This window comes from Bemisia tabaci, chromosome 9, assembly GCF_918797505.1.
Source record: "Bemisia tabaci chromosome 9, PGI_BMITA_v3".
Classification (NCBI taxonomy): domain Eukaryota; kingdom Metazoa; phylum Arthropoda; class Insecta; order Hemiptera; family Aleyrodidae; genus Bemisia; species Bemisia tabaci.
Window position 1 is genome coordinate 35,455,116 of NC_092801.1, and position 128,974 is coordinate 35,584,089.

The following is a 128,974-nucleotide window of genomic DNA, read 5'->3' on the forward strand; positions in this document are numbered from 1 at the left end:
TATGTCCAATTTTGAGCGTTTGGTTGCGCGTACACCACGCTGCAGCACAGTAAAAGCACGTGCTATGGAAGTCATTTAATTTGACACGGAACCAACTTAATAGTTATAAAGTACACATTATATTTTCCTATAATACACATTTCCATTGATTTAAATGAGAATAATCCAGGCAGAGTGTGCAAAAATTTCAAAATCATGAGTTGAAAAACGCTGACCCCGCGAGTTCAAATATTAGAGCCTAACACAGCGGAACGGCCGGCGCGGCGTACCGTCATGCCAGCGCGGAACGCGCACTGGCGCCTACAAACCTAAGTGGATACTTGACGCATTGCGCAATGCTTGAAGTATCCACTTAGGTTTGTAGGCGCTGGCCGGCTTCCCGCCGCGCCGGCGCGGCGCTTCAAGCAACTTTTTCATGACAGAGGTGTTTCACAATATCATACGAAATTGAAAGCGCTCCGACATATTAAGAATCATAGGCATCTTTTAAGAGTACGGAGCTTTCCTCGCAAAATAAATCAAGATATCACGGCAAAAAAAGATACTAAGTCCAAAAACTCACAAGGTCCAAGCATCCGTATTTCACGACGTTTAGCATAATTTTGGAATTGCATTAGAGAAAAAGGTGACTCGATTTAGAAAGAAACATTTTTGATTATGCTGTCAAAAAGATTTTATTTTGAATCAAGAGTAAAGACGTCGAATGAAAGCGGGTTTCTGCTTGATGCTTGCTTTAAATCATAACACATACCTATCGACAGTGAAAGTGCAAAAATGCGTATCTTGGTTCGCGGCGACGCAAACTTCTTGTCATACTTTACTTTCTACACGGAAAACTACTGAACATCATTCTTTGAAAATTTCAGTGATTGTTCTTCTTTTGATAAAGAATATTTTTGAAAACTTCAAGACACAATGTTTGTTTGGTATCCTTAAAAAAAAAAAAAAATATTACCGGAGATTTCAGAACACCGCAACCGCATTTTTGCAGTTTCATCGTTGACATACCCGCATTATACAGACCCAAAGAAATTTCTAACGCGGTGGAATGGCGGGAAAGTTATTATGATAATGATGTACGACGGCAGTCAAATCGCTACCTCCTCTCATCTTCCACTCGTGTTTTTTTTTTTTTTTTTAAGCGTGCCAGTAGGGCTCGCTTTTTTTTTTTTTTTTTTTTTTTTTTAATGAAACGTATTTACATGTAAAATTCATGCTTGTTAACTACAGATAACATGATTAAGATTCGATTCTTTGACTTTGAGGATATAGCTTCGATTTCCTATTTTTTTCCGTAAAATCCTCTGCTCGTTTCTGATTGGTGCCGGATGACATCATTCGGTTCGGTGCCTTGAACTGCGTATTTCTCGGTATTTTAGTTACTTATTCGCGTCCTTAATTCGCGTATTATGTTTTACTTGTCTTCGATTTGCCTTCGGAAATATGTTTTCGCAAGTCAAAATTCGTTCATGGTCTAGTGACCCATCGGAAAATCTCCCAAAAACTGGCAACGCTGGATTGGGTGAGATGGAGGTGAAATGGGACCCCGGCACCGGGAAGAGGAAATAAGCTTCAACTTGGAGCTAGGGCTTAGCACGAAGTTTGTTGTTAGCATCGTTGTCGAATTGTGCGATTTCCGCAACGGAAACACCTGTCAAATTCTTTATTTACGTTGTCCCCTTGACCGTCAGAGGTACACACTATTAACGACCGAGGCACCCCTTGAAAGTAATAACTTACTTTCTTTGTCTTCATTATCCTCTCCAGGCCCGTCAAGAGGGCGCATTTACGTTTGGGATCAACCGTATAGGGGCGCCAAAATTTTTCATGTTTCTTTTCCTTATCTTATATTTTAGATGATTTTTTCTGTTGTCGCATTCGAATTAGCGAAGTAATTTTGTCTCTCATTCACTATACCCAAGTAGCATTGTCATCTACTTTGTAGGTGGCGCTCATCAAGAAAATGTCTACTTTCTAGATAGAACAATTTTCTTGAAAGAAAGTAGGTATAAAGTAGATCTAGAAAATAGACACAAGAAAATAGAAAGAAAATACATTTTTTCCTTGCATTTTCTTAAGAGAAAACATTAAGAAATTGGCTAGAAAATAGAAAATAATTCTACTTTCAATGAATTTTCTATCTTTTTTCCAAATGGGAAGTGACAGAAAGTAAACCTATGAAATAGATTTATTTTCTTTGGTCAGACTTTTGACTCGCAATGTTTTTTCTTTCTATTTTCTGGATAGCTCTCATTTTCTTTGTTTTTTCTAGAAATTGTCTTAATATTTTTTTCCTAGAAAAAAATTCTATTTTGCTACTTGGGAGTTGTAGATGCTGAGGAAAAAATGTCATTTGTCCCACTTTTGCAGTTAGGAACTACAATTTCTAGCCCATCCATAAAAACACTGATGTGCATGGAAAAACTGATGGTATATACGTCGTCTTTAAACTGAGCCATGTATTGATGTTCCAAATTGCAAAATGCAATCCATTTAAACATGCAAAATACACCAAACTTCTCCCGAAAACCTATTGCTTTTTCAGAACAGTCACGTGTATCTCTTTTAAAGGAACTCAATTTTTCAATTGAAAACCACGATCTCGGCTCCAGTTTAGGAAAAACGTAGGTACCACTTGTTTTCCTATGCATTTGTGGCTTTTTACAGATGAGCCAAACATTGTCGGCCCTCACCAGGGTGGCAAAATTTTACGAAAAATAAAATCTTGAAATTTCATGTGAAATATTTTATGAAATTTTCAGAAATTCATGAAAGATATTGAAAAATACCAGTCCCTTTTCATATTTCACAAAATGTAAAAATCTTGACTTTCTTCTATTTTTGTGTCTTTGAGTGCGGGTTGCATACCCTAGCCCATGGAAACTATGAAATATTTCATAGCCTCGTGAAAAGTCATGGGATATTTCACTGAAATTACCGATCTTTCATTTCTTTCTCACGTTTAATGCTTTCTGTTCCTCACTGCAAAATGTATTCCAAATGTCAAAGTACTTACGATACATTTAATTCCGTATACCTAAACCCCAGAGAAATTCGAAGAAACAATTGGACCGAGTTCATCAAAAAGGAGCCAATCCACATTGAGTTGAGACCGAGAAAAAGAGGTTTGAGGTTTTATTCCTGCAAAAGGCTCAATGTCGAAAATAAACTTTAACCTCTCTTTTTACAAAATTATTTATGTTTGTCGACTTCTAGTTTTTGGCAGGAGAAAACATTCTGAACTTAATTTTTTCGAAAATGTGGGTTGGTTACTTCCTGATAAACTCGGTCCAATCACCGAAAAAAAAGTTATGTTGATTTAACATCCTGGATGTAAAAAAAAGTGTGCAAGAACTTTCAAAATTCTGAATCAACCGCTATTGCAGTTACTTTAACAGTGTTGAGATGTAAAACTAACTGCTGTTGCGTGTAATTCAGCATTTTGTAAGTTCTCGCACACAATTTTTTACATCCAGAATGTTAAATCAACATCACATTTTTTCCGTTGATCGGCAAGTTGTCCAGAAAATTAATTTTCTATTAGAGATTTGGCACTATCTGAACGCTCATACGGCGTTTTGCCGGGAGATTGCTCGTGAGATCCTTAATTTTTTAATTACGCACCGCGCAGCCAACCCCTTTAACTCTTTGACCCCTAACGGGATTAAACCCCACAAAATAAGGGATCTTCATTGAAAAGGCAAACCGGTAAATAAAATATCAAGCCTTTCCACCCGAGGGCCTAAATATCCGAGGCTAGGGTTTATTTTGTCTCTTACCGAGCGTGCCGCATCCAATTAAGTCACCATCTTCGCGTATTTATTTCCTTTTTTCGTCCAAGTTTTCTACTTAGTCGCCAGTTTATGCGGCAAACTTGCGGCGAGTTCAAGGAGGAGGGGGTGTCAAGGCGTTGCCAAGTTGTCGTGCCGAACTTCCGTCAGGGAAAACGAGGTCGCGGCGTACCCATGCTTGAAGACGGAAAATGTTCATCGACGTTGCAGCGCTTCAAAGTTTCCGATTATCTTTCTTTTTTATGGAACACCGAAAAAAAAAATCTCGGTGTATTTACTAAGAAAAAGGCAAAATTACCAAGAATTCAGGGTTCTATTTGATCCCAGTTTTTCGTGGTAAAATTACCATTTATGGAATTGGTAATTTTATTGAACTTTCTCGGTAATTTTACTGGACCTGGTAAAAACGCCAATATTTTTTATCGATTGTGGTAGAATTACCGAGATAAAATGCCAAAGTTAGCGGGAATTGATTACCAATAAAAGTGGTATTCTTACCTGAAAAAAACAGTAAGAATACCGGTTTTTAGGTAAGCTTTCCAGTCTGTCTTGGTAAAATTACCAATAATTGGTAAAAAAAGTGAGATGGTAAAGGTACCAACGGACCTCGGTAAAAATGCCGAGAATTTTTTTTCAGTGAAAACTAACTAGAATATCGATGTTTTAATGGAAAATTTGCAGGTGTTCGAAATTTTGGGGTCTTTAAAATTATGCTGCTAGGAAAACTGAGTGCGAGGATATCCTTGGTTGCTAAATTGGACAATTATTGGAGAAAATATGACAAAATAACCTAATCTGCTAAAATACATGTGTTTAAATGTAAAATACCACCAGATGACGTCATAAGGCGGCACATTTTCTCACTTTTAAATCTATTTTCCCCCAATTTCCCATTTCAGAAAAAAATTATGAAAAATACCGCGAACTCAGCTCATTAAGCACTCTCAGATGAAGCATTAAAATTTTTGTGTGCAAATTTTCCGTTCTTAAATTGCAACGTTGTAATGTTTAATTTTTCAAAGGACAACTAACTGTCAGGTTCTTTTGGAATTATGTGGATCGCAATTAGCAAAAAGGTACCAGCGTAGTCACAATGTTGATAAAATTTTGCTTCTTCATAACCATCTAAAAACTATGTCAAAATAGTAATTAGTTTTTGCATCCCACCAAAAATTGTTAATTTTAAAGGGATGTAATTATGTAAAATTGTAATACTTTTTATAAACTTAGTATTCTTAAAAGAAAAAGGGGAATTGCAAGATTTTGAAGACGGTGTAATCACGCTGGTTCCTTTTTGCTAATGCGATCCATGTGACCCTTTACTTTCACGCATTCTGTTAATAATCACACAAAATTGGAAGGGAGCTTTTTAATAATTAGATTACATTTTGCAATAAGGAACCACTATTTCTGGCTCATTTTAGAAATAGCATATGTGTCATCGATTTCCCTACGAAGATACGTGCTTTTATGGAAGAGCCAGAGATAGTGGTTCCTTCGTGCAAAATGTAATCCAATCAGTCTCCCTAGCGGAAAATATGTATAAAATATAATCGGAGATTTTGAGACGTTGCAATTGAGATGCGCTTTTTTGCATCTAACCATCGATTCACTGCTCTTTTCGGCAACGCAGCTGTACTGTCGTGCTAAGGAAAAGCGTCGTATGAATATTCGTGTCGAGTTGCCGAATTTCCTCCGATAAAATGTTGATTTTTAGGTAGGAAAATTTATGAATATGTTTCCTTGAAATTTTCAGGAACTTTAAATAAAATTGCGAACACAATTATTCGAAAAAAAATGGAAGAAAAACAATCAAAAGTTCTCTCGAAAATTCGTGCTTTATTGAAAGAAATTTGGCAACGCCTGAAGGCTCATGCGGCATTCTTCCTTAGCACGGCAGTGTATGGCTGTTTCGATTTCTCGTCACAACCGTTAGTGACTCTAGAAGGCGAGCTCACGCTCAGCGAACGTGAAGATAACCGACGCGCCTTCATTTCATCGTGCACGCAACACGCACATCCATCAAACACAAATAGTTGTATCCAGGTCCCCGTGCAGGCGTCTGAGCTTCCCGTTTCGTTCTGTTGCAGAGGCTGCAGTGAACGAGTCATGTTTCTTCGACGAGCAATGCGAATCCTCGTACTTCCAAACGAAATGCCAGGACGGCAAGTGTGTTTGCCGCTTCGACATGAAACCTGTCTTCCACAAAGATGGCTCAGTAGAATGCATCGGTGAGTTCATGGCATATTTGTGTTGTTTCATCTCAAGCATTTAAAGTTACAAATGAACGGGGTTTAGCAGAAAGGATCCAAGCCACATCCTGTCAAAATGAACTGGACAATTTAATTTTTTACGAGAGTAGGTTGGTGCGGGTTCCGTTGAAAATTTTAAGGAACTAGCTTCCTACTACGCATAAAATTTACTGAAATTTGAACACAAATCCGCACAACCGCTTTCTTGTAAAAATTAAAATTGCTCAATTCAATGTGACAACAGCTAATGTGGCTTGGTTCCTTTCAGCTTAACGAGTTCTAAATGACGATTAGATTTTTATCAATTTTTTTCCAACTTTTTTTTGTGTTGAAAGGCATCAGTTTATATTTTAAGAGCTTTTTCAATTTACTCAACTTTCACCGCTCATAAATAGTACTTAAAACGTAGCCTGGAACGAACATTTTAACAGTTTATTTGAAAGTTGTATTTTTAATATTTACTAGTTTTTTCCAAGTTTTTTTAACAGTTATTGCTGCTGCCCAAGTAGCATTTCTCAATGTAAGAACCACTATGTATTTCGATTTTATCGGCGATAAAATCGCCCGGATCATCAACTTCTGAGCGATTATGCTTGATCTCATCGCGATAAAATTGCGCTTTTATCGCCCGACAATTGGATTGCATTTTGCAAAAAGGAACCACTAGCATTGCAATGTTGCTAAGATTGTGCAACTTCTTTTGTCTTGGAGGAAAAACCCGATTAATAGTTTCTATTTTACTCGCTAAAAACTGTGAATTTAAGACAAAAATTACCATCTACATTTCATAGTTTTTTACGATTTCCGCAAATTTATTGCAAAGGATGAAGTTGCACAATTTTGGCATCATTGCAATGCTAGTGGTTCCTTTTTGCAAAATGCAATCCAATTTATCGAGATATTTTCGAAATAAAAATCGCGATAAATGGCGATTTAATCTCGATTTTATCGACGAAAATTGATCGCGCTTCTATCGAACCAAAAATTGCGATGTGTAGCAATTTAATCGTCATATATCGCAATTTTTAATGCGATAATATCTCGATATATTGCCACCGATGTAATTGCGATAACCAACCGATAAAATCGCTATTTATCGCGATCACTGCTACTTGGGTGTGGAGTCTCTTTGCTCAATATGAATGGTTATTTTGCCAAAAAATATACACGGTGATAAATACTGTCACGCTAATGTTTATAATTTAAAACATGTTCACAGGAGACACCTCCAGCTCGGGCCCAACGACGTACATAGACCCAACCATGATCGGAATTTTAGTTGTCATGTTCCTCATGTTCATTATCATCTGCGTTGTTCTCCGGTTGTTCAGCAAGTAAGTGTAAGACGGTCCTGATGCTTTGAAGCGCCTTCATCTTATCGTGTAGGCAAAATCCCCAACATAGGTGAAATACGAGGGTCATCCAAAAAGTAAGATTCCCTACCTTGTATCTTCCGAACGAAAAGAGATAAATCAAATCGGTAAAAATTTACATATTAGGCATACTCTAAGCTTTAAAACAAGCTCAAGTTTTTGAAAATCGGTCGAGGGATTCGCGAGAAAACTCAATTTTACTGAGACGACCTCCTGTCGCCGCGTGCCCACCTCCGAGGGCAGGATGCGTGGAAAGTCGCTTACTTCAGACTCGGCTTATCGCCTCTATACATCAAATCAAAAAGGAATTTAAAAGATTTCATTAAGTAGGCCTTACCTTGCTTTTTGAGATAGTCTGCGCATCTTTTTTGACATTTCTGGTATCATTACAGCAGCTTTTTCATACCTTCCGCGTAGAGGGTCTCGTCTTGGCTCCAAAACCAGTCATTTCCAGCGCTCTGCACTTCCAAATCAGTTGCTTTTCGTGGTAAAATTTTTCACAAAGCCTCCATACTCTCGTAATTTAGCCTCAGGTGACTTTTGTCTATTCCTGAGATGAAAAACTCCTACTGAAGAAAGCGATTTCCAACCGATTTGGAAGTGCAGAGCGCTGTCAATGACTGATTTTGGAGCCAAGACGAGACCCTCTACGCGGAAGGCATGAAAAAGCTGCTGTAATGATACCAGAAATGTCAAAAAAGATGCGCAGACTATCTCAAAAAGCAAGGTGAGGCCTACTTAATAAAATCTTTTAAATTCCTTTTTGATTTGATGTATAGAGGCGATAAGCCGAGTCTGAAGTAAGCGACTTTCCACGCATCCTGCCCTCGGAGGTGGGCACGCGGCGACAGGAGGTCGTCTCAGTAAAATTGAGTTTTCTCGCGAATCCCTCGACCGATTTTCAAAAACTTGAGCTTGTTTTAAAGCTTAGAGTATGCCTAATATGTAAATTTTTACCGATTTGATTTATCTTTTTTCATTCGGAAGATACAAGGTAGGGAATCTTACTTTTTGGATGACCCTCGTAGTTGTATGAGGACAAGTGGACGGGGACAAATTTCTGGATATTATTTAGTGCGTTCGCTAAAAAGAAATGGATCCTGCTTTGCACAAATCTAAAAACTTCACTACATTTTGCAATTCGAAACTTATCTGATCCAGGTTTGATAGACCAAGCCTTAGACACAGACGACAAGGAAAAAATGGAGGGATCCTAATGGTGGCACCGGGTAATTGCAATGGACAGATGGTGGTAATAAATAGACAAATTAACGGCAACCCACGAGGAATCCAATAGTTAGTCCATTATTTTCCCCCCTAGTTCATAACAACCACCCGTTTCGACCAATAGGATAGAACTAGTGGATGTTGCGACACGATGGTGCTTTTGGTTCCCTATCAAAGCAGTCGCGAGGCAACTTGCACTTGACGTTGGGTTCAATTCTATGATACAAATATTTCGACTCCTGTGTGTTGCACAGTATCAAACGCTATTGAAGGCGTTTTTTACCCTCATGTCCTGCACATCATACATAACGCGACGCTAGGTGGAATTGTTATTGTTTCTACAGAACAATAAACTCCATTTTCTCACTCTCTTCTTTGTCTATAAATTTCGATAAATCAACCCGCTGTGGTCTGATTGTTGAAATTGATAGACAAAGCTATAGACAAAGAGGACATGATGAGTATGGAGCAATCTTATTAGTTGATTGAGCCGTATGAGCCTTCAGGCATTGCTAAATCTCCTTCGACAAATCATGAATTTTCAGGATTATTTGTGAATATATCTCTTCCGAATTTACAGAAGATTTTGTTAATAATTGATCTAAAAAATCTGAAAATTGCAAGGACGATAATATAATAATTTTCTCCAAAATGAACAGTTTATCTAAGGAAAGGCAACTTTCGAATGTTCATACGACGTTCTTCCTTATCACGGCAGAATACCTCTTTCGCCTTTTGTGTCTATACTGCCGTGCTAAGGGAACACGCCGTATGAACCTTTAAGCGTTGCCAAATTTCCTTTGATAGCACACAAATTTCCTGGTAAACGTGTGAGTATTTCTCTTCCAATTTTTCAGAAAATTTTATTCGCAATTTCTCCCAAAATTTCCAGAAAATATCAAGGAAAAATATATGAATATTTTACCTCAAGAATGAACATTTTATGGGAAAAAATTCGACAACTCTCGAGTGTTCATACGGTGTTCTTCCTTAGCACGGCAGCATACCTCTTTTGCCACATAGTCTACAGCTATGTCTATCAATTGTGCCTTTTTGTCTATAGTTATGTCTATCAATTTGGCCTTTCTTGTCTATAGCTATGTCTATCAATTTTGACTCTTTTGTCTATAATTGTGTCTATGAATTTCGATAAATGAACCCCGTGGTTTTACAGGGTGTCTAGTATTTTTTAATTTTGAGAAATCCTGATATTTTCCTGATTTTTCTTGATATTATATAAAAAAATTCCTGATTTTTTCATTTTGAAAATTCCTGATATTTTCCTGATTTTTCTCGTAAAAACGATATTTATTGCATAAATGCATGCGGAAACTAAAATTTCTGACAAAGTGAGAAGAATTCCTGGTAAAACGTCCGATTTTTCCGATTTTCCTGATTTTTTCCTGATCGGCCAAAATTCCTGATATTTTCCGGTTTTTCCTGATGCTAGACACCCTGTTTTAGGGGATGGAATCTAAGGGTTGTATGGGTTTCAGGGCTCGCTGGCAGGAGAACAGGACAATCTTCAACACGCCGAATCCAATCAATTTTGTCTTTTTGTCTATAGCTATATCTATCAATTTTGCCTTTTTGTCTATAGCTATGTCTATCAATTGGATTACATTTTGCAATAAGGAACCACTATCTTTGGCTCTCTCACAAAAGCACGTATCTGCCTAAAGAAACCAATAGGACGTATGTTGTTTCTCAAATGGGCCAGAAGTAGTGGTTCCTTACTGCAAAATGTAATCCAATTTTGTCTCTTTTGTCTACAACTATGTCTATGAATTTCGATAAATGAACCGGGTGGTTTTAGGGGATGGAACTTAAGGTTTTTATGGGTTTCAGGGCTCGCTGGCAGGAGAACCGGACAATCTTCAACACGCCGAACCCGCGGCTGATGAACGTCTCGCTCCTGCGCGACGCCAAGCACACGGTGGCCCCGGAAGAGCGGCGCGGGAGCCACCATAGCGTGAGCCGGCAGCACAGCGCCGCATCGCTCAGGCTCCACTCCCCCTCCAACCCGCAAGGTAGTAGCCTCCATCCTACCGTACGGGCAAAAGCACTTCACAGTTCGGCAAGTCTCCTTCATTTTATCGCGTAGGCAAAAATCACCCCTCCCGGCTCGAAACCTAGCCCCTCCGTGACGGTACACAGTGGATCGAGTCATTGGGGGAGGTCGGACAAAATGTGGAAGTTTCAAACGCTTATAACTCCGTTTAAGGTGAATCCAGGGTCCGATTAGGGATAATTTAAGATAAGAGATAGCGCCACCAGTCACCACTAAGAATTTCACTTTCCTTCAACGATTACTGAAATAATATCGTTCAAATTACAAAAAGCAGATCCACAAGGTATAGATTATTTTTTGCTTAATTTTTTGAGCCAAAAATATTGGCAATTAGAATTACAAGCGCAGAGAAAGTACGGCTGAAACTTTCAGCTCAGCCGCGGCGGCCGAGCGCGCAACCGAATCCCTCATGTTCTGTCTCTTTCTCTCCCATTGCCGCAATGGGAATTGCCTTCCGCCGTAGTTACGACTTTATTTTTGGGAATTTAGGGAAGATTTTTTTACTGAGTGTTCCTCAAGTATGTTGCTATATCCCCTGGATCCCCAATCTTGAATAAGTATTACGGTTTTTATTATTTTGGCAAATATATACGGCTATTCTGAGCAGCGCGACGTGGTGGCCAAATCGCGAAGTTCCAAGTCTGGATTCACCTTAAGGTGATTCGTCAAGCTCAAAAGAAGTGGTCGAACTGGCATGCGATATATCGCATCTTTTAGGTCAAAAATCTCGGCAGATTTTGAATTTTCAGTAAAGAAAAGGACGATAGCCCCTGCGCATGAGCCTAAAGAATCATTCTAAACCTTGAAATCGGCAAAATTCAGAGAAATGAAAGCAGGATAGTGTTTGGAAAAAAACCTCGCATTCGATTCAGCTATCGATTTCGGTATCGAATGCGATGTTTTTTTCCAAACACTACTTATCCTGTTTTTATTTCTCTGAATTTTGCCGATTTTTGGGTTTAGAATGATTCTTCAGGCTCATGCGCACGGGCTATCGTCCTTTTTTTTGCTGAAAATTCAAAATCTGCCGAGATTTTTTACCTAAAAGATGCGATATATCGCATGCCAGTTCGACCACGTCACTTGAGCTTGACGAATCACCTTAAACAAGACTTTGAAGTTCTAAAAGTAGCCCTATTGGTTTTCTCGAGAAATTATCTTCAAGAAACACCCCTCTAAGTTGAAAATGTGACGAAATAAACATCAAAATTCGCAGTTCTAGTCAAAAAGTTCATGTCCGACCCCTCTAATTGACTCGATCCACTGTGCGGTAGTCTGCTCGACCCCATCTTACCGTAGTCGTCCTGTCGTAGTTTTGTCCGTTTGCAACTTTTTAACAGAAATTTCGCCCTGCTAGCACGACTCATAAAATAGCAAACGAGAAAAAAATGGAGCACTAAACAAGATACGAATTGAAGCATTCTCATCCATGATACTTGACCAAAATTGAATCAGTGAGAACGAAAACACAGCAACTCCAACCCGCAAGGTAGGAGCCTCCATCCTCCGTACGGGCAAAAGCACTTCACAGTTCGGCAAGTCTCCTTCATTTTATCGCATAGGCAAAAATCACTCCTCCCAGCTCGAACCCTAGCCCCTCCGTGACGCTAGTCTCCTCGACCCCGTCTTACCCGTAGTTGTCTTGTCGTAGTTTTGTCCATTTGCAACTTTTTAACGGAAATTTCGCCCTGCTGGCAGGACTCATAAAATAGCGAGCGAGAAAAAAATTGACCACTAGACATTGGAAAGTTGCAAACCTTACTCTTGTAATAGTATGCATGATTGTGTAGTTGTGTAATGAAAACATATTGGAAGTCTTAAGTATAACATTTGTTTAGTGAGTTTTTATTTTCAAACATTCCTTTCGACGGGAACGGATATTGTAGGTGTATACCTATGCGACCTACTTCAACAAAACTGTGAAAGAGGTTGTTCCAAAAACGCCGATTTTGGCCCCCCCTGGATTTGGCCCAAACTTTGCTCAGATGTTGTACTAAGTGTCCCCGGTGCTTGGGCAAAATTTCAGCCCCCTCGGATAATTAGGGGGGAGGGGGCAGGGGGGCAAAGTTGCAATTTTTTTAAAACTTTAAAAATCGATATCTCGCGAACGGTTTGAGTGTAAGTGTTGCGGTTTGCGCTAAAAAACGTCAAAAAATATTCTCTACAAGAATATTAATGCTGTTTGCAAGGTTGCGTAATTTATCGCGGTCATAAATCGATTTTTTCGATTTTGAAGGTTCGACTTTTTTTCGTTTTTCGTCTCTCCTCTCTTTGGAATCGTTGGTACGTGAATAAAAACCTGTTGAGGTGATTCTCCATGAAATTCTGCATCTACCACACTTAGTTTGATCTTGGGAAAACGATTCGTTCGTGAGTTATAGCGATTTTTCTGCGCGTTATCGGTTACGCGCGGGCGGCTTATCGGCGGCGCTCCATCCCGCGCGGGCAAGGCAGAGGTTGTTTCACCCCTAGGGCCTTATATTCATGCTGTAGGCTGTAATTATCGATATTTTCTCCTCCCCCCACCCTTCCCCTGCAATAAATATTTGTTTAATACTTCGTTAGGTATACAGGGTATCCCAGACCACCCGTAACAATTCTTTTTCTCGGTTGGTTTAGGTAGTACGAAGTGGGGGGCCGCGGGATTGAATAGGGAATTGACCCCAAGGAATCCGAATTTCACGGTCCCGATGCCCCCCTAGCCATCCTCGGGGGGTAAAAGGGGGAGGCACAATGTCTCCCGACTTTGGGGATCGTGACCCCCTCTTTACCTCACAAGGGGGGCATGGGGGGTTTCGGGACCGTGAAATTCGGATTCCTTGGGGTCAATTCCCTATTCAATCCCGCGGCCCCCCACTTCGTACTACCTAAACCAACCGAGAAAAAGAATTGTTACGGGTGGTCTGGGATACCCTGTATACCTAACGAAGTATTAAACAAATATTTATTGCAGGGGAAGGGTGGGGGGAGGAGAAAATATCGATAATTACAGCCTACAGCATGAATATAAGGCCCTAGGGGTGAAACAACCTCTGCCTTGCCCGCGCGGGATGGAGCGCCGCCGATAAGCCGCCCGCGCGTAACCGATAACGCGCAGAAAAATCGCTATAACTCACGAACGAATCGTTTTCCCAAGATCAAACTAAGTGTGGTAGATGCAGAATTTCATGGAGAATCACCTCAACAGGTTTTTATTCACGTACCAACGATTCCAAAGAGAGGAGAGACGAAAAACGAAAAAAAGTCGAACCTTCAAAATCGAAAAAATCGATTTATGACCGCGATAAATTACGCAACCTTGCAAACAGCATTAATATTCTTGTAGAGAATATTTTTTGACGTTTTTTAGCGCAAACCGCAACACTTACACTCAATCCGTTCGCGAGATATCGATTTTTAAAGTTTTAAAAAAATTGCAACTCTGCCCCCCTGCCCCCTCCCCCCTAATTATCCGAGGGGGCTGAAATTTTGCCCAAGCACCGGGGACACTTAGTACAACATCTGAGCAAAGTTTGGGCCAAATCCAGGGGGGGCCAAAATCGGCGTTTTTGGAACAACCTCTTTGAGGGATTACCTTTGCAGTTTTTTTTTTTTTTTTTTTTTTTTTTTCATTTATACGTACCTGCATTTTAGTTTGATAGTATTTGTCTCAAAAGTACAAAAATCGATTAGTTCAATGTTTTTTTTTCTTTCTTTTTTCCCAATTCAAACTGCTACTTGTACCATTTTACTCAACTCTAGAATTTGATCCATATCAGAAGATTGATACCTACTAATTGATTGATCCTAGCCAAGTTTCTATTGGCCTATAGAAAAGTTTCTTTTCTACCTTATGACCCACGTAACAAAACTAAGTGTTTTTTTTTTCACCCGAGAGGGGTTGCAAATTCTGTTGAAAAATTAAGTAGATTTTCTTGCATGTCAGCTAGCAGCTAATATGAAAGAAAGGTATTGTACTTTGGAAAACAATTTTGCATCTATTATTTTGTAGAGTGGATGCTACGTGTATGTGAGAAAAAGATCTAGTGATGCAGTACAACAGTATACTACTGCTCAGATGTTTTACCTCAAACCTGCATTTAGTGCAGGGCCGGATTTAGGGGGTGACCACATGGGCCGCGGCCCATGGCGACAAATTTTGCAATTTTTTTAAATTTAGGTATAAAAAAAAAATCAGATTCAGAAAAAAAATTATAAACGAGAAAAGGCGACAAAATCTTTCATTTCCTGAGAGTATGATAATTTCTAATTTTGTCGTCTTTCGGCGATACAAGAGACAGCACCTTTAATTAGTCGAGTTAAGAGAGAAACCAAACACGCAATTTGGCCTAGAGCGGCGCGGCGCAGAGGCAGAGAGCAATAATGACGAGGACTTGAGATGGAAAGGAGAAGCCCTCGGCGCGGCGGTCGGCATCTAACACACATTACCGCCTACAAGACTGCATGAATACTTCACGCATTGCGTCACAGTGCGCAGTGCGGTCAGCAGCGGTCGGCGCGGTCGCGTGAAACGCATAGCGCCTACAAGACTGCATGAATACTTCGCGCATTGCGTGAAACACAGTGCGGTCAGCATGGCGCGACGGACGACGGAAGTTATAATTATTAAACCACATTTATGTTTGTTCTTTCATAATTGTTTCGTTCATTTCTTATAAATGGAAGGCCTTGTTCACAGATTTATGGAACTTAACTTTCGCACAAAGTTCCGTAAACTTTTGCTAATAGTGTTGACAGGGCTCCCGCAAAAAAGTGTCCAACACGAGTAAACTCGTCTTATGCACCCCTCTCCCTCAAGCACGTTCACTTGATGGTTTTTATTGATGTTTCAAAACAAATGAGAGGGAGGCGACAAAATACAGGCGGCCCATAGGCGGCGAGTAGGTAAATCCGGCCCTGATTAAGTATAAGATCTTATGCCTTGATCTCATGTAGCAGAAAATCAAGATTTGTTGTGATTAGTGGGCTGTCAAAATTAGAATGTTGCGATTTTTGTCATTGTCTCCTTTTTGGTAAGAACATCTGTTGAAAAGTGCTATTCACAGCGCTAAGAAAAAAAAAAAAAGCTAAAATTTATGTTTTAGGAAACCCTTTTAGAAAATTTTTATAAATGAAATTTGAGTAAAACTAATACAATTTCAGTATAAAAGTCTTTAAATAAACCCTAGTCACTAATCTTTTAAGCGTTTTTGACATTCTCTTCAAACGTTATAATGGTTAAGAGACAACCTACACTAGATCTGTATACAATTTTTTAACTCTTCTTTTACTATGATTTTACTTCTTTTGAATTTTATTTGAAAAATACCCCAAAAAAGGTTTTCTGAAACAAAAATTTTAATTATTCTTTCAAAAGTTGCCTTTTTAAGATGTACAAGTTCTTTAACAGTTTTTTTTTATTGGTTGTTATTACCAGGCACCCACGTAAAATACCATCCTGCTTAAAAGATCAATTTTTTACTAATAAAAAGTATCTTAGTCTAATCCTTGAGTATCTAAGAGGTTTTTCACGGCAATACATCAGTAAAAATGGCTGCTTTTGATAACTATTTCTAACTGGTTTCACAACCAATTTTTTAATATTTTTGTTTATTATGTAAGTAGCTGTTTTACTGTCATTACTTGTTATCCTCAATTTTTTCTTCCAAAAAATTTGCTACCAAGAAATATGTCCTCAGGTAAAACTACTTTGACTTTGATGATATTGTAACTAACAACAGGTTTTCTCCACAGTTGCTGGAATCGGAACCCAAAATGGGCGTAGGGAGAGCAAAGGAAGTTACGGGACAGGCCTGAAATCCCCGACATCAAATACGAAACTGGAACCTGCCACTTTAGAATCACCGCTTGCTTGATCCCTTTCGCAGCCTTACAATCACAGGTATGTCCCTACATTTGACAGCAAGCTCATCATTTGGACTCCGTTTTGCACTTAGGAACTACAATTTCTAACTCATCTATTAGAACTTTTACGTAATCAGGAAACTAATGACACATAGGTACGTGCTGTTATTTCTAAACTGAGCTAGAAGTCGTAGTTCCTAATTCCAAAATGTAGTACCTACATTTGTACGGATTCTGCAGGATTTTCGACGGTCTAGAAAACTTGTACTGTCAAGGAATTTGCGGTGACCAGGAAAAAATAGCAGAGTGCCCATACTGCCGTGCTGAGGAAAAACGTTCTCCAAGCCTTTAAACGTTGCCAAATTCCTTGAATGAAGAAAAAATTTTCAGAAAAACTTATGAATAGTTTTCTTCTACTTTTTTGGAGAATTTTATTAGCAATTCAATCTAAGTAACTTATAGAAAAATTTGAAGATTTAAGTAGGTAATACTCATAATTTTTTTGAAAAACGCCCTTTCTATCTGAGTCAATTTGGCAACGCCCGAATGTTCATAGGTGTTTCTTCCTCAGCACTGTAGTATAGGTTTGAAAAACCTGGAAATCTCATCAGGTTGGGAAATTTAGGGAAGCTCTTACGAAAAGCTGAAACTTTGCAAAATCATGATAGGTATTTGAAATCTGGAAAAAAAGAAAGGAAAGAATAAAACATCAGTGCTGTCCTCATAATAAAACTGAGACTGGGTCTAGTTCGGGATTTGATGCTCTGAATTGCACTCTGAATAGAGGAATGATTTTCTATACGGAATTGCAATCTTAGTTGATTGAATGATTAGGTAATACCTAAAAAAGAAAGCTCCATATATTTCTGTCATTTGCTGTGAAATTAATGCCAATATTGTCTCAGTTTTAGTTCTATACATGCAAATTGTTGTTGTGAAAAGTCAGAAAATTTGATCATATTGGTCAAGGAGAAGCTACTGATAAAGTCAGAGAATTTCTTCTCATCGAGTCTGTAGGCATGCAGTTTGAGCTTAAACCATCAAACTTGATTCTGTAAATAACGCAACTAACCCATTGTATTTCATACATGTACTAAGTTATTTTATATTTGATGGATTTCAGGAATGCAGCTAAGCTGGAATACTACCTATTCATCACAATTCATACTTTTTATAAACTGCAAAAAGTTGACTTGAAATTCTTCACGAAATCTTTCATTTACATTGCTTCGATTTAGAGTAGATTTTATTGCCTCTTTTTACTTCTTACCACGTTGAAACTGATCAATAAACAAGAAAAGGGACCAGCCTACCACAAATTATCATTTTTGCAGGTGCATAGTTTTGAGTTGTGTACATAATTTGGATGTTTAGAAATACTTTTGTTTTAACCGTCTTCGTACTTTGACGAGTTTGCTGTTTTTGGTGTTCCATTCTTTTACGTTTTCATATTCAGCAAAAATGTTGAAAAGTTGTACCTAATCATGTACAGATATTTGATAAGTTATCATTTGTTAATTTTTTGTCTGAGAAACGATTTTAGATGATGGTGATGAGATTTAGGCAGGACCCATGCCTACATTTTAAATATTTATCACAGGAAAAAAATTTGCATGCAGTGAATGCAAATTTCTTCCAGGGAGGTCTTATGAAACTGAAGTGCCCTTAAAATTATAAAAATCACATTACACGTAGATAAACAAGAAAGGAGCACAGAGTTATGATAGCTGGTAAATTTACTGGGAAAAATGGAAAAAATCCACGCACAAATTAAACAAGTGAGCCATAATTCCACTTCAAATTTTTCGTTTTGTTCAAGGCGAAATTTTTATTATGAGGAAACGTGTTCATATTTTTGTACTAGCTTTTCTGGTGAAATTTTTCCGCATACAGAAGAACATATCTAGTAATTTGAAGCATACTGAATAAGTTTTCTTGCAATAATTAAATGAATGCTGTAGAAAAGAGTGAAAAACCATGAGTAAGTTTTATATGTCTAACAGTACATGGCAACATTATATGTACCTACTTGCTGGATGGCATAATTTATAATTTCAGTTGAATTTTCTCTGAAAACCGTAAACAGTCATACTGATCACATATTTTGTGAAATCCTCTTGTTTTTTAGATGTCAGTGAGGATAAACTATAATTTTAAGTCCACAAAGGAATGATGCATTCTTGAGAAAAGTAAAAACTTCTCGAGTATCAGTGTAGAAGTTTAATGTAACACTCCGAGATATCTACACCAAGACTTTGTACTGAAGTTCTCCTCATAAATTTTTACTTTCATCGTTAATTTTTGCAACTCGTAAAGCATGAAAACATACGCCTAAAACTCTAATTTTATGTCCGATTATTGTACTTGCTAAAATTCATAGTCAAAACTTGATTATCCGACCTTTGATCATTTAACATCCTCGCCATTTCAACAGAATCTTCCAGAGTTAGAATTTTTTATTTTCTTTTTGCCAAATGTGAGAAAAAGTAGCATGTGTGCAACTTTCACTAAGAGATACTTAAACTGGTACACAACAAGAACAGTACGTAATCCACTAGCACTAGTGTGGATATCGTTCATACCCTTTGACGATTTTCTTCATCAAATAAAGTTGTTTTTCGCCTGGGAGTAACGTCTACAAGTCTTACTCCTAATTGGACTTCATTTTGCAATTAGGAACGAAAATTTCTGGCTCATTTGTAAAAACACTTACGTACAGAGGGAAACTAAAGATCCATAAGTTGTTTTTGAACTGAGCCAGAACTTATAGTTCCGAATTGCAAAATGTAGTCCAACTGTATGTCCTGTTAGTTGAACTGTGCTTTAGCGGCCTGTATTCCAATTTTGTTGGAGTCGAGGATTCCTCAAATCATTTTTGATTAAGGAATATATGACTGATATAGCTGGTACAGTTCCCCGCAAGATGGGATAATCAAGTTTTGAATGTATTTTGATCTTGATGAGAAAGTTGAAACTAGCTGGTTAGGCGTAAGGATCCCTTGTAAAAAAAAAAAATCAGATTTTGAAATACAGAAGCTACTGTATTTTCACGTTCTTAGTAGAAGTAGAATCTTCTCTTCTTAGAACATCGTGTAAATATTAGGGTCAACTTGTTTTGCTGTATACAAGATTGTTCTACGCTCTCCGGGAGGCAAGTGCCATTGAACACCACGCTCTTCGAAATTGAAGATAAAAAAGTTGTTATTTTTCTTTAAAGTCGTTGTCATATTACTAACTTTTTGTAAGTAACGAAGTAAAAATTAGAGTGAGCAGAAATAGTAATTGACTCCCAAAAATTTCTAAAAATAGGAAAGGACTTTTTCTTTCTGTTTCAAAATATCTATTTGACATACAGTAGATTAATAAAAACTGGTTACTGTGAAAACAGAAACTGACTTTTTAAAAACTCAAATTTCTATGGAAAAAATCAGTATGAATTGCCAAAAAAGGCTTACGCTGCCGTGCCAAAAAGAATGCTCCACGACCCTGAAATCAAGATGAGTCATCTCGGACCTGTTGCTAACAGATCAGCTTATATTATATCTGCTATTACATTCTTAGTCCCTATACAAACCTAAAACTAACTAAAATTCAATTTCATCCACTGAGATGTTTGAAAGGGTGTAATTTGATTGGTCAAAATGTGTTCGTTCCTGAGAGAATATGCTTTTCACTAGAACAGTGTTGTTTTCTGGTTATGGCAGTTTTTATGCTTGAAAAAAGTTTTTAAAAGAAAGTCACAGGAAAAACTTAAACCCTGGTAAATCAAGTATTACTTCCCGTATACTTCATTTTTCTCCTCTTGTAAACTGTCACTCTGCATGATATATTAAAGGCTAAAGTTGAAAAATGTGCATCTCAAAGTGCAAGGATGCACGTCTCTGCTCATGTTCTATTTTAATTTTAAAAAAGAAAAGTAACCAGCGGTTTCTACCAAAATATTCTGTGAATTTTCTTTATTAATTCTAAAGAAAAGAACACAAAATTGCAAGGAAACATTTTGATCGGTTTTCCTTGAAGTGCGTAAAACATTATCGGAGATTTTTATACATAGAAAATGAGATACGCATTTTTTTCATTTAGCCATTGATATTCCAAATCCTCTTTTGATGGGAACTTTGAAATTTTTTTATTCTTCTGAACACTGATTAAGTAAAATTAATTCCAAGAATTAATTCGAATTGATTTAGTTGAAACAATTTTGAGTTTTACTGCTTTCTTGGGGGAAAGAAAAATTTGGGAAATCGAAAAACTTGGGATTAAACCTACTGATAATACTAAATGCCACTAGCCTCAGGAGATCTGTCCTCTTTTTCACTTCAATATTTATCTTTCTTAAGATTATCATAGTACACTTCTTCTATTTTTTTGTCGGATGAATAAGTTTGTTTTGAATACCTGTATAACTGAGATTCTTAGAGCACTAAGTCAAAAAGTAATCGCATTATTGCCTAATTTTTGGACAGAGCGCCTACACCTAGATGATATGTAAATTTGAAACCATTTTTGGGTACACATTTATTTTTCCAAACATGTAGAAAACGATGTGTACACACAAGAGGAATTGTAAGAAAACAAATGGAGTATTGTACTCTATGACAGCCTAATCGGAAAAGTGTTCACAATTTTCCTAGGGAATTTGTTGTTTTATTGAAGGAAATATGGCAATGTCTAAAGGCACATATGGTGGTCTTCCTTCAGAAGTCAGCATTAGTATTTTATGGTGTTTATTGCTATTTTGACAGATATAAGCTGGATCAGGTATAACTACATCAGACGTTGCCTGCTTTCTTCTGATGTTTTATTTTTTATAACAGATGCCACATTAGAACTTGAAATTTTGTGAGCGTATTCTGTATGATGAAGGGAAAATTTACAGAAAATTGTGAGACGTTCTATTGTTTAATTCACTTCATAGAAAAATAAAACATCAGAGGAACTTCGGAAACATGAAAAGCAGTTACGATGATTCAGATTAAATCTGTCCATTTTCAGTCACTAGAAATTAAGCAACATTGCAACGTACATCTTGTCATTTTGCTCCAAGGAACTCTTCTTTGATATTATTGTAAAATAATTCTATCCAACATATGTTACTTTATACTTACCTCTTTTTTAATCAAATTTATCCATAGGTAACGACTAGGTATTCTATGCTTCAGTCTTCTCGTTAATTAATTACGAAAATTTCACATTTTCTAAGATTTAATTTGCACCTTCAGTGTGAGAATATCCGAGTGGCAATGCTGTGATGAAATTGCAGCAAAATCGTCAAATTCTTGGCATTTTATTGCCTTTGAATCGAGTCAGAAAATATTGGCTTCTTAGCTTTTAAATTGAATTCAATTTGAGATGAATTTTGGATTTGATTGCATTTTCTTCTTTTTCTCTCTGAAAATTTTTGGCAAAAATTACAAGGCAACAGTGATTAAATCATGATGATATCTTTCCAGTTTTCATAAAATAAAGCTCTGACGAATGGTTTTGCCGTAAGATTTGGCGATAAAATTGTAAAAGATTGCTTAGTTACTGCTGAAAAATTAAAATTTAATTAAATTTTCATACTGCTAAATTATAAATTTTTCAATAAAAAATGCTACTTGGGTCAAGGATCTGTGTAAGAGATTTGACACTTTGCTTATCCATGTAACCACGCTGAAAATAATTGATTAAAATTTAAGATAGGTTCTTTTCCTTCTTTTTGCGACTAATGATAAGCTGAAACGTTAAAAAAGAATTAGGGAAAATTTTTGAAAAATGAATTTTAATCCGGTGGAGGTGAGAGCACAAAACTAATTTTTTTGGCCAGTGGATTTAGTCTGCAGCAATACATTTTCCCACACAGGTCCTCTCTGAAATTACACTCTGATAGCAACCCACAAAACTTCAAAAATCAACATCTAACCTGAGAATCAAGTATTATAATACATGCTGAAAGAGAATACTGGATAATATTTAAGAGCTGTCATGATCAATATTAACAAGAAACCAGAACCAACCTACACTGATTGATTTCTAAACTTCAGTACATCATTTTCTTCATTTAATGTTGAAAATTCAACAAGTAAAGAAATATAACAGGAAAAAAATGCAGAATTTTTCTACTGGCCAATTTCAGAAAGAGTCTGCTGTGAAAAAAATTAAGCATTCAAGGAAATCAGATGCAAATACTCCTGACTCATTACGTTTGGCTCTCAGTCTCTCTCATCTGATTACCGTTCACAAGGAAACCCTGAACTGACCAATTATAAGCAGCGACAGATGTATCTATTTGCCATCAATGAGCCACCTGTATTTTGCCAGCCCTTTTTAATGAGGAACAGATTTACAATTTTGTTGATTGTGGCTAACGGATAGTTGTTGCTCTTTAATTTCATAGGTAATTTTTTCCTTTTTTAAAAATGATTTTTGTTCGTATTTTCATTTTTGTCAATGTATTGCTTCTGCATTAGATCTGGATTCCATCTCACAACCAACCACGATGCGTGTTCACTTTGATAGAATGTCTCTTGCTGACTCAACAGGTCTATATATTTTTCTCACTAACAATAGTTCAGAGTGCCTACATTGAGAGGGCGTTCAAGTGTAATTCTCTCTGACATTGATTGAAAAATGGACAATTTACTAGCTATTTTAAGGAATCTTTTCCAAGCAAATGTTGCGTATTCTTACTTTTTAAGTGGGTTGAAAGCAAAAAAATCTAAGACTTAAATGTAATGAAAACAATCAGGTGTAAATTAAATTTAAAATTCCTCCCTTTCTGATGAATTTTCGGCGGTCCACCAAAATCGTGTCTAAAAGTAAGGCTGAGACAAAAGAGGGTTGAACTGGGAAGATTCAACTTTGAAAGCTGTTTTGAAGAGGTAAATTCATTCCCTTTACATCCAAGCAAACGAAAACAATTTCTAAAATTTTTAATTTTTTATGGTCCTGTTTTCTATTAGTTCAACCTGCAGTTTATTGTCTCTGCTATTTCTGGCTACTCGTTTACTCTATCATCCAAGGCTACAAATATTTTGGCTCTTTTAGTTAATCCGTTCAAAAGGCGGATCCAAGCAGATGTTTGTTTTGGCCTTTGCGGACTCAAATTTTGAACAAAACGTTGTGATTGAATAGTGATTTAAGAAAAATGGCAATGAAGGCACGAAACAAAACGAAGGCAATGAAACGAGGCAGGAAAACACTTAAGAAGCAAGTTGTGACCTCAGAGGAGACTATTAACTTTGCGGGCTGAACGTCATTAAATTAGTTCCAGGAATTTCTTGATGAATTAAATGATTCCGATTTGATTAAGTTTGAACATTTTTGAGAAATTCTCTCACACGAGGGAAAAATTGTCTTTAAGGAGCCTTAATATACTTAATCATTGTTTGATTAAAATGTTTACTCTTCTTTAACTCTCACTATGACTTACTCCATATTTATCAATATATTTAACACTAATTAGAACTTTATGCACTCATGAACATATAAACTGCTTTACTGCTTTTGTTTGAATTTTAATAAATTACTAGTAAGTGAAACCTAAGTTAATGGTAAGCAAAACTTTATTAAGTAGAGACACTTATTAGAATTAGGGAGCAACTGATGATGAACATCTGTATCTAATTGAACACTTAGACGTAAGAGCTTGCAGCAATAATATTACATTAAGACACCTTTTAGAATTAGGGAGCTAAAATTTAGACTATAAGAGCTTGATAGGCAAATAAGGCAAAGGCAAATAGAAAAAAGGCAAATAGGTTTATAAGGCAATAATTATGGCTTAGCTTTTAAAAATATGCGTTTGAAATTAGGTTTAATTTTAGTTTTAATTCAATTATGCTTTTTTCAAAGAAGGCTTTTTAAAGATGTCGATATTTTACTCAACAGTCAATTCTCGAACTTAACAAATCGCTAAATTCCAGCCATGAACCTGAGTAAGTTGAGGGAAGTTTACTCAGGTCTTGCGCAAAGTTAATACATCCGATGTTGTCCATGAGAGGTTTTTTTTAGGATTGGCTTGCGTGACTGAATAAAAAAATTGGAATTGAACAGTGCTGAAGTCATGAATGAAAGTGGTCTAGAGGAGCAACCGTATGGATGGTTACAGAGAAGAAAGGTCTATTTTTTTTTTTAATCTGTTTTTGGCACTTTCAGACACCTTGGATAAACGTACATCTGGTTTCTTTTAGGGGGCAGAGGTCCAATTATACGTCTTTGGGGCTTTTTCTTGGTAATTTTTTTTAACTTCTATTGAATGATGACTGATTCATCAAAGTATTAAAAAGAGTCAATAACCGATTAAAAGGAAGAAAACAGGAAAACCATGAATCCAAACTAGACTAATGCAACAATTGACGTAATCATTTCACAACAGGCACTCCGTCACTAATTGATTTTTGCACAGAAATGAAATCTCCATGGGAGAGCGCATCGACTCTGAAAAATTTACCTAATTGGAGATAAGTCCTTTTCAAAATGACTTTTTAAAGTCTCTCATTTCAAGAAGAACCGCGGATTCATATTAGACCAATGAAGAAATTGAGGTGGTCATTTCAATAAGAATACCTCCACTTTTGGTCAAAATTGACTTTTATGGAAATAGGAAAAGGGTAAAAGGCTCCATGGGAAGGTGCATTGGGCCTGAAATTCCTAAAACATCATCAAAATTGGAGATGGGTCCCTTTTAAAAAGACTGCTTTGATTCTGATTGAGACAGTATGAACAGAACTCTGGGTTGTATTATCTTCTTGACAAGTGAGAAAGAAAAACCCAAAAATTAAATTTAAAAACCATTTTATACACAACTGTCATTAAAACATCAGTGGTTTCAAATACTATGAAATTAGTAAGATTTAAAAGTTTACCTCTTCAGAATGACAACTGTTGATGAGTGTGAAAATAAAATAGAGAATATTAGGTTTTGTCTCATTTATTACTCTGAAACCAGTTACAAATTTTTTATTGCTGGATAGAAAGATCAATTAAACAGGGTTTTTCGACCGAAAAAATAATTTTAAAACTAACTTATCAATTTCATGCATATTTTCTGGATATAATTTTTTCCGATTAGCGTGGACATATCACTCAATTAATACAATTTTACACTCCGTCTCAACGGGAAACATTCATCAGTTTGATGATTAAGAATATAAAAAACGATCAAAGAAAAAGTTTTGAAAATTGTACACAGTCAAAACTTCAAACTAAATAAACTCATAAAAAAAACAGTGCTGTCTTTTTCAGTAATGTTTGCACTATGCAATCATATAAGCACTGACCAATTGGGAAGAGCCAATAAGGATGAATCTATTATCAGACTCAAGCTGAGACGATTGGATATTATTTTGTACATATTGGACACTGGCAAAAATCAAACAAAAATTCTTTCAAAACCAAACTGTCATTTTGTAGATCGGTAGAAAATAAAAAAAATTTCACCTGATCTTCTCCTAATTTGAAAAGCCTCGTTCCGTAGGACATACATCTTGTGTACTTCTCGCTTTTGATTAAGCTGGACCGCCAATGATTCTATTTACTTCACCATAACTGTATGAAAGGAAAAAAAAATTACAAATGTTATATTTCATTGAAACTAAGTACCGATTCTATTAATGAAAATTTGATATCAATCCTCGAATAAAACAATTCAAATTACCTGTCTGTTCAATTAAACACTTATTTCAAGACATTTATTTCTCTGGAATGAGCAATTTCATGCGATGCCCGAGGTGAGAAATGTAAATAAAGTTGTAACTTTAATTTTCTCGCAGAAGTTCTAATGACTCTTCTTATTTGGACCTTGAGTATAGAATTCTTTTACTGAAAATGTTTCACCTGGAAATTTTAACGAGTTTCATTAAAAAACGTAGAATTTCTTTTTCTAACTTTGTTTCTAAAACCACAAAACTTTAAAATTCAAAAAGTGATAATTGTTCCTTTTTTCATCCATGTCAGGACCTAGATTGTTGGAAGAGAAATAAAACGGGCAATTTTATCATTTTGGTTAAGACGGCTGTACCGTACCTTGAGAAGCATTTGATAGTCAACTGACTGATTATTTCTGGTTTCTGAAACATTATTTTTCAAAGAGTCTTGAATGTTACATCATGTGTAAATGCATGAAGAATTAATTAGAATTTGATAGGGATATATATTACAATACTTCCAAAACTACATCCCAAGTGAACAGCAGAAAGCGAGAGACAACTTAATATTTGCAATAGTAGTCAAATATTTTAAAGAATCCTCAGCTCTTTCAAGAAATATTCAATTTCTCGATTTTCAGTAATTTCTTTAAAAATTCTTGAAAGCCATGTAATACTGAGGTGCATCAGGTATTAAGATACAACATTTGATCAAGGCATTCTCTAAAATAATTGCGATAGTACGTCTTAAATGAACAGCCTAAATCGAAAGACAAAACTAATTACCGCAATATTCACTTAAGACATACTTTCGGAGTTATTTCGAAGTATTTCTTGATAAAATTGTGTATTTTAGTATCTGACACGCCACAGTGTGATGCGACTTTCTGGAATTTTAAAGCAAATGTCTTAAAATGCAGAATTATCAACTGATTGATCAACTATCGAAACGCTTTTGACTGAAATGAAAAGGTGCCTGAAGGAAAATCTGGAAAATGTTGAGAATTTTCTCTCAAAGTTAGAACTCTGGTTGTTTTTTGCATGAGAATCAATTTGTCGGAGAATAAAAAAGTAAAAAGCCCAAATATATCAACTTGTCACATGCAATTCTCTCAAGTTCAGTTTTGTTAAAATGCACTATCTATTTTGAAACTTTTCTATGTTTTACAAAACTAAAAGACCTTTAAAAATTATGCAGTTTATTTTTTCTTCTCTTAAATTGTTCATGTTTCAAACTTTCTCATAAATGATTGAGATTCTCCATGCAAAACCAAGGAAACGGTCATTGAACAGATTTCACTAAGATTAGCCTAAATACATCAGATGTTGCCTTATTTTTTCTCATGTTTAATTTTTTTAAACAGAAATCTAAGCATCATTATAATGTGAAATTTTGTATAGTGTAATCTTCATGATCTTTGAAAAATTCGTAGGAAGTTTTAAAACATAATTTTTTTTAAGTTTTCTGTTGAATAAGTAAAACATGAGGGAAAATTAGGCAACATCAAACACAGTTAGGCTGATTTTGGTTAATGCTGTCCAGCTAATAGTCGAACAAACTGCTTATCACCTTGCAATAATCAGCATTAAAGTCATAAAACGACAACCAGTAACAGATTACCCATCACACAGTGATCCAAACTAGATGACTTTGATCACTGTAAGATTGACACCCCTTAAGGTCAGGCAGACCGTTCTCGATTTTTTAACAGCTCCGACTGGCTACTGGATAAGCTTTGTAATTGGTCAATTCAGGGAGGGCCGCTTGTAAAAAAAAATGTTAACTCCCAACCGAGCAGAAGGATTGACTTTCTGAGCTTTGTTCATTTTTTCAATAACGATAAACATTCTTCTGTGATTTTACTTCTTTGAATATAGTAATTTCTGACTTAAGTTGTTCTTGTACTAATTTGTACTTTCGATTTCAGCTGTAATTTATATAGAATAAACAAAACTTCAATCAAATTTGGTCTCCTTCATTCTAATGTTATATCCAATGTAGAGTCCCGACTGTCAATGCTTTGAATAACGGCAATAACAACTATTCCCGAACGAGAGTATAAGAAACCATTTACAACTTTTTTGCGATAAGAGCCAGACTTAGAAAAGTAAATGTGATGTTAAGTCAGAAAAATGGACGCTATTTTCTGTGATTTGCTAAGAATAAAACTCAATGTTTCATGCCTCAAAATTTATTGAACAAATCCAAAAAAGAAAAAAGATGAGTCACTTACACAGACCTAAATGTGGTGGTGTAAAATTCGATTGCACTCATCTGAGCACTTCCACATTTTCAATTGAAATTCATTCTGGAGTATATTATGCTTCTTTGCAGAGCTGTGTGACTAATCGATGGATTATTCTCAGTTGGATCATTGACCTCACCACTTCGACAGGGCTGGAAAAATTCATTCAAATCATCAAATACATTTTAAAAATTAACAAAGAAAAATCACTTTTGTATAAGAGATTCTGAATGGCTTCAGAGCCAAAAGGAACAAAATAAAATAAAATGCGTTTCTGTGAATTTTAGGCCATGAGGGTAGATTATTTTCCTCTTGGAGGTAAAACAAGATCTGCAATATTGAAACACTGTGCTTGAGATAGTTACATGTTTCCAGAGTTTCTGGGTGTTACCAAAAAGCAAAATAGAACATAGTTACGCTAAAAAGAACTATGTGAAAAAAAATTAAGTCAAAAGGAACCATGTGCATTAAGTTTGCTTGCAACTTAGAACATTTTAGTTTCATTCATTTTCACACAGTTTCTATTAACAAAAGTACACCTAATAAATCAACTCTCATACAAAGAGGCCGACTTATATGAGAGAATCCAACATTACCATTCCCCCCTCCCCATTTTTTTTAGAAAACAATTCTGTGGACTGAAACGAAAAATATTATTTAAAAAACAAAACATTTCTAAGAATCTGTAATTTTTTCTTTGTCGCTTAGTAAGACAAGCATACTTTTAAAGGACTTTTAAGTTATGACTTGGTGGGTACATCATAAAGGTTGAAAAGCAGGCCCCGGTTGGACTACATTTTGCAATTAGAAACAAAAATTGCTAGCTCAGTTTAGAAACAACGTATGTACCATTACTTTTTCTATGAACATAAGTGGATTTACAGATGAGCCAGAAATTGTAGTTCGATTCGGCAGCCTGCAGCATCATCAATCCTTTCGAACAAACTAAAATAATCAAGTTGAAAACTGGCGCTTGATGAAAATATACAGAGAAATTTTAGAAGTCGATCAAGAGATTGAATTTTAGATCTATCAGATTACATAGAATCAAAGGAGATTTTTCTTTGTTTTGTAAAATTATGATAATCAATTGGACTACATTTTGCAATGAGGAATTACAATTTCTGGTTCAGTTTAGAAACTATGTTTGTACCATTAGTTTATACATTACCATTAGTATGTACATAAGTACTTGAAAGCCAGTAATTGTGGTTCTTAATTGCAAACTGAAGTCCAATTATCCTTCATTTGCAAACTTATGTCGTTCTCAATATGATACAGATCCCTTAAAAAGATTTCAGTAAACACAAATTACATATATTTTTATAAAAGGGAGAAATTTCCTTAAGGTACAGACAAGAGACCCTCCACTAGTATCTTGGCCATGGTGGAAACTTTTACTTTCAGGACTTCAGCATTCTACTGCTGATTTACCTAAATGGTTGATGTTCAACAACAAGTTGGCAGTTTCGTTTTGTGAACAAGCCAAAAATGGCCGAAGTTTGGGATACTTGTTTGGATCATGACGTCACCCAAAGCTCATCATCCACCACGTGGGAGGGTCAACGGCCGAAATTAGGGTGATGACTGTTGCTCCCTTATAATTGTCCATAAGGAATTGTTGAATCCCTAAAAGTAAAAGCTTCCACCTGTCGCCGAGAGGCCAGTGGAGGGTCTCTTGTCACTGTGAAGGTAACAGAAATTTTTAGGATGGACCACATTGATTCTCCTACATAATTATTATCAAATCCAAGAACATGGAATTCAAACTTGGACTTACCTCAAATTTAGTGAAAATATATCTACTGCACTTGCGTGTGTTTGGGAAGCTTTGTAGAAGGTTGAGGATACACGGGTGAGAAAATCCGAAAAAATCTGCACCTCTTGGTAGAAGATTAACTAAATGTATTCCTAGGTTTTGTCTTAGGAGGGCCAGGAGTTTTGAATGACACTCGTCAGGTGACTGGCCAACGATTGGTATGTCTAAGTCCGTTTCTGATGATATTTCGAACCTGGAAAGAATTGATTCTATTGTTAGAAGGACTGGATATGCCATGCAAAAATTTTGCACCTTGAAAAATTACTTCAGACTAAAGAAATGAAAGCGACACAAAATGTAACATACCAATTTGGTGTGCCAAAATCATATATAAATGGTTGAAAGATATAGACAAGAAAAAAAGTATGTAACCTGACCAAAAGCTGAATTTCTTGCATGTTGAATGAGAGAAATAACTCTTAAGTATAAATGAAATATTAAAAAAATTAAGTCACGCTGAGGGTGCCAGAGTGCGGGTGTGGCAAAACGTGTCCACAATATTGATAATGTACCACTAGACAAGGTACGAAGTTGAGTATTCTGATACATGTTTCTGAACCAAAATTTAACGTAGGACACAATTTGCACAGCCAAAATTACTGAAAATGACTCCTACCCAAGATATTTAATGTTTCTTGACGCGTGAATTCAAACCTCCGGCTCATGAAAACTCAATGGTCTACGTGAGTCAGATCGTAAACTAAACGTTATTAAGGCAGTCTCTGCGATACGAAAATATGGAAATCTCAATCTTGACACTTTGGCTCAGCTGTGGCAAATTGATTACACTTTGACAAATAAAGGGTGGGAAATGAACAATGTTTGATTGAGAAGCATGCCAAAACCGTTGTAGTGCGCGATTTGACTCACGTCTAGTATAGTGTTCCTCATGACTAGGCGATTCAAATGTGCCGTGACCAATGTAAAATAAAAACGTTGATATCTTAGTTAGAAGTTAATTTCAGTAATTTTTGATGCAAAAATCGTATTTTACGTGAAATTCTGGTTAAGAAACATGTATTAGAATGCTTAAATTCGAACCTTGTCTAGTGGTCCATTTACATGCAAAAACGTACTTCATTATGTGGTTTAATACTTTCTCTAGTGCAGTCCTCCGCACTTATTTTATTGAAAGATCGGAAAAAACTTAAAAACTTTAAATCGTCAATACCTTGGAAACATTCCGCCATCAGAGACTTTACAGGTATAAGTGCAAGTCGCCTCGGAACTGAAGACGCTGGTATATTCTCGTGTTGAGACAAATCCGACTGGATAAACAGTTTCTTCTGAGTGGAATGTCGGTTTTGTGTAAATTACCTACAGATATTAAGCAGTGTTAAAAATTGAATAAATGAGCAGACATAAAACTATGTATTTGGACTAAATATTTGCTACATCACAATGGCCTTTATAGGGTTTACCACACCATTGTTTAGTATTAAATGTAAACAAAATGTATTGAGCAAATTGAAATTACAGCTTGCATAAATACGTATCAATTTGTAACCACTGATTCACTTTCAGACAAAGAGTGAATTGCCATCAATAACTCGCATTGTCCTAAAAACTGACTTGAGCAGCATTATTGTTAGCAAATGAGCTCATCCTGTAATTTTTAATTGTTGCAAATTTGAAAAATGGAGAATGCACTTGGTTACCAGGAATTTCCCTGGATTTTTTAACGATATAAAAGCAAAGATAGCTTCTGGAAATATCCTTTGCAATGCGACTGGAATCTTGACAGCTTTTTGCCTCGCCGCAATTTATGTTCAACGCAGTTGTACATTGATAACTGCTGCAAAGACCAAGGATCATGGCAGAAGTGACATGCAATTGGGATTGTTGCCTCATTGAGAGAGATATTTTTGGATCCAATCTTGAATTTCTCAGTGATAAGAGTTTAAATGAAGGCGATAAATATGAAACTAGGTATGAACTTGTTTTTGGAGGCATTGATTTATATTGTTAAAAAAAATACAGGAAAATTCTTGTTAACTAAGTACTGACTCCACTTTCCAAAAATGTAACAATAAAAATTATTGAACGAGCGCATTAATAAAATCTGATATGTTGGTTCTATGTACAAGGACACTTATGAATCGTTACTCGGTTGATATTGGTTTATCTGGTACTCAGGCCAGGTTACTAGAGTACTATTGTGACATTTTTTCATCGAGTGTTGAGAGTGTTGTTCCTTGTATTGTATTGTATTTGTGACAGGATCTGTGAAAAGGGGACTGTATCTTTTAAGAAAAAATTTTCCCTCACTCCTTGTACAAGCACAGAGGAAGAAAATCTGGATGCATTGCGCAAGTTTGACATTAAGAGCCAAGAATTTATAAGTTGCAGAAAAACGCAGTTTTCGCATTTTTGCAACAAATTTGGGAAAATCTTCCCCTGGAAGATGAGGTCCCTTTTCACAGATCCAATCATAACAGCTTAATTTAATACTTTTCATAATTTGCGCAAAACTTATTTCAGAAAAAAAAACACTGCTCCTACAGCCTTCCTAAGGAGAATTCCTTTAAACTCTAGTTTCTTCTGTTTCTTCACTGGCTCACCAGGAAAGATTAAGAAAGTTCCAACTAAAAATGACATAGAAGTGAAATAACTCATTGATAATTACCTCTCCTAAACTGTAAACAGTTAGGTTACCAAGTGCGATAGGGAATATTGGTCTTCCTGCTGAGTCAAGCGCAATTTGCTGAGGAAGTTTGCACTTTTTCACGGCCATCAACATTCGCTTAGGTTTTCCAGGACCCATCTTACCATTGTCTATAGGAAAAAACATAAGGAATTTTTATACTGGGAAAGAAAAATACAATCCCTGCAGGAGTGGAATAATTAATCTTCGTTTGGACCAAAGTTGAAAATTTTAAGACTATTTATCAATGGCAGAAGTGCGAAACCACGTATCTCCGTTTGCGACACTGTAGACTTCCCCTGTCATACTTTATTTTTTCTTCGAAGAGATAGTTATTGTAATTTCATGATGACTTCCTTGATTTTTCTTCTCTGTAAGCAGAATATCTATATTATACAGCTACAAGCAAAATCTTGGAAGCACTATTTCTGACGAACTGCCGGACCGATAAGGATGATCTTTACATGTATGTCATCTGTAGTAGATGTAGATGTGCAAAAAATTATGAAACCCCGAACTTTTAATGTTGTAGAGCTTTTAAAGCTCATATCACTTAAGTCCAATGTTAATAGCTTGAGAGATATGTCGTTTCCGCTAGAAACATTAAGGTGTGGGATTCTACCTGAGTAACTTGAATAAACAATAAAACAATGGAAAAGCTCGTGAAGGGCTCCTCATTCGAAGAGTTGAGGAACGGTGCATCGCTCAGGGTTCAAGGTTCAAAGTCCAAGGTATGAGGTTTAACTCAATTTTTCCTGCATTCTTCCGGCTTCGATTTGTGGCATTGGTCAATTTACTTGATTGCTGAATTTCTATTAATATTTACAGCAGATAAACAGCAGATACAAAGTGAGAGGGCAGGCGCTGCGTCGCGTCGGGACGGACCAAATATTATTAACTCATTAACGGTCGAAATCTGATTTTTTTTTTTTTTTTAAATTAAGTATTTAAAAATAACATAATAAATGGAAATTTCTCCAGTAAGTGGACTGTGAAATTATGTACATCCAGGTATTCCTCATCATTTACAAATCTGAGTGTTAAGTCAAAAATTTTGAAATCGATGCAACTCAAACACAAAATGGTGTATTAAAATGGAAGAACATTTTTGCCTACACATATGCGTAAAGGGCCCGCGAAGCAGGCCTGAGGGCGCGAGGCGCCCTCCCGGGGGTTGGGCCGCGTAGCGGTCAGGGGGCAGGGCCCCCTAGTTTTGTATAAATTTCAAGCTGACTTGCAAACAAGTTGACTTGTTTCTCTTTCTTGGAGCAGAAATTTTGAAACATCATAATAAATATACGCGATTTCACGCTTTGGGCATCGATATTTTGAATTTGACAGTGTAACCTGCTTTTCAAAAGCTAATCACAACCAACACCATGATAAATTAACCTGTAACCAAGACTTTAACCACCGTCGAACACAGGGTGCTCTTTTTTTCCCAGGTAGCACTGACTGTTGATTTTGGACTTTAAAAAACGTATGAAAATTGTTTAAAGGTACAAGTTAGGAAACTTTTTTTCTTCTTTTTCAAGTATAATTTACATTAAAGGAGAAAGTTGAGAAAAATAATTGGTAGCAAAGTTTTATTAAACTTTTGAAATCACTCATATTGATGCTAAACACAAAATGAACAGCAAAAAACGCAACATAAAAAATTTATGCAAAATTGTTGTCAAAATTTGCTGGAATAAAGTGATAAAAAACTTTTAGAAGTATAAGGTGGCATTTTTAGGGACACAAAAAGAATTACCTGATCAACACATTTTAATAGGTTTCTCAAGAGTTTTTTCTTTGGAATTAAAGAGTAGTTTATTTATGGTAGAGTAAATATAAGGATCACCAACTATCCCGATAAATTTACACAAGAAAGTACATACCAATAGCATCCGAATTAGTTCTTTTCTTGGTGCCTGGTCGTTTAGGGGCTACACCACTTCGATCTGATAGTGGGCTGGCAGTTCTTAAGTTCCCGAATCGATTTTCAAGATTGGCTGAAAAACAAAATATTGCTTTACAATTAGGATGGACATTCTAATAAAGACAGATAACCAGGTAAACATGGACCGAAAAATCTATGCGGTCATGGGTAGAAAAAGAACTTGGAAGGAAGCAGTAAAATCTCTGCTCTGGTTTTACATTATGAATCAAACAAGAAAAAACCTGCGCTATTGATTGAAATTTTCATAGGACGTTCTTCATGAAGAAAAGAAAAATTAAAATAATTATCAAGATATGATGCAGAGTATTTTACCACTTAAGAAATAACTTATGACAGGAGGTCTGCAGCGTAGCAAACCGAGATTTGCGTTTCTGCAGTTTCATCATTGATTGGATAGAATCTGCGAAGAGGCCTAACTTCTTCCTGAGCTGCAATTCTTCTTAAATAATGCTTGATTCTATCTCACCATCGATGCTCCCGGCAATAACACCAACACTCAGCCTAAAATTCACCCACAATTGATGAGACTAGACAAGACTAATTCTAATATCTTGGTTTTGAATTTGATATAACTAATAGCCATGTGACGAGCTCCTCCAGGAACAGATAACAAAAATTGAAAAAGCTGAAGTCTCAAGATTAACGAAAAGGTCTGAAGAGTGATGGTTACCTCTAAGTGTCTGATGCTGCTCCAATTTTTTGAGCAGAAAATTTCGTTCCTCTTTGGCAACTAAAATCTTTTCTTGAGTTTGAGCTACATGATCACAGAGAGCAGCATTCTCCTGAAAAACAAGAGTGTTTGTTTGGCGTAAGAGCTGAGAAAAGAATAAATCATACTGAAAAAGGGTAGATCTATTCTCGGACAAAATATATCTCATTATTCATACTAAATCCCCGAAAGATATGAATTTAGTGACTTGATCTAGAATCTAACACTTGCAAATCTGGATACTGAGGTTAGGAAGAGCAAACAATAGGTGTTTTTTCAACTTCTAGGAAGTTTTTGATATTTGATAAGAGTATGTGGGCCACTGGAGATTTCAGAATGTACTGAAGATGAGTGGAGGATGCTTGCAGTCCATAGTCGGTATGATAGATTCATATGGGTCTAGAACTCATATCAGATAAGTTGGTACTTGTTTACTTTCATTCAATTGCCAAGAGTAATGGATCAATTTACGAGTCTGCACACTACAGCAGTGTTGCCCTAACAGTGTCGGTCAATCCTCCATATTATTTGACTACAGTAATGCAGTCACTTACAAACAGAAAGTAAACAACTGCCAACTTTGTGCTGCCAGTGAATGAAGCATCGAGCATTCAGTAGTAGGATGTAAACAAAGTCATGTGACAGTGGTAAGGGCTCAGTTGGACAGCCGGTATCTCCGAGGGTGATTCACCAAAATAATCTTTGTTTTCTACCACAAACTCACCTACTTACCTGCAGTGAACCCCACTTCAGACAGCATTACCTTTATGAAAACCATTCCTCAGAGTCTAATTTAATTCATTGAGCAGGACTATCAGTTGACAACAGGAATTGAGGCGTTGGATGCAGAAAGGGCATTTCTTAATTGCAGTGTTTCAAAATGTCCAATGCTGATTTATATTTTAGAGAGAAAACTATTGGATGAATTTTCTGAAATTTAATTTTCTCAGCATTGTAAAATAATATAAGACGTCTTTTTTTATGCTGTCAGTCGCCGTCACTGCGCAATCATTCGTGTTTTGTTTCGTTGATGCCATCAGAAATGGGTGGAGTTTGGTGTGTCAAACTGAGCTAGACCATCAGTCACGTGGCGCTTTGACGCCATCGGCAGCAATCACTCGTCATCTGAGTCCGGAGTATGTCGATCGAGTGATTGCCAGCGATTCTCGTCTTCTATTGTCTTGACAAAGTGAAGTTGTCTGTGATTGGATAAAGAAAAATGGACGTGACCATCATAGCAATCACAGAGATGCCATCGGTAAGCAACCGACAGCATCAAAAAGACGGCTGTAGAGTGTTCAGTGTAAGTTGCAAATTACACACATTTACTTTGATCATACTACATGAAAGGTAAAAGGATATTTTGAAGTACCACAACCAAGAAGTGCCTTTTCCTCACCCAGCAATTCAATTGCCATAGAATACTGTCAACCCATCATCGTCATTGATTCCATCGATCCAACGGTGGTGAGGACAGGTCACAGCAAGTGCCAAATTCATGACGGAAATTGCATTTTTACAAAACCTCAGCTTCAAACAAATTCTCATCTCCTCCAAAAAAATTCAAAGGTGTTGTGATAGAAGTGGAATACATTCGAATCTACGGGTGCAGCCATATGTTTGAAATGTGTTCCTTGAATTGGTAATTTAGCAAATTATGAAGTAAGGTTTGAATGCTTACGAAGAGATACGCTTTGACGAGCCTTTTCATTCTCAAGTACTTCCTCCGGTAATTAACATTGGGTTTTTCATCCTTCACGAAGAGGCTGCCTCCGCTTGTTTTACTGTTGCCACCTTTGAAATTACTGTAAAAATTCGAATAGCTCATTTTCACTACCACTAAAGAAAAACGAAATAAGTGCGATTCAGCAAGATTAAAGGTACAGTAAATTAGAGTATGATATCTTTATTATGGGGACTCTTGAATTCAGAAACGCTATTTGTTTACAATGGAATTTTTTAAAATATTTGGTGACTGGTGCAATTCGGCGAGGCCACAAAGATGGCAACGTTGTCAATAAATTCAGGAAATTTATATTTCAAAATGGCGTCATATTTGTGCTAAATTTCTAATCTTGGAGACGCCGATGAAATTTGAGATTTATCAGATTTGAATAATTGGTGATCTAATTAATTTCTTTCGTTTTAATCAGCATTGAAAAAGTAAGTTCATGCTTTGGTGCTAAAACATCAGTGTTGCGCAAGAGTGTAATTGCGTGTTTTTTCATTGTGTTAGCTCGACGTTGTTTTGAAGATGCCCGTGTTTTCGACCCGCCAATTCTAACGATCCAGCGATTCCCTGAATAAACAAAATTCAATTTGATAGTGAATTCACCAGAAATTCTTACCATTTTTCTTAGCACTGCGATTTTCTTTTCTTTCGCATGCATTCCTCTTGATAGATGATTCATTACTTCTGATTGTTCATGTACACAGGGTTCCAAGTAAGATAGTATGTATTTAGAATGTTTCAGCATGATACTATTTGTTGATTTTGACATCAAGAAGTTGGATTTCATTGCTCATTTTTCTATGGACCCTGCTCTTATCTTACTCTGAATTTTTAATGGTATACCTGCAAGGCAATGCCAGTTGAGGACGCTAAGAGTCCTGCTCTATTGTAGAGATGCGGGAATCGACGTTTGCATCAAAGATAAACAACTTACTTAAACACGTCACAGCAGAAATCAAAGCCCGTCACACCATGTCTGTAGTCGCCAGATTCTTTACCTCTCGTTTAATGTGCTGTTCTCTTGATGATGATAGTGTAACAGCACAATATAGGAAAGTGTTTCTCTAGTGGTAATCGTGTGTACTTTCCGAAGACAAAGTTTGCGTTATAGCCTTGATGAGCTAAGCTGCATTCACTAAAAGTGAGAATTATTTCATTGAAAAATTAGTGCGAATGAATAGATTAAATTCTGAAATGAAAGCAAGGTTGGGATTGCTTCCTTCATGTTGTAGGTGGGAAAAATGTTGAACGCAAATAAGGCCGGTCTGCTGAAATTGAAAGTCAGTCTTATGACCTCTGCCTCTGGCAATAATTTACTCTAAAACAGGCTCTTTTACCATGAATTTATCTTTACGTAATAACGTTTATTTTTCTAGGCTGCAGTTAGCTCTTGATCTCGGAATGGAATGAAAGAATCCTGGAAGAATTCTATATGATACTTTTTCCTAATACCATGAAAACAAGTGAGTTCAAATTTTTTTATTTACTATTATGTTCTAATTTTTTACAATATTACTGACTAATAAAACTCAAAATTAGAAGACAGAAGTTTTCTTGCATGTTCAAGCGTTCTCGAATTCATGACATGCATTATTCATTTCTATTACGTACACTATTAAATTTGGAACAAAGCCCCTAAAAATTTAAGACTTTTAATACTTGCTTTGAAATGAACATATAAAATATAATCTGAACTAAAAATTTTCAAATCTACTAATAATTTTAGAAAAACTGTTATGATTATATTGCTTACACCTTGTAGAAATTAAACGCATTTAATTTATCCTTACATTTGTTTGGAATTTGTCTCTCGCCGCCAAATTCCTCTCATCATTGGTTGATCACTTTTTGAAGTACCTAATTGGGTCATTCACTTCAAGTTTTATTAGATTCATATTTCGGTATTTAGTTTGAAGTTTCATCCTAAAGCCAATAGAATACCGCCATAAGTTCTGATAGTCTCACAGTTTGTTTACTTTTTTCAATCAGAATTGATAAATAATAATGATGTTCTGTTTAATTTCAGTTTGGAATCATGGAATCGGAAAGCATCCCCGGTGAGTAAGAAATTTTCTCCCTCTTAACAGTCATTTGTGATAGAAGTCAGCAAGAGGCAGTCTCCAGGAGCAAGATTTAAGGTGAATCCAGGCTTGGAACTTCGCGATTTGGCCACCACGTTGCGCTGCTCAGAATAGCCGTATATATTTGCCAAAATAATAAAAACCGTAATACTTATTCAAGATTGGGGATCCAGGGAATATAGCAACATACTTGAGGAACACTCAGTAAAAAAATCTTCCCTAAATTCCCAAAAATAAAGTCGTAACTACGGCGGAAGGCAATTCCCAATGCGGCAATGGGAGAGAAAGAGACAGAACATGAGGGATTCGGTTGCGCGCTCGGCCGCCGCGGCTGAGCTGAAAGTCTCAGCCGTACTTTCTCTGCGCTTGTAATTCTAATTGCCAATATTTTTGGCTCAAAAAATTAAGCAAAAAATAATCTATATCTTGTGGATCTGCTTTTTGTAATTTGAACGATATTATTTCAGTAATCGTTGAAGGAAAGTGAAATTCTTAGTGGTGACTGGTGGCGCTATCTCTTATCTTAAATTATCCCTAATCGAACCCTGGATTCACCTTAAAATGAACCTAATCATAATTCATTACTGATAAAAATTATTTAGGTGCAGTTTGCTGCCTCCCTCCCCCCTTCAAAAAAAAAAAAAAAAAAAAATGCTGCGCAATATCCCTAACAAATTTTGCATTTTAGTGTTTCCTCTTCATGGCTATCAGGGCAACACCAAAATAATTTTATGGCCTAATTTATTTCTCTGCGACTTTATTGGACTTTTTTAGTATGAGAGAAAGAAATTCACAAATAACTGAAGTAGGAACTTTTGGTTAGCTGTCTTTAAAAAATAAAATACAAGCAGATACTTGCAACATCACAATCTGAGCGATGCAATTCTGCCTCGAGTCGTCAATTTATTTCAATTTTTTCCATGGAAAAACCTTACCAATTTTTTTTCCCTTCCATGCTGTTTTAAAATCAACTTAATTTGAACAATCTCAAACAATGTTCCATTTTCTCTCCAGCAAAACGAATCAAACTAAAAGAAGATGTCGAATTCACTCCTCCAGTGGAGATGATGGTAAACGACTTTGATGATGAGAGAACGCTAGATGAAGAAGAAGCCCTAGAAAGCCAAGAGGACCATCAAACAGAACTCTCTGATCTCCAGAAGGTATTTAAGCAATGTATTTTGTTTATTTTAGGGCGTTTTATAAAGAGATTTGTGTTTGCAATAGCCTCGGAGGCTAAATCAAGGCATCGTGAAAAAGTTTCCAAAAAACAGGTGCTTTCCACCAAATTTTGCAAGGTGCCTTGCAGTACCAAACCTGTTCTGTCCGATATCAGTCGCGCAGACCCGTATCCGTCTTCTCTCACTGTGCTGGACATAATTTACAAATGATCATCAAAATCTGTCTACCCATGAATGGACCTTTTTAGAATTTTATAATGTTTGTAGTGCTCCAGGGTGTTCAACATCAGAATTTTCTCGATTTTTCCAATTCTATCAGGATCTAAGGTCAATCAAGATTTGTAAAAAAATCGACCATTTGCTTATTTTCCGTTAATTATCTGTTATTTGTCCGTTGATTTTTCTCCGCAAAAAATCAGGATTTGGAAAAATTATGAAATCAGAATTTAACAGTTAAAAATCATGATTTCCCAAAATGAAAAAAAAGGAGACTTCTTGTCCTCCCATTTTAAGAAGCTGTTCTCCTAAATTTTTAGTTTATTTTCTGAAGAAAATACATTATTTTTAATTCGTGTATTTTTTTATCCCTATTATTTTTGTTCTAAAAACGTTTGTGCGGTCAGGAAGTTTCTCCGCTCATCATCTTTAATTGAACTCGCCACTGCTTCCTCATTTTTCACCGAAAAATTTGTATTTTTAGGAGGGTGATATGCCCCTGGAAGAACTCTTGGCAATGTATGGCTACAAAGACGAGGAAGGATCTACTGACTCGAAATCCGAAGTAACTTCAACTAAAGAAGAGCCGCAAGAAAAAGAAGCTGAAAACGACATGGCGAGCAAAGCTTCATCGGCTGAAGAAGCCACAAAACAAGAAGAAGAGAGTGATGAAGAGGAAGAGAAGCCATCAGAATTGGCAAAACTTTATGAGGATATACCTGATAGTAATGCTTCAGGGCGATCTCTAAGGCGTGAGTAGTCCTTTCAGATGAATTACGGATAGAACATCAATCAAACAATGAAGTAGGAATGTTTTTTTTTTTTTTTTTTTTTTTTTTTTTTAAATTCAGATTTAAAGACAAAAGGAAATGGCAAAAAGGCATGTGCTAATATCTTTGTGTTGTGATATGTTGAATAATGCATTCGTCCATGTTCAAGTGAAGCCAAAAATTGTGCCATCACAGTTCCAAACTTTTTTTTAGTCATTACCAAACATTCAGTCATTGCAAAACTGACTGTTGATGAATTTTCCAATTCGATCAATGGGTCAGTCGCATAACATTTCTGCAGGGTATCCAATAGTTGTTCCCAACGTAAAATTTCATGAAAACTGTAAACTCCATTAAAAAGTTTTGGAAAGCACTTCCAAGTAGAGAAAAAGTTGACTAAAATTTGACCAACCACAAGTCGATAAATGTGATGATGTAAGTACGCTATGTTTTTGGGTAAGCTTCAGCCAGTCAGTAAATGCAGACTCCCTTACTTGCATGCCTATGTCATAACAGACCACCAAAAGTATCATTTTAAATGAACCCAGAATGTGGCAACTTCAAAATCGATTTTTGCAGTCATCTCGAGTAATCAAAAGTCCGGAAAAATTACCGGGAGCTCAACTCACTCAGCACTGTAAGAAAGTTAATTAAAATGAACGGGTGCCACCCATTGCATTAATGGCATTTGCATTCTCGCATCTAGCCTGCTTTTGTTGATTCGTAGAAGTCCCTGATCGCAATCTTTGGGGATTGTGTTTTGTGTTTTATTTTCTCATGAATTTGTTTTTCTTTCAGTGTCGCGTCCTCAAAGTGAGGAAGAAGAGGAAGATTACGATTACAGTCCAGATGAGGAAGAATGGAAGAAGGTGAATGAGAATTTAGCAATTTTTATTTTTGTGACTTGCATTTTAATTTGCATGAAGATCCCATTTTTGAAGCTGTTTCATTTAAAACTGAATGTCTCTTGACTTCTTAGCCATGACATTTTTAGCCCCTTCATCAGGGAAAAGGAGGAAAATCTAATTGTTTTATTAAACTGATGCTGACTACATCCGTTCGATCACCAGGGTGTCTACAAGTCCGGAAATAGTACTGATTTTTTAAGGGCAGTCCGGAAGCACTAGAAAAGTGCAGAAAGTCTGCAAGGAGGTCCGGAATTCTCGTCATTTTTGTTGCAATTTGAGTGAGGAATTCAAATTTTTTAAATTTTTCGAATTTCGTCTATTGGAGGTACTGAAAAAGTTCTGATTTTTTTTTATGTTAAGGAAATACAAAATTTCTTGAAAACATACTGGAAAAGTACTGTAAAAGTACTAATTTTTTGCTAGACTGTTTTAGTAGTCATTCTGTCACAGATACATTCAAATTTTTTTCCGTTTCAAGTTCATGCCTTAAAAATGTGAACGTCGCACAGAAATGTTAGAGAATTTCATTTTCTTAAATCTGTGGCAATCCTGCTTTTTTCCATGCAATTCAGTGAGTTGTTAATAAAAAGAATGAGAGAATTTTCGACATTTTGAACGTGGGAACTTAACCTTCTATGGCACAGCGTTACAAATTCGTGACAACGTTTTTGGGGGTTTTTTAAAAATTGAATCTTTTCTCTGTTGAATGATTTCGCAAACTTTCATAGTTTTTTTTTGAATAACTGATTCCCAAATATTTAAAATTTAAAAAAAATTTGGTGCCCTATGATTTTTATGAAAGCTACTAACTAAGTTAGCATCCCCCAGAATCTGAGTTCCGAAATTAATTCTTGCCATAGAGGGTTGAGAACAGTGAAGGAATTTACCAGAAGTCTATAGATCTCGTCTAACCCTGAATTATTTGCATTTTTGCAGACGATTATGATCGGAAGGACTTATCAGGCTGATGTCCCTGAAGGTCTGTGTAAATACGATGATGCGTTACCATATGAAAACGAGGACAAATTGCTGTGGGATCCGCAGCAGCTTAGCAACAAAGAGCTGGAGGAATACCTTACAAAAGCGTTAGAGCCCCTAATCTCAAGTGCTCAAGGCATCGCTATGATACCTGTTGGCTCGCACATCAAAGATGATGAGCAGGTAAATCCAAAAAAGCATGACCAGTATCAATCAAAGCTAGTGTTGTTAATGTTTCCCCAAAAGTCGATTAAATCGAAGATAACGATTCGCAGGAAAATCAAGCCTAAAAAATCGATTTTCAAGAAAATCGCCCTGAAAAAAAAAAAATTGATCATCAGGGAAAGTATTGTGCCAATCGTTTTTCTTAAATTTTCGCCTCATTGAGTGTTGAGTCTCATTGTCCCTTGAATTGACGCAATGCCGATGGCTCCCCTTATTTTTAGAAAATAATATAGGCCTATATTATATATGTAATATAGGCTCCTTTTTTCATTCAGGAGTAAAATTTTTGTTTATAAAAAATCGAAGATTTTGATTTGTGAGTAAAACAACCATTCAGTAGCAAAATTGTATGCTGAAAATTGATTTAATTGAATCAATAATTTTGTGCCAAAAATCGATTTCTTTCGAAAATCGAAAAAAAATCAACAACACTTATCAAAACCAAGGTTTATTTGAAACTGATTAAGTGGTGCTGATACCATGACCGGTAGAGCTACTGCAGGTGAATGTGGCACCATCAATCTAAGAGAAAAGCTGATCAAGCCGTTCTTAGTGATAAATTCTTTGCTACAAAGTCATTTATCCACTGGTGAACCTACTTTACTAGTAAGGTCAAAGCCTCATTACAGGTCCAACAATAAGAAAGTAAAAAAAAAAAAAAAAAATATGGCTGATGTCGAAAAATTTGGATCTCAAATTGGGACATTGCAATCGCTCATCAGTTATTTTTCTTTGTTTTGAAAACCAACCCACTGTTTCTATTAAAATTGTCCACAAATTTCCATCCCTTGCTCTAAATAAACTCTACCAAATTGCAAGGAAACAAATAAGTTTTCCCTGTCAAAAATTAAACATAATTGGAGATTTTTGAATGTTGCAATGGAGCTGCTTATTTTTACATTTACCATCGAAATGATTGCTCTAAAGCATGGGAGTTAGTAAATAGCAACCAGTGAATTACTATCGATTGATTCACCGATCATCAAAACAAAAATCTTGAAACATAGATGTTTGTTACATTTTTACTACAGATAAGTAACTGACAAGGAAAAAAGCGAGTTTAGATTATTCGAAATAGTTTTGTAATATCCCTAGAAGTTCCTGTTCTACCATCATAACGTTTTATAGGCTGTTAAGTTTGAACTTCAATCATACTAAAATGTTTTAAAATTAATTTACAAGCTGCTGGTTCGTATTTAAAGAACATTTTTAAACTTTTTCTGTCCTGTTCCTTTTCCCGGGGCCTAAACTACACGTTATTCTATTCGGTATTATGTTACTTTCAGGCATTATATCTTCTTTTACAATGTGGCTACAACACGGAAGAAGCCCTCCGTAGAAGGAGACTAAATGCTGTTCAACCCACAGACTCAATGAGTCTTTGGTCAGAAGAAGAGTGTAAAAATTTTGAAAATGGTCTCAGATTATATGGCAAAGATTTCCACCAAATTCAACAAAATAAAGTAAGTCTCGTATATATTTAGCAATCATGACTATCAGCAGGAAAGAAGAACTTAGTTCCAGGAGGCAAAATTATCAGGAAAGCGCTATTTGTCGATTATCGAGTCAGGCAAAAAAATTAAATTTTTAGATTTCGATGGTAAACTCACTCATATTTCCTGAACAAGTTGCGATCAATTTAGTTCATTTTTAAGCCAATAAAGGGTGTCATATTGCATCGGCAGTGTTCATGGTCCATTTAGTCTTGATAGGTGGTTAACAAATGATTTTTACTATTTTTTTTCAAGGCCTTGAAAAAGTTTGATCTTTTTGAAGATGCTCAAAACGTTCTTGAATTTTTCTGTTTACCACTTTTCAGCAATAAATACTCGCTGTTTTTAAAAATATCAAAGCATTTAATATTGAATGGATCGTTTAGAAAGACTTTCCATTCAAGAAAGAATTTGCTATCTAAAATAAGAAAGATGCTTGCACATGGTTCGTAAAATTGGAACCCTGTTCATGTAAACTAAAAATCATTAAGAATGATAAAAAGATGTTGGGTTTGTTGGAAGGAAGTCAATGTTTGCAAATTCCTCCAGTCTTTATCTAAAAAAAACAGTCCATTAGTCTTGTAACTGTAAATCCACTTTTAATACCCTGTAAAGTAATCATTGTTTTTTCTTTATTCCTACTACCAGGTGAGAACAAGATCTGTCGGTGAATTAGTCCAGTTTTATTACCTATGGAAAAAAACTGAGAGGCATGACATTTTCGCCAACAAAGCTAGATTAGAAAAGAAAAAGTATGCGTTACATCCAGGAGTTACGTAAGTATTTTTCTTGCTTTATACTTAAACCAGGCAACTAATGGTATGTTCATTGTTTCCACCGTGAGTCAGAAATAGTAATTCCTTATTCCAAAATGTAATCTAATTCTTAAAGTTTCAAATCTCTTACTCTTAAAAGTTTCTCGGGCATCCCTGGAACTCATCGCCAAAAAATGTATGTAAATCGGCAAATTTTTAACCAAATAAACAAACCGAAGTCGTATTGAATAAACAATGAAATGACCTTCAAGCGTGTTTAACCTGCATTTTGCCAGCTTTAATTCATACAGAACTTTAACATAATTTCACCAAGTTCCACTCTGGAAAAAAAAAACAGTTGGAACCAGGTTTTTTAATAGTACTTCATTTTGCAATCAGAAATTACGAAGTCTGGCTTATTTTTAGAAACACGTATGTGTATTGGGAAATTAATGGTACATATGTTGTTTCTAAATTGAGCCAGAATTTGAACTTCCCCATTGCAAAATGGAGTCCAATTCCTTTTCAAGAAAAAATATTTTGATCGTGAAAATAGTTGTTGAATTTAGTCCTTGATATTGCACCTTACAGAGGAACAAAACTTGAAACCTTTTCAGTTCAAATTTAATGCAACTTGGTGCATTTCTGTTAAGACAGGTCCATTTACTTTGCTCGTACATGAAACAATTATAGACTTCCAGGATAGGTATCCTATGTATGTTAAACCAAATCTTATGTATATTTTTTTTTGTCTTTTAGGGATTACATGGACAGATTTTTAGAAGATCAAGATAGTGGCGGAGCTACAAGGGACCGCAGCTCATCGCCGAACGTAGTCTGCGTTATTTATGGAGACCCAAAACGGTTGCAGCGGAATTCCAACCTAAACGATCAAATTAGCTCAAGTAACCTAACTGTAGAAGCAGACGAAAAAGGTTGATGCCACTAATCAGCGTTCCGTTTTCTCTGTTGTTATAGCAGCTGGTATGTAATGATAGCTCCATGCACATGTGTCATCTGTTGGAAATTAAATATTTTAAGAGATCTTGCCACATAAATGATTGTTTATTCATTCATTGTAATTTGAAAGAATGAAAGTTCTGTCTTGTTCGTGACATTACCAAACCGCCATTTAATATAATTTAGGGTGTCTAGCATCAGGATTTTCCCAATTCTATCAGGATTTGAGATCAATCAGGATTTAATCCCGACTTCATCAGGATTTGAGGGAAAATCAGTCGTGAAATCAGGATTTGAGATAAGTCGGCTGTCTGATCGGATTTTTTTATGCTTTCACATATGCTCATGCAGAAATTTCAATTTCTCTCTGGAAAAAATCAGGATTTGGAAATTATGAAATCAGGATTTAGCAGTCAAAAATCAGGAAAAAAACAGGATTTCATCAGGATTTCCCTAAATGCAAAAAAACTGAACACCCTGAAATTGTGATTTTCTTGTTTGCAGATTTTTCATCTCGCCTCTAAATGGCCAACATCTATTGCCGGCAATTCCTGTCTCTTCTGCTGGGACCATGCCTGCTGAACTGCATCAACTACGCAAGTACCTATCATTTTTATATTGTGTTTCAAGACAGAGTGACAAATGTTCAAGGAAGCACCAACCGCCTCTTCTGAAATCTTTTCAATGCGGAAGTTTTGGAATTTTGATTCTGTATTGCTGCTATTAACTTTCGATCTGTTTTTCTCATAAAATGCAGTCGAATTCCCCTAAAGTAAAATTAGTTGAATCTTAAGAAATCCTAAAATTAAAGGCAAGTTTGATCCGTGTCGGGCATTCAAAGAATATTTTCATTAAGAGTTATGAAAAAGAACCATAGAACTGAAGACAGATCATTGCATTCTTTTAATCTATATCAAACTGATTTTGATTCAAGTAGTATTTCTAGTTTAACTGAGGATTAATATAATTAGATCCACAGAAAATGGCCACCTGTCCCAGAGGTATTCAATCTGTTGTCAAATTTGAAAATCTAAGTACCCAAAAATGAAGACCAAAGTACAGAAGAAATGATTTTTGTTGCTACACTTTTGTCCCTAAAAGTTGATATTGTACTTTTGAGACATCAGACCTTTTTCTCTGCTTCTCACCCTCTGGCAAATGTTTCTCGATTTTTGGAAAAAACTTGATTTTTGCCTGTATCTTTATATTCTACGGAAAAAGGAAAGAAAAATAGTACTTTTAAAATCTACCTTTGATACTTAAAGCCCATTTTCACCTGTGATACTGATGTTAAAGTTTCTTTTGAATCATCTCCATCTCGTTAATTTTTTTAAACTGCTATCACCATTTATGATTTATTCTTGCCTAGAATGCTCATTGAGAATAAATTTTGCAATCATTTTAAAAAGAAAGAGAAGAAAACTGTACAATGTTATCAAAAAATCACCTTGAATTTCAACGCTGCCTCTGCAACTGCACCTCGATCAGGGTGTGTAGCATCAGGATTTTCCTGATTCTATCAGGATTTGAGGAAAAATCGGCCGTAAAATCAGGATTTGAGTAAAGTCGGCTGTCCGATCGGATTTTTTTTATAGAGCTATTTTTGCGAAGTTACATTTGCCTAATTTTTCTCTGCCAAAAATCAGGATTTGGAAAAATTATGAAATCAGAGTTAGCAGTCAAAAATCAGGTTTTCCCAAAAGGAAAAAAAACTAGACACCCTGTTGATAAACAAATCGGGATTGGCAATGCGTTTTTTCCACAGTGCATTGCACATGTTTAGGAATTTCCTGGAATCTCTAAAAAAAAAATTTTGTGTCAACGATGTTTAACATGGAAACAACAGTCTGTAAATTGATAGTACCCTTTGCTAAATCGAAATTCGTTAGATAGACTTTTAAGTTTTATTGTAAAGATAGAAACCTTTTCTGACCGGAAAACAAATTTCAATCTAAAGAATTCATTATATGGGCGTTTATTTTCCAAAATTTTTAGCGTAGAATGATTTTTTACACTATCAAAGAAGGGAATTAATCCCTAGCGTAGAATGATTTTTTACACTATCAAGGAAGGAAATTAATCCCTTCCAATTCATGAGTTTTCTTCCTCCTGAAAGCGTTAGAATTTGAGTTTTGTCAAATTAAGTGCTTAGAGTTCCAGTGGCATTGAGTCTCCAGGAAGACAGAATTGATGCTTCAAATCCTGAAACACATATCAGCATTTGCAAAGTTCTCAACTTACGCACAAATTTTCACCGCTAATGGCTTTTTGCAGAAAAAAATCAACTAGTGAAATTGCTTGATATTTTTCAAAATTCCTCAAAATTATGAAGAATAGACCTCTAGACAAGGTTTAAACTAGAAGGAAATGGTATATGTTTTCCCCTCAAAATCTTATGAAGAAAATAATTCACACAACAGGAAGTGCGGAAATAAAATCCTGAATGCGTTATCAAAAAATATTTTTTGCATGCATCAAATGGAAGTTCAACTATACAAATGACATCCTATGTATTTTTGCCATTTAACCAATGTTGATTTTAAATACTTATCTTGCTCAGGAGTTGCTCTCAATGTTTCCTGGTGTATAAATTGTTTTCTGCGTAAGATTTGGAGGAGATAATATGTTGCATAGTGCCTTAATTCTTACCTTGTCTAAAGGGTGATCGCCAAAAACAATGTAAATCTTTTTTTTTTTTTTTTTTTTTAAAAAAAGAAGAATGTAGATGTGAAAAATAAATTATGTGCATTCGTGAACTGCTGAGAACTTTTGACTTGTCAGTATATGTTACCGTATGGGATTGTGTTCTGGAAAGCAATTGTAGCCTTGAGAAAAAGGTGATCTTATCTTCATAATGTTATGTATTATATTTAACTCGAGTGACCGGCCAGGGAAAACAAATTGTAAATATTAATGATTTTTTTAAACCCAGCCGTAATCTTGTCCGTGTTTATTGTTTGTATCATTAAGATTTTTGAATCCTTGTAAATATCTGTACAGTAATCCTAATTTATTTTTGTAAGTCTATTAGCTCTCGAGCCAATAAAATTTCAAATCAAAATTACATGGAATTTTGAAAAGTGAGGGTGTTTTATTTATAATCTAGACTTTTAAACCGATGGATGATGACGTGCGACATGATTTCTTAAATGCTGAAAATGGACTGATTTAGTGGATACGTCATTCTTGCCAATGATTTGAGCCAAAATAATGGAACATAACCTCATGTCTAAATTATATGTTAATTAATCGTGTTGATTAATTAAAATTTGTCATTAACAAGTCAAAAATCTATTAATGACTTATCAAAGATGAGAATTTTGATCACCAGAAACTATGAAAAGAATTTTATCGCCATGGTGTGAATATAACAAGGTTATGTGTCTTCGTGTGCGATGACCTAGCCACTAGATCGGTCCATCAAACTTCATTTTGCAATGAAAAATTACTACTTCCAGCTTGTACTTAAGAGCAATTATCGTCTCAGTCAAGCATATAGCACTTATTTTGTTTTCAAAATGACAAAAATTTAAGGGCAAAATTAATTTTTACCATGAAAACTTTTAATTGTATAATCTTCCATCAATTTCTACAACTTGTCGCTGGATGAGATGTAACTAAACATCGGTGAATTTTCTCTGGGTTCATTTTTTTGACTAATGTAAAAATTTTAACTTCAAAATTTAATCGTTTAATTTACTTTTATTCCTCTGATTTCGATACATTTATTTCTTCTAATTGATCAGTTATGTTGTACCTGAAATAAAAATTATTGTTAACTCACTTAACCTATCTGAAAGATGGTTTTGGCTCTCAATTGGATATTTTATCTGAAAATGCAGTTTACCTCTCAAACTTGTTCTAACAATTTTTACTCAGTTAAGATTATAACAATTGAAGACACGCTGGAACTTCACTGTCGTCCGAAGACTAACAACCCTAGAAAAAGCTCCTTTTTGGATATTTTCCTCAACAAAATTCTCTATTATGAGACTATCTGATTTCTTACATATTCCATTAAATAAATATATCATGTACATGGGTATAAATTAAATTTGAGGAGAAAGTTATATGAACAACCAGGAGACAATTTTTTTTTTGGCTAAACCATAAAAGAATACCATTTAAACACAATTTCCTTTGAGAAAATAGATATGAAAAATACAAAGTACAATTTCTTCCCTCAAAGGGTAAACGATGAAAAAACAGGCATGAAATTTCGTCTATGAAGGACAAAGAGAGAACAAGCACGATATTTTTATCGTAAAAAAAAATCCTTTATTCACAAAAGAAAACTGTTAGGATGTTAATCAAAGAGATCATGTGATAACTGACAATACCCAGCAAGCTGTATCGTTAAAGATAAGAGAAATCAACAACAGAGCAGGTTATCACTACTATCACTACATTTACTTGAAACCAAAATTTAAAATCAGTGCAAATACAGGGTGCTTAAAAAGTCTGAGACTCTCCTTTCCTTTTCTTTTAATGTATGAACAGAGCTGTCACAGTTCAAATAACCTATTGTATATTTTTTTGTTCTACATATTGATGGATGAAGTAAATGAATGTGTAGAAAACATTAAGATAAGCTTTCTTCAAAAATGTAAAACTGAATCGGAGATTTTCAAAAGTTGCAAGAAAGATAGACATTTCGCCATCAATGTGAGATTTTAATGAAAAGATCATTCGATTTTCAAATTCTTGGTGACAAACAGCCCAAGAGCTGAAGGATAAGTCTATTCGTCAATATTCTTAGTGAATCCAACCAGTTTTCCTCCTAATCAGAGGTCAGCGCAAGGAGCTCAAACTTCTTAAAACACCCTGTTGGAGCTCTTTTTGGGCGAGCTTCAGAGAAATGTGTACATTTTGTTGACAGATGAGTGCCTTGATAGTTTTCTTTCATTTCGCAAGAACACACTTAACACAAGTAAAATTACTGAAAAGAGTGGAGGATAAGATAAGCCAAATATCATCTATCATAAAAGGAAATTAAGAAAACATGAAAATAGGACATGGAGAGATGGTATTTTCTCTTTGGAAAATATACTAAAAAATATAAAAGTTACAAAATTAGTGAAAAAATTGTGTACTAGACCCAAAAATACCATGTCTGTAGACGGCAAAACGATTACGACACTTCTCATTTCAGATGTGGTTGTTATTAAATGAGGTATGCGACAGATCTCAACACTAATGACTTTTTTTGCGTGAAAAAACACTAATCCTACAATTAAATGCGATCACAATTTCAACTTTGATTCTTTTCTTCCCGTTTTATACTGGAACTGACTTTTGCCACTATCTCTCCTAGACGAGCAATGGAATCTTGAGATTTCTAAAATCATGGAGACATATTTTATTTGGAAAAAAAATTATGTATTATCTGTACACTGTCGTCTCTTTTACGGGAGACAGTGTCTTTTAACATGTATTGAATTCAAGGCTGATATGCTGCTTTGCTGAGGAAAAACGGGGCATGAGCCTTCAGACGTTGCCAAATTTCCTTTGACAAATTACAAATTCCCGAGATGATTTGGGGATGGTTTTTTTTTCACATTTTCAGAGAATTTTGTTTGTAGTTCAATCTAAAGTTTCTGGAAATTTCAGGAAAAAATATTCATAACTTTCTTCAAATGTAAATATTTTCTGATTGGAAATTAGGCAACATTTGAAAGTTTATACAGCGATTTCCCTTAGCATAATAGTGTAATTCCTCGCATTGTCCAAATAAAATATACCTCAAAATGAACAACTAATAGGAAAATTTCTGCTCTTAAATCAATCAGCAGTCACTTTAAGTAGGATATTATTTTCTGCTCATTCACATGTTTCTGACGGGAATAGAAAAACCAAGTCGATTACTTAACAATTATAAAAAACTTAAACATCACTTGAGTCTTTGCCATGGGATTTCAATGGTGGGAAAAGATTCAAGAGAGGAGGCTGTTAATTTTTTCTACAAGCTCTGTTTTCTTCTTCGAGTTAAGCTCTTCCAAAAGCTGCGATTTGCCCATTGAACCGGAGATGTACCTCTCAATGTTTTGGGTGTAGTGCTCTTTCAAGACTCTGAAAAAGAGGATGATAAAAATAAAATATCAGTGACAGCAATTTGACATTGCACAATTACAAAGTTCTGAGACAGTTTATTGTATTTGTTGAGTTATATCAGCTCTCATTGATTTGCTACAGGATAAACTTATTCTTACTGATTTAACAAAAGAAAGAGTTTATCTCTTATCGCAAATTAATTAAAAGTTGGGAAACATTAACCTCAATTAGGCATTTTTCCTCTTGAAGATTATTTTTTCAATACAAACGAACGAGCACTTTTCTTTAAATTTGTGATGACTGTTCTTTATCCTCCGCAAAATCTTCTTTGAAAATTTGGAACAATGGTGCTGTTTGGTTTTTCTTCAAAAAATGAAACGCAAAGTTAGAACATCACAATCAAGACGCATATTAAGTGACTCTCACCATCAAAAGATTCAATTACAAGAGCAGCATTAATAATAAAAAAGATTATCAATGAATTAATGTAAATGAGAAAATATTCAGTCAGGTGGATTTGAAACAAATAAAAAATCACAAAAGAAGGTATCATATAATATTACTGCCAAGGATGATAACTGATTAGGATCGTTCCTTACTTGTCAAGTTTTTGTGCCTCGGCCAGCTTACTAACTTTTTCATTGGCGTCACCTTTAACTTTAGCTAGAAGGTCGTTGATGATGGTACTTTCAAATTTGTATTCTTGGTTTATGGGTTTTAATGCAGCCTGTAAAAAAGAAAAAAAAATGTCTACGATGAAAAAATTCCATTGCCATGAAAACATGTTGTATGTACAGTACTATCTCTATAACGACTATCGAGAACCTCTCTAAAATGAGGAGATCGGCCTGACCCGTAAGTTCTGGTTATAGAGAGACAGCACTGTATTATACATATGCATTGCTTATCAACTAAATTTTCCATGGATTAAATGAATCACACAAAAAACTTCATCAGTGGTAGAAAGTTAAAAAGTTCATGGACCAAAACTATCAGAACATATATCACTAAATCGTCAACTTCTGGCCGAAGTATCACAAGCGCTGTAAGACATTTCAAAATTTCCGCCGCGATTTTATTTTTTTACGGAGAAACTATTGATTGAATCTGTTTGAAAATTCACTGAATTTTATCGGCACCACACAGAAAATTCAATGAAACTTTCGGACAGCTTCATTGAGCAATTTTTCTGTAAGAAAATTAAATCTCGGCAGAAATGTTGAAATGTCGCATAGCGCTTGTTATACTTTGGTCGGAAGGTGCCAAAATCTTGATTGATAAAATTGAATAGTAAATCACACATTCAGATGGTTTCAGCTTGAACTTACCTTTTCATGAGAGATTTTTTTGAGGTCTAGAACTAAAATTTTCCTCTGAAAGTAATAGAGTCATCTTTCGTCAAACGAAATGCAAAATTATTATTTTTTTAAAATTTAAATTACCAAAAGAAACAATATCCATGAAGAAAGCAAAATTATTATTCCAGAAAAATTTGTTTAATAGTTCAATAGTTAATCACATCCGCTAAAGATTCGTTCAACCTTTCAAGAATTCAACTTCCTCACTTCCTACTAAGGTCCTGTTATGACAAGTGAAACTTAACGTAATGTGACTTTTACTGTAGTTTTTTTCTGAAATGAAAAGAACTAAATATCATTAAAACTTTTGAGTTGTTTTGAGACTTGAAAATTAACTCTCTCCAATTATGAGAAGTAGCGCATGTCAATGATGAAATTTTCCACTCCAGAAGATAGCTTAGCATTGACTAATAGAGAAAAAAATGAAGTTATGTGTATTGAATCTTACCGCAAGCGCATTCTGATTTTTGTTGGAATTGACTTCTTTGTCGATCAAATTGAAAGTGGCAAGTCGTTTCACCTGATGAGTTATAAGTTTCTGGCAAAGGCCGGTGTAGGTTGTGCGATCTTTCTTGGGCTCTTCCTGAGATACAAAATGAAATTCAACTGAATTAGAAACTCTACGGAAAGGGAAAGGTTCAGATTTATTGAAAATGTCAGCTAATGCTAGAAAGAAAGTTAGGAAAATTTTGCAACATTATGCAAATTCGTAAACAGAAGAAAAAAGTCATTGCTGTGAAAATTTTGAGGGAAAAATGGGTTGGTAAATTGGGAAGGCCAATTTGCAATTTGTAAGCGAGAGCTCACCGTCAAAAACATTTAGGCCTTTAAAAATATTGGCAACTTTCTGATTTGTTTCTGTTGATGGGTACATTTTGGCTGAATACTGTGCAGTTTTAGAAAAAAATAGATACTACTTAGAAGAACCTGTCAATTTGATGTAACTAACCGGAGAGATGGAGAAGTCCAGGCGAATGTAAATGATGACGAACAAGAAAAGCAGGTAAAATGCAACAACCAGAAGAACGGGCTCTTGAAGCATTAGTATCCTTGGGAACACATACGTTAACTGAAATACAAGAAAACAAAAGTGAAACTCCAGAAAAAAGTTTTTTCCCCCAATTTTAAAAAAATAGAAAAGAGAGCTGAAGACTGCCTCTTTGGACTCATGAAATGCCTTGCCTTTACACACAATCAAACAAGGAACTGGTTACTTTAATGGAGGTAAAATAATGGCAAAAATTAACGATCTTGAAAATAGCGGAGAAATCTTCGGTCATTCCGTATCATTTGCTCTGATGAAATAATGAAGTTTGAAGCTTACCTCAAAATCTTGAATATGATTTTCAACTACAAAATTCTTCTTCACGGAGATAACTGGCCGTCCTTTTGTGTCGAGGTAAGTGTAGTGTTTGGAGTCGGGTAGTCTGGTGACAGGATACGGTACAGAGAATTTAATGTTGTGAGCACCTTCTGGGAGGATAATTTTCGTTACTAACTCTTCAACAATCATGTTGTCAAAGACGTGATCAACAAGCCTCATTTTCAAAACATAGTTATTTCCTGAAAATATTGAAAAAATCAACTGTAAAAAAAGTTGGAACAATATGAAATTATTATAAAAAATTACCTACAGATTGTTACGCTGTTCTTATTCTGAACCATTCCTTCCTCTCTTCTGTCTCTGATTTCACAGCTTTGAAATTTTATTCTTGCAGCTTCTGACTGATAAATCAAAATTGCTTAGCTTGATTAACTAAAGCAAGCCATGCAAGTATTGAACTCCTTACTCAACTTTGTAAAAAACTAATTTGAATGGAAAATTTGCAGGAGAAATTTTTTTTTTTTTACTTCAAATAAAAGTGCTTGATGAGTTCAGCTTACGATTTACTTCTGTTATATAAAAAATTGCAACAAAAACATGTAAGAAAAAGAATTCCCCTGTTTAAAAACATGTTTTTTTAAAATGTTTCAGCATTATAGGTAATTGCCAAAATTATAGATAATTACCTGAGTTGAACAGATATTCATAAGAGGGCACATTATAACCAAGAATGTAGTGAGTTTTCCAGCCGCCAAATAATGGGAACCTTGGTCGTAGCTCCAATTCTACAGAATCAGAGTTGACGCGGAGGTGAGAAGTTGAAATGTTTCCTATTTCATCACGGTAGTAGGTGGAAATCGCTGATGCCGGTAAAACGGTCTGAAAAATAAGAGATGATAATTAGAAACAATTTTTTGTACTTCTTACACTTCTTTGAGAAAGCAGGACTTTCTTGAAGGACCTGAAAAATGAAAATCAAGGTAAAAAACTTCAAGGGCAAAAAAGAAGAGGTTGAATGCAGAGACGTAAGCTAATACAAAATAATGGCCTCTAAAAACATGCTTTGAATGTTTAACTTACGTTTCAAAATTGCATTTTTATAGTGCTTACTTTGTGCAGGTACTTGCAGTAGACTTTAAAGTTGGGGTCTAGATACCAGCAGGTGTGCGATCACGCGATCATGATTGCGTGGCCTCTCACAAGAGAATTGGGGAAGGTTGTAAAAATTTGTAAAAATTGGGGAAGACATTTTTTTCCCCCTTGTTTATGGGGAAAAAAGAGGGAAGCGCATTGCGATTTGAGCTAGATGCCTTTCAAGCGTGCTACTTTTGAGGGAGGAAGCTATTAAGCGCGTTGTTTTATGAAGAGGCGCAACTATACCAAATTTTCGGGAGGGCTAAGAACTTTTTGCATCCCTGGATACCTAAGTTTCACACAAAGAATGCTTCAAAAATTTTGAACAAAATCTACGAAAAAACATGGTTATTTACTGACCTTGAATGATTTCACACTAGCAACACCACTGTTCGCTTCTCTTTGATATTCATAGCGGGAGAATGGTCCCTTCAGTTGGGCGCCATGATGGTATACATCAATATCTTCTTCAACAGCAATATTACCCCAATGGGATATTTCAAGCGTCCTTTCCAGTCGTGTTATGATGAGGAAGGGAGAATTGTTTTCATAGTGAACGGTAATGCCAGCCTGAAAAAAGAAATAATCCGTAATTCAATTCTTAAATTGTTCGGAGCTTAGCGATTTTTTGGACATTTTTACCAATTTATAACAGCCAAAAATAAAATCTATGAAGTGACGTAAGATTTCCTGACTTTCTTTAAAAACACCGGGGGCCTTAGAAAGTATAAAAAATTTCAATGACATCAATCTGTTTTCTACACTACAGACCAATATTTCTGAATCAGGAGCTTCTTTGGATTTCTTCTATTGATACCCAGCATTATTTTGGATGAATAACTTTTGTGCTCCTTACACCAAAATGTTTACAGGACCAATTTGACTACTGTGGTTACCTACAAAAATCAAAATTTCAACTTTTGGAACACCAAAATCCTTTTTTAGAGATGATATTAAAATAAGAGGCTGAAAGATTTGTCACGGAACATGAGACATATTTTTATCAATTTCAGCATTGCCTAATTGAGTTAGTAAAAATATGATACCTAGTTAAGGCAGCTTTAGACAAGGTGGAGAAATGGTGCTGAGTCAACACCATTTTGCGGGGAAAACGAAGCCAAGAAGTTCCAAAAATGGTTCAATTAGAATCAAAAAATTATTTTGCTCTAATGAGTACCAGTACAAGACTGAAGGAAGGAGAGTGTCCAGCTCAGGTAGCTTGCGTTGGAATATTAAGTTGAGGTCACGCCGAGAGATCAGTAACGTTTTGGGTCTTTTTATACCGCTTCGGTAGATCACACTCGACAGTGAGCCCAACTTAGCATCCCGTGCAGTAGCTTTTAAGTTATGGAAGCAACTGTGAATACATCCCTAGGACTTGTGCTAGTAGTACATGATCTGACATTGCACTTACTGTAAAACATTGGACATCATAGTATAAAATATGTACAAAATAATTACCTCAGAGAAAGGTTCTGTGTTCTCGTAGGGACCATAGCTTACTCCTTTGTCCACCTGTTTTGAAGGCTGCAACTTTGAGAAACTTTCAATATTCTTGGTTCCTGTTGCGATGGTGGTGGTCTGGCTCAGGACTTTGTATGGAGAGTATACAAATGCGTTTCCGCTGAACTTCACAAGCTGCTTTTCTCGCTGTGTTATTTCTGCTGGGTAGGGCACAAGCGCCTTCACTGCTATAAGCTCGACGTCAAACTAGAAAAACGCAGGTATAAATTCAGACTTTTGGCTCAAATCAAGACTGGTTTGTGCTGCAGAGGAATTTTTGGTTTCAGTAAAGAGTTGAGAGCAAGAACTTTCATGTAATATCCCATATATGAGGCTGAGAGGAAAACTTTGGATTGGGTTTGAGCCTCCTAAATTTTTCAACCACACTCAAGTTTCTTCAGTTTCAAAAAAATTTTTTCAGTGTAACAATGAGCTGTTGTGAATGTATGAATTTTAGAATCTTCGGGGCTCATCCCGTTGCCGTTTACTGCTACAATGTACCAAGTTGTGAAATAAATAAACTTCTACTTACCGATACAGTTTTATCTGGTAGCAGCGGAGATTTCAAATCAATCCTCCAAAATGACTTATCCTCATGGTTTTGAATTTTAGTTTCCACTGCCTTCAATTTAAAGTCCTTGATCTGAAAAAAGAGAAGAAAAATTTGTTAAAACTCATCACAGCAATGTTCTACTCTGTCGGAGAGGCTGCTATTACGTGCATATAAAATTAAATTTTTTTATTTGACATTGTTCTAGAAGAGCAGCTAAGTAGAGGGCTAACATTAGCAACATTTTCAGGAATACTTAAAAAGACAGCCGTAGCAAAATTTAAAATTCCAGATGGCCGACAACCTGAACAACTCAATAGATTATAGCTGCATGGGTGAGGTGTTATGGCACTTTCTTGGGCGACCGTTGAATCCATCAAATTCTTATACCATTGCAATATAGTGCCAACAGCAGTTGCGTATGAGGACGGAAGAGTCGCTGTTACAGCGCTTAATGACGCCTTACCGCCCTAAGAGTCTTGCTAGAAAAACTATACTTAGGGCTATCTACCATTCCATCCCTACCCAGGTGGCACCATTAGCTGGCTTCGTTTCCTGAACCTCTACAGTTTTATTGCAGATAGAAAGAACTAGTACTTCATACTGATTTTTTGCTGCCAAAAAAAGATGTTATCACTAAAGCTGTTCATCCATACGAAAGCCTTTAAGCATCATGTGATGAGAGAGTAATGGCAATCTTGAGTTCCTCACAGTCGGGGACGGCTTTCGAAGAGAATTTGATTGAAGTTGGTGGAAAAAACAAATGTCAAAGGCTTCAGAGGGAAATTGCAGATGATAACCACCTACAACAGTGATAAGAGTTGGTGAGTTGGAAGGGATGGTGAATCGAGTATTAATAGTTTAAATGGTTTACCTGGCTTCCGACAAAAGCAACTTTGTCCTTGAACTGCGGTTCCACTGCAAAAAGAACATATTTTTCACTGTTTTTACCTTTATTTTCGAAGGTAAATTGATAAACTACCTTCACGAGCTGACTTGTGATATCAATAGACCGGCCTACATTTTTGACGACTACGTCGGAATTTAATACGTCTAGAGCATAAGTATTCGAAAAAACTAACAAAGAATAGATTAAAGTATAAATTAACATTGCTGAGAATTCCCAATTAACACGTAAAATAGAATGATTTGATGGAAAAAGAGGTGTTTTGAGAAGAAAAACTCGGAAATTCGTGCAGGTTGGGTCGATTTGTTGACGTATTGTCGGCGTGTGTGCGTAAGGTGTTTTCATTGGTTGACGGCGAAACATTGAACGCGGACCGAGGGATCGGAACTTTTGGAATAACCAACCAGCGGGAAATTTAAATTGACGCGTCGAAAATATTCGTGCGAGTGTAAGTTGTAAAAATACTCTGCCACCGCAATTTCCTCCTTTTAAAATGTATATAATCATTTTCTGTTTCTTGATACCTTTATATTATTGATTCGTATCGCGAGTAATCGTATTCTTCTTTGAACTGAGGAAATTAAATGCAAAAAATACTCCAATATATCTGAAATTGTACATGGATGCGAGCTCTTCGACACTCGCTTTTGAACATATGTACCACAAATGTGCTCTTCATTCCCGTAAATTTCAATGTTTTTTTTTTCACACTGAAATAAGTGACGAAAGGTGGCTCAATATTAATTTTGCCAGTAAAGTTGAATTCACGCGCAAATTTTAAACTATTGCTGTAGGACGCAACATGCATTTTTCACCACAGAGTTTTCATTCGAGAAATGTGCTCTTCATTACGAAAAAATCAGTATTTTTTTCTCGCTGAAATAAGTAAGTAAGTAAAGGTGGTATTAATGTTGTATTAATGTTGTCAGTTTGACCAGTATTAATGTTGTCAGAGAAGTTAAATTCACGCGAAAATATTCGACTAGGTATTGCTGTAGGACACAATGCTATCATTTTTCACCATAGAGTTTTCATTCAACCTAGGGAGTTAAAAGTTTATTTTGGTTTATAGGACTCAACGGTAAAATAAATAAATGAAAAAAGAAAGCCAGTATGAAGAGAAAAATTGGACGATGCAGTTTTCCATCGTGTTATTGAATGGTGCATTTATTTTATTAGGACAGTGCTGCAATTTGAAAAATATATATGGTGTAAATTATCAATCATTTAAAAACTTAAAATGAACTTCCACTATATTTGGGGGATATATCGCATGAACTAACTCTCGATGACGACTTCTAATTTTTGACGGAAATTTGAAGAAACGTTCACCATGCAGATTTCAAGACTTCGTCACCGTCCGGCCAAGGCGTCACAAGCGCCATGCGATGTTACATAATTTCCACCGCCATTTCATTTTTTACAGAGAAATTTTTCAACGAAGCTGTCCGAAAATTTCACTGAATTTTTTTTGTGCCACCGATACAATTCAGGAACATCTTTAAACAGATTCAACCATTAATTTCTCCGTAAAAAAATTAAGTAGCGGCGGAAACTTTTAAACGTCGCATGCTCGCATGGCGCTTGTGATACTTCGGTCGGAAGGTGATGATTTATTCTACCAATGCAATCTGGCAACTATGTGGGTTATTGCCCCCGCGTGCCTACTGCGCCCACTGAGCCTGGCTCCCCCCTCTTCCCCATTTAAAATTTTCAACGCATTTCAATTTCACATTCGATGCATGTGTTTTGATTATGCTCCAGTGGCACGTAGATATATTTTTGATCGTTGATTTTGATATTCCACTCAGGGTAGATGTCAAAGCGTTGTATACTTCATAAGAATTCTCTTCCTCATGAGGAAAAAATATCCCTCGGAAATATGTCAAAATTGACACGTGTAGCCACATCATCGCATCTCGGGCCATAAGCCCGCGGTCCACTTTTCAACGCGGGGAACGGAGCGACCGTGCAGGCTTCGGCACCATTTTCCGTAAACGGCAGAGGTTTCGGCATTCTCCTTTCCTTTCAGTCCGCGGCCATTTTTACTCTGTGCTTCATGTTTCACAATGAGTGATTATTCAGCGGTCACTCCGCCTCAAAATTTTAACAATAGTTCAGCTTTCGCAGCGGCAGTTCAACGTGCTAGACAGGTAATTATCACTTTTATCAAAACCGATCTTATCCGCTTTTTTAGTCCGGTAGTCGCAGGGTGCCCGAACCCCAGCGCCTGCCATGGTGCCGTCGTGGGAATTTGCTACTTTACCGCCAACATTTCTCGACCTTTCGGCATCGAAATCTACTTAAAATCCTCGCCCAAGGTGTAGTTAGGTTGATACATTTCTCCCTCGATCGGCCCCTAACTATCTCGCATCAAAGACCCTCTCACTGATCGAGTATTTCCCTTAACATCAAGATTGTTTGTTTTCACCTGCACCCCCAGGATGGCTGTGCCTAAGAACCACATGTCTGTTTCAAGTTCTTCTCGAACAACGGATACCAGTTTTCCTTTTGAACTGCTCCCTTATCTAAAGTCGTGACTAGTTAATAGTCCCATCCACTTTTTAATCATTGCTCTGGGCGAATGTCTCTTTTGAAAGTACTGAAACTCAATGTTAGCGGCTTCCTAGTCAGTAGTCGATGTAGGCACAGTAGGCTTCTTATCTATCTTTGCCTGGTCCTCCACAGAGTTTTTGTAGCAATTGGATAAGTTTATTCCTCGTAAGAGCAGCCTACCCTACATCCTCCATCAGCTTTTCCTCTCTTCTTTGGTGAAATTGGTAGTTTGTAATGTAGGCCTTGGGTGCTCTTTTAGTGCCGAGTGATCTACTACTTTTCGTATGTCAGGGTTTTTGTTGGCTCAAGCTTTATGACGGAAACATCAATGTTTCTTTGATGGACGATGGACTTTAATGCTCCTGATGGTCTTCGACTGTTCTGGTCTTACGTCAAAGACGTAACCTTTGAATTGCAGAACTATCGCTTCGAAGGAAAATGCAGTGTAGGGCAGCAACTCTCTTTTGCAAACCCATCTTTTATTAGTTTTGGTGAGCTTTTTGACAGAGTTCATTGTCATGAATGCATCGTTAGTATCTGTTCAGTCAATGATCCACCACACAGGGTGAGACTTTAAGCACATGTTTCCTCATACTAAGTTCACATTAAACTTGCGGAAATCACCAAGTTCTTCCTCTCACAATTCATAACCCAGACATTAATATGTATTGCCTGTCCTAATTCGAGTTAATTTGAACTTCTTGTCGGCGCAGAACTGGACATCATCTCAGGTTAAATCTGTCATCGAACACGAACCTATCATCTGTCAAATATGTGCTTGACAATAGCTCAGCTTCGATGTGCACTGTTCTTCTCTGTACCTTTCTGAGAAGAATTCAATATGAGCAAGGGAGCAATCTGTATCATTCAGCTGAATGTTTCATGCGATCCACAGATGTGTTTCCTTCCTCAGGGAGATCTTTCACCTGGAATGAGGAAAGTTTTCATGGCAACTTGATGGAGAATTTTCTTCTGTGCTGAAAAAGGAAAAAAGAACGCTGCATAGTCATGAGCGTTGTAACTGTCAGGGATGCCCTGATCGTTTCGTGTAGTACAAAAGATCGATTTAGTGAAACTGTTAGTTTTTTCCAAAAACTAATTTTAAAGTTGTTTGGGATCAAAATTTCCTCACTGGTCATGCTTTCAGCGGATTAAATGATCAGGCAGATTTTGCATTTATGAATATGAGTATGGAATGACTCTCGTTTATTGGAGGATTGTAAAACTAATTTCGTGCACTATGAAATTTGAGATAGGTTGCTCGCAAAAGGTGGAAAAGACAAGCAAATATTTTTAGCAGCTCATTGTGCTACATTCGTTATGTTAGCGAGAGGTGTTATGTGTTATCCCCATTCTTGCTATAAAGAGACTTGGTAATGTTGACATGCGTAGTTTTTCAAGGATGGTTCCTTATGACAACAGTTCCTGTATCTTCACTTTTTTGGCTAATCGACGACGAAAGAGTTGGTGTTAAGTTTTCTCACTTTTCTTTCACTCAGCGGCTGAGGACAAGGAGAAGTATTTGCTTACGGCGATTCATGGGTGCTGGATTTTTTTCCACTAAAATTCCGTATGACAGTCTAAAAATAATGTGTTTGATCATTCTGGTGGATCCGTACGACACGGTGATATGTTTTGATAGAGTTTCGGTAGCCAAGGCTCTTCAGGTGGAACAATTTACTTCAAAAGAGAAGAGAAAGGTGTATGCAAATATTTTTTGCTATTTTATGATTTGGTTGTTTAAGTGTGACTTAGTACTCATTGACCCATTTTGCATAGGGAAATATTCTTTGCCCAAAGTTTATCGCTCATGATTTATACACCATAGAACTTTAAATTTTTTACTGCCCTTGGTGTGCGGGTTACAGTGTAAGGTGGACAGGTAAGCCGGTCATAATCAGTGCTTGCTGTCTAAACTGGAAATGAAGTAGTTATAGACCTCCTAGTTTTTAAGTTGTGCTTTTTTTTCTTATCCCATGCAAATTTTTGTCTTATTTAGCACTTCCCAGTAGTAATCTAGATGGCATTGTATCTCTCTTTTTTAGCCTGCCTTTTTTTTTTCTATTCTGTTTTTTTCTTTTTTACCTGGTAGCTCATTGTTAAAAACTTGCTCCCGGAGACTATATTTACTTTTCGCAATTTGACGGACGCAATTCCCTGACTTATCACTCAATCGAGCTGTACTTAGTGCAAGAAGCAGGTCCGCTCAATGCACCTCACTTATTGGCTAGGAAAGATAAACGACACATCTCTTTTGCAGTTGATTTTTCTACAATTGAATAATCAATATAATTCCCCTATGTTTTCCACTTTCTCATTATTTTGCGAGAAATGTACCTTTAGAAGTTCAATAGGTAATGCTACAATTTTTCCATTCTGGTACTGAACGGAAGAATGAAGTTTCAAAAGGCCCACTGGAATTCGTTCCCAGTTGGAATATAACATTAGCTATACTGAGTGGATTTTTCCGACACCTCAGCATTGGCAGAAGATAGCATTCATAGACTGATGGAAACCTCCTTTTCATGTGCCATCTTGATGGGCAATGATGCAGAATTAACCTTTTGATTTCAGAGTAGCTAATTTGAGCACTGGATTTTTTTTGGGTTTAATCTAAGTTATTCTAAATCATGTCTCATGTTTCACAATTGGTTTAGTCATTTCTTTTTTCTTTTTTTTTTTTGAGAATCTCAAAATGTTATTTTTGTTCTGTCAAAAAAATTTTATTTCTTGGTATTCAGGGAGACCTGTCTACCCAACATGATGGTCGAAATTTTGAAATGCTGAATTTTTTGTGTCCGTCTGTTTTTCAACATTGATTCAAAATTCTGTAGGCCATTTAGCTTCATAACCTGACCCATGGTATAAGTTAAAATATATTTTCTTCGTTTGTTTTGCATCGTCACTCTTAACTGGTCCCAGTTCGTACTTACTTAGAGTCAAGACTTATTTCAGTTTAATTAAGGCAGCTTTTATTAATGAACGTTATTAATCCAACAACGTCAGCTGACCAAAAGCTTATCAGAGTTTTGAGATGGGTGGTCAAGCATATTAGAGCACTCTATTACGGTAGCTATGTGACAACATCAGTAACCTTTTTCATTCAAAAATTTCTGATTTGCTCTCCTCTTACTGTTTTAGTCAAAAGTAGTCATGATACTACTTACTTGTAGCCTTAATGATTAGAGAGACAGCGGTTTCTGTACATTTTATGCATCTTTTATCAGCCATATACTGTGATGTCTTTTATAATTTTTTCCTCTAGCTTTTGTCACTCACAAAATTTAGGTTCTTTCTAAGTATTACTTTGTCATTTTTTATTTCTCTTAATTTCCCTCCATCTGAAGGGTGTTTGCGGATCTTAAAGTGAAAAAACTACCTGCCAAGTCAATTTTGAAACTTTTCAAGACAACCTTTCACTTGTTTGAAAAAATGTATACAGGGTTGCCACAGTAAGTAAGTAAAGAGTTACCTCGAAAACTGGGTATTTTAAAAAGTCAGGAAAAACCCAGGAATGTGAGGGGAAGTTTCATCACCTTTTTTTGTTCGCCAAAATGGGTTTGCCGTTTCAACTTATCAAATTTTGTGTGAAAACTACTTCATATTATGTCTTTTTAACCATCTGGCATATCTTCAATTGCCAGGGGCTCTACAAAAATGTGTCAGCAAAATTAATTTCCTAAAATCTGTGGCAACCCTGGACATTGACTATGATTGCATATTGTAAACCTCCTGTACCATTAGGCACTATCAAGATACCAATGTTCATAATGTTCGATGAGTCTCAAGACACGAGTACATGGTCGTATCAAGTGGAATAGTATTGAAGTATTTTTATACATACCGAATCAAAATTTTAGAAACACCATGAGTTCAATCTAAAATCAAGTAACTGTGTTTTAAGATAATATCTGAAAAGGAGAACTTGTACTTGGTCACTGGTGGTGATCAATGTGAGAGCTTTGGCAACCCTGTAATCTGAATTGCAACTTGCGCAGTTCCCTGTTAGCACATGCACCTATTGCTTCCTGTGTTTCCGTCTAGTTCTAGCGCCCTCTCTGTAAACTTCTTACGCGGGAGAAATTTTCAAAATTTTATTGGTTTTAGAATCTACTTTTATGACCCAACTGCTTTCATCAGTGCTTCAAATGCTCATTTTTCTCCCTGTCATTCCCATGAGTGTTCTTGTGATACTCTAATGAGAATCCTGTTTTGTTAGAATCTGATGGAATTTCAGTGTATAAATGTATGGGCAGAAAATCGTCCCGAACACCCTGAAAATTTTCAGGCAAATGAGATAGGTCATGTTCTCAACCTGTTCACCAGGTCATGGTTTTGTTTTAAGCAGTCTCGATAAGAAAAATGTAGGCTGATCAGCAGTAGATCAGTGATCTAACATTTAAACGAATTCATTTCATAGTCAGGGTGTCTACAGTTCTTGAGAACCTGGAATCGTCAGGAAAATTTCTCAGATCAGAGAATTCAGAGAAAATCATGGGCATCACATGATTAAGACTAAAATTTAAAAAATCTTGAGCTTGGAAATCTGAACGAACAACAGCCCCCTCTGCACAATCAAACTGTATGTCAGTCCGATCCCAGGTTCAGTGCTCTGATAGGGTGTCTACCGCCGGTAACAACCGGAAAATACCAAGAAAATTGGTTGTGGGCCAGAAAATTCCAAGAGCGTTAAATAAACATTTATCAACTTTAAGCATACAAACATGCGCAAAAATGAAACATTTCATTCAATATATTAAATATTTTGTTTTGTAAAATCAAACTACCTAGTGTCATTATTCGCGTCAAAAAATCTTTTTCAAACTATCGGGAAAATCCAAAATGAAATTTTAGTAGAAATCCTGTCCGAGTCACTCAGAACGATTAATAGAAGAACAATCATCGATGAGGAATTCCAATCTTTGTTGATTGAATGGTCATTACCTTGGGGAAAAAGTTTCTCATATTTCTGCCGTTTGTATTAAAATTTGGGATTGTCTAGAATTTTTAATTTCCAATTTTACGTGTGCAAGTATTTGATACACAAAGTCAGAGAATTTCAATTACTCTGGTCAAGGAAGACCTGGAAAAGTCAGACATTTTTTTTTCTTCTGAGCTGTAGACACCCTGATTGTGTATTACTTTGACATTTCCCCCACTCCTTAATTTTTGAAAGAAGTAATTTCTCATGAAAATGGTCATCCTCGAAGTGAGAGCTTGGTAGAGATGTGGTTTTTTTCCTTTTTAGGTTCAGCAGGCACCCTATGAAAATTGAGTTTAACTTGTGCTGGGAAAAATATTTTTGAAATTTATTTGAATTTTTCGTCCCTGTTTTATTTTTTTCCCTCTTTTTTTTTAGTTGGTGGTTCGCAGTAGCTCTTGACCAAGTAGGATAGTTGGAGACCTTAAGCTTGAGGCTGAGCATATTATTACCTGGCAGTAATTCGAAAATGTAACTAAAGTAAATGAATTTTATTTATTTTGGATTTTTCATTTCGTTTAACACATTCAAGATTTTTCATCAGAATCTTGAGTTTAAAGAAAGTCCAAAGGTTGATTCATTTTCGAACATATTTTTATGCCTATCGAACAGAACCCCCATTCGAAAACCAAGTAAAATCTCACGACCGCCCTTCATCTACTACCGTTCAGAATTTGTTTCCTTTTTGAGACATTTTGGTCTCTGATGATCTAGTGACATAGTGATTGTAATTAATGACGCTTCATCATGGGGCTGTTCAAAAGTTACGTAAAACTCTGAGATGTAGGAAGAGGTGTGAAGCTCGGTTTCATAAACAGATTTACAGCCAGATTGTTGATATATGCTCCTAGTCCCTCTAATTATTAAATTCATCTTTTTCTTTTCTCCCCTCGTATTTTACATCACACCAATTATCATTTTATTAATTTGTTATCTTAATTTCAACCACACCACCCAGACTTCATGACAGTGACTTCCCTCGCGTACTTGAAAATATTTTTTTTGAAAAATTTAATTTCTCTACCTTTGTCAAGTTTAAATCTTCCCTGTTTGTTTGAGTCACCATCAATGCTTATGAAGAGTTTTTTGTTTTTTTTTTTTTTGGTCTTCGTAATTGGGGAGAGAAAGAGTTACAGCAAGTGCAATACATTTTTTTTCTAAAAAGAAATTAGGCCTGTTTACGCTAAAACCGAATGGAAAAGAGAGGATAATGGCAGTACGTAATTTTTGGATGGCCCCTATTGAATTGACTTTTTGAATGAAGTTAATCAGTAACGCCAATCATAGAATGCTGTTTAGCTGGTCAACATCTATTAATTAGCTAAAAACAAAAACAAATTCTCAAGAACTGCATCTCTTCATTGTCAATCGCAGAGTATTTGACTCTGTGGATAACATCAACCTCTCGCCTGCTTAGTTTTAAGGGGATTTTATTAATCAGTTTTGTCCAGTGTTCTGCCGCCCGCCCCCCCCCCCCCCCCCCAAGTTTTAAGAGAACTCGATCACGATGCGCACATTAAAAATGCGGTGAAGAAACTCTCAAACCAAGAAATGCGCGGTTCGAAAGGAGCTTAACTTATCCGTAAATGTAAGATGTCCCGCCTTGGCGCCCAACCGAATGTTGTCGTCCGGCACCTGTCACCTTCATCATTTTCCCGCCATTCTGGCGCGTTTGAAATTCCTTCGAGTCTGCAGACTTTTAAAAGGGGACTTGTCCGGAATTTTGGCTCCAAAAATACGCAATACATCATCACGTAATCTTACCACCTGCTACTTTCATAATATTTAATAAAAAACACAAGATTTAGTGACCCACTACAAGTTTGGAAAACTTATCAAGACGCATTTAGCGAATGGCGCCCAGGGGAGGGAGAACACTGATCTTGCCTATTATTATTTTTTCTTCTGCACTTCAAATATAAGTAATTTTTTTCTCTATTATAGAACATTTAAGACTATTAGTGGCGCCCTAAATACAAGCACCAGTCGTTTGCTTCACCCTTGCTCTTTTCATAATTTCGTGTTCAATAATGATTTAATCAAAAGGCTGTACAGCTTTCAGAGAATTTCATTTGCCCAACTAAAGTGAAAGTAGGGCGCTAAGTGGCTTCCTAAAATGCTGGGTGGAAGTGGAATTGCTGAAGTGAATCCAAGATAAATAGAATCATATTATTCTGCAATGCTTTTGATGATGTTACCAATATTGTTCTTTGAAACGTGACATCATCAAATTGCTATCTACAAATTGGGCTTGTAGATCAGCGTTATTGCTTTTAGCTAATCTATTAGTATGAACTGCGAAGACAAAATTCTATGACTGGTCCAAAGGACCTATCGCTTTACTTTTGCTGTAATTCTTTTGTCATTCCTTTGCACATTCTTGCTGTCCAAGTGTCGACTAAACTAGAAAATCATTGCGACAAGTAGTCTTAAAAAGACAGTTTTTGTGACTAATCTTGAATGTGTTAAATTTTAGTTTACTTCTTCTTTGTTTCCTTGATTTTCTTGTTGTGTGTGCATTCATTTATTTGTCTTTACCATTTAATTTGTGAAAAGTTCATTTCGCTTGTCCAAAGAGGGTGAAATATTTCTTTTTCATGAAAGCCAATCCAAAATTCAGGATCACCAACTTCTTTTTCCGCAAGGCATGGAAATTATTTGCAACTTGTCAAAAGGAAATTTGTATGTTCTGGAAAGTACTTCCGCAATTTTCTAGATACCTAATTGGATTGCTAGTGTCCTGAAAAATAGTGAGATGTCCAAAAATTTTAGGACATAGAAAAGCTGCAGGGTTATTAAGCCATATTCTTCAATGAATGCAAGAAAGAATGGGGAGAAAAAAAATAAAGCTATGCCAATGTAAATCTTCTTGCAAAGGTCAACTGAAACTTCAAAAGGTGTTGAATTATATTAATTTCTTATGTATGTATATTACAATTATGTTTATCCGTTACTTATTGAATGATTTTTTAGCAACCCTCCCAATAATATTTCAGTCTAATCCTTTTTTCGTACAGAGCAATTGAAATGTTTAAATGAAAGCCGAAGCTAAGCAATTTTTACCGTTGTTTTTTGTTTGATGTTTCATGGCCTTTATTTCTTACGATCCGATTTTTAATTGTTGGTGCCCAATATCATCACTTATTCATGCTTGTGTCTTCAGGTTTAAAAACGGCGTCATTTTCAGTGTGAAGTTTTCAGGCAATTAAATATTTAACTCAGTTTCGAAGAGATAAATCAACACCTTAATCGTTTTAGTTCTATTGCATAGCATCGAAATGATTTATTTTTGGGGGAGTCGACCGACTTCATTCACAACTTGCAATCTCTCACGACTTTCTTTCTTACTTTCGTCAATTTTCTTTTTATCAAAATTATTAGATGCCTCATAATAGAGAATGCTTCTCATTCGATGTTATTTAATTTTTTCTTTTCTTTCTCTTTTTTTTGTTGTTGATCATGTGATTCTTGAACTCTGAGCTTTACATGCGCTGTCTATCCTCAATGTCTGTCTGATGTAAATTGCCAGTCCTTTAATTTTATTTGTAATAATTTTTCCCTTTTTGAATTCTTTTTGTTGATCATTGATTCTTGGAAATCTAACTGACCTGACTTTCATTCCATTCAGCATTTAAATGTATCTTCAACAATCCAATTGATTTAAATCTTGGGTTTTCTCCATGCATGCGCAGTATTGATGTGGTCCATCACAGTACGATTACCATTTCATCGGTGTAATATGAATCACTGTACCTGCATTATCCTTCTTAGCCGATTTTTTTTCTTTTTTTTTCTAAATTATATGATGTAGTTTTCTTAAGTTTCTTCATCATATATGTCTGCGTCATTTTGTGTCAATTCGAGGGCTAACTTTATTTTCATGTCTTCAAGCTGTTTAAATTTTGATCGTTTAATATTGATGATTCACATCTACTTCATCTCAAGTCAACGTGTATCCAATTCTCAGCAATCTGCTCCTCACTTTCCAGGAGTGCTGAAAGCTCTTTTGGCCCACTGCGGTTTCAAGCAACCAGAGATTCAGTATACGCACTGTGACGTCGCGTTCTCGCATTAGTGCTCTTACAAAATTTTGCATTTTTCATAATGCAACATTTTGCAAATTTTTCTCCAAAATTCAACGTTCTTGCACAAGTATTGTAAAAATAATAACATCCCTGTTGTTAATTGCCGTATAAATCAGTGAGTTGAGCGTTCACTATTTAGAATAAAACTGATTTCCGAAATGATCGAAATGCTGTCTGATGCCCCGGGGGCTTACAGTTACAACTTTCATTCTTATCATTCAGCTCTTCTTTTTAGTAGCTCGTTTCGTCCTATGTATCCCACTTGAAGAAACCTCACAAAATCGCGCTATCTCAGTGTGTCTTGAAAGTATTTTATTTTTTTCATAGGAGAAGCATCTTAAAGATTTGCCAAAAATTTGCAGAGATTTTTCTTTACACTAGTTAGAAAAACACAAACATTTAAACATAAATTTGTGTGACTGTTCTCCTATGAAAAAGTAAATTATTTGCAAACAAACAATGCATTATTGTTAAGGCCAAATTGCCTCTGGTTTTTGAGCGTAACAATTTCATAGAAGTTGAATGTCCAATGTCCTGGTTAGCTTGATTTGTATCCGAACCTGTTTGCCTTTTATTGGGAATTGCGACTAACAGACGTTGAGGTCCTTCAATAAGAAGGAGAAAAAAAAAAAAAAAAAGTACAAAGCCATTTCCTTGTTTACATTCTTCGTGCACTGCAGTTTATCTAGGACATCCATGTGAATTTTATGTGAGATACTTAAGGAAAATCATCTGTTGTCAGTTTATTTTTGCCCTGTCAGTTACTTACGAAGTAGTGAGAACGTTTTCCCGTCAATGTCTCCTTTCTTTTGTTTCATAATCGGTATTTTTGTCTTGGGTCAGTGCTGTGAACTGTGTCTCTAAGTTTTGTTGATTTTTGCTCATCGAGATTTTGGTGAGATGACAGCCAGGGCTTCGAGGGTGCAGGGTTTTGCTGTCAGATGATCTGTTTACTAAATGGAGCTATGGAATTGCTCTGTTTTCAGGGTGTCTACAGGATTCAGATCCAGAAAAGATCAATGAAAAAAATTGATCCCTAAATTTCTAAAACCGGACAATTTTTGACATCATGAAGGCCCTATCATTGTAGTGACAGAAATTTTCTGTGCTTGCTTGATCTTGAATCACCCAATTCTTGAAAAAAAGCTGCTCGAAAATTATAACTTCGGGAAGTAGAACTGTGAGCTTCTAAGTCATTTTGCAAATAAAACAAAAGACATTGCTCCTCCATTGTCCAAAGAATACTTAAGCCAGGAAATAGTTATTTCATCTTCAGGAGTTTTTTTCTGTAGACATCCTGTCCTGTCCATTGAAAAACCACGAGATCCCTCTATTACACACACTGGGTTGTTGATTGTTTATGTATTAGTGTCGCATTGCTTGTCAACCGTTTTAACGCTCTGTTTTAACAAATGATGGGATTGGTGATGCAGTGATAGACCCACTATGCTGATATTCTTTGTCGCATATCTGAGCAGTCTATGTCAGCGTACCTGTTTTCCTTGGTGGTGGCAGCTTGGGTTTTTGTCCTAACCGAAAAGAATAGATGACTCTTTTTCAGAGATACATCTCAGCAGTTGCAAAAATCACATTTTCGGAAATTCCCCTCTAATCAGCTCCTTCACTTAACATTAAATCTTTTCAAAAAAAGGTTGCTTCCTTGTACTAAAATTTGCTCCTTGAGAAGGTGGTCTTACTTTTTATTATTTTTTGTATGCGTCCTCGGGATTCCATCGAGCTTGCGAAGGTAGTTTTCATCGCTCCTGTTTGGAGCAAAATCAAATAACCCCCAAAGGAATAAAAATAATTCAGTCTTGCGTTTGCTTTAAGTCGATAACCAGATGTTCACTAGCTCATGCTTTTAGATCCACCATCTGGTAGGAGCAGTAAGTTAGCAATGCTGACATATGTCTCTGGACTCAGGCTTCTGAATGTTATCAACTATCCATCAGAGAATGAGAAAATATCTTTTTGCAGATGAAGCAAAGAATAGCTCTGGCCAAAGAACACACAGTAAAGAACTTTTGAGAGCTTTACAAACAGGAATGCCCAGAAAAGGATAAAGAACCAAGAAAAAAAAAATTATGTGAACCCATAAGTAAAGTGTGTCTTGTCTTCTTAAAGCATTTCTGTTTCATTGTCCTTATTCTTATTTCCATTACTATACTTCTGGGGAGGAAAATTAAGCACAAAATCTCTCTGATTAATCGTCAATATTCTACGAGATAATTCAACAATGGTTGTATGTGTGTCGTTTTACCAGGTGAATGAAGCCATTTTTCGTAATCATCTGTATGTTACTATTCTACTTCTCGTTTTTTTTTTCATTCCCTACAGTAATTTTCTGGCCAATTTTATGTGTTCATGCTCTGTAATGTGTTGTTTTTGTTGTTGCTCTTTTTCAGATAGCGGCAAAGATCAACCCTGCCGCAAGCACTGGTGGAGATCAAGGACAGAAAAGACCGCTTGACGATAACCCAGGTAATTTGTCGACCGTTTGAACGCTGTCGCTTCGCAGACCTATCCCAAATTTTTCCCACTTGCTGGTTCTTGGATTGTGACTTGACATGTAAAAAACTTTTAACGTGTGGCGTATCACGACAGAAGTGACCATTGTGCTCCAACAGTCGAGGTTAAGATTTTCGTACTTGAGTGTGTGAGGTAGCCTTCGAAAAATCCCAGCTCATAATGCCACAAAATCAATTCAAGCCAAAGTTTTAACGATACGAAGATTAGAAATCACAAATCCATCCTTAAAGTTCTACTTTCTGACACTAAAAGTTCTGTGATATTTTTTGCACTGGTCTACTTTTTACCGGGACAAAAGTGAAGTCCCAACTTCTTGAGAGAAGTTTTCCAGGGACTTCAGTTCATTCATTTAAGAAAAATCGGTTCTCTGAGGAATTTTGCTCAGCAAACAATGATCTCTTCTTTGGTGGAACGTCACAAATTTGTATGCCAAAATGATCGCACCTTTGTAACACTTTCTTGAAGAACTGCCCTTTTTATCCTTAAGGCAAGTTTGAGTCATTCTTTTCACTGCACCGAGGTGCTAATTCCTTGTCATTGACTGTTGAGACTGGTCTAGAAACATAAGAACTGTAACAATGCCCAGTTTCAGGAGCAAGCAGCCAGTTCAAGAAAAGCAGATTTCTAATCTCGTGATGTTAGTCTTTCTCTGTTACTATTTGTCTAAAATGGCAATCTAGGGGTGCAGAAATTTTTGCACCACATGATCAGGTCTGCGGTGTTTAAATAAAGGTACCCTCTCAAGAATAGGAAAACATTGGAGAACCATGTTAGGTGTTTTGATCTTTCACGTTTACAGTGTTCAAGTGGTGAAAAAATCCAATCCAAATTTTTGGGGAAATGAGGCCCATTTTTTGTCCCTGTGAAGAATCAAACATGAATTTTGGTCAAAAATTGGTGAAGGCCAATTGGATTTGAGAGATGGCTTGGAACTTTTTGCACCCCTAGAGCGAACTGCGGTATACAGTCAAAGTATTTTGCTCCGAATCCAGTGAAGTTACTTTTTCATTTACTACAGATTTTTCGGAAGTCATATACTCGAGCGAATTATTTTTGGTTTTTGAAAATTCATCCTGGGGAGCTGAAGGGTGGTTTTTCCAGAATGTGTCTCCTGTCTTAACTTTCTGTGCACTGTCCTCCATCACTTGTTTCGAAGTATAATTTGTCTTTTGTTTGCCATTTTTCATTACCTGGATGTTTGAAAATGTGTAACGATTTCATCATTGGAGTTCCAGGAGCCGAAAATTTTTTTTTTTTCAAGCAGGAGATGATGGAACCTAGTTTTCAACGTGCATTTTTGTGGTCTGCTCTGAATTCGTTTCCTTCGAAATAAATAATTATCCACCCTGATGCCAGCCAAGCAATGGAGGGCTAAGATGTTTCCTTAAAAAAATTCCCTCATGCTTGTAATGTATTATGTTACAGTAAGTCATGTCTATTCTCTCTCAAATGAACACAATCCACCTTATGTGAAAGATAAAATAGTAGCGTCCTCTCGGTAATGATAATTTTTATTTCTGTTGACAGACGAGTATTTCTCGCCGGACCAACCGGAATCCAAGAAGCCGGCAACGGCTAGTTCGCCTGCGGCCTTGTCAGCCGCAGCAGCACAGGCGCAAGCCGTAGCAGCCAGAGTGGCGGCAACAGCCGCAGCGGGCATCCAAGGGTTAGGTGGTCTGCCCTTGGGCCCTGTTACCAATGAAGACATCAAAGTTCCCGACAAGATGGTCGGCCTCAGTAAGTTCTTTTCTTTCATCCTGATATTTTGTATCAATGAATCTTTTCCAAACCTCAAAACCCTCAATTTCTAGTGAATGGAACTTGGCTTTATGGTGGACTTTTGCTTGTGTGATGAAATCACCTGCTGATCTAAATGATGAAATGTTTCAACATATTTCACCTCTAACGTTCTGAAAGCAATTTAGCCGAGAAAGAGAAAGTCTGGTGATGGACAGGCTATACTTCACCTAGTCTTTTTGAATGTCTCAGCTTTTTAGCCAAAGTGGTGCCTCGAAGCATGGGACTTGAGGGGGGTGTTCCCCCCCCCCCCCCCCAAAAAAAAATTTCTTATGGAGGAGGCAGAACTTTTCAAGACAGTAAAATAATTAAAGCCTTCAAACTCTGAAAGTTTTCAGTAATTAGTTCAGCTTGGATTTAGTAATACCATCCAGATTTTATAACTCACTGTTGAGTGAACCCTTTTTTCTCTTCTCTTTTTTTCTCGTTCCAAAATGCTTGATTAAAAAACATCAATCTCTCTCTCTGCGCAGTTACATTTCCAAATTTTCAAAACCAGTTTGACTCTGAAGTCTGCTCAAAGCATATCTAAGTTGAGTGATACCTCACACAAATTTGTCCCTCGCTCCTTAATGATGTCGGTTTGTTTTTCCTCCAAAGTTATAGGCCGGGGCGGTGAACAAATCAGCCGTCTGCAAGCAGAATCAGGTTGCAAGATCCAAATGGCTCCTGACAGTGGTGGTCTTCCAGAGCGACTATGCACGCTGACAGGGAACGATCAGAGTCGAATGAGGGCCAAAGAACTCATCGGCTCGATCATCTCAAGTCGTAGTAAAACGGAAGGCACGGGTGGTGCCCGGTTAGACGAATTAAATCTAGGCCCTGCTGTCAATCAGAACTCAGCACAAGTGAGTAGATTTTCACATTCTATCAACTCGATCTTGTCTAATGTAATTTACATGAAATCACTGATGCAGCTGAAACAGCGAAACTTCTTTCATTTGTACGAAAACGAGACCTATGAGAAAGCCCTAAGTGCTATAAAATAAATGTTATTTCTGACAAAACAGCTGTAGTGGGAATTATGCTGCTAGAGATCCAATGAAAGCTGCGCCTTTTAGTATAATGGCGCCCTTTTCTGCCTGTTTCTAACCTTCAAATTTGTTCGTTTTGGACCCAAATGCAACCTCAAGAGCAATTGCACTTGTGACTGTCATGCCTAACTTTAACTTAACATGAGAATGAAAAAGTGTTTATCATTTCTGTATTTTAAAGAATTTCATGTATTTGAAAGTAAAATTTGCTGATTTTTAGTCACCCCAACGACTTCTGAGTCTTCAGTGTTTCTTGGAACTGCATAGAGTTTGCTAGTTCCCCATCAATGCAATGATAAACTGGAAATACGAAGGAGACGTGTGCTTTTCTTTTAATACTAGACATGGATTGACGTTTGGACGAACTCTCCTCTTATCTCTGAGCTATTATCATGGAAGTATAATTCTGTAATCTTCGCAACTGACTTGCTCTCCATGATTGTCCCTGCCCTGTAGGACAGAACATGGTCTTACTAACTGTACATTATTTCCAAGGCGGATAAAGAATGGTGGTTGCATTTCATAGCGTCTTGACGTCATACGGCATTGGGTACGTTTCGGGTACATCCTGATTGCATGGCACAGCATGTACCCTCTGTGCGTCACAGCCTTTAAAATGGCGACTCGACTCGAAATGCGACCACCTTTCTTTATCCGCCTTGCATTATTTCCAAGTGCATGAGCAGACTGTCATTGATTCGTGTAGTCCTCTCATTCGCAGGTTGAAATTATGGTTCCTGGACCTAAAGTAGGATTAATTATCGGCAAAGGAGGCGAGACCATTAAGCAACTCCAAGAGAAGTCTGGTGCTAAAATGGTTGTTGTTCAAGATGGACCCTCCCAAGAAAATGAAAAACCTCTCAGGATCAGTGGTGACCCACAAAAAGTAGAGGTAAGATCCATTAAATTTGAATAGCCTTAAACAAAAAATTGTAAAAACGTACAGAAATCACGATTTTCAACTTGGTCGTGAAAAAAGAAATGATGCACCTAGTATCAAACCTGCTACCTCTATCGCGCTGTGCTAACATTTGGTAATCATCTTAATTTATTTTCAAGAGAGTAGGTAAGTTCCTATTTACATGAATTCTGAAGAATTTTCTGTATGTCAGCAAGAAAACTATGCCAGTATTTTATGCTCAAGGTCCAATCGATATCTCCTTTCAATTATTGAAACATCTGCCAAATTTTTAGTCCTAGGAATTGAGATTGCAGCTTTTGATACCACTTCAATGCTTCAATTCATTGTTGCTCCCCCCTTCCTTTATTTATTTATTATAATTTTGGTAACAAGAACACAATATAATATATTTTTGGAGATTTTTAAAGAAAGAAGTAACATAGTAAGTGGTTTTTTTCTTGGCCGCTGTGAAAAGTATTTCAGTTTTCTTTGTTTGTTTTTTTTGTTTTTTTTTTTTTGCAATATTTCGGTAAAAAAGTGGATTTGTGCCTGAATTATACCTAATTTGGTACTTTGAATAAGTCGAAAAAATTTGTGAGATTAACGATTTCACAGAAATCTGTGATCCTTGTCCCGTCAGCATAATCAATGCCTTTTTGATAAATTTTCAATACCAGCTTCGCTCAAAGGATGATCCGTTCTGCTGATGATATTTGATGAGCCTCATCAAACTATTTCACCTCTAACGTTCTGAGAGCAACCTTTTTTTTTTTGTCTTCATCGCTACTTTTAAGTTATTTTCTGTCCTATCAAATTGGCTGGCCTCAAATTCCTTTTCAATTGTAATTTTTCTGAGAAAGACGGTAGATATGTCAATGTAATCAATAGAAATACTGGAGTGCTGACAAAAATTGTTCGGAAAATGACGGAAGTGTCATGTCATCCTTCTAGAATGGGTTTAACGTTTCGAACAACAAATTTTGCCGTAAAACTATTTAAAATTATGTCTTTCTAACCATCCGGCATATCTTCAATTGTCAGAGAATTTCACCAAAATGTGACAGGAAAATCGAGGGAATGTCAAGAATTTAATTTTCTAAATTCTGTGATACCCCTTAACTAACTCATGACCATTCATTTCTTGCCTTTTTTGTGGCGCGTGATATTTTATCGCCTTCTTTGTCCGTTCCTGCTGTGGTAGTTCAGGTTTTAATTTTTGTACGATACATTATTTGTGGCAATCAGACAGAGATTTCTCTCTGTTCCTGTTTTTTATTGTTGCTATTATGTTAACTTAGAATATTTGTTTCCCATTTTTCAGCACGCTAAACAGCTAGTTTATGAATTAATAGCGGAAAAGGATATGCAGGTAAGCCATCTGTCAATCTTTGCTTTTACCGCCTACATTTGCACCTAAGTCCAAACTGCTAAGAGTTTGGAATGATGGCATTAATATAAAATAACCTATTGCTTTCTTTCTTGATCCTACTACATGCATTTTAGAGGGTCTGAAAAAAAAGTAATTCCAAGTACGACTCCCAACTCCATTCAGAGTTTAAGGCATCTAAGGGTTTTCAACTCGAGAAGTAATCTCTTGCGTTACTAGATTTCATGCAGACAGAGAAAAGTCAATATGTTCAAAAATGTAAGATAGAAGACCCTAATTTTATTGAAGCCTTACCCTTGTCTTGATTTTATTATTGGGTAGTCTTTCAGCCTTTTATTTAAGAGTTCAGATTGACTCATTCTTCATAACCGTTCATTAAGTCTCTCTGAAATTAATAGGTTATTTTTACTCTTTCCCGTTGCAGCTGCACTACTTTTGCAGAGTGCATGTTTCGCTCTGAAAATATAAAGCTTTAGAACCTTTACAGAGTGTATCAGTATTTTATCCTGCACTTTCAAACCACAAGCCTCTTCTCTGCTTGATTCTCCCGATCCTCTACACCATTTTATTATCTTCGTTAAATAAATCTTCATTTTGCGAGTGTGAACTTACTAAATCTAAAATGAAATAGACCTTGCATTACAGTTAAAAATGTAACCTGCTAAAATTGTGCCTCATTTTCAGTTATTCAGACCTATCTGTCTATGAATCCCTGACAGTACACTGCATCCTAGGATCTTAAACCCTTGGAAAAGTCTTTCTACAGATTTTCAAAACAAAATTAGGCTTGCAGGAGGTAGAAAATGGTTGATCGTTTCAGGCGGAATCTTTTAAAGATCTAGAATTTTGACTAGTTAAAATCATTAATAAAATAGGAATGAAGAAAACCTTGCAATCCTGATCAAGGAAAGGGCTCAAAATCCACCCCCCCCCCCTTTTTTTTTGCCAGTAACCTTGATAGTTTTCTTTCTATTAAGTAATAATTTTCAGAACCTCTCCCTTGTGAATCGTTTGTAAAATATCAAACAGAACCATTGAGATCACTATTGTTTTAAAGACCAATCCTTTCTTTTGCCAATTTTATGCTGTTATCAATCATGTCCATCTCTTCGGACACCTTTAATGCGTTCCTTTCACGTAGTGTTGAGTCATGAGTCCCTAATTGTTCTAGAACTCAAGTTTCGACAACTCGTTTGGTGGCGGCCGGAATGACTTCATGAACAGCTTCGGGAACTTCGAAAATGGTTCAGGTTCCAGATCTGGCGAAAACGAGGTTAGTCGACGAAAAACCGTTTCTTAAAACTTTCTTAAATGAAGACGAAGTATCCTCAGCACTCTTTATTGTTCGTCGGAGAGTTCTAATCTATAAAGTGAAAGATGTTTTGGGGGAGATTTTCAATTTTTGAATCAGGCTGCAGCATTAGCCCTCATCTGTTGTAAACCAATGTATTGAGAACAGGAGATTATTTTGCAAAACAACTCTCTCAATATGTCATGCATTCTTAATCACTGGGCTGACATTATTGTAAATGCCTGAAAAAACTTCAATTCCATTTAATACTGTAGTTAAGTAACTCTAGGTGGCTTGAGCGTTTTTCTCTCAGTATGTACTTATTTTTAATTTTTTAAATGATGACCAGCGGTAAATAGGTCAACTTTCAAGGCGTTATGATGATGTTTGGATGATTTGACTTTTATTCTACGGTAAAATCACTCTTGTGGAGATGTAATTTTTGAACATTTTCTATACTGTTCCAGTAGCAGCTGAATAATCAACTTTTAAATAATTGATCAGATGCTGTCGTCAGTTAGGCTTTTTAAGTCATGAGTGTTTCATCAATATTGGACGTAGAATCGCAGTATTGGGACATTTTTTGTTGCCTATGAAGGAATAACCACGCCATGAGGATGTTAGGTTTTTTAAAACATGAGTGTTTCATAAATATTGGACGTAAAATCTTAGCATTGGGACATTTTTTGTTGAGCATGAAGAAATAACCACTTCATGACGATTCTGTGATTTGCGCAATTGGATCATCTAATTCAGTATCTAAAGAGATACTTCCATGCTAGTGAAATCTGTCAAACATTGAATTATCATTTATGTTTCCACCCCAAGGTTTTAGTGCCTCAGCCAGCCGTTGGTGTAGTTATCGGCAAAGGTGGTGAGATGATTAAGAAGATCCAACAAGAGACGGGTGCCAAAGTTCAGTTCCAGCAAAATCGCGAGGAAGGCCCCGGAGAGAGACGATGTATATTGCAAGGCACCCCAAGTCAAATCGAAGAAGCTCGCCAACGTATTGAAGACTTGATAGAAAGCGTAATGGTGAGGATGGTCAGCAAACTTTATAAATTCCTTTTTCTGAATGTCTCTCCTGCCCTTTCATCTCTCTCTCCATGTGCAGCAGTCTAAAATTCAATCATTCATACCACAACAAATGCATCGTGGCGATCTCTTCCAGCCCTACAAAAATTTCCGCAGCGAATTGTGTATAATACTTTTATACTAAAAATTGTTTAATTGTTCCTTGAAGTAATAGCCACCATTTCATCTCCAGTAAGCCCTGTAGATAGTCTAGTGAAATATTTCTATTGTAGGACATGTGATCAGCAGTAATTTCCGCAAATATCTCTGAAGGTCGTGAAGAGAAAGTTTTTATCAACTGAGCAAAGAGGAAGCTCCGAACCTCATCCTATTAAGTAAATTATCTTCTTGGAATTTTATATTAAGGCCAAGATTCAGCCCTTGTTTACATGTTGTGTTGAATTAAACGCCAAAATTTAATTTCATAAAAAATTAAGGTCTGTCATTTACAATGAGGCACAATTTTACTTAGATTTTTGACTTCATTTAAATTTTCCTCACCCAATTCTCTCTCTGTATTTCTCATTCGTTGTTTTAATCACTCTGTAGTACAACTGGGTTTTGGAAGTTTTTTTTAAAATAATTTTGTTGTTATAATTCACAGCTGGTTCAAACAATGACTTTAAGACGTCATCCATGTCCTTACCCACTCATCCATTGCTGTATAACACTAACCCTCAAGGTTTACAATATGATTGAGTTCGGGTGACAAGTTCTTGAAAAGTCATTTAATTATAACCTGGGAAAGTCCGGAAATCTTGCCGAACTCTGAAAAGGCAGGGAATTTCGCTGCAGAAATGAAATCTTGTCTGTAGGCCGAAATGTTCTATTATTTTCATTTCCAAGAAATCTTTACTATAAAATATATGTGCGAGGCATATTTCCATATGAAATCTTGCCACAAAAAAAAGAGAAAGGAATAACTGAGGAATGAAAAGTCATTGAAAAATCAGAAAATTCTTTGTTCGAAAATCCTGATAATTTATGGAAATATCAGGGAATTTAGAAATTCAAGAAAACTTGTCACCGTGGAGTGATAGGCTTACTTTTTGTCAAATGACCCATTCCTCGTTACTGTTCAACTCGCTTGTGGCGAATTTGGGGGAAGCAAAGACTCTAATCGTTGTATGAAACTCTTTATTGGAGTTCTAGGGAAACTGAAATTTTATCGCCATGTTCGAGTTTATTATAGGCAGGCTGAACTGACTGTAGTAAGATTTAAATTTTTTAAAATTATTCCTCATCACTTTGAAGGAGATACACCTGTGTTATTGCATGAAATGCAAGATGTATGATTCTCATTTGTGAGATCACTGTTTCAGCGAAGGGATAGTGAAGGTGGACGAGGCCGAGGTGGCAGGAACGATCAGCGCGGCGGGGGCCGGGATCGTGATCGCAACAGCCGAGACTGGGACGGTAGAGGTGGTGGCGACAAACAAGAAACTACTCTTTCTGTTCCTGCTTCCAAATGTGGTGTCATCATCGGAAAAGGTATTTATTACTAGCATTCCATTTTAGCAGTTGTTCTGAGTTCTAATAAAATTGTTTCAAAGCGATGTATTCAAGTGACATATCTATGTTCTTCAGTGCAGCACTAACTACGGCTCTAGTGGAGATCAAAACATACAGAGGTACATGAAATATATGGTGAAGCAAGCAGAAATTTTTCGTGACTGATGTTTTAACATTCCCCGTGGTGTTTCCTTTGAAAGAAGAAAGAAAGAAGGATAAAAAATTCTTTCCTCGAAATTTCGAATGTTGGAAGATATTTTTATCACAGGAAATGTTACTTTTATGCCCAACAATCAGGGATTTGCAGTGGTCCAAGGAATTAGTTAAAAAATCAGAAGACAAGAGCTCAGTCTCTGAAAATCACACGTTTGAGTCCTTGTTCCACCTGTGAAAAAAAAATGGAGGGATTCCACAGTTCAAAAAATTAGAGAAAATTTTGAAACATCTGATAGAGTATGGAGTTCTGCTGAGATATGAAATATCGACGGTGAAAGTCGGCAATCACATAACTCGTTTGCGATGTCTGAAAATCTCCGCCTCTACGTCATTTTCTCTAAGGAGAACAAATTGATATTATTTCTTGAAGTTTTTGCAGAATTTTCTTCGCATTGAGAAGAAAAATCATGACAGTTTTAAAGAATTGCCGTTGAGTAGTTTTCCATCTAAAAAATAAAGTATGACAGGAAGTCTGCAACGTCGCAAACCGAGTTATGTGATTGCCGACTTTCACCGTCGATATGTCTTCCTCTCTTCGTTTTATTTTCACCATTTTTGTTGATCATGTATTTCGCCTTGCTTTCATCTTGAACAATCATGGTAACTCATCAAATGTAATTTTTTGTTGTCGTGTAGGTGGAGAAACGATTAGGCAGATCAACCAGCAAACTGGAGCTCATTGTGAGATCGATCGCAGAAACCAGCCTAACCCTAATGAAAAAACCTTCATCATCCGAGGAACACCAGAACAAATCGAGAGAGCAAAGAATGTCATCGCGGAAAAACTTGGAATGGTAAGTATCTAATCTCTTTTTCTTGGCAAGTCCCTCTCAAGTCCACCAACTGGAATGAATTTGGTTTGCAATATTTTGCGGTTTATCTGTGAAACTTATGGAAATTGCATACCCACCAGGTACTAATCAACAATGCCAGCGAAACAAACCACTGGGGCACGTATTGGTTACACGGGAATTTGTTTTTGATTTTTGGACCCTCTCAAAATCTGGAGTGCCGTGTATACGGTATCACATTAACTTTTAATTAGCACTTTTGTACCCATCTCGGTGCAATGCTTCGAAGACCTTCTTTTTTTTTTTCCCCCCCCATTTATTCATTCTATTTTTCTGCTGATATAGCTAAATTATGAGAGACAAATAGTTCAAGGATAACTGTTTCCTCTAGCATTGTGAATCATGTCTGTTCTCAACAGAAGTCTTTTTCAAATCTGAATCAATCCCCTGAATCTGAATTCAATCCCCATGCCATTTAGAAAGATCGAATTTTTCGGTAAGCTGTCAGACCATTCGATAATTCACTCTCTTCTCTTTCACTTGCATTAATTTTCACGTTATTTTTTTTCAGCCTCCTGGCAGTTTCAACGGAATGGGTAGCGCACCGAACAGCGGCGCAATGAACGGCGGTCCACCCACCGGTTACCCGATAGGCGGTGGTCCCGGTGGCCCTCAGTTCAACCAAGGGAGCTGGGGCGCGCCCGGATTCCCTGGACAGCAACAGCAACAACAGCAGCAACCATGGCAAGGCGGTACCGGTGACCAGTCGTCGAACTCAAATGTCCCAGTCAACCCTGCGACCGGCACGCCCGACTACAGCCAACAGTGGGCCATGTACTATCGCTCGGTCGGACTCATCAAAGAGGCTGAGATGGTTGAAATGCAGGCTAAACATAATAAGGTGAGAGTGATGGATCCTACCGTAGATCATACATTGCTCTCTTTCTTTAAATGAGTCTCTGCTTTTGTAATTTCCTGTTATTTGGCTGTGAAGGCTGTAGCACTTGGGCAGTATGTTTAATGTGCAGGGTGTCTACGTTACTATAAAGTGGATTATAACAGGAAGTTTAATGTCACCAGGACATTCTGTCTTGCATCAGGAAATTCCGTTTGCATCGAGTATTTTTCAGCTGCATGCAAGCGCACGCAAAAATGAAACAAGTGATTCCATTATCTGAATATTTTGGTTCACGGAATCCAGCAAGTGTCAATTTGTTTGCAGAAAAATTAAGGACACTTAATTTTAAATTTCAGGAAAATCCAAAATGAAATTTTTGTAGACACCCTCTTGTAATACAAAGAATATTTTAGTTTTAGCTCGGTTTTTTTCTCTTTTTTTTTTAGTCCAAATTGTATTTTTTGGGGGCATGGACACTTCACTCCAAAGCGACAGATAGAAATTTTTCCTGATTATTAGTATTACAGTAAGACCTCGAATTATCGGATCGCGATTTAACGGATTCCGCGATTTAACGGATTCCGGGATTTAACGGGTCGATCCTCCGGTCCCATGAAATCCAATAAATCGAGGTCGTACCGTAATAGGGACAATGTAATTTTTACCATTTGATCGAATTAAATGAAGTGGTGAATCCCTTCTGTGATGTTCAAAGGGAAAATCAAGTTTGAATCTTTTAGTGCAAAGTTGACAGCCCTTGCCCTCCAGTTAATACCTTTTTGCGACAGCTCTCACTAAATCAGAGAGTTATTTTTGAGTTAACAATTGGATATTTGCTTGCATGATGAAAACACCTGCTGATTTTTTTGATGAAAGTTCGAACTTATCACCTCTAACGTTCTGAGAGCAATATTTTGACCTGCCAATCAATTATAAAAAGGGGGAGAAAGGAAAGAAAGAAAAAACACTTCTTATAGAGCTTTGTTTATTTAGTTCAGATGACTTTGTCAGCTGCAAACTAAACTTATATCGCCTCAAAATTTTTCATCTTAGAAATTAACCTCTACTCAAAACAAATCGCATTTTAAAATGTGTATTAAAATCCTGTTATCTTGTTTCCTTTTTCTATGTAGGCGGCTATGGGTGGAAGTTCAGACACGCCTGCCGCTCAACCTCAACAGCAGGTGCAACAGTCATCTGGATTCCAAAGTCAAAATGGACAAGCAGATTACAGTGTCCAATGGGCTGAATACTACAGATCTATAGGCAAAATCAAGGAAGCTGAAGTTATCGAAGCTCAAATTAAAGCTAAGGTGAGTTTTCTGTTAAAATAATAATCGTCATTTTAGGCTCCTCTGCAACATAAGATGATCTTCCAGCAAGCCTCAATCTCCATCCTTGCATGCTTCATTTTTCACAATGGCAAATTCTTGAGAAGTCATTGATAACCTAGACAAGTTTGGATTTTTTGTCCAGCCCATAAAAGTTAGCTGCAGAACGTTGAAATCCTCTCTTTCAACCAAAAAATGCCATTACCTCCCTTCCACAGCATTCATCTCAGCATTTTCATGAGATACATGTCCCAAACAACATTGACAAGCCATGGAAAAGACCAGAAATTTTGGAATCCATGGAAACTTTTTACATGTTTTTATCTTTGGTCTTACTTATTGATGGCCAAAGTACACACATTTGGATCTTTATTGCAGTGATTCAAAATTTTCGCTTTTTTTTTTAAGTAAAAGTAGCAAACTTTATTTCTTAAAACTCAAGAGAAGAAAAATCAAGGTAGCTCTTAAGAAGTTACGTCGACTAGTTTTTCAAAAAAAAAAAAAAATCAAGTACAGTAAAAAGTCTGCAACTTTGCAAACGGAGATACGTTGTTTTACATTTTGGTCATCAGTATCTAGCTACTAAGAATCCAAACCGGAGCAAATTGGTTGAGTTGTAAACTGTTGAGAGACAGTATCATAGATAGAATACTGTGTAATCTGGATCAACTAAATCTAGAAAATTTGAGGACTTGAACAAATAATGTGAAAGATACCCAAAGAGTTGTAGTGTTAGAATTTGAAACTTTGTAAGACATCCGTATTTATACTTGTCGTTGCCTTTTCCAGCAACAAGCCGCCGCTGCAACTGCTCCAGTAGTCAGCACGCAGCCAGCGGCTGCAGCCCCTCAGCCACAGATGGGTGCTTACGGTCAGCCGCAGTACGGAATGAGCTACCAACCATCATTCTACAGCAATCCTCAGGCGCAACAACAACCTGGCCCACCGCAGTTCCCCTATTCAAGCTACCCTAACTATCCGCAGGCTGATAGCTCATGAACTGGTGAGTAGAATCGCTTTTATTCTCTGTTATTCACACTTCCGCAAGGGCACCGGCTTTTTTTCAAAGAAACGTTTTGAAACAACAATAAACATTGGCTAATTTGTGGTTTTTAACAATGGTTGCAGAGTACATAACCAATCGGCCTCCCTTTTTTCTGGCTTCATCGATACTGATTCAAAGCTCTGCTAGAATTTGCCATTGATATCTTAGCAGCCAAGTGGTTTCAAAACGCATGTTTCGGTCAAGCTGCCGAAATTATTTCTTTTAAGCAAGCTGCACCCTTGCATTAGTGTTTCTAACAGTTAGATTTTTATTTCAACCTGATTTTTCCGAAATCTCGACTGATGTTTCTCACTACGTATTTGCAATTTTGGGTTTTGACGTTTAAATTAACTTTTCCTGTCCTCTTTTGAGATTACCGTTTTTGATTTATCAACTGGTCTGCAATCATACTATTTCATCAATATGTAATCGCATTTAATTATTTTTGGAAATGAGATTTTTGTAATCACATGGTACTGAAGTTTAAGAAATCTGCTCAGGGTTTCAATTTGTCATGTCTTATTCTTTATATACTTTGAGGGGTTGTAAAGGAATTCTGTTTCTTTGTTTTTTTATTTTATTTTTTTTTCTTTTCAATAATTCGTACGCCCGAGAGAAAGGCTCGCTTATCTTTGGCAGGGGTTGATAGTCTTTTACATTAACATATTCGTACTTTGAGGTAATGTAACATTTTACTCGGTCCACCTCAAAAATTTCCATCTGAATCTAAAGTTTTTGTTTTTTCGATCTTGTGAACACTCGGCCATGTTTTTTAACAGAAGTACGCTAAGAATTAACTTTTCAGTATCAGAAAAATTGAAAATAAATTGGTAGAATTAGATGGTATATTTCCGTCAGCCACCTGCAATCTGCTAAATCATGAATAGAAATAATATATCAACCCCTGTGTTCAGTATTTGAATAGGTATGAATTTCTCAGCAAAGCAAGCACGGTTTTGTACGATTCCACATGCAACCAGTCTTGTTTCAACTCTTCTTTTGATTCGGGCACTTTTTATCTTAATATTGCTGTGCAAGAGTTTTGTATTGCATCATGAATTTCATTTCTGCTCCTTTGAGCGGAGAACACTTGTAGGTCTTTAGGTGTAAGTAGTTTTAGCGTTAAATTAAGCCTTCCACAGATTGCCTAGCATATGTCACCGCAAAGCGGAATTGTTTTGTTTTATGTTCCTCTGACAGGTGTCGCCATAATGCGTTAGCAAGCTGCTGACTCCAGTCGAACTAAGCCTCTTCGTTGACTTGTAATACTGAATCCATTTTTTGTATGTATCTAAATTTCTAACTCATTCATTCGTATTGGTCTAAAATTGATGCCGTAATTATCTCACTATTTTTGCGCTGCCTCTGCAACCAGCCTGAATCCGTTGTTCTCATCTGCTGAGATTGTTTGTCTGCTAGAGCTCGAACAAGTTCGCTATCAGGATTTGTTTATGCTCTTTAAAAACCTTTTTTTTTTTTTTTTTCAAAGTTATGCCCTATTTTGTCGTCTCCTCTGATAATTTTTTATGTATGTCTACTCTCCGCCAGTTCACTTTATTTTTTTTCCTCAATCTCTTTAGACTTAAGTTGTTTTACTACTCGTAAGATTTTTATAAATACACACGAATATAAATACACATCTACCTAAGTTGAAAGTCAGGCTCCTTTTATATTTGTTCTCCATGCAATCGATGTATCCTCTTTATAGGTAAGCTTTACCGATAACTTGGTATCTTTTAATCCCTCGACTACGTAAGTATTTTGTTTCGTCTAAGTTTACAACCGCCCATCTTACCATTGAAAAGTTGTTAGCTGTTCTTCAAACATGAGGAAGGATCTTTTCTCCCCTTTATTTTCAATTTTTTTGTTTTTTTTTTTCGAGGGATTTGTTTCGAGCCTGTCCTTGAAGTTTCATATGTCACCTGTCTCATCAGTGTTGTTTGTTTAAGTCGTTGACTTTTCATAGCTTTTATTATATTTTGTCATTTTTTAAATAGATAATATAGGCATTAAAATGTATCATTTAAAGTGTGCAAATTTTAAATTTTGTGTATGTGGTTTTCTCTTTTTTGTTAGTTTTTTCCAAATCAGTGAGGCTGTGAAACGTAAAATATTTAAAAGTTGTCTTGATTTCGTAGTTTCTTCTCATGAATAACATTGATTTCCTTTGTCTATTTGTAACTCTTATTATTATTATTTTTGCCGTGTGTTTAACAGTGTTCAAGCCATTTTGTCTCCGTTTATTTTCAAGAGTATGCAAGAAAAGGCTCTCCATCTTACTCTCGACTTGTCGCTCATTGTTCGGACGTGAAGGAAAATTACCCATTCTTAATTTTTTTTTCGCTGGTAGTAGAGATCACTCCAACCGATGTAGCTCACTTCTGAATGATAAATCTAAATTTTATTTGCTCGCATGGTTTTCAAAAGTCTCATCGCAGGTTTGATCCTCGAGTAGACAGGAGCCTCATTCTGATGTGTAAGTTTTTTCCCCCCTAATTTGTAAGATTTAATTTCTGTGAGAGCTTTGAACAGAAGAGAATTGGTAGCCTTGTTTCAAAAATGACCAACCTTGATGTATTTTAAATGGAATATCCATCATTTTTACAGACAAGGCTTAATTTCTTCTCTTCATCTGTTGATTAATAAACGTTTTCAATATACCTCACTTTAAAGATCCCATTATATCTTTGTTCACCCACGGTAGTCAATTCATCGAAGTCACCTTTGACCAGCATTTTCAACTGTGACTAATTATTTTCTATACTTAATTTCTTTCTCTATCTATAGAAGATTGTGTATCTATAGTTTCGTACCAAAATGTTTTAGTAGCCCTGATGCCAGAGAAGTACCCAAGAAGCAGTTTGTTTATTTTCAAAGCTCTCAAAATTTTTAATTGTATTAAGCACAGTACTCGATCGGGTGGTGTTGTATGAATTATTTGGGCCTTAATTTAGATCGGGTAATCTGTTTTTTATTTCTCTGAGGTTAGGGTCAGAAGAGTCAGTATTTTAATGATACCCACCCTCTCTCCGGGTTTTTGTTTCAGTTGTAACTGTGTGTCTTTTTTTGCTCTTTTATTTTATTTTTGCCTTCATGAAAAGTCTTGAATTGAACGTTTCTCGTAGCGCAAAGCATAATTTTCTTTGTCCAACTTTTTATTTTCATGTCTCTATCTGATTAATGGTTTTAACTTCAAAGGACAGGCTCGTCCCATCTCAATTATGTATTTTTACTTTTATCTTCCCCCTTTTTTCCCTGTCGAATTTTGCTGTACGATAAGAACATCTCTTTAAGATTCTGTTCAACCCCTGTGTACATGTAGTTGTATGAATAAATCTCATTACTATTCAATGATTGTTTTGTCTCTTTTATGAACATTTTATCTAGCTCGTTCCACTTCATCTTTGGTATTATTCTGTGAATGACGTCACCTTAACTCAAATTTGTTCCAAGTCGAGTTTTCAAATCCATCGAATTTTTGGAGAAATTTGTGCTTTCCAGGTTTTTACCAGTTATTTCAAATCAGATCTCAAAACTTGCTGTATGTTGAGTTTTTCAAGGAAAAAATTTACTCAAAACATCTTTCATTTTTAAGTATAACAGCCAAAGTTGAAATTTTGCCTCACAAGAAACACGCCCCAGCGTGAATTCTAGCCAAATAGACGGATTAATTGAAATGGTGTCATACATAACCAATTACCTTTAGTGCTACTTGTTCCTCATGAGAAGATATCCTGTACCCTCCTCGACTTGCTTTGTGTAGGAAAAAAAAAGTTCCGGTAGCTATAGTCATTAGACCCTTGTGGAATTGTGAAAATTGAAAACCATAAACTTGAGTTCAGTTGTTTCATGTCTGCTCTATTTTCTGAAGAAGACTAACAGAATAATGTTGCAAGACATTACCAGAAAATATTTTCCTCAGAGTCAGAGAGAAATGCACAAAACTACATACCTTTCAAGCAGTTGGTTTTCCTTATTAAAATATTGCAATAGTAATTTACACTCTAGTTTCACTGTAAGTTCACAGGTGGAATTTTGTAATAAAGTGGTATTTGTGTAACCTTCCGTTTTGAAACTCAGATGAAGTGTGTGTAAAAATGTTGAAGCGTTTCCATACAGTACTGCACAGTGTTTGCCATGTGAGGAGTAATTACACAAACAAATGAATTATTCGTAACTGATGATGCAGAAAGGTTCAGTTGCGCTGGTCACTGAATTGTGCTTTGACACTTTATCCTTATAAATCAGCTAAAAATAATAAGATTTGTCCAAACAGCAACTTTCCACGTTGAATATTAACCGAGATATCATCCTCAGAAAAGTTGGATTTTGGACGTTATTCACCGCAGTTGTGCATATCATGTTATGTACTACTGCGGTGGATGACGTCCTAAATCAAGTTTTGCAAGATGCGATATCTTGGTTAATATTCAACATAGAAAGTTGCTGTCTGAACAGATCTCATTATTTTTAGCTGATCTACAAGAATAAAGCACCCAAACAGGATTCTGTGACCAGCGCAACTGACCCATTTAGAAGTGTGACCAGTGCTATAGAGGAAATGCCAAGTTCGAATAAATGGGAATGAAATCAGTTGCAGCATTGGAATTTTAGGGTGCTTTGCTATTTGGATGACACAGAGAATTTAGTTAGCCTGGATATTGAGTTGCGCAAGTCAAAAGTTGTGGCTGGGTGGAAGGTTTTGAAACCTACTTCTGCCTCCGCATGAGCATAGGAAAAAGACGGGAAGTTCTGAATTCTTATCTGCAATTGTCATTTTAAAGGATCATAAAAATCTTTAAAAATTATTTCTAGGTCTGAGTTAGGATTTCACATGAAGTAAAATTTTTCTGCATCCGAAAATGTCCTCTTGAAAGTGAAATTAATCTATAATCTTTACGTATCTTTGTCATGGTAACTACAGTTGCGCCAATCCACTTTGATAAATGCCTTGCCATCTGTTCTTGTGTGTGTCAATTTTCAATGAAAACACTGTCCATGTTTCTCAATGTCTTTAATGTTGGAGATGTTGTTCGTACTGGCTGAGAGAGCACTTGTGCTATCCTCTTTTTTTGAAAGATTTCATTTTTATTGTTATCTCTCATCTTTGATTTTGAAGATCTGGTATGACATTTAATTCTGAAAGAGATTATGCGTTTAATCAATCATTTATGATCTTGTCAGTATTTTTTTGTCTTCTTGCATTGTGTACGTACGGTTTTGTTCGTAAAAATATCTCAGCTGTTCTCTTTCCAGCCTCCAATGTGACAGTGACATGATGTGACAGTGTTTAAGCATCCTAAACTTCATGTGAAATGATCAGCCTCTACGTCAAATCAAAAACACAAATTTACTCAGGCGCAGTAATGAACTGATTAAGTTCGTTGCCCCTGGGTACAACAATGAAATGTGGTACATAATCATCTCAAAGGGTCAATGCTAGATTTTCAATTGATAGAGTGTAACGGTGTGACAACCAAAGCCGTCAAATGAGGTGAAGGAAACATGAGTATTCTTTAAATGTGATATTCAGTTTCAAAATTAGATCAGGAACCTGATGTTAGATTGAATTTCATGGCCCGAATACTTATTTGAAGTCCTTACTTAGGATGTTCAGAAAAAATTTCATAAGTCAGGTATTTTTTCTTTGGTTCCTGCAAGCATTTCTGCCTGTGTTAAACTTGTGACAGAGCCTTGCACTTTTTCAGTACTTTTTTATTTCTTGGAAGGAAGTTCTTTGACGATTCATCTAACATGAATAATGTCCCATTTAATCAATCTGAAAAATACCCAAGTTCTAATTTTGCATAATACTTTAAAACCATAACCATCGAATGAGGTTAACCAAACTACTTTGGAAAAGTCATCTTTGAAAGAAACATGTGAACCTCCTAGAGGTCACGCCAAATGCGTTGATGCAAATAATCAGGAAATGAATCAGGAAACTAACTAAGTTGTCAATTAATTATTCATCTCTATTGCCATCTTTAAAAATCTTTGATCATGTCTTATTTTCGTTGAGGAAAATTGATAATTATTTGGTCTTGCAATTTTGTGTGAATTCTGTAGAGTGAGTGAAGAAAATTTCTTTCGAAATCATCAGTTATTTTTCTTCAAAAATTCATATTATGACCAGATACTCACCATGTCCCCTGAGGCACTCATTCAACTCCAGCCATCAATATACAAATATCATTTCAAAGAAACTTTTATTGTTGAGTGCATCTTAGTGACGGAATTTTGAATCTATGTCTTATTTTTTTTACAACTTTACGATAGGAAATTATCACCAATTCTTGGTAATTTCTACAATATTCCCCATTGAAATCAATCAAAGACAATTTTAAGCAGTTAAGTTCGTTCACTTAATTTAAAAACGACTGTTAAAGTAACAATTTTGAGTTGCTGTGGTTGAGATGTGTGTTTTCAAAATTTAGTTATCGATGATACACAGCTGCCTTTTTCTATCATTGATGAAAATATCCTGCAGGTTTACCACAGATAAAGAGCACTGGAGAATATCAGGGAAAATGATGCTAGTGTCACGAAAAAGTTGTTAAGTCATCTTTAAGTGCTTTCAAGAATGGGTTTGTTGTTACAAACAACGAAAGACCCCACACACTCCTTATGGGAAAGTGCACTACGATAGATTTTTAATTTTTTTATTGCATTAAATTCATCTCAAGATGATGATCCAAAGGCACCATTGCGCCAACCTTCTATGATGCACCGTTTTCGCACAATACGCCTGGAACGCTTCAATTATTCGGCGATAAAGAGTCAGAAAGATTCCTCATTTCAGCACTCGAGTGAACAGCCGACTGTGTGTCAACAAGGAAATCTGGATAACTCCAGCACCAAGTGGCAGTCTTATCTCGGACTCAGCACGCCTTTTTGCTTGACCATCCAAATCGGATTCGTGAGGAGCATAAGAACAGGAAAGTCGGAGAAAAACAGTGAACGTCAAATGGACCAGACTGGGGAATAGATTCGAAGACAGACACTTGCTACGTTTTTCTTTATTCACATCAGACCTGTTCTCAAATGCACTGTTCTTTTTGACTCTTTATCGCCGAATAGTTGAAGCATTCCGTGAAGGCGTATAATGAGAAAACGGTGCAACGTAGAAAAAGTTGGTGCAATGATGACTTTCGATCAGCATCTTGAGGAGAATTGAATTAATTTAAAAAATTAAAAATCGTCTCTGGGTCTTGACTTCTTAACCGCTCTGTTCATCTTTGTTATTTAGAGCTGTGAAGATTTTATTTACAGGAAGCAAACTGAATATTGAAAGGAGGTAAGTGTCACTTCTTTTTTCAAATTTAGAGATAATACAACTGCTTTCTCGGCCAGTTGCCTATTAGATTTTTTCGATCATGTCCACAATTTTTGTTTTTTCCTTTACTTTTTTCCTCTGCTCCTTCGCTCACTCTATTTATTGTTGGTTTTTCATGATTAACCATTTTCTTTTAGTTGATTTTCAGGTCTTATTTTTTTTCATTTCATCCCTATGATTTTGAATTGTGTTCTTCTTTCACTCTTGACTGTATTTTGTACAATTTAATTTTTGGCGATTTTCTCCTGTCATTTCCTGTTCCGTTGACTTATTTATTTCAGCAGACTTTTCTGATTTTCTATGTGGTTCTGTCTCCATTTCACTATTTTTGCCTTGATCACTAATTTAGACTGTATTTTTGTATGTAATCATGGTGGATAACTCCGAGAACACTTATTTCCGTTGCGGTGGTTCCTAATTTTTGCTGTTGTTTATTGTTTCTTAAAGAGAACTGAACATGCTATATTTCTAGAAACTTCTATGACGTTGCAATGAAAGGGAATAGATGTTAAAAACTCTCAGTTAAGAAACAGAGATGTTGACATTACACTATAGGTACTTTTTTCTGTCAAACAGAAATATGTACTCAGTACAATTTACGAAGAAAATAATTCAGTGCAAATTTTCGAAAGTCCCTTCGTAACAAGTATTTCTGTTCCCAGAAAGAAGCATTGATGGGTATGACGTGATGTGAACATCTCTGTTTTTCACACTGGGTTTCCTCAATAGAGAAGAAATATCCTGGAAGTTTTTAGGAATTAAAATAATAAGTTTTCTTTCAGAAACTAAAATATGATCAGGCAACATGCAATATTTCAATTCGACATAAGCGTTTTTGGTTTCTGCCATCGCTGAAGGTCTCTCTTATATCAGCTCATCATTTTCATGCCTGTCTTCCTTTACGCACTTGAACCCCTATTTGCAAAAACGACAGATGTGCAATGTATTTCAAATGAATCATCCATTGTTTTTATTTTATAAGGCTTCATTTACAAGGTGTCCTAATTGGAATCTCAGATTTTCTAAGGATCGATTGTTTAGCCCAAGATAGGACTGTTTTTGCTTCTTAATATTTTTTACCTCTATCGATTTTTAGGAAGTATAGGTCCTTTTGAAAATTAAAGAAATTGAATCGCTTAAAGCAGAAACTATTAAAATCTTATCCATTTAAAATTAAAAATCTATGCGTGAGTTTTCATGGGTTTTTATCCTTCTTAGCCATAAAGACAGTAAAAACTAAAGAGGAGAGGGAAAGTTAGTGATCTTCTTTTTTTCAGTTTCTTTTTTTGTTGTGATTAACAACAGGTAGAATGCGTGAAAAAATTTTTGTGATCTAAATGTTTTACCATTTGATTGACAAATAATGCTTCAATTCAAAAATATCAATTTTAAGTACTAAACTTGGAGAGGCTACTGGCTGATTGTTGAAATTGATAGACAAAGCTGCACTCAAAGAAGAAAAATGGATATGGAAGGATCCTATTGGTGGAAGCGGGTGGTTGCAACGAACGAGGTGGTAGGTAATAGACTAACTAACAGCTGCTAACGAAAGACCCTATAGTGTGTCCATCATTTACCCCTTTAGTCCACAAGATCCACTCATTTCAACCAATAGGACCGCTCCATACTCCCTATGTCTTTTTCGTCTATTGCTGTGTCTATCAGTTTCAACGATCTGTCTGCTGTATCACTCCTACAAAGAGCTCAGGGGAAAAAATTTCATGTAGCTCAAAAGTTCTATTTCGGTCTAAGGAACTGACCATTAAAAGTCTCCGCTTTTCAATTGAGGACACTTGGTTTGTTTAATCATTTTCCATTGCGGTTTTTTCATTCGAATCTTACTCGTTGCAATCGGTGTGTGGATCTCCCAATTCTGTCTCTTTTGCCTATATTAATGTTGATTTTAACATTCTTGTGTGGGTTATTAGTTTAAGTTTATTGCAAAGTTCATGGAAAAAGCATATTTGGCGATTACTAATAATTTTGATGTAGGGAGAGTGGTTCTCCTTTGTACTGTGGTGACTAACCAAGAGAAAACTCCACCGCTACCTCCTTATCTGGGCCATTAATCTCTTGATACAAAGTGCGCGCAAATTGGCTAAGTTCTTTAGCCATCTATGATGCAGTTAAAGTTTTTACCTACCTCGGTGATTAAGAATATTACATGGATTGTCGCTGAAAAATGTTAATTCTTGTCATGGAAAATGTTGCCTTGGTTCCTATCACTAATTTTTTTTGTGCCAATGGTAAATTTTTCAATTTGTTTTCCATTTCCTCTGTATGAAAATTTGTCTGCTTTTCGATAGATTTCAGGTGTGTACCTTATTCTCATCTTTTTGGGCTGTTTGGAATTGTATGTTTTGTTGTGTTGTCGAAGGTGTTCAGTTTCACCCAAGAAGAGTGAACTGTAGTCAATCCTATTTGATCTTTTGTTTTTAGTTTATTTTATTTTTTTGTGTCTTTAGTTCCTCTTCTCCCCAAATGGTATAATTCGTTTACCCTGTATCCCTACGTTTTGTTGTCAAAATTGTCTAGCTGTACTAAAAATTTATCATCTCAGCAAATCTTGAGGATATAGGGCTGTTCATCAATTCAATGTTAAGGATCATATTGTCCTCAAGTAAATACAGTGATTGACATCATTTGCAGTGAGAGTGCATAACATGGTTTCTTTCAACTCGGTACCGCATCACAGATACGTTTGATCAAGTCAGAAGTAACCATGGTATGTACTACCGAAATAAATAACATCACCCACTGTGTTTTTTGAAAAGCAGTGTGTCTATTGATCCGAAGCACAGAGATTCTCTACAGATTTTTCTAATTTTCCTTACTTTATAGAGTTCATTTTTCTCTATGCTATACTTGGATGCGCATAATTGACTCACCGTAAAGACATTCCATCCTTTCTCTTTTGTGTGTTTTTATCTATTTTAAATTGTTGCCATTTTTGGTTCAGTGAAAAATCATCAACACCTCACAAAAAATCTCATTTGTTCTGTCCAATTTTGAGACGGAATAATTTCGATCGAAAGTCTGTGAAGGACAGTGGATATTTATGAGAATCAGATTTGGTTTACTGTCTATTTTCATCTGTTTTAAAGCAAAACCGCGTGCTTTCAATTCAAGTCCCTCACATTATTGTTCACCCAGGGTTTTATTTTTCATGCAGAGACTCTATTATTCTTGACTTGTGTACTGAAATTGCACATTTTACCAGCCGTCAGGTTTCGGAAAGCTGTGATTGGAGCATGAATTTTTGTGGGTGAGATGGTGTGGTAACCGGTGGCAAGGTTTCTCAAGCTATCCACTGCAGTCTTACTGATATTTTCTGTCCATTCAAGCTAGTCAAAAAGTGAGTACTCTAATATTCTCAGCACCGCTCTAGTTAATACCTATTTTGAAAGTATAACACTAAACTGGAAAGGGCAGGTTTTCGTCAAAGCATCATGATAGATTTCTGGTGTTAATGTAATTGTAGCTCAACTTTAGACTGAACGTTGGGTTTGTGAAAAATTTCAAGTATCCATGTAACTCTTTTGGCCTGGACCAGAACACATCTTAATGTGCTCCTATAAAGGTAATTTCCTTGAAAGAAGCCAACTAGAGCTCAAAAAAGACGGGAAGCGGAAAGGACAATTCGAAAAATTATCCCTCACTGTCGATTTTTATGCCTTTTTAAGTCACATTTTAAGAAAAATCCTTATTCATGACTACTCAAATTCTCGTTTAACATCTCTCATTGCTCAGATTCCAGGGACTTAGGTACTTGCACTTACTTGTTATGGCATGTACTTAGGCTCTGGGAAATTTTTTGAAATTTAACATTTTGATTGACTCATGCCATCACATTGAAGAGCTTTATTGTCTGCCTGTGTACTACAATGATGAAACTACCAAACCTTTATTGCGGTTTAAATTGTCTTAAACTTCAGATTAAACTCCATCTGTGGACTGTCCTAGTCAAAAGGGACCAAAACAAAGTAAGATAGATTTTTGAGCTGAAAATTCTAACGGCTCATCGCCCAGAGGGAGATTTAAATTTTAAATTTCTAGAGGGCCAAAATCAATGAGATGCCTTAAGTGTGAACGGAAAAGCTTGAGTAAGTGCTGGATTCGTAGCTATGCTTTTCAAGGAGACTTGATCCAAATTTTGTGTCGAATTTATCTGAGGCCTCTAAAGGATTAGAATTTATTTTCCTCTGTTGTCAGGCCTCATCAGAGAGCCCTCCTGATAAGCTAAAGCTGGACTGGAATCCTTGATTCAAACAAATGGCACGACCCAACTTAACTGAAAGATTCTGTCGCCTTGCCCTACTGACCTGAAAGATTTTCGGCGGAGATCCCTGTTACAGTGACTTAATCAAATTTTATCACCCAAAAGGCTGGTGAAAATTCTGCCTTGTTCTCCTTTTTATATGTCATGTATGTGTCGTGTTATGTAATGATTTTGTTTGGAATCGCATACTTAGGTTTAAATTTATAGCAGTAGTTTTGTTTTAGTATTTTCACTGAAATTTGAAGATTAATTTTGGGATTTTAATTTCAAAGAAGAAATGATTTCGGTGAAATTGGTCATAAGAAACCAAGATCAGTTACTTTTTTTTACACATGGAAAAAATTCTGAAAAAAAGAAAATGTAAAACTGTTCAGACAGTATGAGTTGCATTTTCGCTGATTATTTTTTTACTGAAGAATTTAATAAACTCTGTACAGGCTACATTAATTTTTATAAACTTGGTTATACAGGTATTCAAAATTTACCTCGATTTTGTATAAAAATTTGTTTCTTTGTTAAACTGGGAAGAAATACTCATGAAATTTTGCAACATTTCTTATGCTTTCCTTGTTTAAAAATCTTCCGAGAAAAAGTTGAAAGGCTAAAACTAGCAGAAGAATTTGAAAAATCATTCTGAATGCATTAATTTGCAAAAATTGAAGTTCAGAGTTGTGTACGTATTCTTGCTTAGTTTTGGGAAAAGTATATTATATTCGTGTGAAGCGATCAATATACTTCCTTTTTGCAAGAAGAATTTTATTAGCATTCTGTAGTAAATATGATTGGAAAGGAAGTCATTTACCTGACTCAATGTATGAATAATAATCACAGAATTGGCTTAAAAGTCTTGTTGATTACACTTCGGACAACAAGATCAAGCTGAGTATGCTAGAATCTTTAAATTTTCCTCTAATCTAAAATCAGCTTCCCTATGTGATAAATCAACTTAAGTTGTCATCATTTCATTTTTTTAAATATTTCATACATGAGTTTATATACTACATATATTTTTTTTTGTTTCCTGCGTTTTGCTTCAAATAGGAAGAATTCTTTTTTATGTTGTGCCTCAAGCTGGTGGTTAATATTTTAATTTTCTAGAGAATGCTGTTTCGGTTTTGATACAACAGTCTTTTTTAATTTTGTATATTCTTTTTTACATGATCGCTTTGAGGTTGATCGATTTGCTTGTTCCAGTTCCAAAAATAAATTTACTTTTTAGGAAAGACCTGCTGTATTTTTTTTATATTTTCTGAGGGTACCTGCGTGGTAATACAAGTGTAAGAATTAACTTGTTTTTTAATTATTAAGACCAAAGAAAGTCGTGGTAGCCGTTTATCTCAATACTTTCATCTAAAAAAATGTTTCGTCTACTCTAATGTGGCGCAGCTCTGAGTTAGGGATCGAGATACACATTTATTGAATGAATTTTAAATTGCCTCAGACAAACTCCTAGGAGAATCATAGAGGAAAAATAAAAATAGATAAGCTCTTTCAGAGTGTTATATTAGGAAAACGTGTAAAAAAGAAAGATACAAAATTTGGGTAAAAACACTAGAAGTAGGTAGGTACCGAACAATTTATCACAGAGTTAGTTATAAAAATTAATTTAGTAAAAGCTTTGAAAGTGCATCAAAATATTAAAAAAAACCAGCCAAAGTGAATTATTATTTTTATATCATGTGAGATATGCACACTTTTTTTTTATAAAAAACAACAGCCGATACACGAATATTTTTACTCAAAATGAGCTTAAATTCGAGTTTGAAGAGTGTTTCACAGAAGGGTCAGGTACATTTTTTCCAAAATCCCCTGGATAAGAAGATTTTGGTCAGGAACTTCCTGGATAGTTCCTGTCTCCTTTTCAATCCCTATTCAAATCAGAACTTCTTTCTCAGTTCTACGCATTTCACAAGTGGTGGCTGTCTTTTCTTAAGCATTTCGACGGTGAAACTCCTCAACCACAAATCTCGTTTAAACCGTTTACACATTTCTGCTCCTGGTTTTATTTTATTGAAGGAAAACAAATCAATGTCATTCCTTGGAGATTTTCCAGAATTTGCTTTGCAAAGAGATTAAGAATCATGGAAGTTTTTCAAAATTGATGTTGAGAAGTTCTTAATTTAAAAAATACAGTAAATGGCAGGAAGTCTGCAAAGTTGCAAACCGAGATACATTGTTCCGTAGTTTCACCGTCGATTTGCATTTTTATTAGGAAACTCTCTGTGTTTCCAGAGATAGTTAGGTTACCTGTCATTAAGATACATTGCAATGCCACTTCCGTAGATCCCTCTTTACATATTGTCTCCATAGGAAGGAACATAACTCAATTGCTTGGTTTCATTGTTTCTTGCTAACATTTTACTTATATGGAAGAACCGCCGCAAGACTTTTCCAGAAATTTTCGGCAACTTTTCTTCACACAATTTTTGTTAAATTACTAAAATGCTCAGGGTAAATTCCCTCAAACAGGATACGACCAAATGATCAAACATTCCACATTTTTGGTGATAAGTTAACATTGATAACAGTAAAAAAAAGGTCAAAGTTCTTGAGGAAAAGAGAAACAAGCTCTCTCTCTCTCTCTCTCTGTCCTCACCCTTAGGATTCCATGATCCGACGGATTATTTGCCCTTGCTGGTACTTCAATTCTAGAGCCCAGCACATTGATTTCCCAGGTATCCACTAGTTTATCAATGACAAAGCGATAAAACTTTAGCTCATCTAAATACTCCTGTCAAACATATGCTTCGTCTACCCATATAAAGGGACCTGTGACTTCCGCAGACAGTTTTGATGAACCGACAATTTATGGCAGAATTATATTTTTGCCAAGACTCATGGGGTAAAGGTTGTTTGCGGGAAAATACAAACATCACAATCTATTGCACTTTTTGAACGACCTTTGGAACAGGAATATCTAAAATTAAACATAATTTATTTCTGATCTCACGAACTTCATTGATCGACAGCTTGTCCCACTCTGTTTCGCTCAGTACAGTCAAAGCTTCTTCAAGTTTTTCTTCTGAAAGGTTACATTCTTCGGAGAAAATTACTAATGACTCGTAAAATCTAGTGGAAACAGTTTTGCGGAGGCTAAGAAATCGGTGGCATAGAAGCATTGAGAGTCTCGTTAACGCCTGTTTTGAAACAGGGCCTCTAACCTGTAAAAAATAAGCACACAGAAATAATAATTAACAACATTCTGACAGAAGTAAAAAAATTAGAGGTGGCTAGGATGGCTTACAGGAGCAATGTTGAGGTGATTCTAGGGCTGGCTGAGTGTACTGAAACTAGTGGCTTCGATAAATTCAGCGTTTTCAGCGTATCATTTTTACCTCTGGTGACGAATTCTTGGAAAGTCAGGGAAAACATGGAAAAGTCGAGAATTTTTCCTGCAAAACTTGGACTTTTTTTGCTGGAGCCAAAAGTCGATTTTTTTAGCATTTCAGATTCAAGACACTTGCAGCTTAAAATTATTCATAGAAATCATGCAAAAATATGAACATTGAAAAGTCTAGGTTCAGGTAATTTTCACTCATAATTCCTGAAAAGTTTAGAGATTTAAAAAAAAAAAACTAAAATCATTGTACACTCCAAATTTTGTTTCTGGAAACCCCACCTTTACCTATGAACGAGGCAATTCAAGAATAACTCTTAAGGTGATGGTTCTGCGCCAATCCTTCCTTTAAAACTGAAGAGCATGGTTTCATTAGAGACATTTTTCGGGAGTTACTGATACTTTGGGAAAAGTAGTAGAATCTGGTTGAGAAATATGTAGAAGTGCCTCAGAATAATTATACTACTGTTCTCATTTACTTTGTAGCCCTTTTTTTCCTTTTAAAAGACAAAAACCTATCATTCTTGTGAAATTCCGCAGCAAGCAAGAAGTGAACATGCTTGGAAGAGTGATGGGTGTGATAAACAAGCAATTCTTCTGCAATACTTTGGCCATGTATGAAAATGGTAGCATTTTAGAAAGCTGAGAGAACGTTGTGAGATTTTAGTTCCGGTATTGATAGCGCTTGAAGTTTAAAGTAGATAAACTTACTTAAAAATCTATTTTCGTGTATAAATAAATAGAAGTGGAAACAAAACAAACCTGAATGAGTTGACAAAAAACTGCGCCAACATTATTTAACCTAGGAACAGTTTTTGAGTTGCCCATCTCGGCTTTGGTTAGCTCCAACAGATCTCGGGCAAACGTAGAGCTTTCATCCTCTAAAACAGCCCTAAAGTAATTGGAGCTGAGAACTCGGTCCAAAAATATCATCATGGGCGTAGTTATCCGTTCCTCAGAAACATTATTCCTAAATATGGCAATGATTGTACTGGCTAGCTCAGTCAATTTTTCTTTTGACTGAAGTTGTAGGAATTCAAGAAGACTTTCAGTGGAGAATTTCACCTGTAACAGACATGCAAAAGGTATTAAGCACAATACAAAAATATTGGGAAGTACATGATTAGTTTCTAGTTTCTTTTAATTTGTTTTTGCCCTTTCAAGAATATTTTCTTTAAAAACCTTTTGCAAATTATCACATAATGTTCGCATGAGAAAATAAAGTTAGAACTGAACTTGTGAAGCACCAAATCCAAGATACTCATTTGCTATGCAAAATTTAAGAGCACGCAAAGGAAAAAACGATGGTGGGTGGTAGAGACAAATATCTCGATTTGAGGTGTTGAAGACTTCCTGCCATGTTTCACTTTCTACATGGAGAACTACGGACCATTATTTTTTGAAAACTTTGATATTTCTTTTTATATTTAGGGAGGAATATTCTGTGGAAATTTTGAGGCATGTTATTAGCCTGGTCTCCTTTTCAGAAATAAAATAGGAGTGGAGATTTTGAAATACCACAACCAAGATAGGTATACATTTTTTCAGTTTCACTGTCAAGGAAGAATGTTAAAAAGTTTAAATTTACCTAGTTGTTCCCTTTTTTTAATTCTCCTGAAGTTCTTCCAATGCAATCTTAGATTAAATGAATAATTAAGCACATGAATGGATTAACAGAGTAAATAGCAACTGCAAAAACTCCCCCAATTTGAAACTTGTATTTGCATCTGTCATCTTGGATGAGGTCATCCATGTCAATACAAGAATTTTCCTCAATAAAAACAAGGGGGAAATGCACCGATCATAGTTACATAAAATTCAGAAATTCAGAAAATTTGAAGCCATGCAAACTTTCAACAAATAACGAGGAGGCAAATCGTATGCCCATAGTAAAAAAGTTTTCGAATGTTTAACTATTAAGATATTACCACCTAAAAAATCATAATTACTCACCAGTTGTTCAGTGAGACCTCCTACACTCATGATAAGACCCAACATGACGTGGTATTGATAACTGCTGAAGGAGAGAAGTTTTATGAAACAACGAAAAACGTCCTCCACTTTGAGCCATTCCATGTTGGCGCATCTCTCCGCATCAAAGATTTCCAGTAAGTCTTCATGGTTCGGAATGTGGGGAATTCTAGGCACACTGAAATAGATTTAAAATGAATTCATGAATGAGCCTTGCAAAAATTCTGGGGAGTTTTGCCAAGAAACCTTACTAAAATCACAGGAAAATCTTTCATTTCAGAAAAAGCTGAAATGCTTGAACGTCCTTAGAGGAGAATTTATAGAAAAGTAGAGTTGAAAAATAAATAAAAGAACTTGGCCAAAAAGCGTTGATCTGAATATGTTGATTCCTAACTCTTCCTTAACAGTTGTGCACATTATAAACGCACACTTTCTTAGAAGAAAAAGTCTAACAGCCGAGATACTAATAAGGCTTCAATGCATTCAATCAGTTTGCAATAAAAATTATACAAACTGTCTACATTCATAAATAGTCTGATGCAAAATAATCCCCTCCTTTTTTAAGAAAAAACAAAAACAAAAAAACAGTATGTTGTATTTCTTCTGGAAAAAAAATTAAAATTTGGTATACATAAATCATACTTGTGAAGTAAAGAGAAGAAGATTTTTCCAGCATGTGCACGAGTCCTTTCTATTCTCTCGACTGACTGTTGAGCAAGGGCTTTCATCGCTCTTGCTACGTGGGTCTCTTTGATGAGCTCTGGTTTGATGGACGCTAGATTCACTAGAACTGACTGCAAGCCAGACATGGATGCCTCTCTCACCCATGCCCCAATATCTCCCCTGCTCTCTATTGTGTATTCTTGACAACCAACTAGATAACATTCTAAAAACTTGTCAGTCAACGATAAGAAAACCTCTCTGGACGGACAATCTACAAAGAAACAAAACACAAACACACATGAAAAAAAAACAACAAACGAAAATGAGAGGTTACTGGAAAAAGAATGTGGTGAAAAGAATTTTTGTTTCATTCGACTCCCCTCCTAGCGCGCCATTATTATATATCTATAGCAAGCATCAGTTGCTGGCAATTCGCATGCCACAGGTGAGTAGTTGGAAAATCATAAAATTCAAAAATTAAGGAATAAGATCAGCAGCCTGATTGTTGAAATTTTGTGTTTGCCGGGTAGACATGGATGACATAGGTTAAAAGGCGGAACATGATTGGTTGGCTAAGTCTTATTGCTGCTTTATCGTGCCTTTGTCAGGTGGAATGGACAATGTACTGTCGAAAACTTAAGAGGTGCCGTTAGCTTGTTGTGAATTCCACCCGATATAGGCATGACAAAGCAGCGATAAGACATAGCCGACCAATCACGCTCCGCCTTTTAACCTATGTCATCTATGTCTACCCGACAAACACAGAATTTCAACAATCAGGCTGCAGAGAACTGATTATTATGCCTCTAATTTGAATAGACATTTTTTTCTCTGTAAAAACATGGTAATAACAGACATACTTCGGAGAGTGCAAGGTGGAATCTGTTGTCTTAGTTGGGTTTAGATCAGACAGGCAACTAAACTAACTCAGTGACAAAGCTTAGAGTATCGTAAAAAATGAAGGTGCTCCAAGCCGAGATCATGACTTTGAAGACTCTTACCCATGAAACCTCCATTATGCCAATACGTATTATTGCGCTTTTTCTAAAAAACACTTGAACCACTTGCAAATTGCCCGCTACAAATCAACAGTGAAACTCCCAAACCATGTATCTTGGTTGGCAACATTGCAGACTTCCTTTTTAAATGGAAAGTTACTTCCCACTAATTTCTAAAAACTTGCGTGATTTTTCATCACTCCATGCAAAGAAAATTCTAGGAAAATTACAATGAATGATGTTAATTTGTCCTCCCTAAAAAAAGTAGCATAAGAGCGGAGATTTTAAAAAACCCCAAACAAGATACGTGATTTGGTAGTTTCACCATTAATATATGCCCTCCCTGTGGGAATCTTGTGACACTGAGGAGATACATCTAATTTCCATCAGTTCTCCAACTGAATGGCTTTGAAAGCATTGTATTTCCCAGACTGCCAAATGTTCAACTTCAACTGTCTCAAACAATAGGTCTGTTGCAAATTTGAGCAAGAGTGAAAACAAAAAATATTTATTTCTCATGTAAAATGGTTCAATAACCCAATGCATGCGCATTGGCAAAGAATGAAATTTATTCCTTGCCTCAAATTCTGCGTATGAAAGTTGCACATTTATGTGCTGTTTTTAGAAAATAAATTACGGTAATTTGATTTTTTTTGTTGAAACGTATGATTGACTACCTTTTTCTTCAGTCGTGACGGTTCGATTCCACAGTGATGTCAACGCTTTGATGGTGTCACGCCTACTTTCTGACCATTTTGAGGTGATTGGAGTGATTATCAAACTATCCATCAGCGCATTTATGATTAACAGTTCGTTATCCTTCAAAAACCGAGCGTCAAATGTACCTGTCGACAAACAGAATTCTGTGAGGCTGTGGAGAAGAATATGAGGGATTGTTAATTAAGATGTCCTAAAAATAATTCTATTTCTCAACAAAATTCCGTTTTTAAAGTTGTAAAAGGTTTCCATGCAGCAAAAGTGCTGGGGAAAAATTAAAACATTGAAGAAGAATTTAATGAGATCTGAGCTGATGAACAAGGAATAGAACAATGTAGTGTGCTGTTAAAAATTGATCAGGAAACTAAAAGACGGTATTTAGAAGTTTTAGCTAATTTTAAAATTCTTAAGAAAACACCTGATATTTTTTAAAGGGTCAAAAAACTTTGCAGCGTAATAATGATCAGTTGTTTTTTGGGAGATAGTGGAATCTACCTTGAATAAATTTACAAACTTTTAGAGTAGGGCAGAAGATCAGCTGTCTTCAGTTTTTTAGCATTGAAAATAAATGCAAGCTTCAAAATAGCGGATCTTTTGTGGCACTCAGTAAAAGCATAAACTTATTTGAGTGGACTCTTATGTAGAGTAAGACCAAGTAAGTGAAATGAGACAAGAAAACTGCAAAGCTACAAACTGAAAAGCGCGTTAAGTTTTACCATGAATATTCTTACTTCATAATTCTATGCAGAAATCAATGCACACGGATATCAACGCCCAAATTGATGATTCTTTCTTATTCAACATATATCAATAACCGGCTCGGGCAAAATTCAAGGACTTCCAAGTATATTGGGCGATTCCTCGAAATTCAAGAATATACAAAGGCATGAAAATTCGTAAGTGAAACAAATTTAAAAACATTCAAGCACTTTCCAAAGCATCATGAGCTTTGCTTTGTAAATCAACTAGCTGATTAAGAACATGAACAATGATTACCTAGGGCTTGAGCGTAACCCATCCTTGTGACTTCATGAGAGTCAGACAGTTTTTTCGTATACTCTACAGTGATCGTATTGATTTTTGTAGAATCATTGACATAATATTCGGACATGAGAGCTGCCAAGGCCTCGCTGGCATGTGTGCGGATGAGTGGGACTTCGTGAGACAAACATTCATTGATCAACCGCTGCCAGTCACCTGGAAAAACGAATTAGATGAATGAAAAGAAAAGGTTCATCGATTAGAAAACACTGATTTTTGTTGTTGTCGGGCGTTTAATTCACACAAACTCACTCATAGAATGCTTGATAGTGCTATCGAACAGCGTCCAAATTTCACGCTCCTTTTTCATACGGTTATAATTTTTCTGCAAAAATTCATTCTTTTCTTATTCCAATTTGTTGACTGTTATCTAAAGATTAAGGAATCGGCCACTTTTTGCAGAGCTGAAATTTTAAACTGAGTTACTGCTGGGAATATATGTGTTTGTCTGCTGGAAAATAGACACGGTCCACAAAAACTCGAAATTGAGTTACTGATGCCCGAGCATGCAGAAGTATTCTACAAACGTTCAGGGACAGAAAACGCTCTGGAGTTAAAGTCTGATCAAATCAAGTCTAGAAGAGAGTTGGATTACATTTTGCAATGAGGAATCAGGCTCTTCCATAAAAGCATGTGTCTGCATAGGGAAATCAATGGCATATTTATGTTGTTTCTAAAATAAGCTAGAAATAGTGGTTCCTTAATGCAAAATGTGATTCAATTAATATAACGCATCAAATTCACTCAGTTCATCAGAGAAACCAGCGACATTGAGTGCGCATTTATGCTAGTAAAACACTGAATAAAGAACTTATCAAGTCTAGCACACTAAATTAGAGCGCAGAGTGAGCGCACACCATGCAATATGCTTTGGTTTGATTCTCAAAGTCACAATTTCATTCAAATCAAGTGAGGTTGAATGTAGAAATCCAAGTCCATGGGTTTCGCCACAAACGGCAAATCGTATCTGCTTCTTGTTGGATCAAATCTAACCAAATCTATTAGAAAAAACGTGACCTTCAACTTACTTATCGTTTCAAGGGACTGAAATTGAAGTTTTGCCTGAGAGCACCTTTGAATGAAACAGCAACAAGATTGTTTCATCAACTCTCCGCTGTAGCCTTTGAACTGCTGTTTTTCTTCGATTGAGCGAACTAACTGCCCTGCTTTGCTGATCAATTCTGGTGCTGAAATAGAGAAAAAGAATTTTGATTTGACAATTACTCAAAAGTTAAGATACAAACTTTACACTTAAAAGAGACTGAGACTTTTTAATAATATATGAGAAAAAAAAAAAAAAAAAAAAAAAAAAAAAAAAAAAACTTAAACTTATGACTATATTTAGCTTACTTTTCTTTTCAAAACAGCTTAATATTCATTTGAGGTTTAAAAATTCTGATTTGAGAGAGAAAAAAGAAAAAAATCAATACTTTAATTACTTCTTGATAAAGCACCATGATAACAAGAAACAATAATAATAGGTTACCATTCAAAAAACGCATAATGACAAAAGCTTGATCACACTGAAAAGTGCGTTTGGTGTTTCTTGAGTTTAACCATTAAAAAGAGTGTTAATTTGGCTATTTGTCAGAGGTTATGAAATATTATGCATGATAAAAATGTGGAAACCCCCGAATGACTTCTCTTTAGGGCCTGTTAGTGTACCTTTTATTGCAATAATTTTGATCACAGTTTAGTTCACTCATAGTTATAAATTTATTAGATTTATTGTTTAATTTTAAAACTGCATCAAAGTAGGACGAAAAGAAAAAAGGCAATAATTGAAACTCACCCACAAGACTCAATGTAGGATCCTCCAATGCAAGTCCAAGAAATATTTCTCCTGCAGCTAGGATAGCTCCGTGTCGTTCGTTCAAATTGATAGAATCTACCTTCTTAAAAACCTGCGGAAGAACTTGCTTGCTCATATACGCAGGAGCTTTGGAGGTTAGGTTATGAAGAGCCTGGTAAATACAGATAAAAAATGAAATCACTCATTTCAAATTGAATTCTCCGATGTTTTTCTCACAGGTGGTTTCTTATACTTTCTTAGACAATTTGAAAATGCCTTATGCATCAACAATTTAAGAAACAGATAAGTTCAGAGAAAGCTCATTAGGGCTAACAAAAATGGAAAAGGCATCCTTAGTTTTCCGATTAACATGGATTAATTGATCCATTAACTTGATTTTCAAACACATAATATCACAAGAGTTGTTAGAAAATTAGAATGACAGTAAAAAGTCAATGAAATACATCAATCAAGATGATGAAGTCCAAGATTATGGAAAATTAAAAGAGAAGTTGGTTAAAATTATTTAATGCCAGAGAGTGATTACAATGAACATCTAAATTAAACAGACTTCTATAATAAGTCACTTTTTCTTGCCTTTATCCTTCCTTCTTGGATCGATTCCTAGCAATTTTGGATATGGTCGATATGACAAGAAATCAATTCCACCTAATTTTTCATATATTTACTAGCAAAATTAATGAGTCATCCATCGGATGAGACCAAGATGCAAAATAACATTAAGCAGCACAACAAATGTTGTACAAAAAATTAAACCGCTAACAGGGTAATTGTCCTCACCTTGGCAGCAAGTTCTCTGATGGCAATATCAACATGGTTCAGCTTCTTTTCAACTAGGTGATCTATCAAGGTAAAGGTGTATTCCTCAAACTGGGCAATATCAACACTAAAATAATAACAATAAAAACAAGAAGTTAGTTTAAGAGCAATTTGATGTTCTTCGTCTACGCTGGATGACAGGATATCCAAGTTTGAAGTCTTAAAAAGAGTCTCCGTCTAATTCCTCCCCTAGTTTTACTTTTTAAAGAAAAGAGACTGACGAAAAAATACTTGAGCCCTGAATAGAATATTCTTTAAACGAAGTAATGTTAAGTTTTGGGGCAGTTATCTACTTCCCCTTACTTGATCTAATTTTTTTAGAATAGTCTCAGTAGAATACGAGATCTGCACTTAATTAACCCTCTATGGCATAGCGTTACGACTTTGTAACAACGTATGTTCAGGGTTTTTAAAAACTGAATCTTTTCTCTGTGCCATGATTTTGCAAAAATTTCATTCGTTTTTTGAAAAATTGATTCCCTTAACTTTAAATTTTGAAAAAAAATTTGGTACGCTATTTTTTTTATGCAAGCTACAAATTAGATTGGTGTGCTCTAGAATCTGAGATCCAAAATTAATTCATGCCATAGAGGGTTAAAATGATAGTATTGAAATTTAAAATGAAACCAAGATCATTGTATTTACAGGTTTTTCAAATGGTCCAATATTGCAATAAACTTTCCTGAAAAGGAAAGTTGGCAGGAATCGTAGAGCCCTGAGAGAACGAGTAGGACTAACCTTATTTTCAGATAAGCATTGTTCCTAACACCAACTGCAAAGTAATCCGCATTGGTTAGAATATCGATTCCATGAGGGAATGTACCCTGTCTTCCGACGTGTTCTTGAAAAGCTGCGGAGGCTGCTCTCCGACAGTTTATCTGGAAAACATAGACAATGGTCAAGGATTTTCAAGATTTTAAAAATTTAAACGCACGATTAAAAAGTTTGATTAGGACAGTAGAAACAAGACTTCGATTTAAGTCAATTTTTGGTAACATTTAAAAGAAAGCTTTTTTTTAATTTTTGGAAAGAGCTTCCTTAAACTTTAGAAGTAAAAATACAGTTTTCTGAATTAAATTTGTCTCTCTCATGGTTGATTTTTTTCAGTTTTCAGTTCTCACTTAAAGAGTTCTCACGTAATGGAGAACATAATTCATAGCCTACAGCTAAGAATTCTGGGTTGGTTTTTTTTAAAACGGGATTAATTTACAGAGAAAAGGAAAGCAATATGATATTTTTAATAAAATAAAATTACGGATACTTTCAAAGAAAATGACAACTATAAGTTAACCAACTGTCTTGTTAATTGCATTCCCTCGCGCCAGAATTAGTAAGTTATTGAACATAAATTGGTGACTTAGTTATTTTATTTATAGACATTCAGCATCCTAGGCTATTTACGTCTTTACAGAGGATTTGGAATATGGGTAGGTATATAAACAAAAATTTAGATTTTTAAATTAAGGGAGGCATTGCTCACGTTTGTATTGAGAAACAACACCTCTAAAAAAATTATAAAAAAAGTAGGAAGTTTCAGGTCGAGTAATGCTTGTTATTTTGGTTCTGGCCCTGCTTTACAAGGTGGGGTTCAACTCTTCAAAATCAGTCATTAGTTTAATTTGATGAACTGTAAACTGTCGTTCTTACCTCTCTATCAAAACAAGTTACGACTAGTAAGGCACTGGCTATTTGATTGATGTACGGTCGGAGAAGTTCCACATCATACGCTCGAGCAAATGACCAAGCAACATAGCATGCAGCATCGCGAACTGACGAACCGACGGTTATCGCACCGTGAGGCTCATCGTAAACTAAAGCTTTTACTATCAAAGGTACCACCTCCTTTAGTCGTTCAGGTAACAGCAGACCTCTTTTTCCTGTAAAAATAAAATCAAACCCTGACAAATTTTTTCCTGAAAAATACGAATGAGAAATGGAAGTAAATTAGCATAAATGACAGTTTTCATCAATGTTGAATCTTAAGTTCTTGGGAGACACTTATTCCGATTGCAGAATTTTTAAAATCTCAGGTCTCATGATATTTCTTTGGCCAACATTTTCATGTGCGTTTTTCTGCTGATAGGTTTGGAAAAAGAAAGAAAATCAGTTTCTAACACTGAACTGAACTTGACAAGTAATTAATGAATCTTCCGATAAAATGATGTTTAAGGCTTGCAATGCTGCCGAAATTTAGTGACTCAGTTCTCCACCTATAACTTAAAAAGATCAAAGTTCTGCGATGAATTTTTCTTCTTCTTTTCTTGACAAATTTCATTTAATACTTTGTATCTATTTTTAAGAGTTAAATGAAAGTTACAATAGTATTAAGAAAGAAAGTAATGTTAATACAGATTATCTAGAAGAACAGGAATGTTGAAATTAGCCATCTTTTGTTTTAAGGAATCAAGTGCGTAAGAGTACTAGTTTGATTACCCTCATTTTTGTGTGAAAGTACTTTGACTATGCATGAATTCCAGCGGTGCCTGCCTAGTTTATCCAGATCGCACACTCCTGAATATTATAAACAGCTTTCTTTAATTATACATCCATCTTCACTTTTATGAACAAATAGATCACTATTATCACATTGATGCAATTTTAAATGAAAAAAAGCATTCACAAGGGATTTATTTTGCAAAATGAAATTACACAGTACCTAATTCTGCTAGAGCAAGGCAAGCGCCATGCCATGCTGTGTTCGATTTTTTGGGATTCAGGAGATCCAATATGGTTGCTACAACTTCATCTGCAAAATATTTTGGCAGTCGGTTTGTGATGCGCCCCACACCTTTCGCCGCTGACCACCTACAAAAATGATGGATAGAAATTTAAATTTAAAATCAAGAAGGCAATTTTGAGATGATTAGAAAGAAAATAATAATTTGAATGCAGATAAAGTCTTTGAAATGATTTCTTGGTGATTTTCAATGGCAGCCACTACAAAAACTAAAGTTAAGTACAAAGACGTTTTATTAAGGAGTTCAACTTAAGTAAGGTATTGAATGATGCTTTACCTTAAGCATAAACAGCGCTTTTACAAGAGAAGTAATGATGCAAAGGCTAATCAAACTCCTGGAACTATGTCTTCAATGGAATATCCAGCACCTTAAAAAAGGAAAAGAACGGAATTCCTACAAGAGTGGGAATTTAGGATCTGAATCAATTTTGTGAAGGCTTCTACCTGTGTACAAACTAGAGGCTTTATAGGGCTCCTCAATGTAATTTTCGACTGTTGCCTTTCAAAGATCGTCGGCCTGAAGAAAAATATCATGGACCAAATCTTAGGCTTATCAAAGAATTTTGTGTAGACCGTGTCAAGAAATCGAAGAATTACTGTCAGTTTGAAAGCTCCAATTGATGCATGAAGAGAATTCTTAAGAAACTTGCTTGTGCTATTGTTTTCATTTAAAATCAGCTCCCACATTTTGATGAATGGCTAAGTGCCATATCTGGATTCAGATTTTCAAACAGTTGGTTCTAAATTTGATATAAGTCCATATTCAGCGACAGGCAGCCAATAGAAGCCAACAATAAGGAGCCATAGGAACCGACTATCATCGTCCTAACCTAATTGTTGCTCCTGGTGTGTCACGAATTTCACTGTTGGCGTAGCATAGGATCATCCTATCTATAGTTTCTAGATCGTTGATAAACTCATGAAGCTGGGGTCCAGATAGTGGTGGTTCATTGCAATACCGCAGAGTCTGCTTGTTCCTTATATTGTAGCAAAAGACAAAAGCCAAGTGAAAAAATTAAATCTAGCTCACCTGACAGTAATATCCGAATCTGTAAGGCCTCCAAGGAGCGTGTCTATAACTTGCTCGATTTCATCTGGAATATGAATATTGCTGTCACCTTCACTTTCATTTGAATCTATTTCATTGTTCGCCAAACTTGCTCCGGGGTCACCCCCACTTAAATTGACAGCTAAAGATCGACATCCTCGTTTATACCGCCAAACAGCAATTTGAATCGGAAGCATAGTTAAACCTACAACAAAAAAGTAAAATTTCTTAAAGCACACGTGGGGAAATGAAGCCTTATTACGTTCAAAACTTGGCTTTGGCGCTTTCACTGCCAAGCTGGTTATAATTACCTTTGTTTTATTTACATCCATCAACGGAGAAGTGGTCATAGTAACCCTATCCTTTTTTCAATTGCATCGCCAAGCAATGAAAATACTACCAGTATATCAATCCTGGAAGTAATTCTATATCACCATCCAGCCAAAGTATTGTAACTGCCATAACGCTAAATTTCTTAAACTCTTGCAATTTTTTATGGAAAAACTAATGAACAGAATTGCTTAAAGATTTTACCTGATATTTTTTTGTCATCAAGATTTCAAGAAAAATTCATGAAAGTATGCACAAACGTTTTGAAGAAAAATTAAAACAGTATTAAGATGTCTGACAACACAGCTTCTAGATGTAATAGCGCTTGGACACTACATTGGCCAGAGGGTGACCAAGTCGAATTAAGGACACAGCTGGGAGGACACAGCTCTGGTTTCATGGCAATCATCGCTAAAAAAGATTGAGATCTCTTCACTTTTCATAGTTTTTTCCTGTCGGCAAGGAACGATTCCATTGAGCATTTACACAAAAAAATTTTATAACTTCTTATTACAGTGCTTGAGGCTTTTCGAATAGGTTTCTTGAATAAGTTTCATGGATAACTGGCAAGTCACATTGATATTAAACAATCATTCATTTACTACCTGTACTGTTCTATTTAAAACAATAGGATACCTACCTGTACTTGCTTATCAATTGAGCATAGAATAGACAAATATTTTACCTGCTCTCTGAATAATCTTGATGCAATGTTTTTGAGTTAAACGATAGTTATCATTCTTGTAATTAGCTTGTTCCATTCGATTAATGATTGGTACGGCAAAAGGGAGAAGATCTTCACGTTTCCCATGCTTCAGAATGGCTGCAACAGCAGATAGAGGACCAATTCTCTTCCAGACAGCTGCCGTGTCTTGAGAACTTTTGCCCTCCTGGTTCTAAAACGAGAGGAAAGATTATTTTAAAAAAAACTCAGTAGGTATGGTTATTCTTGGCATTCAGGGTAAAAAATTGAGAATCAATTAAAGCACAGCATAAAATTTTTGGTGAAAAATTCATCATAAAATACCAACTTTTTTGGAGATTTACGATAAAAATTAAAAAACAATATTCCTGAAGAAAACAATATGTGATTAAAGGGATCATTCTATTATTAGAATAAGAGTAAGAATAGTAGAGTAGAATAGAGTAAGAGAGATTTGAAAAAATAAGCAATCATTTCAGATCTTATGGCAGCCGCTTAACCCTCTATGGTATTGTGTTACGAATTGATAAAAACGTATTTTTGGGCTTTTTAAAAATTGAATCTTTCCTCTGTGGCATAATTTTGCAAGTTTTCAATAGTTTTTCTCTTTTTATGATAAGTAATGCCCAAAAATTTAAAATTTTGAAAAAAAAGTGGTACTCTACGTTTTCATGCAAGCTACAAAATAGATAAGAGTCCCCCAGAATCTCAGATCCAAAATTAATTCATGCCATAAAGGTTTAACTTATGGTCAATCCAAAAACTCGAAAAGCTGCCTACTTTCGATATTTGCTCAGCGGCTTATGGTAAGAGGGCAAAAAATTTCCAAATGCCATATTCTGACTGTTTCTTGCATTCAAAATGTTTTAGAGACTCTGGTATCAGTGATTCAATTTTGAATTTCTGAGGATTACAGCTTCATTTCTCATCGGCGATGACATGCACATAATTTTCAGAATCATCTCAAATGTACCTACAAAATTCTTTTTTAAGACAAGGGCAGGGTGTAGAAGTAGTGCAATAACTACAGGACTTACGCTAGCAGTCATTAAACTCATGGCCCAATCCAAAAAATCGGAGAGATGCGTGGTTTTTATGTCAGCTCGATTGATAAACTTTGTGCTCAGAAAAACGGCCCCATCACAGCACTTGTCAGATACCATTAAATACTGCTTGATGATTTTTAAAATCCTGAAGAGAACACATAACACAAATTTCATAAGTATCACATTGCTAGACACGAGAGTAGCAGTGTCTTCTCAAGTACTTGTTTTTTAATGGACCACTAGACAAGGTTCGAATTTAAGCATTCTGATACATGTTTCGTAACCAAAATTTCATGTAGAACACGATTCTTGCATCAAAACTTACTGAAATTAACTTCTAACTAAGATATTGACGTTTCTTTTTTACGTTGGTTACGGGACATCTAAATTGCCTGGTCACAAGAGACACAATACTCTACATGAGTCAAATCGCACACTAAAACGGTTTTGGCAGGCTTCTCAATCAAACATTGTTCATTTCCCACCTTTTATTGGCCAAAGTGTAAACAATTTGCTATAGCTGATAGTTGCCATAGTTGCATATCGTAGAGACTGCCACGGTAACGTTTAGTTTGCGATCTGACTCACGTAGACCATTGAGTTTTCATGAGCGGGAGGTTTGAAATCACGCATCAAGGAACATTAAATATCTTGGTTAGGAGTCATTTTCAGTAATTCTTGTTGCGCAAACAGTGTTTTACATTAAATTTTGGTTAAGAAACATGTATCAGAATACATAACTTTATACCTCGTCTAGTGGTCCATTAAGTAATGGGTTCTGAGAGAACGTTTATAATTCTTAACATGTGATTGCGAGTTATGTCATTTGGAAGCCTGATCATTCAGTTTTGGCAAAAAATATTTCGCTCCTTAAAAATATCAACAGATTATCAAGTTGAAGGCTTACACAGCAAGTTACACATCAACTGTGATGTGATATGGCAAGAAGGTCTAGGGAGTGGAGACCCTTTAACTAGCTGTTGAGGCTCCAGGGTTTCCATAATTTCTATCCCACTAAGATTTTTTTCTTTTATCTAACTACTCATGCTAACTTTAACTATACTTCGGACAAAATTTCAACTTAAGGAGATTGAAATTAGGAAGAAAGTCACTTGGAAGTTGTCCGTGCCTTTCAAATGGCACTGGCTACTTGCAAAATTTCCCAACTTTCCAGATTTTCCAGACCCCAGGAAACCCTGCACTCTCTTCAGCTAGTTGAAAACATGTATTTTCCATTATCTTTCATGCCCTCAGAATGATAAAAATGCGTAAAAAATGTCTGCTTCAGGTTTAAATTGGACCACATTTTGCAATTGGGAACTATGATTTCTGACTCAGTTTGGAAACAACTTATGCGCCAGAAGTTATGCGCCATTTGTTAATGCACATTAGTGTTTTACAAGTGAGCCAGAAATTGTATTTCCGAATTGCAAAATGTAGTCCAATTATTGCCCTTTCTCATGGTCTGTCACGACAGGCATGAAGTCTCAACTTACCTTTCTGTCATTGATGTTGATTCGCTACCTTCACCAGAGTCAAAGCAGGACATATTGAAAGGAATCATTACAATGATAGAGAGCCACAATAATAAACAGTATCTAGTCTCCCAGCTGTTCTTGTCGGTCGGATCTTGCTCCTCAAGTAACGATAAAACTGGCTCGAGATCAGCCACCTTAAAAAATAAAGAAAAAAAGATCAGACAAACTGATTGTGGTGGACGCACCAAACAGTGTTACTGGTGTTGCACCAAACAGCATATATCTTAGAGGGAAAACTGTGCTTGTGTGTGAGCTTTTTCCCTGTGTATTGAGATATCAGCTTTATGCTGAATTTTTAATGCACGTTGCCTAAAAAATTCCAACATATCAATAAAAATTTAGCTCCCAGGAAGTAAATTATCAAGAGAAGTAAAATCCAATGTCCTTGGCTATAATCAGCTTAATTCAACAATTTTCCTGAAAAAACCCTGCCTTCATTACACTAAATTTGAGCAACAACTTAAAACCAATCGTTACAATACATCACATGATGTTCTGTCTTGTAAACCTCCAGCCCAGGGACTGATAGCGGAGGTTGACCCCTTGCCATACATCAAGATGCAGCATACACAAAGATGCAGGATGCCCAGGTAGCCGGATCCGCGAGCATACCTTGGTAACCGCATCTCCAGGCATGGTGGCATCCCTCGTGGTGAAGGGTCCGAGCATACAAGGGTGGATTGCTACATGGATGGATGCTAATATCCACCACATATCCGTTACTAGCCAGCTACCGAATGCACCAAGATCGGCCGCCACAGTTCGCAGGATTTCCATTGAAGCACGCTTATTCAGGGCATTGTCTCTATTATCTGGCGCACAGGATTTACAGGATGAACGTCGGGCCAAATTTCAATATATCCAGTGCTCAAGGGCTCATAAACGATCCGGCTACTATGCAGATGCCGAGATCTGTAGACTCTTACTGTAGCTAGCTACCTGAGAATCTCACGATACATACGCCAATAATGGAATGCTAAGGATCGGAGCTTTTGACCTAACTGAATCGGATACTATACGCATACCCTGAGATCCAGCGGCTTTGAGCAAAGCTCAGCAGCCGGGATCTGGTATCCAAGCTCAATACTTGCGGCAAGGTAGCCTCTACCAGTCCCTACTGCAGCCATCAATTAATCTTAAAATTAATTTTGGGACAGTAAACATTGAATATCAATACATAATATGGAACAGATAATGCTTTGTCTTATCATGTCAATAAAATAGTTTAACTATTGACCTTCTTGAGTTGTATCAAAACATCAAAACAATGTTTTCGACAATTTGATAACGAATAATTTAAGAGGGTACAAACCTCATGTGGCAGGTGATTAACGACTATTTTGAAGCCTCTGACTTTAATGATGGAATAAAGGTACTTGAATGCTTTGTGCTTCAGCTCTACTGGATGATCTTTGTTCCGCACTATCTGGAATATCTGCTGAAGTAACGAATCGAGATGTGAATCTAAAAGGTGAGGTTGTTCCTGATAGGTATTCATGATGTACCGAAACTTATCATAGCTGCTTTCGAATTTTCTAGCATCTGCATAAATGTGATGAAGGTTCTCCACCATGGAAGTTACTTCTTCATACTCCGAGAAAAATTCCAGAGCACAACCAAGGTGGATATTGTCCTCGTTCATAGAATCCTCCATTCTTTACCTTTACACAATCAACACAATGAAAGGAGAAGTTATACAGAAATAATCAATCACTAGAATATTCCTGACTTAAAAACTTGATTTAATACACAGACACTGTCAAAAACTCAATGGCTAGCAGAAAGACACAAGTAAAGAGGCAGCTGCTTTCTTCCTATCATAATACCAGTTGAGCAGTTTCGTTAGGAAATGTGTAAACATAACCTCACTTACTGATTTTTTTTTTTGAGTTTTTTTTGGCTTCTATTCCTTTATATTGTTAAGGTGGATCCTCAGTTTTTTTGTTTATTGATTTCTCCGCCCAGGGGACGCCACCGTCGATGTCCGTTTTTCGTCAAATTTCTGCAGTCAAAGCTGAATTTTGAAGAATCTGAGCTTTTATTTCAAAATCGGAAAATGTCACTCTATAGATTAGAGTATTGCGAATATTTTGAGCCTTTGATCATCAAAATGCAAGGTGTTGTGGTTGAGAAAGTACTGTTTCCCCACAAGAAATCTCGGCCCTCGGCCGACGATCCTCTCAGTTGACGGTAAATTTAAAGAATTAGAACACTTAATTTCAAAATCCAAGGATGTCAGTCTGAAGATCAGACTCTCCTCTTTCATTCAAGCCCAAAAACATGCAATTCTATCGCGAATCGACGGAGAAAGTACTGTATCCGACCGGCCGGACAACAAGCTTTTTCATTCGGTCGGTCATTTAAAATTAATTGCCCGCCGCAGCAACAAACAACAGGTTTGTTGACATTTTAGGTTATATGTCCGTTCTTCATCATAGGCAAAAACTCACAAGCTCGCGCGGTGAATTTCAAGTTTATTGCAATCATTTTGATCGTGTCGTATGATCTAAAAGAAGGAATAAGTGTGCTAGTATTCTGTGTTTAGTGTGATAATTTTTATTTCGCCTTCAATTTATCTTCTGGCGAATCGTTCAGTGCCGTACCAAAATTGGTTCTTGCTGGGTTGCGGAGCTCTCTTTCATCAAGGTCCCACATTTTACCTTAACACTGGTTACTGGTGTCTATACCTTGCCGGACACACCAATCATATTTGCCGTATCTCACTCCAGGTAATTCATTTACAGTACCTACTTGACACAGAAAGATAATTCGCATCGTACAAATCCACTCAAACACATCATCACTGTTCATTACCAGTTTGTATTGTTGAATACGCATCAATAAATTGCACATAGTACAGCTACAGTGCTGTCATACTATAAAAATAGTTAGTAGAGATCAGTAATATCAAGATCCTCCCCGCCATCCAGATCCAGTGATGGAGTATCTGTCAAAAATGGCTATAGTGCATAGAGCAAATACGGAGGTGGTCGCATCTTGAGGATTATTTACCCTGTAATGAAGGTCGGCACAATATGGCTCGAAATTACAGCAAAATTCGAAATTTGATTCGCAGACCATAATAACCGTACTGTTCTGCTTAGATCAACTCAAAATATAATTTCAAGCACTTAATCAGAGACTTTAAATGACTTTTTTCCGTCAACCACATTTTAAGATAATCCAAGAGAATCAGTGATAACAATTGTCCGTATCAACCTACATCATCATAAAAATTCAAGATACCTGAAATGCGACCGCCTCTTTTTTTCTCCATGGATATAGTGTATCTAAGTGATTGATGAAATGGGTAGAATTTAACAGAAACACACCAACTTGCCTCAAGTTTGCACCAAGAGAAGGTAGTTTGAAATTTTCTCTTCCACAAGGCTCAATGCTTAGGAGTAAGTCAAAGTACTAATTTTGTGATCAAAGTATTTTCCTTCGACTTTGAATTTTTGAGAGAAAAAAAATTCATGTCAGCTCTCCCCCGCAGAGCTGTGGGAGGACAAGGTACCGTGGCAGGTAGACGTTAGTGAGTGTCAGAAAGCACTGTGACAGTGCCTCTCATGTATATCTGTATGTGTATCTGTCTGTTAACTTCACAACTGCTAGTAATGAAATTTGTTCGAAAAGTATCCTGTATTGTCCCCTCCGTGAGAATCATGCAACTATGGACGTTACATTGCTGGAGAAAGTTATGAAGAAATACGATAGGCAGGCTGCAGACTCTCTGGCACTGCACTTATTGTCTCTGACGAATTTTTTTTTTTTTTTTTTTTTTTTTTTTTTTTTTTTTTTTTTCACCAATTTCAAACAGCCTATCGGCTAATCCCACGTTTATTACCCCAACCCCAGGTGACCATTGCCTGAGACCATCCAACTCAGATCACCCGGCCAGGAATCGAACCCGGGACCTCTTGGTCATAGGGCCAGTGCTACAACCACTACACCACAGGAGGCCGACAATGATTAGGAATAATGGTGGGCTTGTATAAATTTGTCGTTGTTGGAATTTAAGGTCACAGTAATTAAGTAATCTGTCTAACTACTTAATCTCCATTTCAAGAAAAGTGCACAATTTCGTTAAAGTAACAGTAATTATGGAACTGTAGGTGAGGGGATTCAAGTGTTCAAGTTTCAGTGACAAGTCCTCTCATTACCGAAGGAAATCCTCATAGTCAAAACAATGGCATAGTCGCTTTGACTTTTGTGGTTTAAACATAAATTTGAAAAATTTTGAGGAGCAAAATCTCAATTTGGTCCTAGACGTTCGATAATACATGCCTCAAGCCCTTCAATATAAATTCTACACTAACTTCATTGTTTCATTATTTTTCATACGCTCAAACACTTTTATTATATTCAAAAAGTTTTACGACAATCGAAGGTTAAAGAAACATTTACCCCGTGTTTTAAAGATAGAGCACCTGAGCTAGATTCTTGATGTAGGAGTGGTACGCTTTTCCTACCCCAGCCACTTTTAAGCTGTCCTCTACCAGGTATTAGAAAGAACAAATGAATTCTGTTTGTCAGGAAAGAAAGAGCTGAGTGACAATGGAGATGTTGCATGTGTGAGGAATTTGCGATTTGACTGTTGATTCTTATGTGAAAGTTCGCAAAAAACTTGATGGGGCCACTCGTTTTCTCTGAAATCAACTCCCAAGCTCAAACAAAGATCTGAAGGTGAGGCCAAAATGGAGGGAATATCCCACGCTGTCCTGAGAGTCCACCTCTACATCAAGACAAACTCTCCATGCAAAGATAGGGAGCAAATACATCGACAGGGTTGCCGTGATTTCAGTTTAAGAGTCCCCAAATAAGGTGGCAGCCCTGTCAATAATGTATTTGCTCCGTATCTTTGCATGGAGAGTTTGTCTTGATGTAGAGGCGGGCTCTCAAGATAACGTGATATATCCCCTCCATTTTGGCCTCAACTTGAGAGCTTTTTTTGAGCTTGGGAGTTGACTTCAGAGAAAACCAGTGGCATCATTGTGTTTCTCGTGAACTTTTACATAAGAATCAATCTTCAAATCGCAAATCCCTTACACATGCAACACCTCTATTGCAGCCTTTGCTTCTAATTTGATTATTTGCAGCATCCAAATCTTGGCCCATTTCTTAAATATGCTTATGCCATCTATTCCCACCAATGATGTCTTGAAGATCTGGCTCAATGTGTGCAAGCAAAAGGTCTTTCATGTGGCAAGATTCTAGCACTAAATAAGCATTTTTCCTCTTTTTTTTTTGTAGATGGAATGCTCCTGAACACCTCTAAAACGAAAGGCTACGGCTTGCAGTACCTTCTCTCTAAATCTGACAGTGTGATGATAGATGATTTTGCCGCTTCTTTTGTAAAGCAGTCATATGCACCCTCTCAAAGTCTCCATCATTGCGAAACAAAAGTGTATCATTGGATTCGTGCGACAAGCTCTAACTAAATGCCTGTAAGTTCCATAATACTTAGAATCCTTTATACAAAAATCATGGTGAATGGTGATGCCATCTCGAGACTCCAGTGGGCCTGATAAGACCTCTCTTTTTCCATCTATATGGAGGAGAAATTAATAAGTAAAATTAGAGAAATGACCGAAGGAAATTATGAGCATTTTCTGGATTAAAAGAAAAGCAACTTTTATTAGAACTAAACTTATTCGAGGTCATTGCGGGGACTTAGTGAGACCTCAATAGTTCAAAGCAGTGATTCGAACTGATCAACTTATGTCATGGAATTTCTTGTGCGAGTCAGGATTTTTTTGACTGCAAAAGATCATTTGAACATACTCATTGCCAAGTGCATTGGCAACATTTAAAAAAAATGTACTCTTCAACACGCTTAGGTTGAATTTTTAAGTCATGTTTATTGATCTTGAGATTTCTGGTGATCTCTAGAAAAAGTAATAACATCAAAATTGAGATCTAAACTGATCCTGAAATTCCCTCTTACAGACGTATTAATGAGTAAAAAACAAGTATTAAAGTTTGTTATTCTTGGTATCTCCTAGAAAGTTTGCTCTGATTTAATTGAATTACACAATACTATCTGCAGCAATGTTAATTTATTTCTTATATCCTGAGTCATCAGAGATGTTTGTAAGAATGAGCAAAGGGTGGACAATTGGTTAATAATACGTTAAGAGATTTGTAAAAATCTACTCTAGGAGATTATCTCTGTACTCACTGTGCTTCTCTTTCACCCCTCCAGCCTCCAATAATTGATGAGAGGGGCCATATTTGCTGTTTGCACGGGTAAAAATCTATCCTCATGGTTTCTCTGAACCAAATTATTTTGATTACTTATGAATAGACTTGTAAAATCAGCAATACTGACTCCAGTAAATCGTAGGACTTCTAATGTCCACTTCTTTAGATTAATCACTGTCTCTTACTTTCAACCAAGAAAAAAATCGATGGAAATAAGTCGTATACTTAGAATCCAATCATTTATCATAGGAAAATACTGCTGCAATATTATTGTGCTTTCCTTGCTGCAGCATGTTGATAAAAAATCAATCAGTAATGGAAAAAGAGAAGGTACGCTACTGCAATTCTGGCATCTAAATCCAAAGTTTTTCCGGCTACCTAGTCAAATGTAGAGTGGAAATCTTAAGAGCCCTGTAGCATTTTTCCTACCTCGAATTTTCAACTGGCTTGCAGTTCCTGACTACTTCATCCTTCCATGCTATCACTTGTAAGATTATTTGAAAAATTCCTGAGAGCAAGAAAATTGCACATTTTCACGTGGAATTTTTAATGCGATTTTTAAACACTGTTTATTGTACATAGACGAAAGAAACACCTAAGAGCCAAGTGAAACTTCTCCTCCGTACAGATGGTATGAACTTAACCAATTAAGTTTGCATAGGTAACTTTGCTGTCATTACACTGTGCCTAAAAGCTTTACAAAATGAAAAAACCAGCCAAAATTCAGATACATACCTACTTTCAACAGATTTTCTATATTGGCAGTCATTACATGACGGACAATGAAAGACACCAGAGTCAAGTGAAATTTGCTCCTCCATACTGATCGTAAAAATCGTACTAGGAATCTGACAAGAAACCGAATTAAATTAAGATGCACCATGTGCACAGAACTTGCATGCCACATAGTTTCTTTAATTCTTTTGATTTAATTTTTTTCACTTAGTTATGTTTAGCATTGCACATCAAATTAGAGGGTTCTCAGTAAGCTCCTCAGAAGCTCAGAACAGGCGAACTACAGATTTCTTTCAGGTTTCTAGTAGGATATTTGGGAGTTAACCTAAGCCAGGAAAAAAATCCCTTCAATCTACCTACCGACAAGGTGTTTGCTGAATTAGCATGACCCCGATGTCATTGGAGGAGAGCGTCTAAAACATCACAAGAGACTCATATTCTGCCTAAGAATCACATTAAACATCGATGAATTCAATTATAAATTACGTCTACATTATTTTTCATTGCACTTAAATAGTGACTAAATTTTTTCTGTTAAAACAGAAGAAATGATACTGACCTACTTTTGAATCGTCATATTTTTTTTTTATCTTCGTTAGTGGGAGATAAATTTCTTCGGAGGTGGATAAATCCATATTCACGGAGGTAGAAAAAGTTTCAGCTTGGTCACTGGAGTTGGAAGGTTTATAGCAACATTGCTACTAAAAACTGGTAAATTAGCACAGCTTTTGCACACAACGTAACATTTATTGTGCACACAAGTAAAGGAAAGTCTTTTGGTTGGCCAAGATGCAATACTAATATCACAGTTAGGACAGGACTCTGCGATATTATTGTGTTCGCAGCATAAAAGCTGGCCGGGTGACTTAGAGGCCATCACAAACGAAAAATCACTTGACACTTATCCATCTTCATATTTTAAACTATTATTTCTGTTGAGTGTACCGAGCGACCCAGACCAGACCACCTGCACTATTCTTATTTTCAGTTATTTTACTTAGGTAGGAGGGAATCGGGGACAGTAGATATGAGAAGGGAATCGATCCCAAGGAATCCGAATTTCATGGTCCAGAAGCCCCCTTGGCTCCTCTTGGGAGACACAAAGGAGGTCCTCATTTCAAAAGTCGAGGTCTTTGTCTAAATTTTGAAATTATTGAATCGCCGCATTGTTATTGAAAGTATCAATATTATCAAAAGTATTGAAATTATCAATAATTTCAATATTGAAAAATATGTTTTCCATGTAAACAACCCCGAGTAATCCGAATTTGACAGTCCTCTGGCTCCCCGGGGCTTTGCAGTCTGGTACAAGGGAGTCCTTAACTTGTAAATTCAAAAAGATTGAGATATCCCTCCCCCCTAAACCCCATCAGCAAAGCCACGGTAGGGGTACATAGGATCTAAAAAATTTTATTCCGGTCCATTACCGAGGAAAGCATCTCTTTTCTCAAACCTCTACAACAACTAAGCGACCTAACATTTTGAAGAAAGCAGCTCTGTCCCCCAACTTCAGAGGTTCGTCCTTCATGCAAGGTAGGGGTTGGACTTTTCGGTGGCAATTTTGATCACCATTTTCCATAGTTCCTGATTTCGATAGAATAATTTCAAAATTTTCTTGAAAGCTCTAATTTTTAGGTTTCCAAATGACAATATTCTGGAATTGTTGTAGTCGATTCCCCTCTCATTCCTACAGTCCAGGACTTCATCCGATACTAGGTAAGAGCCTGTTGCGGGTGTTCTAAGTCACTCTACGTTTTGACCCCTTTATTGAAAAATATGCACCTCGATTGCAAGATGTAAAAATCTCCAATTCTTCATTTTTTTTTACCTATTCATTTTTTAAGAAAACGAACTACAGTATCTTCTTGCAATTTTTTGTGAATTTTTCTGGGAACCTAGGAGGAGGAAATTTGTGTTAAATTTCAAAGAAAATTGTTTCCTGGTTTTCTTTCATATAATAAACCGTTGACGGAGACTTTTAACTGTATCAGTGCAAAGCAGTTGGAGTTACGTGTTTTTTGACTGTGTATGTTGGTACCTGTATTCTTTAGCAGATTTTGTATCAAGTCGTTTTGTCTTTTTGTCCATAGGTTATATTTGAAAGAAAGTCTGGAAAGGTACTCCTCTGCGCCAAAAGGAGCCTTCTTCATTTGGATATTATTTACCCTGCTTATAGAAATAAACCAAGAGATTGTCGATCAATAAAAATAAATTAGTGAATAAATCATTGAAATGAAACGAATCCACTTCTAAAAGTCCCTTTTTTTGAGCCGTAATAAAATTGTTTTTTACTCATCAGCCAGCAAGACTGCATTTTGTATCCATCTCCATCCCTTAAAACTGGAAGTAGGTATCCTTTTCCTTCTAAGGTATAGAATTATATCAGTAATAGTAGTGCTAAGTTTATATTTAATAATATAAATAAAATTATTTTCCTCTACTTTAATTGAGTTGTATGTACCTATAATCGTTTCAAAGTTTAACTTATTTTTTTTACGTGGTTTGGTCTTCCTAATTTACTCTTCACTCGAGCTGATTTTGCAATGCAAGCACAGATGTCAGAGAAAAGAGGCTCCGAGTTTGGTGAAAGTAATATTAGCTATTTGTAAGTTCTTAGACTCAGAAATAAAAGAATGATCGTTTCTCAATTTGAGAGAGTTTGTTTTTTTCCCCCCTCCCTTAAAATAGCCTGTGCCATGGTAATGGCAACCCATCTCTTATGGACTTTGACACTTTAGCTCAAAGACTTAGAGGGCAAGTGGAAAAAGAGTAGTTTTTGTTATTTCCAGAAATGTATGTTTAAAGTTTCAAAATCACGCAGAGCTCTATTGAGGAAAGAAAGTTCAAACTTTGCTCGTTCAAACAAAGATGATAAAAAATTTGATTTTACTTAGTAGTGAATTTTTCGTATGATATATTTTAAGACTAGTTGTATGTGAAATCATTAATATCTCAATTTTTTCAAGAACTGCACTTATCCCACTTTTCTTCCAAGCCTCTCTACTGAAGTACCTAATTTATACTCACTTGTCTAAGTTCATATCAAAATTTTGGAGAAAATCATTCCTCCCTTGCCAGGTTCTGCATAATTTTGGCTTTCAGCAGCTGAACTCCTGTCCCTCCAAATAAAAGGGAAAGAATTCTTGTGCTAGTATCCAGTCCTACACCCGTCATAAAAAATTTAGAGGTCTCAGCATCAGTAACAGGACAAGTGAACTAATTTCTCGTCTAGTGGGCCTTGATTTTTTCCCTCTTTTTCCTAAATTCCAAAAACTGTTCAAGGCGTCATTTGAAAGGAACTTTGCAATAGGTCTTATCTACTTCTCTTATGAGCTTCATCATGGTGCATGTATTATATCAGTGACTACAGATCAAAAATGTGTAACTTTATTGGCTTGTTACTAAATTTGCGATCATGCATGTTTTATGGCTTTGGAAAAAAAATATAATCAATGTATTTCCTTGAAATCCTCTTCGAATATTTTGACTGAGTGAATAAAATTTACTAAAACTTCATTAAGAGGTGTTAATTTGTATTAATTTTTAAAGAAAGATACTTGAAACATGAGCAGGAATTTGCAACATCTCAATCTGAGGAACGGATTTTTTTACTTTAGCCATCAATATGGATATGTCGCAGGCAAATAGTCAAATCAGGTATTTCATCAAATGCCCAAGCAGATAGTCAAATTTTGATGTTTTACCAAGACTCGTGAGTTTTTGACGAGGAATCATCTAGTTTTAATTAATTTGAAAATTGAAAGTAATAATGCATCAAAACTACCAACTTATCTTGTATTTTGCGCTCCGAATGCTCCTCATATATTTTAACTTTCAGAATTTTAAAAAGTCTGTATTATGTGACATGCTGAAAATCCCGAGATGAGAGCTCGTTTAAAGGACTAGATTTAATTTATTTACAATTGTTTGATACTAATTTTTACAAAATCTCCTTATCTACTTGAGAGAATAATTATTTTGTGTAAAATTAGCAAAATAATCGGAATTTCAATCGAAATAAGATTATTTGACTATTTGCCTAGGCATTTAACAAAATGCCTGATTTAGTCAAATGCGACAAGTCCTGCGACAGATACGTATCCTCATGCTGTTACCACCAACAACTTCTAAAGCATGAACTGGAATGCCTCTCTTGCTTTTTCTGCTGGCTTTTAGAAAGCAGCGAGCAATGCGAGCATGGATGGAACCAGGAATTTCTTTTTTGAGGGAGGGCGAGGAGGCAAACTGACCATCCTTCTACGTCCTATCCTTGTTTATAAAATTTAAATAAATCCGTGTGACTATCTACAGGAAAAGGCACATTGATCCAAGAAAAAACTTTCCAATAGGTAGTTGCAAAAGATTGCTCTACCTATCCTATTGGAAAAGTTTTTTCTTGGAACAAGCGTACCGTGCCCCCCCCCCCCCCCCCCCGTTATTTCCCACATGGGCGGAACTACTTTTGGAGGGTCAGAAGGACACCTCGTCAAGGGAGGTCTATGTGACAATATAAAAATCATTCCTTCAAGGGGTATGTTGGGTTTTCCCCTGTTCCAAA

At 36.1% G+C, this 128,974-nt stretch overlaps 6 protein-coding genes across 16 annotated transcripts in view; 3 read left to right on the forward strand and 3 right to left on the reverse strand.

Moving 5' to 3' along the window:
• The window catches only part of jus (EB domain-containing julius seizure protein), a 283,708-nt gene extending 262,592 nt beyond the window's left edge, over positions 1 to 21,116 (forward strand). For 2 of the 3 annotated variants that reach the window (XM_019050027.2, XM_072304427.1), the window contains exons 4-8: positions 5,882 to 6,022; positions 7,263 to 7,377; positions 10,492 to 10,673; positions 16,448 to 16,595; positions 17,682 to 21,116. In XM_019050027.2, coding sequence (XP_018905572.1) covers positions 5,882 to 6,022; positions 7,263 to 7,377; positions 10,492 to 10,673; positions 16,448 to 16,569 — 560 coding nt within the window. In that variant the 3' untranslated portion in view covers positions 16,570 to 16,595; positions 17,682 to 21,116. Of the gene's footprint in view, positions 1 to 5,881; positions 6,023 to 7,262; positions 7,378 to 10,491; positions 10,721 to 16,447; positions 16,596 to 17,681 lie in introns of all 3 variants that reach the window. The other variant, XR_002009308.2, reaches the window with a different exon arrangement.
• Positions 21,117 to 25,456: 4,340 nt separating this feature from the next.
• On the reverse strand, positions 25,457 to 37,496 carry LOC109036085 (transforming growth factor beta regulator 1). Of its 2 annotated transcripts, none has more exons than XM_019050026.2 (8): positions 37,229 to 37,496; positions 35,509 to 35,620; positions 34,777 to 34,890; positions 32,879 to 33,027; positions 31,424 to 31,569; positions 30,214 to 30,445; positions 28,428 to 28,585; positions 25,457 to 26,089 (listed from the first exon to the last, which is right to left on the reverse strand). In XM_019050026.2, the coding sequence occupies exons 1-7, from the start codon at positions 37,373 to 37,375 to the stop codon at positions 28,481 to 28,483; spliced, it is 1,005 nt and encodes a 334-aa protein (XP_018905571.2). In that variant the 5' UTR covers positions 37,376 to 37,496; the 3' UTR covers positions 25,457 to 26,089; positions 28,428 to 28,480. The 2 variants fall into 2 exon arrangements, with proteins under 2 accessions (XP_018905571.2, XP_018905570.2); XM_019050025.2 differs by having other exon boundaries at positions 28,422 to 28,585.
• Positions 37,497 to 37,580: 84 nt separating this feature from the next.
• Positions 37,581 to 51,451, forward strand: LOC109036097 (mesoderm induction early response protein 1). 3 transcript variants are annotated; one of them, XM_019050042.2, is made up of 11 exons: positions 37,581 to 37,710; positions 38,656 to 38,742; positions 39,306 to 39,336; positions 40,375 to 40,523; positions 41,242 to 41,509; positions 42,326 to 42,396; positions 43,372 to 43,596; positions 44,925 to 45,101; positions 45,780 to 45,907; positions 46,646 to 46,870; positions 47,351 to 51,451. In XM_019050042.2, the coding sequence occupies exons 3-10, from the start codon at positions 39,315 to 39,317 to the stop codon at positions 46,824 to 46,826; spliced, it is 1,221 nt and encodes a 406-aa protein (XP_018905587.1). In that variant the 5' UTR covers positions 37,581 to 37,710; positions 38,656 to 38,742; positions 39,306 to 39,314; the 3' UTR covers positions 46,827 to 46,870; positions 47,351 to 51,451. The 3 variants fall into 3 exon arrangements, with proteins under 3 accessions (XP_018905587.1, XP_018905588.1, XP_018905589.1); XM_019050043.2 differs by lacking the exon at positions 37,581 to 37,710 and adding an exon at positions 37,862 to 37,991; XM_019050044.2 differs by lacking the exon at positions 37,581 to 37,710 and adding an exon at positions 37,981 to 37,999.
• LOC109036096 (dolichyl-diphosphooligosaccharide--protein glycosyltransferase subunit 1) lies at positions 51,102 to 60,005 on the reverse strand. Its single transcript, XM_019050041.2, has 10 exons — positions 59,641 to 60,005; positions 58,749 to 58,859; positions 58,175 to 58,423; positions 57,074 to 57,283; positions 56,266 to 56,458; positions 55,580 to 55,818; positions 55,205 to 55,324; positions 54,704 to 54,838; positions 53,497 to 53,624; positions 51,102 to 52,915 (listed from the first exon to the last, which is right to left on the reverse strand). The coding sequence occupies exons 1-10, from the start codon at positions 59,875 to 59,877 to the stop codon at positions 52,780 to 52,782; spliced, it is 1,758 nt and encodes a 585-aa protein (XP_018905586.2). The 5' UTR covers positions 59,878 to 60,005; the 3' UTR covers positions 51,102 to 52,779.
• A 1,608-nt stretch (positions 60,006 to 61,613) lies between these two features.
• Psi (P-element somatic inhibitor) lies at positions 61,614 to 99,939 on the forward strand. 6 transcript variants are annotated; one of them, XR_002009307.2, is made up of 15 exons: positions 61,615 to 61,826; positions 73,701 to 73,776; positions 75,352 to 75,561; positions 76,222 to 76,469; positions 77,362 to 77,547; positions 78,878 to 78,925; positions 80,115 to 80,216; positions 81,063 to 81,278; positions 82,631 to 82,799; positions 83,673 to 83,830; positions 84,399 to 84,728; positions 85,859 to 86,038; positions 86,846 to 87,059; positions 97,658 to 97,792; positions 98,650 to 99,939. XR_002009307.2 is itself a non-coding variant. In XM_072304278.1 (14 exons), the coding sequence occupies exons 1-13, from the start codon at positions 61,743 to 61,745 to the stop codon at positions 87,053 to 87,055; spliced, it is 2,211 nt and encodes a 736-aa protein (XP_072160379.1). In that variant the 5' UTR covers positions 61,614 to 61,742; the 3' UTR covers positions 87,056 to 87,059; positions 88,302 to 90,452. The 6 variants fall into 6 exon arrangements, 5 of the variants coding, with proteins under 5 accessions (XP_072160379.1, XP_018905552.1, XP_018905553.1 ...); XM_072304278.1 differs by lacking the exons at positions 97,658 to 97,792; positions 98,650 to 99,939 and adding an exon at positions 88,302 to 90,452 and having other exon boundaries at positions 61,614 to 61,826; positions 76,228 to 76,469; XM_019050007.2 differs by lacking the exons at positions 97,658 to 97,792; positions 98,650 to 99,939 and adding an exon at positions 88,302 to 90,452.
• Positions 99,940 to 100,614: 675 nt separating this feature from the next.
• Positions 100,615 to 119,301, reverse strand: Tbcd (tubulin folding cofactor D). Its single transcript, XM_019050005.2, has 17 exons — positions 118,790 to 119,301; positions 117,436 to 117,611; positions 115,931 to 116,084; positions 114,876 to 115,086; positions 113,843 to 114,065; positions 112,732 to 112,880; positions 111,723 to 111,952; positions 110,814 to 110,953; positions 110,037 to 110,142; positions 109,236 to 109,407; positions 108,472 to 108,630; positions 107,399 to 107,599; positions 106,363 to 106,530; positions 104,667 to 104,958; positions 104,007 to 104,202; positions 102,816 to 103,118; positions 100,615 to 101,877 (listed from the first exon to the last, which is right to left on the reverse strand). Exons 1-17 carry the CDS (start codon positions 119,129 to 119,131, stop codon positions 101,596 to 101,598), a joined length of 3,504 nt encoding a protein of 1,167 aa, XP_018905550.2. The 5' UTR covers positions 119,132 to 119,301; the 3' UTR covers positions 100,615 to 101,595.
• Between the last annotated feature and the right edge of the window lie 9,673 nt (positions 119,302 to 128,974).

Bases quoted from the DNA above. Each gene is read 5' to 3' on its own strand.
- LOC109036096 (XM_019050041.2), bottom strand. From the start codon at position 59,877: ATGTTAATTTATACTTTAATCTATTCTTTGTTAGTTTTTTCGAATACT. The intron at 58,424-58,748 runs GTAAGTAGAAGT...GCGTTTTTCTAG, and splicing joins TACCAGATAAAACTGTATCG to TTTGACGTCGAGCTTATAGC. The intron at 55,325-55,579 runs GTAAGCTTCAAA...CTTGTATTTCAG, and splicing joins ATCATATTCAAGATTTTGAG to TTAACGTATGTGTTCCCAAG.
- LOC109036085 (XM_019050026.2), bottom strand. From the start codon at position 37,375: ATGAGCTATTCGAATTTTTACAGTAATTTCAAAGGTGGCAACAGTAAA. The intron at 34,891-35,508 runs GTAACCATCACT...TTTGTTTTTCAG, and splicing joins GCAGCATCAGACACTTAGAG to CCAATCTTGAAAATCGATTC. The intron at 33,028-34,776 runs GTATGTACTTTC...TTTTTCCTATAG, and splicing joins AACTAATTCGGATGCTATTG to ACAATGGTAAGATGGGTCCT.
- Tbcd (XM_019050005.2), bottom strand. From the start codon at position 119,131: ATGGAGGATTCTATGAACGAGGACAATATCCACCTTGGTTGTGCTCTG. The intron at 114,066-114,875 runs GTAAAATATTTG...TTTTTGTTGTAG, and splicing joins CAAGATTATTCAGAGAGCAG to GTTTAACTATGCTTCCGATT. The intron at 103,119-104,006 runs GTGAGTAATTAT...TGTCTGTTACAG, and splicing joins GAGGTCTCACTGAACAACTG to GTGAAATTCTCCACTGAAAG.
- LOC109036097 (XM_019050042.2), top strand. From the start codon at position 39,315: ATGGAATCGGAAAGCATCCCCG. The intron at 39,337-40,374 runs GTGAGTAAGAAA...TTTTCTCTCCAG, and splicing joins GGAATCGGAAAGCATCCCCG to CAAAACGAATCAAACTAAAA. The intron at 40,524-41,241 runs GTATTTAAGCAA...TTGTATTTTTAG, and splicing joins AACTCTCTGATCTCCAGAAG to GAGGGTGATATGCCCCTGGA.
- Psi (XM_019050007.2), top strand. From the start codon at position 61,743: ATGAGTGATTATTCAGCGGTCACTCCGCCTCAAAATTTTAACAATAGT. The intron at 61,827-73,700 runs GTAATTATCACT...GCTCTTTTTCAG, and splicing joins CAGTTCAACGTGCTAGACAG to ATAGCGGCAAAGATCAACCC. The intron at 73,777-75,351 runs GTAATTTGTCGA...TTCTGTTGACAG, and splicing joins ACCGCTTGACGATAACCCAG to ACGAGTATTTCTCGCCGGAC.